Here is a 120,833-nt window from a genome sequence, read left to right as displayed (position 1 = left end):
GAATTTATTTTGATATCCAATTATAAAATTTTAAACTCCATAAATGGTTCACATCAAGTAGATCTATAAACACATGAAAATCTTGAAATTATACAGTTCAGATAATGTATTGCAAGATACACTATTTTTGAAACATTATAACAGATAATGTATTGCAAGATACACAATTTTTGAAACATTATAACGTACTATTTTTTGAAACTCGAAATATATTTTCTTTTTATATTCATACATCTGGATATTGAAATGTGCGAGTAAACATTATTTTATGATGGATTTTGGATTTGCACCCTAATACTACATTTGAAGAATGCAACCTTATATAAAGAGGAGAGAGTAAATATAACATTGAAAATTTCAACTAAATAGAGAGCATTTGGGCGAGGGACCACTGTGTTAACTCATGACCACCATAACCAACCTTTCCATGGACCCACACGCCCTCACCTCCGCCATAAGGGCCTCCACCTTTGCACACGGCCGAGCCCTCCACGCCCGCGCCATAATCACGGGCTTGCACACCCACCCCTTCGTCGCCAATGCCCTCATTTGTCTTTATGCGAACCTCGGCTCGCTGGAGCTGGCTCGCCAAGCCTTCAATGAAACTTCTCAGAAGGACATGGCCACCCTCACTGCTATGCTCGGTGTGCAGGCGCAGAACGGTGACATAACAGAAGCGCGCAAAATGTTCGACGCGATGCCTCAAAGAGATTTGGTGGCTTTCAACGCCATGATTTCTGGCTATGCGCAGGCGGGCCACGCACACGAGGCGCTGCTTCTATTTGTCAATATGCAGAGTGTAGGCTTGCGACCCAATGCGACGACACTCACCATTGTGCTCTCAGCTTGTGCGCAGGTGGCCTCGCTTGCGCAGGGCCAGTGGGCTCATGCTTATTTGCACCGGGCTCGTGTTGCATGCACTGTGACACTCAGCAACGCGCTGGTGCATATGTACGCCAAGTGTGGCCGGCTAGACCTAGCATTTCAGCAATTTGTGAGCATCAAGCCGAAGAACATTGAGTCGTATAACACCATGATGACTGGCCTAGCGGTCCATGGGTGCGGGTTGGGTGCGCTTTCGCTCCTTTCTCAGGTCCTAAAGGTGGACCTAAAGCCCGATAGGGTTACGTTCCTCTGCACTTTAATGGCTTGCAGCCATGCCGGCCTAGTTCAAGACGCGCTCATATGTCTAGACTTCATGAAACGTATATTTGGGATCGAACCTGATTCTGACCATTTTGGGTGCGTGGTGGATGTCTTGGCTCGAGGTGGGCTCGTACATGAGGCTCACGGGTTCATGGACGCAATGCCTTTCGAGCCCGATGTGCACATGTGGGGTGCATTGTGGTGCGGGTGCTGGGCTAGCGGCGAGACACAGCTTGCCGCACGTGCGGCAAGATGGCTCATGGAGATGGACCCCTCATGTGCGGGACGGCACGTGGGATTTGCACATGTGCACGAGATGGTTGGGGATAGAGAGGGGGCGGTTAGAAGGAGAGAGAGAATGGTTGAGATGGGGGTTGAGAGGAGGGCCGGGAGCAGTTGTATAGAGGTGGATGGCATGCTCCATCAGTTTTTGGCAGGGGATGTGTCTCATTCTAGGGCGAGAGAAATCTATGGTATGGTTGATGAACTTGATCGACGGTTGAGATCTTACGTGGGCGGCGGGGTTTGACGACCGGATGGGATTGTACTTCGAAACGTACCTACCTATATCTTTTTTCAATCTTAATTTATGTATTGTTATAAGATTTTGGAAATCCTCTGAATTAGTAATTAGTAATTAGTTTGAAGCGGTTTTTTAAGACCTTGATTGGTAGGCTGAATTGTTTACTGATAAGATTTGAGTCGGATCGCTGAATTAGTGATCTATATCAGGCTAAATTTGTGATCTAGAAAAATATTAAAAATAAATAAATTAAAATAGAAATAGAAATAACGAGATTTATAGGTGGGATTTAGAGGGGACCTAAAGAAACATTATTGTTTGGTAAATGATATAATGAGATCATTTACTTTTTAGTACAAAGTGGTCACAATTAATTTTGATCATTGGATATAAAATTGGATGACTACATTTATTTCATTGACCAAGCTCGAAGTTCAAAATAAAATTTCTCAAACTTGTGATACACCCGAACTATCAGATTTCACATCAAATAATTATAAGCAATTGTGAATTCCTTGTAGCAAAGGTAAATGGTCTCATTGTATACAATCTCTTATTGTTGATAAATATTTTTATTTCTATCAAGAATTTTTACTTTATTTTTTTATTAATTATCTAAGATACCCCTAGACAAAAAAGTTAATGTATTATGGGACAAGGATATCAAATGTCCATGTTGAATACATTAAATAAAAGAAAAAATTTATATAAGGATGCAACATTATAATGTATAACTATGGACGCACTTCAAAAATCCATCAGAAAAGGTAGTTTTAATGTTGAAAAACCCTTTGATTGATCATCTCGATATCGACATGTATGACCATGAAAAATAAAAAGATTTTAAGTTTCAGAAATAGTGCATTTTACAACATATTATCTACACCGTCTATTTTCAGGATTTTCATATGTTTATAGATCTCCTTGATTTTAATCATTTTTAAAATTAAAATTTTAGAATTAGATATAAAAATAGATTTTGAGATAATCTTAAAAAGACATCAAAATTATATACCATGATAAAATTTGAAGGTGCACCGTATCTCTACAGCTAAGGATGCATCTATATGCCAACTGCACCCTAAAAACTTGTCAATTGACATTTTTTTGTTTTTAGAAATCTACCACTTTCACTTCCAAACTTTATGGACGTGGGGACTTTGGCAGCACAAATTTGCCCGTAAGAGTCCGAGGGCATACGAGTGGTGGGAGTAGTAAATCAGATGTGTCACCGGGATTGATGATTCATCAATTTGGACTGGTTTTGCTAGTCCCTCTGGTCAATCCAGTTACCATTAAGAAATGTTGCTTTCTGAATTTTATTTCCCTCGTATTCCTCTTTTTAAAAAATAGTAAAAAGTAATCAAATTGTACCATTCATAATTTGAATCCTTAACAAGGGGATTTTGGAAATTTAGGGTGGAGCTAAATGATAAAGATACTTTTGGTCCCTACTTCGAGTGCCTTCACCATAGTGGGTATTAGTCCCGCATCACCTCACTTGGGGAATATGCCACACATGAGGCTTAGTTTTTGTAGCTTTTAGAGCTTTGAAAATTGGGGAAAAGTTTATATAGAGCCTACGATCTAAATAATCAAATTAGAACCTACCTCAAAAATTTCACTAAAAGAGGTTTAAATATCATCAAATTGATCATCTCGGCATCAATATGCAAGGACATTAGAAAAAACAAAGAGATTTTAAGTTTTGGAAATAGTGCATCTTGTAATGCATTTTTTGACCTTCAGTTTTCAAGATTTTCGTATATATGCTCGATATACACTATTTTAGAAGCTTTAAATTTTTATAATAAAGATGAAAACATATTTTAAGGCTATCACAAAAATTTCCAGTGTGAAAATCATATTTTTTGACACTATTTGAAAGTGGGCTCTAATTTGATTATTTCGAGCCTCGGCTCTATACAAACCGCACCCTTGAAATTATGAAGTTGTATAAAAAGAGTATCTCTTTTATGTTTTTATGATATAAAGTCTACCTTTCTCCCTTCTTTCTCTAAGCGCCACTTATTTCATTATCTTTAATTAAGTATATATGCCCCGATTGTTATGGGATTGTATACTATGAAGCTATTTATTTTTGGTATAAGGAAGTCACAATCACTTTTAGTCATTGGATGTGAAATTTAACAGATGAAAGTGTGTCTAATTGTTTGAAAAATTTTATTTTGGACTTTGTGTTTAAACATTGACACATCTTCAACCACCCAATTTTAAATCTAACGGTCGATGATGATTGTGATATTCTTGTATCAAAAGTAAATAGCCTCATTATATACATTTCCTATTGTTATATACTTATAGACTAATCTCAAGGAACCGTGGGTCACTTACCCAAAAAATAAAAAAAGGAACTGTGGGTCAAATCCTATGGAAAGCAGATGCCAAGAGCTGAAACATAGGAGCAGTCTAGATCTAGATTGTTAGGATGTTAAGGAGGGCGACATGAGTTCGGATCAACTGACTATCGATGCATCTGAACCAATCATCAATCCTGCTTATGTGTTCTTCAAATGACTCCAATTGTTGTTTCGGATCACTGGTGCCCGAATCATCGATCTTTATTGAACTGGAACAGAGGGCAATGAGGCTAGTTTTGTCCACTTGACAAACCCCTCATTCTGTGGCTTCAATTTTGGCCTGGGCAATTCTGATCGACTGCCCTATCCTTGAAGTAATGAATCTAGACAACAGCGATTCACACACATATCCAGTGGCTAATCCCACTGGCCTCGAGGCATCCAATACCACATTATGTTGTGCTGATTGTTGTGATTTCAATGGAGAATAAACCATTTTGTGAGTTTTCTTCGATGTGTGAAGGCATTTGGCAAATTCCTTGGTCATAGAATGGTACTTGATACTCCATTGCCTTGCAACTCAAAGACTCACAAACAACCTTGGTAGGTCAGGGATTGAACTTGGGACTTGGCCTGTAAATGAGTCTAAGGAGAGATCAATGGAGCCGCTGTGACAGTTTTGAGAACAAACGTGGCCCTGTTAACATGTGTACTTCCGAGGTTTACATCTCGAGCCTTTTTTTGCTGCTCATTGGCTTGTCTCGAACCTGGATGTTGCCTGCATTTTTAGTACATTGCTTGCATTTTAAAATTTGAATGGCGATATTAACCTTGGTTGTTATTTTATGAAGAGTGCGCGAGTGGCTTGGCCACTCTCCACCCAACAAACTCTTGGCCTCTCAACTCTAGGCCCCTTTTACAGGCCTTCTTCTTTGTTCTTGGCTTCATCTAAGCTTTATGCTCGCTAAACAAGAGATTTTTGGTGATGAAGGTTCACATCAGGGAGAGGCTCTTTGCTTGGTTTTGGGATGAATAATGGTTGTTTTGGGCAGGAATTTTGCCGGAAAGAATTTTAGTCTCCGGCAACTTAATAGCTGTTAACTTCTGCTCTAAGATATGGGAGTTTAGAAATGAGGCATTTTTTTAATGGACCCGGTTCCTACTAGTCCATGTAGCAATGAGGTGCCTCTAAAAAATATATTTTTGAAATGGATTTTTGGACTTAATATTTACGGACATGTAATCTTTAACATGGAGTTCGTGAATATGAATAAATAAATAACTTTTAAAAATTAAATATAATAATTCTATTGAGGAAACATTTGGGCCGATAGTTTCAATTGTTTTTAAATGGACCATCCATTTGCATCTATCTTTAAGATGGATACTCTATACCTCTGGACCTCACATGTAGAAATGCAGTCCATCCTGCATGAATCAATCTTCCTTCTTTAATATCCAATCCTTCTCTTCTTCGGGTATGTGTTAACTAGAAGGCGCCGTGGGTTTTTCCATAAGATTGAGATTTTTAGCCAGGTATCCCGAAAAGTATCATTGGCGTTTAGGGGTCAGAGGTGGGTTTCAAGTTGGGTTGGGCAAAGGTACCCGGGTTTCACCAGAAAATCAGAGTTTTCGACTGGGTTTTACACCTGCACTTCAAGCCTCAGGGAAAGAAAACCATAGTCTCCAGAGAGTTTTAAAGGATACTTTGACGTCGGTCTGAAGTACCGAGCAAGAAAGAGAGAGAAAACTGTGCTGATCGACGTAGCCATTGTCGAACAATGATGGAAAAGTGGACGGTCCGGCAAAGGAAAGGCTGGACCGGTGTAGGAAAATCAATATGGAATGGTTAACCGGATATAGGGTCCAAAGCGGTTAAACCGGCCGGTTCAACCGGTCTAACCAAGCAAGTCACGGGTGTTAAAAAAAATAAGACAAAGCAAAAAAATATAATAAAATATAAAAAATATATTTAAAACATGACTAAATAAAACATATCCAACTAAAATTAAAAATTAATTAAAAAAAATAGATTTTAAGGAAACAATTTGTGCCCATAGATATTTTTGAAAAAATTTAAACACGATTTGTGCCTAGGGAATAGGAAATATTTTGGGGTAAAGAAAAATAAGAAAGTGGTTAACTAGGTTGCTAACCCTAGCCGACAGAGGACGATTTGACTCTAGTGCAATCCGCAACCTAGTTTTCAATATGGGAAAAGTTTTAATAAAGTTGCAACATGAAAATGTAGAATCACATATGGACCTCAAAAATCTATCGAAAATGTTATTTTAATGCTGAAAAAGCCCTCTAATCGATCATCTCAACATCGAGATGTATGAATATAAAAAAAAAAAAAAGTTTTTGAGTCTTGAAAATAATGCATCTTGCAACACATTATTTATACAGTCCATTTTCAAGATTTTCATATATTTATAGATCTACTTGATTTTAACCATTTTTGGATTTTAAAATTTTTTAATTAAGTATGAAAATAGATTTTAAGATAATACTAAAAAACTTTTACAATAAAATAATATGTTATGATAAATTTTAAAGTGTGTCTTAATTGGATTATTTAAGATTGCAACCTTATAAGAACCGCTCCCTTTCAATATTGATCAAAACTCAGGGCGCAGGCGGGAGAAGTACGATGCATTTTTATTTGTGCCTTATATAAATCACTCGAGTGTGTGCATTTATTTGTGCTCTAAATATATCACTCCAGTTATAGGCATGAAGGACCAAAATTAGCCTTTATTCATTAAAAAAAAGGACCAAAATTAGCCTTAATTCCACAATATAGAAAGATTAAGCTATAGTTTATCAAATTTGTCTTAAACAAAATGAGTAATATTTGGTGATTTAGTGAGAAATAGAAGTTCATTGGGAAATCTATGCGCATATCCCTGATTTTGGCTTTTTTCAAGTTCATATCCATTTTTTCAATTTTTATTTTCTTATTTTTTCAAGGTCCGATGTTGTAAATAAATTCTTTATTTTGAATTTTGAAATTCTGAAATCAAATCTTAAAAATCATAATTTAGATTTTCAAAGTTTGAAGTTAATATCCATATAATAGTAATTATTTAGATAGTTATAACAATTAATCACTACTACCAAACCATGCTGAATTCTCATCCCTACTCGAAGATTTGAAATTTTTTACAGAGAAGCATGCAGGGGACTTTTGCAGTGTAGACGGTCACTTGTTGAAAGTTATAAGATGGCAAAGAGTGCCTTGGTAGTTGAAATCGGTTTGACTACAAATCTTAGGCCTAAAGGCTTCTTTGAGAGTTTTCTCTCATCATGGTGCTCATTATACGATGGTGGTCTCGGAAAATGTTATTTCATTGATGTAATATCTTTTCATTAATAAAAGTTCATTAATTTTGTCAAAAAAAATATATAATGATTGTTGGGTAGTTATCAACCATTCAAATAAAGAGTCCCAAAACTATTGAAAAGTTACAAATCTCAATATAACGGCCACTTTTTCACTCTATAAATAATGATTTAACACATTTTTTTTACGCATGTTTCCTCTCTTTATCACTTTGTCTCTCTAAGGTTGAGGCAGCTCTATTTTAGTTCATTTAATAAATGAAATAATATCTTGAGCCTCTATTTTCAAGTGTCCGAGGGACGATGCAAACCTTATGCACTCTGATTTAAATCAGTAAGTGGTCATTGATGTTTTGAAACAACCCTCCTTGCATGCCTTAAACTAGGAAGGTTAGCCTTCAATTCCTTACTTATAGCCTTCACTAATTGATCCTATAGTCCACCAACTTTTTTTCCGAACAACTTTGTATTACAAATATGAAAAAAACTAGCAAATTTAATATCTCATATGAATAATGGTCTATCAAGGCAATTTTGATATGTTTAATACAATGTCATCAAACGTCTAATTTCCCGATTCCTGCTTATCACTATTTCAGAAAATAAATTAAAAATACAGGTCTATGGGTAGGGGGATTTATGAGGACCTAAAAATAATAATAATATATATATATATATATATATATATATATATATATATATATATATATATATATATATATATATATATATATATATATATATATGAAAGTGGGGTTTTAGAGGGGTGTAGAAGCATATCTTTCTAAAACAGTTTGGTATCGACAGATTCAAAGTCTAGGTTGGTGGTTCTCGACCCCACATCGTGTTGAAAACTTGAGGGAAGAGATGGACACACTCCCAGGATTAGGGGCAGTGTTGTGAGACTATCGATTACAGAGATCAGGCTTTTTCCATGGCCATGAAACCTTTCTTAAAGAGGGATGGAGGAGGTCGTTTTTCAAGGTTCGGCTTTCTTTTGAAATCTCCCACTTGGCCATGAGCGCTAGATATATTGAAATATCATAAAGTCTTTACCACTTAATGAATTTAATATTTATGTGTATATTTTTGTCATGAGGCTTTCACGCAAGTGCGGTTGTACATCTCATAACAAAAAATATCCAAAGTCAAGTTATGGTTTTTCACGCTAATGTGGTTTTTCCTCTCATGACCAAGACACAAAAAAATATCTCATTTGGGAATTCTTGACTTAAATATTTTCAAGTCTCATCAAAGCTACATGCTTTGATAATATTTCTGCACTCAATCCCTTTGTTAAAGGGTCTGCAATCATATATGAAAATGGCAAAAAACTTACAATTGTTTCATTATTTCCAATAGTATCATAAATATAATGATAATCAATTTCAATGTGCTTATCTTTAGAACTATAAGCTCCATTTCTAATTGATTATCACAAAAAAATTTAACAAGTCCGTCGGCTATGTACAACTTCAAATCATTTATGAAGCATTTAATCCAGACGGCATAAGTTGTAGCAATGCTACAAGCAATATACTCGGCTTCCATAGTATACCGAGCTACACAACCTTGTTTCTTATTAGACCAAGAAACACATCCACCTCCAAAGAGGAATATAATTCATGATGTTGATTTTGTATCATCTGGGTCTCCTACAAAATCTACATCAGAGTACCTAGTAACCTCTAAGTTGTCAGCTTGGAAGCAGAACTTGTAATTTTTAGTTTTCTGAATATATCTGAGTATCCTTTTTACAGCTTGCCAATGGGCCATCCCAGGATTACTTTGAAATCTACTTACAAGACCATATGCATGACTTAAATCAGGTCTTGCACACAACATGACATAATTTATGCATCCTACAGCTTGAGCATATGGAATTCTTTCCATTTCAGCTTTGTCACTATTATTTAATGGACACATTTTCTTTGATAGTTTCAAGCAGTGTTTAAAAAAACGCCGAGTCGAATCAGACTCGCTCGGTTCGGCTCTAGAATCGCCATGGGGGGATCGAATCTGTTAAAAAAACGGGAATCGTCCGGTTCTAGAGAGAACCGGACGATTTTGCACAGTGACTCGCCAATTCACTGTACGGAATCGGCGAGTCCGTGAAGAACACGGGTTGCACAGTGTTCTTCACGGGATTTTTCGAAATTTGTCATTTTTTTATCATTTTTCTTGTTTTTTTTTGGCATGTGATCTAATTTGCAGGCTGTAAACAGCTTTATTCAGCTTGCATTTTTAGGGTTTTCGCCTTTCCTTATGTTTCATGCCAAATAGGGCATGAATCTTTCAAAATTTGTAGGCATTTTGATCGTAAAGTTGTGCATCAAAACCTTTTGTTACTAATTTGTGATAATCGTTGAGAAAAACAGAGTTTTTTGGAGATTGAAGGCTTCGGTTCACAAAATCAGGTAAGAAGTTTGGGTTTTTTTTTTTTCCGCCATATGATTTATTTCACGACATATTTTGAAGATAATGAGTTCAATTTGTAGGGTTTTTAATCTTTATTGTGTCTATTATGATTTAAAATTTTCAATTTTATGTAATTTGGTCAATTACAGCATGAAATTTGAGATGAACACAGAGATGTCTGCGGAACCAAAATTGCGCAGTTTTTTTTTTTTTTTTTTTTTTTTTCCGCCTTTTGATTTTTTTTTTATGATATATTAGAAATAATGTGTTAAAAATTTAGGGTTTTGATTCCTTATATTGTTGTTTATCAGAAAATGTACTCAATTGGATGTAATTTATTCACTTAGAGGTGGATTTTTGAGTTAAAATGGCTTATGTAAAATGGCTCTGTGAAAAACAGAATTTTTTTTTTTTTTTTTTTTGTTGTAATCCATGATCAAATGTTTTGTAATACTTGATCGATTTTTTTGTGATCCATGATCGAATTGTTTTTTTTTTTTTTTTGTAATCCATGATCAAATTTTTTGTTTTTGTAACCCATGATAGAATTTTTTGTAATCCATGATCGAATTTTTTGTAATCCATGATCGAAATGTTTGTTTTCTTTTCTTGTAATCCATGATTGAATTTTTTGTCTTAATTATTTTTTTTGTAACCCATGATAGAATTTTTTATAATCCATGAACGAATGTTTTGTAATCCATGATCGAAATGTTTGTTTTTTTTTTTGTAATCCATGATCTAAATGTTTGTTTTTTTTTTGTAATCCATGATCGAATTTTTTGTTTTTTTGTTTTTTTTGTAACCCATGATGGAGTTTTTAGTAATCCATGATTGAATTTTTTGTAATCCATGATCGAATTGTTTTTTTCTTTTTTTGTAATCCACGATCGAATTTTTTGTTTTTTTTTGTTTTTTGTTTTGTAATCCATGATCGAATTTTATGTAATCCATGATCGAATTTTTTGTTTTTTTGTTTTTTTTTGTAACCTATGATTGAATTTTTTGTAATCCATGATCGAATTGTTTTTTTCTTTTTTTGTAATCCACGATCGAATTTTTTGTTTTTTTATGTTTTTTTTTTTTTTTTGTAATCCATGATCGAATTTTATGTAATCCATGATTGAATTTTATGTAATCCATGATCGAATTTTTTGTAATCCATGATCGAATTTTTTGTAATCCATGATTGAATTTTTTGAAAATTTGTGATTTTTATTTTTTAATCCATGATCGAATTTTTTTTTGTAATCCATGATCGAATTTTTTGAAAATTTGTGATTTTTTTTTTTTTAATCCATGATCGAACTTTTTGAAAATTTGTTATTTTTTTTTTTAAATCCATGATCAAATTTTTTGAAAATTTGCTGTACTTTTTTTTTTTATTTCTTTTTATCCATGATCAAATTTTATGAAAAATGATGATTTTTTGAAAAGATGTGAAAATCGTGATAAGGTTTTGATTATCATGATGTATTAAACCCAATTTTTAATTTTTATTGTTTGAGTTTGCTGTACTTTTTTTTTTTCCATGATCGAATATTTTGAAAAATGATGATTTTTCGAAAAGATGTGAAAATCGTGACAAGGTTTTAATTATCATGAGGTATTAAACCATATTTTAAATTTTTATTGTTAAAGTTTTTGTTGAAAAAATTGTATGTTGATAGATTATTTATGCAAAAAAATGCATGTTATTATATTTTTAATGCGAAGCTGTATTTTTTTTATCTGTTGTTCATGGATTTTTTAGTTGGAATGACTGATGTTAGCTGGCTCTGTGAAGAATTGTTTTTATTATTAATTTTTTAATGCAAAAAATGTATGTTCTTGATAATTGAGTTGTAGCCATGTTTGGAGCTTGCATTTTGTATTATATTATCCTGAATGTTTGTAATTGATATGTACGAAAATATTATTGTCAATAAAGGCATTTTGCAATAACAAATAACAACAAATATGACTACATGAGCTACCGCAACATATTATCACTACACATGGTGATTATTTTTCTTTTTGAACCGTCAGGTTAATTCTATACTTTTTACATCTTAAAACAATTGAATCTTGTCAAGATATGCAGAAGACCCTGCATGGCAACATCGGGTCAGACTTGATCCCAACAAGAAAGACAAAATTATTTGTAATTACTGTCAAAGAGTGATAAGTAGTGGGGTACATAGGTTCAAGCAACACTTGGCAGGGGTTAAGAGAGAAGTTTTTGCATGCACTAGTGTCCCTAGTAATGTAAAAAAATAGATGGCGGCAATTCTTAATGCTAACAAAGGTAAAAAAATTGCCAAACATAGGATGAATGAGGAGATAACTAGTTTATATACACCATAAAGCAGGAATGATACAGAAGAGCAATATAATAATGAGCTGGACATGGCCACAAGATTGAGTTTACATGAACAATATCAGAGGGAACGTGGGTTTAGAATGCCCGGTGGGTCTAGCTCAGACATACATGGTGGGCCTAACTAAGATATGCATGGCGGGTCCAGCTCGAGCATGTATGGCGGGCCCAGCTCGAGCATGTATGGCGGGCCCAGCTCAAATATGTATGGAGGGGTTGGTGGCAATATGTATCAAGGAGAATCAGTTGTTGAAGAAATTGTTTCTAGGTTACCTAGGAGTGCCAGTATTGCAGGTCATGGTCGTAAAGACCCATTTCTCTCAAAGCTTAAGTCATAATAGATGACCCTAAAAGACATGGTTAAAGTTACAATAAACATGTTAGGGAGATATGTTGGTAAATGGTTCTACGATAAAAGGATTCCCTTTGATGCAACCAATAGCCCATATTTTCCACCTATGGTTAGTGCAATCCAGAGAGTCGGGCCCGGGGTAAAACCCCCAATGTCATATGAGCTCAGTGGGCCAATATTAGATGATGAGGTGGAGGAAGTTAAAAAGTGGATTGAAGAATATAAACAGAGTTGGCCAAGGACAGGCATTACTCTCATGAGTGATGGTTGGTTGAATAAAGTTAGCAAAAAGGAGTTTTTAAACTTCTTGGCCTATTCCCCAAAAGGTTCAGCTTTTTTGTCTAGCAAAGACGTATCAGGGACGAAGAAGGATGCAAACTTCTACGTACGACTATATGATCAGATAGTGGAGGAAGTGGGAGATAAGCATGTAGTCCATTTTATTACGGACAATGCGCGTGCATGTGTTTCTGCGGGCAGCAAGTTGATGGATAAGAGGAAGCATCTAGTATGGACCCCGTGTGCTGCACACAACGTCGATCTTATGTTAGAGGAGATTGGTGAGATCAAAATTGTGAAGGAGACTCTAGAGGAAGCAAGGTTGGTGTCAAGATTTATATACAACCGCTTTAAAATTTTATTTCTGTTTAGAGAACACTCTAAGAAAAAAGAGATAATCAGGCCTGCCATAACCCACTTTGCGACCGATTACTTAGCTGTGGACTCCATTCGAGAATCTGAAGGTGCATTAAAGAGATTGTTTACCTGTGAAGAGTGGTTAAATGATCGCCTCTCGAATTCCAGTACCGGTATAAAAGTGGACAACATAGTCTCAAATAGGCGGTTCTGGTCTCGATGTTCCAATGTTGTAGAGGCCACTGCCCCTTTGGTCACGATGTTAAGAATGGTGGATGCTGACAAGAAAGCTACCATGTGTATCCTTTATGAAGGTATTGAGAGGGCGAAATTAGCTATTGGGGAGAAGTGTAATTTTGCTAGCAAAGTGATCTAGATTATATAAAGGAGGTGGAACACCAAATTTGGACGTCCAATTCATCATGCTGGTAAATATATATTTATATCATTGCAATGTTTCAGTTTAAATCATTTTTTTATGAAATTGTAAATGACATTTTTCTACCTATATATTTTTTAGGTTACTACTTCAACCTAAAATTTTTCTATTTGACACCTGAACAACCCCACAAGATTATGGAAGGGGTTAGATACATTATTGTAAGGTTGGAGAGAAGCCATCGAAACCAAGTAGCAGCAATACAAGAGGTACTACTTAATGTTTGGGTAAGAACTTCATTGAGTTGTTATATTTGTGAGAAATAATGCACTAAAGCGTAATATATTTGTTTTAGCTTGCTATGTATAGGGATGCTATACGATCCTTCGGAACTAAACTTGCCATGAATTCGAACTATGATGGATCCAGGTTATCCCCTCGCTAATATTTTGTTCATTCATATATTTAATCTTATGAATTGTTCTTGCCCTTACAATGCTTTTTGCATTTTAATCCAGCTGAATGGTGGGAGATATATGGTACTGATGCACCTCACCTAAAGAGGATAGCAATCAAGGTGCTCTCCCAGACATGTTCTGCTATTGGCTGTGAGCGTAACTGGAGTACGTTCCAATGGTTGCACACTACTAAGAAGAATCGACTCGCTTCTGAGAAGCTTCATAAACTAGTATACGTTCATTATAATTGAAACCTCAGAGAGCGACAAATAAGAAGGAAGCTTGAAGACTATGAGCCAATAGACTTAGACACAATATTTGTCACAGACACAGCAGACCAATGGGTAGTCGAAGAGGAGGAACCAGTGTTGCACAAGAGAGCGTTCCTTGAGGCTATCGGTGATGAAGATCTTGAAGAAAGTGATGAGCAGCATGAAAGAGGAAACATCTAGCCAACGTATCCACAATTCGTCGGAGATATCGGTGATATTGCACCTAATGAGGGAGAGTGGGAAGGGGGTAAGAGAAAATGAGAGAGATGATGATTATGAGGCCACCCTATCCCAGCCATATTATTCACATATCGAGTCCCAACAGCAACAGTGTAGGGATGAGCACAACAGTGCCGGTGAGCATGAAGGATAGACAAGCTTCGGGGATTTTGGATTGGGAACATAACAAAACACTAACACTCAGGGATTTGGGAATAGTCAGACGCCTGCTAATATCGATGATTCGTTTTTAGATCGAATCAATGAATTGTCAAACGAATTCAATCAATGGCACCAGCGTGATCAAGAAGAACAACAACGTCGTCTATCATTTTATTTTTAGATCGTATGTTACTAATTTTATGCTTTATTGTAGTCCATGTATGTTGATATACTTATTCCATGATAATTCTATGTTTATCCTTTTGTGTGATGTAAATTAAATGCTGAATGGCGGTTCATGCAGAGAAAGAACATATCAATATTCGCATATTCATTCAAAAACATGAAAATTCTTAATGGAGTACCCTCATTTCTTATTGAATTCCTAAAAAACAATATTTATAATGAATTTTAATAATTTTTTCGGATTTTTTTGAAGCTTTATTCTGATTGATTCACCCGATTCTCGATCCGGATAGCCGATTCACCGGTCCGGATCAGTTTTTTGGGTGCCCGATCCGGGTCACCAATCCGTTTTTTAAACCATTGGTTTCAAGCCTTTACAAACATGTGCATCTATGGGCTTGCAATTTTCCATCTTAAACATCTTTAAAACACTTTTTAAATAATTTTCTTTAGATAAACATAGAAGTTTTGAACTTCTATCTTTTGTTGTCTTAATGCCCAATACATATGAGGCTTCTCCCATATCTTTCATCTCAAAATGAGAACTTAGTCATGATTTGATATGGTTATGGTCTAACTTATTGGCTATATAACCAATTTCAGTGATTGCCTTATGAAACGTAAAGTATCATTGCCTAGAAGACTGTTTTAGACCATATAAAGATTTCTTAAGGTTATATACTTTGTCTTCTTGGCCTTTAATTACATATTCTTCTAGTTGTTTCATGTATATATCTTCTTTTAATTCTCCATTTAAGAAAGTTGTTTTGACATCGAGCTGAAATAATTCAAGATCATAATATGCAACTAATGCAAGGATAATCCTAATAGATGAAAAGTTTGCTAATGGAGAATAAGTTTCTACATAATCTATGCCCTCCCTTTGGGTAAATCCTTTAGCTACCAACGTAACTTTATATCTATCAATGGATCCATTTGTATTAAGCTTTTTCTTTATGACCCATTTACAACTGATGGCTTTTCTATCTTTAAGGAGGTCAACCAACTCCCAAACTTGATTTCTTTTAATAGAATCAAGTTCATCATCCATGACTTGAGTCCACTCAACTGAGTCGTGTGAGCTAATAGCTTCATTGTAGCTATGAGGTTCATTTATTGTATCCTCACTCATTGAAGAGTAATTATCTTCATTCATAAATACATAAAATTCTTTTAAAGTCGTAGGTGGGGCTCTAGTTCTTTTAGGCCTATCTGGTATACTTGATTCAATTGAATCATTCACACCAAATGTAGAGGGAGTCTGAGAAACAAGGTCTTTCAGACCCTTATCTTTATCAATTTCATGTAAGTCAATAAACTTATTTAAAATATTTTCATCATCTATAGCTTATAAGAAATGAGCATCACGACTCTCTACTAATGATCTAGTATTATGGTTATAGAATTTAACCCTTTAGAATTTTTTGAATAGCCTAGAAAAGAACATTTTATAGTTTTACTTTGTAATTTATCTCTATTTTGTGGTGGTATAAACACATGTGCCCAAGAGCCTCAAACTTTCAATATAGTAAGGTCAGGTTTCCTACCTGTCCATAATTCATATGGGATCAAATTTATAGATTTAGTTGGAACACAATTAATGATATATATTGCAGTGTTGAGAGCTTCACCAAAAAACTGAGGTGATAAATTTGAATGGCTCATCATGGACCTAACCATATCCATTAGAGTTTTATTTCTCTTTCCAGCTACTCCATTTTGTTGTGGTGTATATGTCATAGTTGTTTGATGAATTATACAATCCTCTTTACAATATTCAAAATAAGGTGGAGCAATAATCACCTCCCCTATCTGTTCGAAGAATTTTAATATGTCTACTTAACTGATTTTTTACCTCATCTTTATATTCTTTAAATGTTTCTAATGCATCTGATTTCTGATCAATTAGGTTTATATATCCATAACGTGAATAATCGTTTATAAATGTTATGAAATCTTTCATACCTCTATGTGTTTTCACATTTAATGGGCCACATATATCAAAGTGAACAATACTAAGTAGTTCACTAGATCTTTTCCCTTTAGGGAAGTGCTTCTTAGTTAATTTACCAGAAATACATGACTCGTATGTTTTGAACACAATTTCTCTTAAATTGGGGAGCAAACACCTTTTAACCATTTGATTTATTTTGTCTTTATTTATGTCATAATCTTAAGTGCCATAAATATAGATCATCCATACACATAAAAGCATCAAAAGAAGCATCAATATAACCAGAAAATGAACTTTCATTAATATTCAGTCGGTACAAATTATCAAATTTAGTACCGTACACCAAAACTTTAGAATGCTTCCCAATGGTAACCCGACCAGACCTGAATATTATTTCATAACCCTTGTCGTCTAGCCTTAGGACATAAATCAAATTGTGCCTCATATTGGGCGCATACAATATATTAGTCAATGAGACATTTGTTCCTCCTGGTAAACTCAGCTTGAAAGTACCAACACCTAGTACATCACAGTATGTGTCATTTCCCATATAAGTCCGTTGTTTACCGGCTGCAATCTCTTTCAATTTTGTGAATCCATCCTTGATCCTCGAGACATGTCGAGTGGAGGCTGAGTCGACCCACCAATTTCTCAGGTCATGATCAGCAACTATTGATTCTAGGACTACACAGATCAAATCCTTTCTCTTATTTTGATTATTTCAAACAGGGTTATTATTTTGGTTCCTATTTTTATTTTTCAGCTTAAGACAATTAAACTTGATGTGCCCAATTTTCTTACAATAAAAACAGGTCTTTTCAACTTTATTCTTTTAACTTTTAAAATTTCTCCTCATTCCCTTATACCTATTATTTTTCTGATAATTGAAAGGTTTCTTGAGGATCTGAGAAGATGAACTTTGGGCAAAGTGGAGCTCATTTGACTTCTTCCTCATTCTTCTCTCAACTTCAATACTAAGATGCATGAAAAGATTTAACATGGCTATCCCTTGTGCAGAATGGTTCAATGTAATTACAACTGACTCCCAAGATGGAGGGAGACTGGTAAGGACAATGGACACTTGCATGTGATCGGGGACTGGATTCCCAGCTGCAGCCAGGTCCTTTACGAGCACTGTCATTTTATTGACAAGCTCGGTCACTGAATCTGTTTCTTTCATTATGCAAGAATTGTATTTTTCTAACAACAATTGTACATGGGTCTTAGAAGTGGTCCCATACATTTCAAATAGGACGCCTATCATACTTTGAGCTATGGTGTAATCCTTAAAGACTCTAATTAAATCATCTTCCATAAAGCTCAACATAGCAGTCCTAGCTACTTTGTCATCTTCTAACTATTTTTCAAGTCGCCTTCTGGTTTGACCATTGGCATTAGGCTTTAAAACTGGTGGTTTTGTTTGTAGGACATAATCTACCATATCTTGAAAAAGATTATATCCAATTTTTCTTTTCCACATAGAAAAATTGGTCCCATCGAGTTTTTCAAGTTTGGATAATTCTGACATGACTAGCCTAGATGCCATTTTAAATTTTTAGATAATACGTAAAAGTTCAAAAACAAATTTAATTGTGTTTAAGAAAAAGTTGTCTGCTAGCTAAATCAATAAGTTTGCCGACTCTGAGTGAGCTGCAACTTCAAAGAAAAATTTTCTCGAACAATTTATGTTCTCACTGCTGGGATCTGTAAGTTATGAGCCCACCACGCTTCCACAACCTGCTTTAATACCAATATTGAAAACTTGAGGGAAGAGATGTATCCACTCCCAAGATTAGGGGCAGTGTCGTGAGACTATCGATTGCAGAGATCAGGCTTTTACTAGAACTATGAGAACTCTGTAAATTTTTGTGTCCCTCTCGATGGCCATGAAACCCTTCTTAAAGAGGGATGGAGGAGGTCGTTCTCCAACGTTTGGCTTCCTCCTGAAATCTCTGAAAAAACGTGGCCTTGTAATCTTGAGAAGTGGTGCTTACTTTCTAGCCGTTAGATAACGACACTTTTTCTCTCTAAAAAGCCTCCCTTTTTTTAGAGATAAGTATTAAATTATAAGAGAGAGAAATATTGCATGTTTAAAGGCCCCATGGCCACACACGTACCAACATATCGCGAAGTTAAAACATTCTAGATTTGGATAAGGATTATGATCCAATTTAGTGTATTCTTTAAGGGAGAAATATAATTAATGTCTAAAAATAAAAAATACTAAAAAATAAATCATGGGGAAATTGCCTTAGTTATGTGACCATGATCATAGAACTGAACAAGTCCCATTGAATTGAAATGGAAGTTGATAACGTATATTAAATCAATCCGGATCACACATCCTGGATATGGATATTCCGAACGTTATTTTTAAAGACGGATGCAGTTTCTATAAGGCTTAGGCTTTCTGAAAACAAAGTAAAGCCTCACCATGAATCTTCATCCGGAAAATACTTTAGACTTCAAAAATCTTCATGATGGTTCTAAAATTAATTTTCAACATCGACTATGAAATTTGAAGCTCAAAAAAGTGTATGAATCTTGTGGATCTATGAACACTTCTTTTAAGGTGAAATACAAGGTCTAGATAATGTGTTATAATATGCATCGCTTTAGTGCTTGAAATCTTTTTATTTTTTCTCAAACATAATGGTCAAGGCCAAGATGATCGATTTGAAGATCTTCTAATGGCAAACTTACTATTTTTTATTAGTTTTTAGTTGAGGCTTACTTATTTTGATAAAGGCTGCAGTCCTATCAAAACATTTTCTTTTAAAATAAGGGTTTGTGAACAACCCTTGAAAAACAAAAGTTAATGGTAGAATATGTTGTAATGGATGTATATAAAAAAATTCATTATTGTTTGTTTAATAAATTATTTTAATAGCCAACTTAACCATTATGTAAAAATAAATTTGAAATTTTTTAAAAAATATAATGATATTTACAAGTTAGTGCCTTGAAACTTAATTGGTTAATACCTTTGTCTTTTAATAAAATTTTCAACTTTACACCTTATGAAGATGACAAAAATATATCTTGTCTTTTTAGTTATATCTACAAAAATACCCTTATTTAATGAGAAGATATTAAAAATAAAATAACTTTTATTTAAAAATAAATCATATAGTTAGAAAGTTCATCCATCACAAGTCATTATATAATGGAAAAAGTTTATATGAGGTTGCAACCTTAAAATGTAGAATCAGAGACGCACCTAAAATATCCATCATAAAGGTTGTCTCGATATTGGAAAACCTTACAATTGATCATCTCGACATTGAGATATATGAATATGAAAAGAAAAAATAATTTTGAGTCCGTGAAATAGTGTTTCTTGCAACACATTATTTAGACCGTCCAATTTCAAGATTTTCATGTGTTTTTAGATTTACTTGATTTGAACCATGTTTAAAGTTTACAAGCCTATAATTAGATATAAAAATAGATTCTGAAGCCATTTTAAAAAAAAATTATACCAAAATTACATTTGTGATAAAATTGATAGGTGCACCTTAATTGGATTGTTTGAAGTTGCAAAACCACAGCCATATATAATTGTAATTTAAAGGGCAGTGAATTGTAGATTATTTGTTTTGAAGTAATTGTGTTATTTTCCCTCGTTATGTCCATGTACGCGTTTCTGCAATAATGCACACACATAAACGCCGTTACGTCATTCACGCGCAATCCTCTCTTTTCTCGTGCGCGTTGCAATAGCAGTCGAAGTGCATTTTGTCGTATTGGTGGACCTCCACGTATTGCTGCGACCCATGCTTTGCATCTCTCTCTTGAAAAGTAAAGGACAAGAAAATAATCCATTTGGAAGATTAATGAAAATGTGTATATGATTTTATGAGGCTATATAGAAAGGAAAATATTTTGATAGGGCTGCACCCAAAACCTTATCTCAAAACTCACCAAATATTTTACTTCTTGGGTTGGAAAATCTTCCAATCAATTATCTCAGCTCTTACTTATAACCTTATCTTGTTAGGGGCTGCACTCAAAACCTTATCCCAAAACTCACCAAATATTTTACTTATTGGGTTGGAAAATCTTCCAATCAATTATCTCAGCCCCTACTTATCACCTTATTTAGACCGACAATTTCATCCTAAAAATAAGTGTTCACAGTTCTGGAAGATCTGTAAACATTTTTTAGCTTCAAATTTTTTAGTTGGTGTTGAAAATTGATTTTAGTACTCGTGAAGACTTTCAATGCCCAAGAGCTTTCTAAAGGAGGATTCAATAAGAGGTTTTACTTCGTTTTTATAAATCCAAGGCCTTATAGAAACTGCATTAAGAATTAGATTCGAGGTGGATATGCATGAGGGGGCTAGGAATTATGCGATGCTTGAAGAGACGGGAACATCTCTCTCTCATATTCTAATATTCTCATGTGTCACACTTAAAGTGGCGATTCTCTCTTTCACAAAGATAACATACCTAAAAAATTACGAGATTGATTGACCTTTGCTATCTCATAATCTTAGGGAGGTGTAACGGCACCTCGCATCTAATTCATTGGAGGGCATAATTTATTGAAGGCAAGCATAGTATGTGCCAGCGCATTCAGTATAAGAGGGGAAAAAGAGAAAATTATACAAAGATTAGTTGGTCATCAAAATTTCAGCTTTTGTTTACCGAAATTTGAGTAATGGTTTTTTTTTTTTTTGGGGGGGGGGGTAATTCAGTAGGGAAGACAACTCATTGCCCTTTTTCATATAGATTAGAGCGGGATTCAAAACCAAGACGTGGTAACTAGGCATGAGGGTGCTACCCCGAGTCCCCTTCCTATTACGGATGTTATGTGAAAGTAACAATTTGTTATTACGTTATTAGAGTCATGGTAGTCTGAAACCTTATCCAAGGTTTGAGAATGGATGAAGCAACCTTCTTGTCTCCTATAAGTAGGGATTGCAATGAGCCAGGTGGCTAAAGCCCGAGCCATGTAATTTGCTTATCGAGCCAAGCACTAGGCATGCATCCATGACCTGGCCCCATAAGACCTGGACAGGTAAGGTGTAAAGGGGGAGGGGTGATAGGTAAGAAGCAGCATATATCGGCCTAGCTTGCTGCGCCAATGGGCTGGACCAGGCTTAAAGCCCTTGAGAGCCTGAATTGCAAAGCAGTCTTTTTATCAAACATTAGGCCTGCCAGTGGGTCCGGCCAAACTGGTATTATGAGGCTTAGTGAAAACTAGTCCCACCACTGCTCAAATTGATTGGACCAGATTTTTGTAAAAAAAATAAAAAATAATCATAATAGTTGAAATATATTAAAAAATTTGAGCAAATGTACATAGCTGGTCGAATCAATTAAAAATGGATGGTCTGACTAGTTAAAGCGGTCAAACGTTAATTTTAACTGACCGAAACAATCAAAGCACCGGTTGACATTCAGACCACCGATTCGGTCCGATCTTGATAACTAAGGGCCAATCCTTGTATGAGTTGGGTCCCAAATTTTTGGTCCGGCCCTAGCTTGGATGGCCAAACCCTATACGAATCAGTCCAATCTTGATAACAATTTGTAGCCCGAGCCTAGCTTGAATGGTAAATCTGAGGCCGAGCCCAGTCCAAACTAAAAATCGAATTGAGGGAGAGATTTTTGGCGATGTAAATAGAGACTACAGAACCAAAATGGACATTGGTGTAGCAAGTGTTTGTTGAAATTAAGCTTTCTAAAACATCAATGTGACACTCATTTCAAAAATATTTAAGCATTTGTTCCAAAAAACAATTGTTGTAGTATTTCATTTTCTTTTAAATTACCAAGCCCAACAAACAGAGAAATGGCTGATATTTTCAAAATGATTTCTGACTTGAGGCACATTATTTTAAAATAATGGGAATTCTAATTAGGAGTATGTTAGCATTATCTTTTAAGGAAAAAAATCTTTGGCTTCCACGGGTGAAACAGCCACATAGTCAAATTTGTTTGACCCCAAGAATTTCAAATATTCATTATTCATCTCAGTGATCAATAAAAAGAAGAGGGCATTTTTTCCCTAAAAATCATACAAATGAATGTATGTTCTTATAGTGAATGTTGATTATCCATTTGATGGATTGTCAGATCTAAGCTTTTTAAGAGCCCAAAATTAAATATATATTTTTTTAAAAAATTCTTCATCTGGTGAATCAAAAAAAAATTGCGAAATTTTCAACCCAAAAAGGCCTCATAAATTCGTGTTTTGTCAGTAGATATACAATCTACTCCGAAGTACACCATGCATGCGCTTTTAAGAGGGGAATTGTAGGACTTCGGTGTTTCAAAGGGCAAAAACAAATTTCCCCCACCTCAAAAATAGGTTAAATAAAGAAGAAAGAAGAAAAAAAAAAAATCTCCTCATCAGCTCCTGATTCCAAAATAAATCTTCAATTCGTTTTGAATGAAAAGCCGATTTAAGAGACTTTCCTCTAATTCAAATTTGATCCAGAGGAGCATAAGTTTTACATTTGGCAAATTGTTTGATTGGGCTGCAGCCCTATCAAAATAAGTAACTTCTCACTTCATAACTCATCAAAAATTGTAAGTCAAGCATAAGAAAACTTTTACATCGATAATCTTAACTTAAACATTATGATTGTAAAAAAAAAAAATTAAGATTTCAATATCTAAATATAGTTTATGTTGTAACAAATTATCTAAATCGTCTATTTTTTTAAAAAAATAAGTGTTCACATATCCTGTTCAGCTCTATGAGTATCAAACTTTATTGTCAATGTCAAAAAATTATTTTAGAACCATTATAGAGGTTTTCATTAATAAAAGTACTTTCTGGGTAATATGAGGTGACACTTCATTTTATTTTCATAAAATCTAGGTCTTGCAAAAGAAAATGGTTGATCGACAGTTTAGAGTCCCCTTTGGATTAGACGTCATTTGACTTTTCGGACCTTTTTCTTTTTTTCTTTCTAGAAGAACATAGTGGTTGCTGAGATCGATAAGGATGTCATCTGAAACTGACTTACATGCAGGACTAAGAATTGAATTTGAGCCCCCCAAAAAAAACATTCGTCTATAGAATAAATATCAAGAGTTTTAGTCTTGTTACACTTTTAATGCTCATAATTACCTACCTAAGGGCCTGTTTGATGTTTCTATCTGAAATATACTATCTTATCTTAAACAAATATAATCTACATAATTTTTGGTACATGTGTTGTATGTGCATCATATTATTTAATTATTTAATTTTTGACAATTTACTTGTATTTTGAACTATTTCCTATATAAAAAAATGCGATTCTCAACAAATTATTGTGAATAAAGTAAAAATTACCTTTAAAAAAAAAAATTATCCATAAAACTACCTATAAGTTTATTTTAGATAATTGTATGATGAACTTTTCTAAACAATAGATAATTCATTGTCAAAATTAACTTTTTGAAACAATGTATTATCAGTAGTGAAAATAAATACATGCAAACATCCCTAAAAAAAGTATTAAACATGTAAAGAAGATCTTACCCCGACCAATATGAACTAGAGACCAAGAATACATCCTTGCTGAGGTGATATCACTGTAAATTTAGCTTTATGTATTGTAGTATAATGCGAAAAATACTTCCAGAATTTGAAGAAAAAATCGTAATTTGGGAAGGTCTTATTTATGACAGTAAAAGCTGCGAACTTTTTGATATCCTATTGCTCAATGCTACACCGAAAGGACAAACTAAAAGCTACAATTAAACTGTTAGGTGAGATCAAAGGAAGAAATTGGAATTATAGCATTGCAAGATTTCAATCCCGTTTGAAGAAATTGGAATTATAGCATGGACCCGGACCCGACCTGGGATTCAAGGGGTAGACCCGTTCTGGGTCCGGGTATGGATCTAAAATTGGACTCTGCGGGTCGGGTCTCCAAAAATTCGGGCCCGAGTCGGGTAATATTTTTTCAATCCCAATATATGAAATATATTTAAATATAGTTAAATTCATAGATATTTTAATTTTTGGGTTGGGTCCGGTTTGGCTGGGACATGGGTCCAGTCGGGTTTGGATCCCATTTTTTCGGGTTTTGGAACCAGACCAGACCCGACCTGTTGCAACTCCTACCCAAATTAGGGTTTGAGAGTTTCCAAATCTTGACTGGCTTTGTAGATTCAATTTTTTTTTAGAAGAAAATTGAATTTTATACTATAAAACTATTTGGAAAACGTTTCTATGCTCCCCTATATCATAAAAGATATATACTTCTCCCTTCATCCAGCCGTCCAATTTATAGATCAAATGAGCAACTGATCATTTAATCTAGATCCGATGCCTCTAAGTATTTTATTTTTAATTTTTTTCTACTAATTATATGAATATGAAATTTTCTACGTGTCATTATTTTAATGGGATGCACCTAAACAAAATGTTAAAAAATATTTTTGATAGAATACAATGATCAAAATACCCCTAAAACTTTCAAAAGGTATTTTAGTTATTTTATTGAGAATATTTTTTTATCTTTTTTATAGGAGTGGACACCCAATTTTTGGTGTCAAAATTTTTTGTATAAAAAAAATTAAAAATAAAATCGTATAGAGATATGATATTGTAATTGGGGCCATCTAAGCCGTCCATTTAGAGTAGACGGTTTGACTTAGGAGGAAGTATAGAAGTTTTACACAGGGGAAGCATAAAAAGCTTGCCCAACTTATTTATATTAAGTATAAAGAAATCATAATCACTTTTAACCATCAAATGTGAAATACTAATTATATTATAGTTTTGGTATGTTCACAAAGCTCGATTTTTTTAATTTTTTTATTTTTGAGAAATTTATCAACTTAACCACAAGAGCTGAATAATTTAATATCTTACTCATATATTTTTTTTGAATTTAAAAATATCTATAAAAAATACATGATCTTTAGTTGGAAATAGTAACAATTGGCTAGAATAATAATTCCTCTCTTCGATATTTTGATAAATTTTTATTTTTTTTTAGACTTAGAGCCCCTAATAGACACCTCTATCTCACATCTTTGATTGCAACGTCCATGAACAAAAATAACTCAAATGATTGTATTCTTTTTGAGAGAAACATGTCAATTCAAGAAAATAAATATCAATTTTGCATGGTTAATGAAAGCAAAAAGTTTATATAATTATGGTTGCAACTTTAGAATTAAGGTGCTAGTTGGAAAACCCTCTAATTGATTATTCATACATCGAGATATATATAAATAAAAAAAATAAGATTTCGAGTCTTAAAAATAAAGACCCGGTTTCTATGCGGTCAAGCCTGCAATGTGGGCCTATTAGTAAGTCTATTTTTGAGATGGATTTTTTGACTTAATTTTTAAATACATGTAATATCTAACATGGAGATTATGAATATGAAAAAATAAGTAAAGTTTAAAAACTAGAAATAATAATTCTCATAAGAAAATCGTTAGCTTAGCGTCCATTGGTTTTAGATGGAACACCTATTTGTGTCATCTTTAAGAGAAATGCTTTATACTTTTTTGTTCCGCATATGTAGTTATGTAGTCCAGCCCGCACAAAGTAATTTTTTTAAAAATAATGCATCTCACAACACATTATCTGGGCCATTTATTTTCAATATTTTTATGTGTTTATAGATTTATTTGATTTGACACCACTTTTAAAAGCTTAAATTTTATAATTAAAAATAAAAATAGAATCTCAAGCCATTCTAAAAAAAATTTATAACAAAATTATATTTTATAATAAAATTTGGAGATGCGCTTTACCTTGTTTGTTTAAGGTTGCAACCTTATGCAACTTAATGGAAAATAGATTAAAGATAAAAAGTTATATTGATAAATATCGGCTAGGAGACACGTACAAGGGTATAATCGTCCGAGAGTGGGTTACCACTTAGCAGGCATGGCCCTGCACCACCACGCGGGAATTTGAACCGCATTACTTGCCTTTCTTAAATACCGCGTTATAAGTTCAGATGCCCAAAATATCCAGTCTTATAAGAGGACAATTATACCCTTATATACATCGGACCTTATCACCTCGTCTACTATATAGTAAAAGGTTAAAAAAACAAAAATACGATTCAAGAGGTTAAAATCCTTTATAATAATTATCGAAGGGGCTAAAGGATATCAATTAGTAGTTTATTTTTTGTTTTTATTCTACTCGGGTACCTTAAAAAACTAATAAAGACTCCTCTAAACCATCCTTTTTTATAATTGGGAAGGAATCCAGTGATTTAAAAAACATTGATAGGCACATGATCACTTGGCTTGACCATAGAATCGGTCATCCTGTGCTAAAAAATAACATTTTTTATTACTAAAATTGCCGCTTTGCTACATTAAAAACAACATTTTACTACAGTAAAATTCAATTCACTGATATGGTTTTTTGCTGATTCACTATTTTTTCATGTATATTTTTGTACAGTGAAATGGCAATCCGGACCGCCGATTCATCAATCCGAATTGATTTTTGTGTTGCTCAATCCTTTTTTAAATCATGGGGAAGGATGGACAACATGAAATATCTTAGCAATTTGACCCAGGTGACCCAATTACAAAAAATACCCTTTTGTTCAGAAGTACAAATAACCCTCCCCAATTTTAAACTAAGAATTTTTATTTTATGAAAACATTCAAATAAAATAAAAAGAGAAAAATTATATAAGGTTGACCTTTAGATTAGATTGTAGAATTAAGTTGGACCTCAAAAATCCATTGGAAAAATATTAATTTGATATTGAGAACCATCGAATTGATCATATCGATATTGAGATGTATAAATATAGGAGAAAAAAAAAGATTTGAAGTCCCAAAAGTAGTACATCTTGGGACCAGACCGTTCATTTGCAATATTTTCATGTGTTTATAGATGATTTGAACCATTTTTGGAGTCTAAAATTTATAATTAAAATCAAATTAGGTTCTTGGGTCATCCTTAAAAAATGTCAACAGTAAAATGATATCATATGAAAAGGTTCAAAAGCGTGTATTGATTTGATTATTTAATGTTACAACCGACCTCACCTATATAAAAAAAAAAATCATCAAGTATTAATTAAGGGTATGGTTTTCATAAGGTTGCAACCTTAAACAATCCAATTAAAGCACACCTTCAAAATTTATCATAACATGTAATTTTGATATAAAATATTCTCAAGATTATCTCAAAATCTATTTTCATATCTAATTATAAAATTTTAAACTAAAAAAATAGTTAAAATCAAGTAGATCTATAAATATATGAAAATCTTGAAAATTGACAGTCTAGATAATGTGTTGTAAGACAGTGACTATTTATGAGATTCAAAATCCTTTTTTTTTTTCATAGCCATACATTTCGATGTCGAGATAGAAGGTTCTTCAACATTTAAACAACCTTTTTCGATTGATTTTTGAGGTGCATCCATATTTATATATTTGAAGGCTGCAACCTTATATAAACTTTTTCCATTAATTAATTAGGATCATTTGACCCCTTAACCGACTTTGGTAAGAGATTTCAACCCTAATTTACCCTAGAGTAGTAGGTTAAAACGAGTTTGGGACAGTTGTAGCATTTGTATAAAGGTTAGGGTTTTAGATGTCATTTAGGATGAAAGCTAAAGCGTTCTTAGCACGTACACTCTACTCTCGCTTTCTGGTGAGGCATTTCGGTAATGGATTCCTGTGATCGCTCCACAAGTCATTCTCTCGCTCTCTTTACTTTGTGCGCATTTATACCAAAGCTTTCCCTTTCTCTTTCTCTTTCTCTCTCATCAACTCTTCTCTGGCTTTCTCTCTCATCAACTCTCTCTCTCTCTCTCTCTCTCAAAAGTTGAAAACTACACTGCAACTAATCACCTCTCTTATCAGCTCTGCTTTGAACTCTCCCTCTAGAGGAGCATGAGTATGGCTTTAATGATCAACTAATCTCTCTTTCTTTCTCATCTGTAATCGTGTTTTTCTCTCTCTTAAAGCTACTCTGCAATCCTCGTCGCAATTACTTCTTCACTTTCTTGCCATGGGCACGTTTTGATCCTTCTCTCAAAAAGGCGCTCTGCCATTGCTGTCCGCTTATCTTTAGTTACCTGACTCCCATGCTCGTTTGGCTTTCTCTCTCTAAAACCCTTTTGTATTCGCTCTATAAAACCCTTTTGTATTCGCTGCAGTCAATTTTTAATCTCTCTCTTCTCTTTCTCATCCCTTGTATCATTCTCTCTCTAAAATCTTTAATCTCTCTCTTCTTTCTCTCATCCCTTGTATCATTATCTCTCTAAATCCCACTTTCTCTCATCCCTTGTATCATTTTCGCTTTAAAATCCCACTGCACGCCCGCTGCGCTGTCACCAAGCACTTCAACCTTTCTCTCTCTATAAAAAGCACTTTGACATCTCTGTAGTCTCAATACAATGGGTGACTGTTTCAGCAAGCCCAAATTCCCTGAGTCCCCCCCTCGCCGAACATTGCCGGTCAGCAATGGCTCTTCACCTGTACCCAGCCTACCCAAGAAAGAACAACCCACAAGGCCTGCAAATCGCCCATCAACTCACCAACAAACCAGAAAACCAGCAACCCCTTCAAACCCATCAGCAAATCGACAGCCTCTCCCTCTCACTTCTGCTCTTAAGTCCCACGTTTCAGCTGAAAACACCATTCTCGGGAAACCCATGGTGGATGTATCGTCTCTCTACGCTCTCGATCGAGAACTGGGGAGAGGCCAATTTGGGGTCACTTATCTCTGCACAGAGAGAACCACTGGCTTACAATACGCCTGCAAATCGGTCTCGAAGAGGAAGCTGATGAGTAAATCTGATGTTGAGGATATTAAGAGAGAGGTTCTTATACTTCAACACCTAACTGGACAACCCAACATAGTGGAATTTAAGGGGGCTTATGAGGACAAGCAATCTGTGCATATGGTTATGGAGCTTTGCTCTGGTGGTGAGTTATTTGATAGAATCATTGCAAAAGGGAGCTACTCAGAGAGGGCCGCGGCCTCGGTCTGTAGAGCGATTGTGAATGTTGTTTATGTGTGCCATTTCATGGGGGTAATGCATAGAGACCTCAAGCCTGAGAATTTCTTGTTGACTAGCAAGGATGAGAATGCCGCTCTCAAGGCCACTGATTTCGGGCTCTCTGTGTTCATTGAGGAAGGTAGGGGAAATAATTTTCTTTGGTTTTAGTGGTTCCTCTGTTTTTTTTTTTTCTACCCTTTCTTTGATCGAATTCTTGTCATTTTCTTTTTCTTTCAGTTTTATGATCTTGTTGACTGTTTATGACTCTTTATTTGGCGTAGTGGTTTTTTTATGAGGCTTCTTGTTGTTGATGGCGGTTTTATTTCATTGAAATTCATGTTCAGGCCCATGTTTAATGCTAGTTTCTTGTATTGATGGGTTTTCAATTCTTTACTTCATCTATTGGATCTGATTCTTTTAAGTTGATCTTGGTTGTTAGTTTCTTGTTCATTGGGTTGAGTCCGATGCTAATTCTTGCTGCTGGTTGTCTATTTTTTCTTATGTTCTTTGTGAACCTTGCTGTTATATCACATGGCACACAGTGTGGTTTGACTTCATGGTTAATTTAAAGCTTGTTTTAGTTATTGTACTTATTGGTTTCTTAGGAACATCAATTGTTTAGAGATATTTCAAAATAATTAAAAAAATACAAAATCACAGACATCATCTGCTGATCAGGAATGCTGCGAAACGAGCTATTCATTTGGATCCCTCACAGTTATTGCAGCCAATGAATTTGGGATGAAATGGGAAGAGTTTGGTAGATGTTTCATATCTCAGCACTGAATTTCCAATTGTTTATTCTAAAGCTGCAAAAATATTGCAGTTTTATAGAATGTAGTTGTTGAGGATTTTACCCTGGCAGCACCTGTGATAAATGACTTTCTTAAATCCAATGAGATGAGAATTTTGGTGGTGATAACTGAAAGACCGAAGTGATCCGAATATTTGTCGTGGATTTCCAATATTCCTTTTGGGTTATAATTGAAATGCTCAAATGCAACTCAAGATAGTGTTCTTCTTATCATCAGCTCTTAGTTGACCAAATATCTGCTGCATACTTAATAGACTCATGGATGTGCCAGTGTATGTAGTGCATTGTTGATATCCGATGGTCTATGTGTATGTGAATGTATGAGGGCAGACACACAAAAGTAATTTAGTTATTCTCATTTTCTACTGCCAACTAGCTGCCTGGATAATGTAGGCTCTGGAACACTTTAACCATTTGGGTTTGAGTATTCATTCAACTCAAGTTGACCATGAACATGGTAATTGCCTCATAAATGGGATTTCAGTTTTTCCTATGATGTGAAAGATGTATCCTTTGTAAGAAGACACGTCTTGAATAAGAAAAAGGTATAGCTACTTGTACTGTGTCCTGCCCAGCCAAGGCTGCTCCTGTATAAGGTGTGAGATATTGCAATGTAGCCAGGTGAATCCGCCGTTTCAGCTACCGTATGTTCGCAAGAATGAAACTCAAGGAATTGACAAGGGCCAGCACACTCGGTGGAGCATGTGACCTTACCAGGGCTTGACATGCCGTGAACACAGGTGGTAATGTCGTGAACACAGGTGTGCATGGCTGTTGTCAGCTCGTGCCGTAAGGTGTTGGATTAAGTCCCGCAATGAGCGCAACTCTCGTGTAGTTGCCACAATTGAGTTTGGAACCCTCACAGAATTCATTTTGGAGCAAATCCAAAACACTATATGATATCTTTGATGTATCCTTCATATGAATTGACAATTGTGACTGTAACTGATTCTTCAGGAATGTGTTAGCCTGATGTTCATCACAGATTAAGACATTATCATCCACGTGTATAAGAAGTATAGAGACTTCATTGGGAGACCATCTCAGATGAGATAGAATTAGCAAAACCATCTAAATAGTCAGAAGCAAGTACTACATCATTCACATCATGCCTTAGGGACCTTTAGTTCACAAGCATGGAATAAGTAAAAGTGCTCTACATGGCCCAGAAAAAGATTTTCGTCTTTGACATCATGCCCAAGGAAACAAAATAAACTATATGAATCCTAAGAAGGTATGATGCAGTGGAGGAGGAAGATGTAGGATATGTAGGAGCGATATCAGACTGCCTCTACACTCTTCACATCCATTGATATGAATCCTTCCTGATTGTCATAATAGCAACGAGAGTCAAATTGATCATCTTTGCAGTAAGTGCAATTTTCTCCTCAAAGTCTATCATGTATGCTTATGCAACTAACTACACATGCCTTTCATTTGTTAAATGATCCGTCAACTTCTTTCTCAATGATGTACACTCACTTGTGTTAAATAGCTTGTTTTTGTCAAGAAGTGGACTTTGGTAAATCAGTGAATTCCATTCTTAATTCTCATGAAGTTCATAATTTCATCATTGTTTTTTGCAACCAAGCTTGGTAATTAACATCAGATTATTTAGAAGAGATTTAAATAATTGATAACTATGAGAAAATATTAAAGGGAGGGAAAAGGCATAAACAAGCGAAAAAAAATGGCTGAATAAGATGAAGGTTCACCTTTGCTGATGCAAGATGAGACAAGCCATGTGAAATAACATGTTTGTTCAACTGATTGTGGTGCCTATGTATTTGAATCTGCCTGTATTAGGACAATGGACATAATCTACTGAATAAGAGGGTGGTGACACCGTGTCATTTACATTATGAGAATGTGATTCAAAAATGAAAGTGGAATTTTGTGGTTTCAAATAATCAGTTGCTAAATAGCATTACAATAAATATCAAAGTGCAGGGAGAGGACGGCAGATTATTACTTTTGTATCCTTTTTGCAATGGAGAATATTGAAGAATCCATTTTGGTGGATTGTAATCAAGTTCAAATCTTTATGATATTAAGCATCCAAATATCCTGACTATAAAATTTTCTGGTTCCATCCAGAATACAACCACGAGTTATGATTTTGTCGTGGTTTTTATGAGAAATATTGTAATATCGAGAGTGACTTCAAAAAAGAAAGATTCCTGATTTACTCTTATTTTAATTATTTCAATTTATTTTGTCCATTTCAAAAAAATTAACTATTTTGTTATGATCTTCAAAATCTTTCCCAAATTCCTTGTACAGTTCTAGAAGAAACCATAGTTTTAAAGGTTTCATGTGGATGTCTGTGTTTCGTTTGAAATAACCTTCTTGTTGAGGTGTAATAATGCTTTGGAAAAGTTCCTTTGGATTCAAAATGCATGAAAATTATTTTATAGGTGCTCCTGTCATTAACTCTCCGAATATAGCCTTTACGTTTTGTGTCTCAATTATTTTATGCATATATTGAAAATTGGAGAAAACTTGAGCTTCTATTTCTTTTTTTTGGAATAAACATGAGCTTCTATTTCCTGATATAATCTAATTATATCTTATGAAGAAATTTTGTAACTCCATGGGATGTACACACACACATATCACAAATGTATATACTATTTTTAGCAGAATGCTTACCTGGATGCACACAAACATTGTTACATATGATACACGCAAATATGTATGGATATGATGTGCTGGAAATGTTATACTGAAAAAGCAACTTTTTGCAGGCAAAGTACACAGGGAGATTGTAGGGAGTGCTTACTATGTGGCTCCAGAAGTCTTGCGTCGCAATTATGGGAAGGAAATTGATGTTTGGAGTGCCGGAGTTATCTTGTATATTCTTCTTAGTGGAGTGCCACCATTCTGGGCTGGTAAAATATGAATTTCTTTTATGTAGTTTTCTTTTCAATTATGTCATGTTCATATGGAAGTTTAGACTAGAATCTATGGAATTGAGGCATATTTGTCTGGGGTTTTGGGCAAGTTTCAACACACTTAGAGCAGAACATGTATGTCCTGTATTTTAGGAGCGTAGGCTCTTCTGCGTGCCTCCTTTCTTTAATTGTCACTCCCCCCCCCCCCCCCCCCCCCCCCCCCTTCCACACACACACACCCAGAAAAAAAAGAAAAAGACAACAAAAGAGACACAGAATGGTCTGTGGATGCCTCATGTCTGCAGAGTTGGTGTTTCTGACATGCATTTCTATGAGAAAAGGCGACTCTTATCTGTGTCTTTGGAGCATGGACTCTAATCCATGGACTGTGGAAAAAGCATGGGGTATTCGGTTAGCAATCATGTTCATTGAAATGATGAATGGTGATTGTGCGGGATTGGACCTACCTTTGGGAACATTTCGTCTTTTGGTTGCTCCCACCCTTTTTGTATTGATGTCCATCATTCAGTGGATGGTGATCACATAACGGACTATGGTCCGTTCTTCATAGTCTGTTGGAATATAATATAGTTCCCCTTTCCATTCAATATCATCACTTACTGTATTTCATATGTTTGGACAATTTTTCTTACCCTGGATGAATATTTGAATGATTGCAGAAACAGAGAAAGGCATATTTGATGCTATCTTACAAGGTGATATTGACTTTGCAAGTGATCCATGGCCGTCCATATCTAATTCTGCAAAAGATTTGATCAGGAAGATGTTAACACAGGATCCAAAAAATCGGATTACTGCTAGCCAAGTTCTTGGTGACTACTTTGTCTATTGCTCCTTACAATGGTCAAATTCTAGATGGTTTTTGTGTATCACAATTGGCCTGCACAACAATATAAAAAATTTCAATGAATATGCCTTCTTTCCCCCGTTATGGTTTCATTGAGTGGCTAATATTGTCTTTTTTTTTTATTGCTCTTATAGAATTATATCACATCAAAACCTTTGCTTGGAACTTCCTCATTCTTAATTTCCTGCTTTTTAAAGCTCATGTAGTTTCATATCACATCAAAACCTTTCTCCAAAATTCCTGATTGTTATGGTTACCTGTTTTCATCAGCTGATGGTACTCCTAACATGCAAAATGTGGTATCTATGTTGTATTTTACCATGTTACTTTTATGCTGTATCATTTCACTACGTGGTTCTCTTTTATTACGAAAAATGGAAATGAATTGGGGAATGCTTTAAATAGAACAACAACATTCCTCATCGATTAGGAATTTATTTGATTTAACAGATTTGACTCGTAATTCTTTTTTTCTGTAATATGTGAAAGGCCATAGCACACATTTTGGTGCTCGTTTTAGGATAAGAGGAGTTTTCATAATTTTCGTTTCAAATTTTGGGATCACTCCGTTCTTGAATGGTATAAAAAGCTCATAAATAAATATAGGAATTGTATACTATGAGACCATTTATCTTTCTTACAAGGAGGTCCTAATTACCCTAGCCTAGATGTCAATTTGGATGGCTTGGGGTGCGTCATGAAGTTCGAGATTTTTTTTTTTGAACTTTGAGTCTAATCAGTGACATGCTCACAATCAACCAATTTTAAATTTGAAGGACAAGAATGATTGTGACCTCCTTGTGCTAGAAGTAAATGGTCTCTTTGGAAACTTTTCCATAAATATAAATCAATAGGAACTATGGTGTTTTTACTGTGATTTTACAACTTGCTATCTTTGAGAATGGTCTGTTTAATTTTGTCAAAAATTGTTTAAGTTTGGTTGCATGTAGTTTGATAACTAAAAACTTAACCTATAATTTTGTAAATTGATCAAGGATGCTGAAGACTTGCCTTTTTTTTTTTTTTTTGGGAAAATTTTCACGACTGTTAGTTATGATCTCTGCATACTAATTTGAAATCAAGTTAAGGATTTCAAAAGTTGATTTGAGGTTGATCTTCCTTATTAAATGAAGCTTTACTAAAGTATGGATTCTTAATTAAAACTTTTTGAAATTCGATATTTTTCTTGCCTGTTTGTGGTGCAAATTTATTATTTGCAGTACCTACCAATAGCATACCTGCCTTTCTTTGTGTACCAGATTAGCAGCAAGTTTTCAGACCTTGTGCCTTAAAGCTATTATGGTGAAACATTAAAGCTAATTATGGGAAATATTGTTCTAATATTGAAACCTAGTTAATATTTTTTCCAGTTTGTATAATTGCAGTTTGTCTTCTTTCTTTCCCAAAAAATTCAACAACTCAGACTTGGCTTGGAGTTCACCCCAATATGGAGAATCATCTGGTGACAGACTGAATCATAAATGTTGATGTAGTTAATCAATTTCATCAATTGATTGATGAAGTTTGAACTCATTGTTCATGTACTTCATCAACTGATAGATAAAGTTGGAACTCATTGTGCATGTGCCTATTTGCAGTTCAATGAATATGTACAGTTTTTTTGCACTGGTGAAATGCATGCTGCTGATGAAATTCATTTCTACGATTATTATCACTTATTATTAATCTTAGTCTGGTTCTCTGATCTGTGAACTAGAGCATCCATGGATGAAAGCAGATGCAGCATCTGACAAGCCTATCAGCAGTGCAGTTCTAACTAGGATGAAGCAATTCAGAGCAATGAATAAGCTCAAAAAACTTGCACTCAAGGTAGCTAACCTAATCCTCGGCCTAGTTTCGACACATGAATTTTCTATAAGCTACTGATGTGCAAAATTTTATTCTCCAGGTTATTGCAGAAAATCTCTCAGAGGAGGAAATCAAGGGACTGAAACAAATGTTCAAAAATATGGACACGGATGGCAGCGGTACAATTACCTATGAAGAGCTAAGGGCTGGGTTAAATAGACTTGGATCACGGCTTTCTGAAGCTGAAGTGAAGCAGCTGATGGATGCGGTGAGATACTTAAATGTTGTATGGCATTGCCCATCTTTTAGTAGGAGCAAATATGAACTTTGTTGTGCAATGTGGAATGTTTCTATGTTTCAGGCTGATGTAGACAGATCTGGGAGCATTGATTACATTGAATTCATCACGGCCACTATGCATCGACACCGGCTAGAGAGGGAAGAGAACCTGTACAAAGCTTTTCAATATTTTGACACGGACAATAGTGGGTCAGTGTTCTATTTACATAAGGTCGTGATGTTTGTGCTTACTGGTTATATAGTTATCAGAACTGGTTATATAGTTATTACCAGTTATTAGAATATCTAAAAAAAAAACTGCACTTATAAGACTCAGGTGGGGCAGCATTGGCTAGCTATATGGATCGTTTCATCTCTCTCTCTCTCTCTCTCTCTCTCTCTCTCGCACGCACACACATGCGCGCACAACTAACTTCTAAATGAAATCAAGATAGTCAATATGTAATTCCTGTGGTTTGGGGTCTCGTGTTATGGCCTAGTTGAATGCGGGTCTATATTAATCCATCTGTTTTTTTTTTGTTCAGTTGCCATGATGTCCCCAACAACCCGAGAGCTTTTGAGATTAATTTGTTGTTTCCCATTCAATTAGGAATGTTTTTATCGTTCTACAATGATCAATTTTCTTGTATTTCCAGGTTTATCACAAGAGATGAATTGGAAATAGCCATGAAGGATTATGGGATGGGTGATGACGCCACCATTAAAGAAGTCATTCAAGAGGTTGACACTGATAATGTAAGATTTCTCTGGACTGAAAACTTCTCTCATATGCTCCAGTGAATTGGCGTGAATGCTTGGCATTTCCTTTTCTATGGGTTTAACTGCTGTGTATTATTACAATTTTTGTTCATTCACAGAGGCATGCATTTTTTTTTAGAAACTCCTATCAAACGAGGGTTAGCTGGATGGGTCAAGAAAACTACAATTGTGAATTCTTGGTTACTAAACAAACTTATCTTTGCATTTAGGATGGGAGGATCAACTACCAAGAATTTGTGGCTATGATGAGAAAATGAACAACCCAAGAAGCCAATGCGAACGGAATAATTCCAATGCGAAAAGAAGACATTTTGGCTTGAGCTTCACTGTCCTGTATACTGACACAGGTCCATGAGCCCAAACATTTGGAAGACTTGTGCTCTATCTGTCCCCTCTGAGTTGCTATCAGTTTTCAGTTTCAACAGATCGAAAATGTGTGGGTCATATCATGGTTTTAGTCCTTTGCTTTCGTGTGATATTATTGGTGTTAATAAATAATAACACTATTTAATAGATTTCTTTCAATTTGCTTTTCCGTTGTTATGTTCATTGAACAGGAGTTAAACGTGTAAATAATGGTTTCCATGTGTAAAAGTAATGGTTGAGATAAATGGTTTGAAATCCACATTTTGTTCATGGAATTGTCATATGAATGTTGCCATGACCAGAATCATTCTATCATGGAGTGAAACTGATCATACCAAATGGTTTCCATGTGTAAAAGTAATGGTTGACATAAATGGTTTGAAACCCACATTTTGTTCATGGAATTGTCATATGAATGTTGCCATGTTCAGAATCATTCTATCATGGAGTGATACTGATCATACCAACCAATGTATAGTTCGTATACCTTCCCTTTAAATATTTGCTTTTCAAAATCTTTTTCCATATTTACTGCAATGCATGTGCCATATCTGGCTTCAAAATCATAGAAATTATCAAAGGAAATTTACATCCTTTTGTCTCTTTTGACTTCTTGGGGGTGAATTGGAAGTTGAAAAATTATGGGCTTCCTCAAAACCTACAACTCAACAAAGAAAATGTGAGATGTATCTCAATGAATTAGCTGTAATAGTTGGAAAAGGTAACACGATTCTCATAGATTCCCAAACAACGGTTGGATGAAAAGATATGAACCAAGCGATGGTTAATAAATTTTAAAGCATGTAATGGAATCCAAGCTTTGTCATACCCATTTTAATGTCAACACGAGTTTAGTAGGCGATAACCCATTTTATGAGGGGGGAGCTTGAGAAACACATCTCATGAGCGGAGACCTCTCCTCATGTTTACACTATTTATTTATTTATTTTTGGTAGTTCGGATGGGCAAGGGGTCTTCTACACGTGGTAGAAGTGGAAATCAAGACATCACTTTGTGGAGACTTGTCACCATGACTCCTCTATGTTTACACTATAGTATGGGGAAAGTATTTAATGAGACCATTTAACTTTGGTATAAGATGCTCACAATTAATCTTAACTATTGAATGTGAAAGTGGGTGGCTGCATTTATTTCATTGACCAAGCTCAAAGTTTAAAAGAAATTTTTTCAAACTTTGTGACACACTCAAGCTATCAAATTTCACTTCGTATGATTGTAAATAATTGTAACCTCCATGCATCAAAGGTAAATAGTCTCTTCTTTTTTTTTTTTTTTTTTTTTGAAAAAACACCAAAGTAAAACTCCTCCATTTTCATAATATCCTCCAAGTAAAATACATAATCTCCTAACCTCACATTCAATCCCATGAAAACCAGCGGGACTTCATAATCCAACTCCATCCCATGAAAACGAGCGGGAATTCATAATCCAACTCCGCTCACATACAATGCCATGAACTAGACAAAAAAAGAAGGGGCAAAAACTTAAACCTTCAAACCAAGAAATTTCCAGCAAAAAGCACTTTAATCCCCACGAAAATTACTCAAAGCTAGGGTCTCCTCTCCTCTTCACCTAACTTCTGCGCACTCCAATATTTGCATTTTCATTGATTCATTACCATGATTTTTTTATGGCAGATTATCTGGATTTCTTATTTTCAACTTTCACTTATTGTAGGGCTTTAGTAGGGCTGTCAATGAGCCCTAGCCTTAAAAAACTAGGCCAGGGGGCATAAAATGTGACCTTAGTGCCGTCCCCACCCTTGGCCGACCCCATATTTTTCATTATTTTCCTTTTTCTTTCATTTGAAACTGTTAGGCCCGACCCAGCCTAGACAAGGCAAAGGCTCCCTTGGCCTTGCTTGGGCTGGGCCGAGTCGGGCTTTTAGGGATCTGGGCTGACTATGGTTAGGGCTTGCAGGGTTCAGGCCTAGCCTACTGCCAGCCTATGGGGAGGGGGAGGAGGAGGGGCATGGGTGGGCGGAATGGGTTAGTTTTGTGGGTCTAGTTATGAGAAGAGGAAAACTTTTATCATCAGAATTATTAATAGCAACATTGTTTTTACTTCAAGGTTATAATCAAGCTAAATTGTAAGATGTCAAATTCTACGGCTTGGGTTATATAATAAATAACGAGAAATTCTCTTTTAAACTTTGAGCTTGGTCAATGCACATCCCTAACTACCTGATTTCAAATCTAAGGATCAATAACAATTTTGACCTCCTTGTATTAGTACCTAATTGTGTTATTATGTACTTTTCCATTAGTTAAGCATTAATGTGAACCCCACGTTGAGAGCATATTGCTTAGGTATGCAAGCCTTTATGTTCTTTTCCTTTTATTTATTTTTGTTAGCAAGTCTTAGGAAAAGCTTAAGTGAGTGGGCGAGGTGGAGATGTGCAATTGGAGTTTTATGTGATCGCTACATACTAATGAAACTGAACGGGAAGTTTTATAGGATACCTATGAGATCAGCTTTGTTTTACGTGGTGAAAATAAGTTACAATCATTTTACATAACAATGACAACCATTTCTGGCCTTATATAACTACTGTAAATAAACTCAAATATCAACCCTTATGGGGCAATTATATATAAAGCACGACTGATTTATGAATTACACTTTCATAGCACAAATTACATAAACTATGTCCCAAAGCTTAAATACATCATGCAACTAATCTAAAAAAAATTCTAAATAATAAAATCAACTAAACCGGGAATTAGAATACCAAATTAAAATAGAGAAGCCATGTTTCGAACCCCTTGTGCCGAGGCTACACAATCGGACCCTATAAGGACTTAATTTTGTTCCTTCGGATTGTACAAAAGTGGTTCAATCACACAAGAATGTCTAATCCAAATTAAAATCACTTCTTAATATCTCAACACACTGGCATTATCATCTAAAACAGAATGCAAAAGGTTTGAATCGAATTAGATAAAGAACAAGAGAGTTATGACCAAACTACATACGGTGGTCCCTCGGACCACCAAAACAGTATTGTATGGAAAGATTATGAACCCCCATAGGTAAAAAACATGATGAAAAAGTTCTGAAAAATTGAGTGACACTCTGAGACTAAATTATTTGATGGGTTTGAAGCAAAGTAATTAAATGATACTATGCATGATCATGGATTCTCATGCACATAGACTATAACTCATGAAGGACCACACTATGAATAAGCATGATGAAAATGATGATCAAATGGGGATTCTAAGATCAATGAAATTTTTTTAAATTCAAAACTCTAGCAACTATAGATGCCAAGGATATGATCTTACGAGAAAAGAAAATTCAATGGAGTTTACCTTGATCAATGCATACTATGGCCTTAAGCATAAGAAAGGAGGACCACCTCAAGATCATTGTTAATGGAACTCTAAAAGCTCTCTCTCTTCAATTTTCTCTCACAACAACTTAGAAGAAGGAGGGGAGATACAATTTTCCAAAATGGTTCAAGAGTTAAGATAGTTAGGGTTTGATATCTCATGGTGTGCTTTTATAACATGGGTGTAACTTTGGATTCAATCAACACCCTTGATGCACTAATCCAAAGGCACATGAGAGGCTAATGTACCTAGCCACATATCTCCATCCAACCACTAGGATGAAGGGATGAGATTTCACACTATTATCACTCACCCTAACCTTAAGTTATGCCACTTTACCATTTTGTTACTGGCCCATGTTTTTGTTCCAATTGTATTCAATTTGGCCTTACAAAAATACCTTTAGTTTTTTTAATAATGTATTAGAGTAGATAACCACAAAGGCTAAAGGCCAAATAAGTAATTTACAAAGCTCACATATGTGGAGATATTATTCTTTATCAAAGCCAATCACTTTGTAGATCTAAAATTTCAAACCAATCAATTTAAAGATAATGTCCCTTTCACACATGTGTGTGAATATATTTGAAAATATATTTCTCTTTAATATCAAATAAATTAATTAATTAAACTTCACACATGTCATGCATGACCCATGTCATGCATGATCCATGTGTGAGTTAATTAAGACATGTGATAAAAAAGGGGCCTTAATTTATAACATTATATAACAAAATATAACAATATTTAACAAGACACCATAATGCAACCCCTTATAAAACAAGCAAACAAATGCCAATCTAATCCTCCACCTAGGGATCAGTGCCCAGCTGGGCAGTGATCCTAGAGTGAGGTGTGGGGTATCATGTGGCAGCCCTATGGCCACTCGGACGCCACATGGCACTACCAGGTCAAAACTAAAGTAGAATTTGAGCCAAACAATATGAAAACTCTTATTTTTTTAGCAAATAAAATTCTAAAAAATTCTCTAAAATTCATAATAAATATTTAAAGTATTTTTTAGCAATTTTTAGGTTTTTTTTATCATTATAAAATCAAACAAAAGGTATAGTGAGATCTCAGGCTAATAATTATAGGCATTAGAGTACTCCATTGGGCTAGTCCCGCTTGACGTTCTGTCGAGTCTCAATTCAAACTAATAAACTTGTGCTCCACAGTCTAAAGTAGGGACATATAATTGGTTATATCAAAGCTGATGAGCCAGAACTTCCAATCATTCGGCTCTCAATAGATTACAGGTGTACCCCTATGGGATATGATCCAACTCAATTACAAGGGTCATCTCAATGTCCATGTGCACTGGCTCTTTCCAAACTCGGATAATGCATCTGGAAGAGTGGCTTCCCATACGAAATAAAAATGCACATGCAATGCAATGGTTTCGTGTTAGGATACGGATTTATGTCCCATAAGTCTTGACCATTCCATACAGGGCGAATACTCAATAAGTTCACGAGTTCTATTTTTCTCATTTGGATTCTCCAAGCCCTGGTCGATTGCAGCTAAACATGAGGCTAACCTATAAATTCCTGACTAGGAAGCGACCCTCACACCTCTTTGAAAAATTGTTTTTTCAACACGTGAACTCTCGATGCCTCATGCGTACTCGAGGTAAAAGAATTTGGGCTCCATTTCGCAAGACGCCAAGATTTCAATTTCTCAATCGTTCCCATTGAATGAGAGACTACTGGAATTTAGGCCTTGATAGGCCATATTTCCAACATTCTCCCCACTTGGCCTTTTGAAACCTGAATTCATATATATCTCTCTCTCAATATCATTCACAATAAATCAAAGCATGCATACTTATCCATGGATTTATCATTCATAAGCAATATATAAAGTAATAGCAACTATGTCAACCTCCTTAAACTCATCCCATGCACATGCCTCATAAAATCATTTGCCCCCAAGCCTTTGGTTAATGGATCTGCATTCATAGCCTCAAAAAGAATATAACCAATTTCTACTTTACCAGCTACTATCTCTTCTCTTACTCTATGATATTGAGCTTTAATGTGCCTTGACTTGCTATGGAACCTCGATTCAACTCCACTGCTATTGCAGCTTGATTGTCATACATGATTCTAATAGTTCCATGTTTTTTAAGGTTGCAGTTATGATGATTCAAGAACTTCTTAATCCAAATGGCTGTTAAAGTTGCGGAACTTAAAACCATATACTCGGCTTCCATGGTAGATAGGGCTACAGTGTCTTACTTCTTGGTGCGCCATGAAATGGCACCATCGCAATAAAGAAATAGATAACCCGAAGTAGAACTCGAGTCATCCGGGTCTCCTTGATAATTGGAGTCTGTGTATCCCAAAACTTTAAGCTCACTCACATTGCCATAGGTTAATCCATAATCAAATATTCCTTTCAAATGCCTCATGATTCTTTTCACAGCTTTCCAATGTTCTAATCCATGATCACTTTGAAATCAACCAATCAAGCTTTGAGAAAAAGCTAGATTGGGTCTAGTTCATATGGTTAAATATATTAGTGATCCTACGGCACTCCGATACGGGATCTTTCCATCTCATTTCTCTCAAGATCCTTGTTTGGTTTCATATTGACATTTAATTTTCCTCTCCATTCCGCAGGTGTATCTATAGCCTTCGATTCACTCATACCAAATCTCTCAAGAACTTTCTTGCAATATAGATAATTGAATAGTGCGGGCTGCTCTATCTCTTATAATATGAATCCCTAACACATATGAAGCCTCTTTCATATCTTTCATATTAAAATTACTTGATAGCATTGCATTTGTATCCCTTATGTGGTCTAGGGTGCTACTAGCTTTTAGAATGTCATCCACATATCAAGTCATGAAAGTAATGCTAGTCTCATTGGTCTTATGGTATACACAATGGTCATCTTTATTTGGTTTGAATCCATATCTAATCAGGGTTCAGTGGAACTTGAGGAACCATCTTCTTAAAGCTTGTTTGAGACCATAAAGTGATTTGTTGAGTTTGTATACTAACTTTCCTTTTCTTTCACAACAAAACGTTTGGGTTGATTAATGTATATATCATCTTCTAGGTCACCATTTAAGAAAGTGGTTTTCACATCCATTTGATGTAATTCTAGGTCAATGTAGGCTGTTATGGATATGATCATCCTAATTGAAGACATTTTGGCAACAAGTGAGTAGGTGTCAAAATAATCTATCCCTTCCTTTTGAGTAAAACCTTTTGCTACAAGTCTTGCCTTGTATTTTTTAATACGCCATTCGGAGTTAAGTTTCTTTTTTAATATCCACTTACATCCAATGGATCTAAGGTTAGGTGGTAGTCGGACTAACTCTCATACATGGTTCTTTATGAGATCAGCTTTGTTTTATGGGGTGGAATATTGTACAGTAAAAAACTAACATGAATATAAGATGTTGAGATGGATGAGTGGCAAGCTAAGAAGAGATAGATTTAAAATAAATATATTCGAAAGAACTTAGTTGTGGCTCCAATATATAGTGTTCAATACCTCCAATAGACAGAGTTAAATACATCAACTTATTCAAACATAATATTGATTTAAAAACACGGGATTCACAAATTAATGTGCAGTGGGCAAGGTTCAAGGCCTCAACTTCTTGTTGAGGCCGCACCTCATTTTACCAATATGCTACTTAACTATTCGTGATAATAATAGGTATCTTATTATATATAGGTTGTGCTTTGTATAAGTTTGTAACTCTAAACAAAGGCACACCTCCAAATTTTGTCTGAAGATGTAAGTTTGGTTTCAAAAATTCTTAGGATGGCCTAAAAATGTATTTTTCTATTCATTTATAAAATTTAAAACTCTAAAAATGGTTCAAATCAAGAAAATATGTAAACAATTAAAAATCTTGAAAAAAAGAGTCTAAAAATGTGTTATAAGATGTACTATTTTTTTACACTTGAAATATGGTTTTTTCTTTCATAGTCATACATCTCGAATTCGAGATCATCAATTAGAAGGTTTTCCATTGTCAAACAACCTTTTTCAATAGGTTTTTAAAGTGCACCGTACCTCTACATTTTAAGCTTGCGACTTTATATAAACTTTTTTTTTGTATATATGCCTTATTTCTTTTTATTATTCCTTTTTTTTTTCTAACATGATATAAACTTCAACGCATTATTCAGACTCAGTCGAGTAACTCGCCTTGACCGAAATCCGAGTACCTTGACTTTAACTAGTGTTTCCCTATGCCCATTTTCATCATGAGGATATATTCATCCAAGACTCGACTGCATTACAGGGAGATTTAGGTGTCGAGGGCATCTATTACTTTAAGCACAGAATGAGCATCCCGTAGTAACCAAAGGGATTTCGAAAACCAAGGTATCCTATCATGTGTCTGCAATTTTGCAAAGAATATATGCCGACCGTCACTATTGTAACAGTGCCAATGATATTGCAATTTTTCAAAAATTCGTTCTATGGATTTGTACCTTTTTTATTCCGGGTAATTCAGTGGGGGAATACATGCACCTACTCGTTTTCGAAATAGTTAAAGTATTTTAAAAAGTATCAGTAGGAATGGTAATTCAGTGGGGCACCTACTTATTTTTTAAATGGTTAAAATATTTTAAAAAGTATCAGTAAGAATGGAAGTTGCAATGTGTAACTGAGGTATAGAGGATGCTATTACCACGACCCCAACCCCTTTTTATCTGGATTTGTACTTAGCTCACAATTCGACTAAAATCTCATTCAGAACTAATGAGAGTAAGTATTACGCATTTCACCTCAAAATTCTTGCAAAGGAACTCATCGAGGTTAAAACAGAAAGCAAAGTCTCTCCAGCAAAGGATCTAAATGGACTTGGTTTGTATATACTGTACTAGTAAGGTGCTTTTCCAAATTTTATCAGAAGATATAGTTCTGGTGTTGGAAATCATATGATGGCTTCAAAATCCATTCAATACTAATTATGAAATTTAAAATTAAAAAAATTTACATATCGAACAAGTATATAAACACCTGAAAATCTTGAAAATAAACGTTCTCGATAACTTGTAGCAAAATACATTGTTTTTAGGACTTAAAATCTTTTTTTTTCTTTATGTCAATAAATCTTAGATCAATATGATCAATTGAAAAAATTTCCAACTTTAAAATACTCTTTTCTATTTAATTTTTTGAGGTGCACCTTCCTGCTTTGGTACAAAGTCGTCATACTGTTCCAAGAATTGGAAGGTCCCAAAAGCACACAAGGTTCAATCTAGGCAGCCCATTTTATTGGACATCAACTTTGACAAAATATTTATAATGGGAAATATTTTTACGTCCATATGTGACTGTTATTCTCAGTCATCCGATCTTAAATGGATGGCTGGGAGAGCTTTAGCCCTAATGCTACAAGTTGGCCTCTAAGAGTTTGATCTTGATCGAATGGATGGCTCAGAGTGCATATCATACTTGATATTTAATTTATATTTTAGCTTGCACACTTCTCATAGGGGCACCTAAAAAAATAAAGAAATATATTTATGTACAAAGAGAGGACCAAAATATCTCTATAATTTGCAAGAGTATTTTGGTCGTTTTACTTTATTAGAAATATTTTTTATGTTCATTAGATTTGCCCCAATAAGAAGTGGACACACCCTAAACATCAAAATGATTTAAAAACCTAAAGATAAAATAGTGTTAGACATGACTAAAAACAATCTCAATTGTCCATTTAAATCCGACGGCTGAAAATACCAATACCATGTGCCTTACATATGGCACCACATATAAAGGTTTCCCACGTACAAACACAAAGAGACTAACTTTCTTTGTTTTTTATTTCCTTTTTCTTGATAAGCGAGTTAAAAAATTTCTTGTTACTCGTGATGAGTGAGCAGATTTTTTGGACGAAAATACCTTTTACCGTAATATATTTTGGTAGTCTTTCTACCGTAACGCATTTTGAGTGTATTACGGTAGAAAGACTACCGTAATAGTGTGAATATACATTATGGTATTTCGAGTACCGTAATAAACATTACCCTAATTTAAATGCCGTAAAAAACATTACCGTACTTAAATTATCGTAATATATAAATATATGCTTGACGGCATTCTTAGTACCGTAATGCTTTAAAAAGCTTCAAACCAAAGCTAATATCAAGGCTACTCCTTTCATCCCGCATTATGCTAAAGTGCTTATATTAATGGCTGGAAATTGAGTATTTTGGATTCGGTTTTCATCCCGCATTATGCTAAAGTGCCTATACTAATGGTTGGAAATTGAGTCTTTTGGATTCGGTTTATGGTCTCGGAGTGATTGAGGTAACAATGGCGCTGGTTTTGCTGTAATTCAGTTGCTTTTCTGATTTTGAGGTTTTCGAAAGACGTATGCAGTCGGGCGGTTGGGCAGTTATATTTCAGTAGCAGTTGACACAGTCGCAGGCCCTTTCCATCTATTTGGCGGTGCAGTAGACAAGATGGGAGTTTTAAGACCTCACCTTGGTACGTGAGGTTTGGCAAGTTTCAAGGAGTGCTGAAGGAGTGGAACTGTTCTACCAAGAAGAAGATTTTAACCAGGAAGGGCTACTGAAGGATTCAAAAAAAAATTTCTATATTCTGGAAGTTGCTTATCAATCTAAAGTTATAGAAAGCTTCGAAATGGATGATGGAACTACATATGTTTCTAACCATGAAGAAATTCATGGGCTCTTGGTGTTGGAGAGTTGTGATTCATTGGAAATTGAAAAACCTTTCAGACAAAAGCAATGGAGCTTTTCTACATGGAAGAAGAGTCGAACACAAAAAAGCTCAAGAAGGATTCAGAAAGAGGGGTCTCTGATCAGGAAGTGGCTTCTCAATCAAAAATAATCGAGAGTTGTGAATAATCAAAAGTAATCGAGAGTTGTGAATTAAGGGGTGCATACTCTCATATTTCTACTCCTAAAAAACTTTTTGAGTTGTTGGTTTTGGAGTTACCGTAATACATAATTAAAGTATTATGGTGCTAAAAATATTTTAAATAATATATTTATGATTTACAATAATTAAAGTATCGTAATGTTTTTTACAGTATTTAAATTATCGTAATATTCATTACAGTATTTCGAGTACTGTAATGTGTCTTCACACTATTACGGTAGTCTTTTTACCATAATACATTTATAATGTATTACGGTAAAAAAACTACCGTAAAGGGTATTTTCGTCTAAAAAATCTTAAAATTGAAAAAAAGGGTATGGACGAAGTTTTGGGAAGTTGGGGTTTTTTTTACGATTTTCTTAAAATTAAGATATATTAGTGGTAATTTCCCTAATTTGTTCCATTACTGCCATAAATTTTGAGAAAATTAAATAAAGGATGTAGCTCCACCTAGGGATGGCAACAGATCGGTTCAAGTCCGGATGTCGGGTCCTGGGTGGGGTCCAGGTTTATTGGCCCCTAGCTCCACCCATATACCTAAAAAATAGGGGACTAGTATTGCCACCCACTATTCAAGCATTTCCATCAAGTTCTAACTCATGGGTCTGCTAATTGGTACCAAATGACATTTAGGATTGCCCCACACACCATGTCCAACACTTAAACCAACCTCTTAAAGTTATAAGCATCAAACAATTGTTTTGGTTTTTCTAATATTTTTGGGCATTCACTCTTATCGATTTAGCTTGCTACACAATTACAAAAGTAATCCCCTTTTACTGAATTTTTAACTTTGAAAGTTAATTAAAAAAAGGGGGATTAAGCACCAACTCATTAGAAGGCCCTCCCTTCTTTCTTTCTTTTTCCTTATTTGTTCAATTATTTGTTCAATATAAAGAGGACTCTTTAAGATAGTGCGATCCATTAGGCTTACCTACCACCAAAAGCATATCGCTCTGCTTGTCCAAGGATGAGACTTTTTTACACTTTATTTGCTTATTAAATTGTTATTTATGAAGGGTGATGACCTTCTCAAGGAAGTAGATTGTATTAGGTAGGCAATCAAATTTCGTCAAAACTTTCTATGAATATGAGGCAGATCAAAATTTATGCAGCTAACTCCAATTAATTAAATTTTTTAGTCAACTTTCATAAAAAGAACATTAAAATTTAGTAAGATTGGTAATTTTTTATTGTTGATATAATTAAAGCTCTCTTTTACATTGGAGTCGATTAGGAGTTCAAGAGAGAATAGGGTTGGAAATGAGCCTATTGTGTCCTCTCTGTCAAGCACAGTAGATTTACCTGAATGGCTCAGCCTAAAAACTATTCTCTCTCTACGATCCTTAAGACAGAACTAAGTTGCCCCTTTTTTCGTTTTTTAGGTTAAACACCAAGTTTCCCTAGGTAACGGCCCAAACTTTTATAAAATGAAAATAGATCGTACCCCCATTCTCTCCCGCTCTTCCCTCTTCCACTAATGTTTGAAGCTCCAGTGAGTCATTGTTGAAGGGCCTGTTTGGATACCTCGAGATGCCTTTCTCGAGAAGATGACTCTCCCAGAATACGCATATCCTGGAGACCTAGACATTAGGTGTTTGTTGTTTGGATAGCATCTAAGAAGAAACCAGAGAGAAAGAGGGAGAGAGATACATAGAAAGCCAGAAAGAGTAGATCTACCATAAAAAAATTAGATGATTATTTTCAAATGAAAGAATTGGATTTTTGAGTTCTTAAACATGTAGATCTACCATAAAAAAAAAAATAGGACACTCTCTGTTCAATCTTATGATGTCACATACACAATACACTTGATTTATTTATTCTTCCTTTACATCTCAAAAGGTCGGGTCCTAAAAATTCTCCTAGATTGTGTTTACAAGAGGGAATGAAGAGAAGAAACAAAGAATAAAAAAAGTAAAATACGTAAGTCCAAATATACATTTAGGAAAACATGGAATGCATGAAAATGTATGTCCAAGAGGGAATGAATAGAAGAAATAAAGAATAAAAAAGTAAAATACGTAAGTCCAAATATACATTTAGAAAAACATGAAAATGTATGTCCAAGAAAATGACAAAATTATAAATAGGAAAATAACATAATAACCAAAGACATTAATTATTTAACATTTTACCTATTTTCTAATTTAATATAGAAAACCTATAAAAAATCAAAGGATTTTATACAATGAGACCATTTACTTTTGGTATAAAGATGTGCAATTACATATAACCATCGGACTTGAAATCTGATAGCTTGGGTATCATAAAATTCAAAAAAATTTCATTTGAACTTTGTGCTTAGTCACTAAAATAAATGCAACCACCCATTTTCACATCCAGTAGTCAAGATTAATTGTCACCACTTAATACCAAAGGTAAATGGTCTCATTATGTACTTTTCCAAAAAACAAACACACGACCGAAGATAAAATAGTTAGAAAACAGATAAAATATCAAATAGTTCATTTCTTAGATAGGTGCACCTTGATAAATTCCACTTTGGCCTTTTCACATCCATGTACGTCCATCAAAGGTTTGTATTATGAATACCAATCTCACCAGCCACCATAAGAATCAGAACATTTGAACTTCTTTACTCATGTTATGTATACCAAGTTCACCGGCCAAAGGCCACATTATGTGAAATTATAACACTTATGCATGAATTTCCGGAGGGCATGTTAAGGACCCTCTTCCACGAGATATGGAAGCTGTCCCTTCCATAGTTTATATGTAATTATATGTAATCTAGATCTCCTTTCATAACATTAAATTTAGAGAAGGAGAAGGACTCTTTTCTTATTTTTCGAAATGACTTTGGTAGGATTCTAATTGTGGGGAATAATTAGTTTTCAGTACAACTTGATATAAATAGCACAAATAATACTAAATAAATTTATAAAATTTGTATACCTGGTTATAGAAGGTGGAGAAAGAAGTACACGACAGTAAAGAATAATTCTCAGCCATGGGAATGAATTTTTTGTTTTTAAAACAGACTTTAAGGAAATTCTAACTGTGGGAGAAAGTACAACTGATATTGATAGGATACAAATTGGTCCAACTGGGACAATAGTAATGAATTTTGTTGGGTTCGAATTAAGATGGTGTGAATCATTTTCATAAACGTTTTTGGTATAATTCGTTTTGTTCAATAATTCAAACCATAACTTTTGCTTTTTTTCTTTTTGTGATTGAACCAGTTAATACATTTTTTTGTCAATTTACATTAGGAAATAATTCAAGCAAATACCTTTTCTTTCAGTTTTCATTGGTTCGACCACTTTTAATTTTTTCCAATTTTCATTATCGTATTATTGAGTACAATAATAAAGTAACAATATAATGATAAAGTCGCTAGAAACGCCCAAAAAATACTGAGAGATGTATGAATTTCATCTAGCTTTGAGCAACATTAGCCTGAGCGAAGTTGCCATAAACCTTCTTGACCTTAGAACTATTTATCCAAACATTTATTGTCAACAGCATAAATTTATTAGCAACCGCGAAGTATTTGATGACCACCATGTTATCAAATTATTGATGAAAGGGAAATTTATCAAATTACTCATGAAAGATGGACAATTTAACATCTTACCTATATCTTTTGATAACTTGATGAAATAAAATCAAAACCATCAAAATTTTAATGGTATGTACCATGAAAGCTATCAACAATCTCTAATTATTGAGAAGCACAATCCTGCCATTAAAATTTAGTAGGGATGGCAAATGATCTTATAAGCAATTTAACACTTTACCTGTATCTTTTGATTGAATTTTGAAATAACCATAGAAAAAGCCATGGTCTTCGAATAGTTGCAAATAAGCAAAATATTAAAAAGCTCATCTCTTACAAATATTTAATAAATTTTCAAATTTCCAAATTTCAAATGGGATATCACTAAAGATTATGAATAGCATAAGTACATCCCTGCCTCTCATATACGATATGCTAATTGAGCCCTCATATTTTTTTGCTAGCCCTTATACTTCCAGAGAAATACTTGTTTAGAAAAGTTGTCCATAGATTCTCATGTAAAAACATGTCCACACTCAACAATTAAATTGCTTTCCAACCTTGAGATATAAGTAGGAGCTTGAGAGAGAGAGAGAGAGAGAGAGAGAGAGAGGCTATCCAACCTTGAGATATAAGTAGGAACTTGAGAGAGAGAGAGAACATGAGGTGAAGCATTTATAAATTAATTCATTTACAAAATAGTTCTGTTTAATCAATTACAATAGAGATAAATGGTGAGATCTATAGATGCAAACTAGCAGTGCCTTCCGATGTCGAGCTTCATTACATAAAAAGTAGTTGTTCACTGCAATACAAAATGATGAGACTCACTGTTGTAAGTAAACAGAATCACTAGTGTATGAAAACACAATCAACTCTGTGAAATAAACAGATATCACTGCCAATAATCAGTCCCCGTTCAACCATGGGAACACAAACAGTGAGAAATGGGTTGAGAAGAGGGGGATAGTCTCAGCAAAGAAACAAACTCAGCGAAGCAGTTTGATCACCAAGGCCACCATGATTCTGCAGAAGCAAGGAAAGAACCAAACTTAGCAATTTGGGTGCATAATTAGAGTCCACTTACCCAGATCTTCATGAAATCCTTAAACTAAGGGAAAACTCTACATGGACCAAGTGATCCGCATAGTACACCTTGACCAATCCCTGGAACATTATTTAGGGGAATTTGCTTGACCTCAAAACCCTCAAATGTATTTATTCATATCTAAGATTGATATAGAAAAATTCAATTGGAGTACCAAAATGTGATCCAAATTAGATCCTATTCTAACAACACCACTGGACCGATCCATTACGATAAGATCCAAAGTTTTTTAAGAGCTCAAATACAATTTGTTTTGGGAAACTGTCAATTAAAGGGTCAAATTACCTTACAAAATTATTAAATGTGGCAAATCATCCTTATTAAAATGAGGAGCATTACTTTTAAAGTTTAAATTTGACTGAGGTGCCTCTTAAAAAATATAAGTAAAAAATAACCAAATTGCCTTTATTCAGGATTGGGAAACATAAACAAGTATGAAGATTCCACTTTAGTAGCCCAAACAAATGAAAAGCAACATGGAATGAAAAAAGTGAGCTGTGTGTTGCTAATCCTGAACAACCAATGGTACTGTAATCATTTGACAATTCCATGTTGCTAACTTGGACAACTACGGGATTTTTTTCATTTGGCTTGGGCCAATTAAATGGAATAAATTACTAAAATGCCCCTGAGAATGAACTATGTGCTATTTTTTACTATACCTTTTTAAAAGGGATACTCCTAATGTTATGATTTGATTCCCTTAATGATTTTGTAAGGTAATTTGACACTTTAATTGACACTACCCTTTTTTTTCCTTTGAATCATTACAAGGTCAATAAGTACTTGAAATTTTCCTAAAAAACCCTCTAACATGTTGTTTGGAGGATTGGCCAACATGCATAACATGGACCACATGGACCACTTGGTCCATGTCAAATCTTCCCTCAACAGCTAAATATACTCACCCATAATGCATGGTTGAGCCCACCTCCCAGACAAGACTCACCGAACCTAAAATAGAAATAAAACATCATTGGGACATTAAATAAGGGAATTATCAGAAGTCCAAAAAGATTCAGCAATCATCAAACAAGAATCCAGTGCAAGTATAAAGATATCCACAGTTTCCTGTTTATGTGAAATGGGAAATATAAAAATTACATTGCTGGATTTGATGCTTTGTAGCTGGCGTAAGACTTCGGCGAAGTCAGGAGGCGGTGGGCATGTAAACAGGACATTTTCTTCGCTATGAGGGTGTTTAAACCTGTAAAAGAATAGGCAAAAGAAGTGACCAATATGTGAAAAATGAGCAACCGTGCGTAAAACTGTAGAGAAATATCTAATTACCCAAGAGAAAAAGCATGGAGGCAGGGCCTTTGCAGATTGGAGACAAGCTGAGATAGAGGGCCATGATAATGTGATGGAGTTCTGGGCCGAAGTCTTGAAAGTGCCATGCTTTTGGTTCCTCCATAAACTTCATCACCCAATAGAGGGTTCCCTATGTACTTGGCATGGACTCGGATCTAGAGAGAATAACCACTCTGGTTAAAGAGGTAAATATCATAGAGACAGACTTCATGAAGTGTTAATATATCCATATAACGAACCAAATCACCATACCGCGCAAACTTCATGATGTGTTAATATTTCCATATAAGAACCAAATCACCACACAACCTAAACCTACAGAACTTATATTTATGAACAATGCATGGTTTTTAAAACCAAAATCCTGAGGAATCTCCATTAGTGAGCCTATGTTGTATTACTAAGCAATGGGGGAACATGAAACATGATGCCATGATCTCTTCACTTCCAGAGAGCAGATATTTAAGTATAGATTACAAAGTCATCTTCTCTTTCTTTTTTTTGTTAAGGGGTATTCATTTCATTCTTCACTTTTGAATTGCATCTTTCCGAAACTTGAGTTTTAAGTGCACAAAAGTGACCTGAAATAGTGGCCACACCTATGTGTTTTCAGCATGCCTCTGTGGAATTGAGCTAAACTTAGGAGCAACCATACAACACCCATGCATCCACAATGCTGCGACAACAGGGTGAGGATTAGCAGGAACAAGACACCCGTGATTTCAAAGTTTGAATATAACAAATCCAACATTAATATAAGGAGGAACAGATGAGACATGGAAAAGAAAAGAGTCATTTCTAATTAGATTAAAGTTTTTAATGAAATCAAGGAAAGAGATTAACATGAAGAACTCATATATTACTTAACAGAGAGATAAAAACTCATCCACTAATTATGAAGAGAAGGAAGACTTTCTCTCGATTTAGTAAAAATATATTTTGGGAAAGAGATAAGCCCTATATAAATAAGGAAGCCAAAATATATCTTATTCTCAAACTTATAAAAACACAAATCTAAAGACTTGTACTAAATATTTTCATATTAAGCTCAACTACTGAATAGGTGCTATGTCATGATTACAGGCGAACATTTACAAAGAAAGAAAAAAGTGCTATGTGTCATCATCCTTAGGTGCTACAAAGCGACCCACATATGCACCACCCTCTAAAATATAGGAAGACTCTTGGAACGCCTCAACTTGCAATCCCACTCCAACTGCACTCCCTCATCATCGAGGGAGACTCCAAGAATACTGTTTCTTGGGGGCAGAATCTCCCCTCCTCCTCTTCTCCTTGGCAGTTCGCACACTTGTTTGACGAGATTGAATTCCTTAGCAGGAATATGTCCATCATGTGGATGCTTCTTGGAGGGAAGGAAAACAAGAAGCTGACGTCTTAGCCAAAGAAGCAGCAGCGATAGCAATCGATTAGCACTTGTTTTGGAGTTTTGGTTTAAAGTTTTTGGATTTTTTGTCAGATCAACCTGTTTTTCTAGGTTGTTGTGATTCACTGTAACCTATTAAAAGAGGATTTTGATTCCGTTTGTTCGCTCTATCCTTGAGCATCCTTCCTTTGTGGATCTGTAACCGGCGTTTCCCAGACGGCCAATTTAAATGGATGGTAGGGATAGCACCAGTCAAAATGTGGTAAACTTGGCCTGTGGCACAACAAAATCTTCCCACCTCTCTAAGCTCCCCCTCTCTCTCTCTTTCTCTCTCTCTCTCTCTCTCTCTCTGTATTCCCAATTCAAGGATGGTTTCTCCCTGCTAGCCCCTCTCCCTAAATCTGTTTCTAACGTCCTTTTCTTTGTTTCTTCAAGAGTGGACTTTTTCCTTAGATGCTCTAAGTGGGCAATTCTCAGTCCCAACAGCCATTGAATCATTCTAAGAGAGAAGACCGTGTTTCTCATCTTCTCTTTCTTGGTTTTTCCAACTCAGAGAGCATCTACTTCTGAGAGACACTCTCTCCCGAAAACCCATTCTATCTCTCCACGGCACATGATACCTCCTTTCTCTCCAAATTTATCCATAATTCATCTCTCTTTCTCTCTCTATTGCATATACCTCCAATCTCCTCCCAATATACCCTTAACTTTATTATTAAACCAATCTCATACCTTTCCCTCTCTACTTCCATTCATAGACCTTCTCAGTTCACACTCTGGAGCCATGGAAGCTAACAAGTTTGAATCGGTTCACAAAACTCTTCTGAACTGACTCTCCTCCCTGTCTATGCAGTCCTAGAATGGGTTATCATCACCCTCCTTCTCCTTGATGGTCTTTTTTCCAATCTTATATGCAACTTCACTGCTTTTTTATGCCTAAAGGCTTCATAACTGTGGTGTTCCAGAGTCAATCATATTTTGGAAGCCAACAAAGGCGCTATTATTGAGAGCTTGTGTGTGATAACCACAGCAAAGAGATTTCAAGATGGCTTACTACTTTAATGGAAAATTAGCTCAAGTCTGCGATATGCGTGAGGAATGCTCTCTTAGCCTGAAAATTAGCTCAAGTCTGCGATATGCGCGAGGAATGCTCTCTTAGCCTGAAAATTAGCTCAAGTCTGCGATATGCACGAGGAATGCTCTCTTAGCCCCAGAGCAAGCCTTAAGGTTGGGTGGCCTTTATTTCTCTGCTCAGAAGCTTCAACAATTTAAAATAAAAAATGGGGTTGAGGAAGTGAGGTGCTCTTTTTGTGATGTCAATGGTTGTCATGTCAATTTGGGAGATTGGATTTACTCCAAGTGGGAGAGGCAGGGGAGGGGGGGGGGGGGCGTGTTGGAGACAAAAGAAAGAGAGAGAGCGAAGGAGAATAAAGGAGGTAAGGCTAGAGAGGATGAGAGTCAGAGAGAGACAGGTGCATAGAGAGAGGCATGAAGATTTGTTGGGTTAAATAGGGCAACTGGCTGAGAGATAGATGCCAAGTTTACCTTTCTTTTTACGTTTTAACTGGTGCTATTCTCGACATTCAATTAGATTGGACAGTTGGGAAACAACAGTCACAGATCTTTTATATGTGGGTGACGTCACACAGAATAAATTTACACTTAAAATATACCTGTCATTGGTCGAGGCTCTGAAAGAAAAGATCAAGACCCTTGTCATTGGTTGAGGCTCCGAAAGATAACATCAAGACCCTTGTCACCTTTTGGGCCAAAAACAGCAAACACTTCCTGCACTGCTCCTACTCGGACTTCCACCAAGGCCGATCTGCACTACCCTATCTCAGGCCCCACCAAATTCCTCATGCCTCCCTCTGGAGACCGCCGGAGACCGGCCAAAACCAAGCTCAAATTCGACGGTTGCTCCCTGGGCAACCCTGGCCCTGCTGGCATCGGGGGCCTATTCAGAGGCAAGTACGGCAGCATCCTATTCTCTTAAAGAGCTCAATTGGCCATGCCAACTCCAACACTACTTGAAGGCTTCAGAAGTTTCAACCCCACCCAGAGCCCATTGTTGGTCATAGAGCAGGACTCCAAAAATGTTCTGTCATGGGCCTCTAAAGCCTCACCTTGCCCATGGAGACTGGACAACATTTTTGACGAAATTTTCCAAATTTGCAGGGATACTCACGTTTCACGGAGGCATACTTGGAGGGAAGGCAACGCCGCAACTGACACCCTCGCTAAGGAGGGAGCCTCACGGACGGAAGACCTTTAGGGGGACTTTTTGACCAACATTTTGAGCACAAAACCCCCAACATTTTGTACACTTTTAATGTTTTCTTATGTTGTATAGCGTTTTTTGAGACCCTTAGGGGTCGCCACCATTTTTTGGACCCACACAGGTTGCTGGCTTGTGGGTGCCTATTTATATATATATATATATATATATATATACACCAATCATTAGCTCCATCTAATTGTCTTGCTTTTAATGAGAACGAATTTTGTGGCTCTTAGTGCACATTACTAATAAAAATAATAATGGTGTTCTCTAAGAAATTTCAAACTTAAAGTCAAAAAATTAAAACCACAAAAAATTCAGGCCTCACACTAACATCAGGCCTTCAAGAGAAAATTGCCTAATTAATAATACCATTTAGATTATTATTTATGCTTTAATGGTTCCATTCAGAGAAGGGAAAATAAATCCTGATAACCATGGGATCATCACCATTCAATCAATGTTGGATAGCAAAAGAGAGACAGAACTACAATTGGATGCCCCCTTGTCTCCCCATCATCATCAGTGATGACATTTATGACCACACATTTGATCTAGTAATTGATCACAACGTACTATCCCTTTTAGGATCAAGTCCACAGCTCAACAGAAAGGCAGCTGTTCAAACCTTGTCGTCATGAGTTCAAGTGATGCCCACCCACACTAAAGAAAGTTGTACATTTTTATTAGATAATACATGGACAGAGAAAAAGATATAATGTTCAGGGAAAGTATAAGATACAAATTATGTGTGGTACAAAGAGGTCAAAATCATTATTAGCCATTGGATACAAAATCAAGTGGTTGAGGGTGTGCCTTTGGCCGGCACCCAAAGTTCTAAAAAAAAATTTCCCAAATTTTGTGACACACCACAAGCCAAAGGTGTTGCCTTACGGTATACAATCCCTAATGTTTAAAACATTTTTGTTATACAAAAAGAACCTGGTACTATAGTACCTGATGGATCCGTCCAGTTAGTAATCTCCACTCTATGAGGGCAGAACCACCACAATCATTATTAGCCATTGGATACAAAATCGAGTGATTGAGGGTGTGCCTTTGGCCTGCCTCAAAGTTCTAAGAAATTTTCCCAAATTGTGTGACACACCACAAACTGTCAAATTTCTCATCTAATGGCTAAAGGTGTTTGTGACCTTCTTGTACCAAACATAAATAGCCGCTTTATAGTACACAATGCCTAATGTTTAAAACATTTTTGTTAAACAAAAAGAACCTGGTACTATAGTACCTGATGGGTCCGTCCAGTTTGTAATCTCCACTCCACGAGGGCAGAACCACCTCCAGCAAGAACCTCCATTACATGGTATCTAAATTAATCATAACAACATTAGTACAAGGAACTTACAAACTCAACAAATGCAGCTTATAAAAAACAACTAGCCCAAGAACTAAGGAGTGATCAGGAGAGGAAAATGAATACACCTACTGGTAGCAAGGCGAGCTTTCCTGGTATTATTTTGCCCGGAAACAGCAGCCATGCGGATCCTGTTATTCATATCACGAGCTATTGGGATCTCAATGCATCCATTACTTGGAGAAGGAACACCACACGTAAGGCTGATGTACTGTCTATGAATTGTATGGAGCTTAAATTGCTCAGATAAATGGGCATGGGAATGTTCATTCTGCAGTAAAGAAGAAACTATAATGAAAATGTAAGCAGTATCAATTTAAATTGCAATATTGAGTTCTCTGACACTTAGCTGAATAACAACAAAGAATGTTGGGAAACTCTTCCTGATTGAAATAGCATGGGAAGATAAAAGCATGTATAGTACCTCCGGCGTTTTCCCATGGCCTTCAAACCCTTTAAGGAAAAAAGGGCGGTCTAATGGGTAACCACCCGGTCAGATCAGAACCGGCCAGTGGCCGGCTCTGGTTTTGGCTGGTTTTGGTTACTGGCTGGGTATTTTTTAAAAACAATTATATAAAATCCAAAAAAAAAAAGGAATTTTGTTTGTAATTCGCTTTTTAATGTTTTTCACCATTATGGCAAAGATTGGAAATTGTTTTGGCCATTAATACTTATTTTTATAGTTTCTCATTTTTCTCAAAAAAATTCAAAAATATCCCTGGGCATAAATCAATTCTTTAAAATCCTTTTTTTTTTTTTTCCTAGCTCATTTCCCGTACTAGATTTGACTAAACCTAAAATAACACCTAAAACATTAACTATTTCTAACTCATTATTATTATTCAAAAATAAATAAAATCCATTTCTTCATTAATTTTTAACTTCATTTGGATGTGCTTTGTTTAATCATTCGTTAAATATCCTTTTCATATTTTATTAGATTTTTTTTTGTATTTTTTTTAACACTTTTTTGACCACCTAAGACTTGCCCGGTTAGAATAGTTGAACCAGCAGGTTTACCGATTAGGCCGGTTGAACCGCTTCCAAGCCCATGTCCGGTTAACCGTTCCAATTTGATTTTTCCTACACTACTTCAAACCACCCACCTTCTTTCTACACAGCTCCCTTACAGCAAATCCTGGCCATCCCCTTCTCCATTGTTTCTCCTCTATTCTCTCATTGTTACTTTTACCCCATCCTAACCCCTACCACTACCAAACCCCCCTATCTGTCCAACAAGCCTCTAACGAAAATAGGCTTCCCCTCAAGCTCACCTAATCCACCACGCCCTCTACTCACTTCCAGCCCAAAACCATTTACTCCCTTTTCCTTCCAATCTAAGCCCTTCCTCATAGCTCACAGGCGTTCTCATCCCTAACCCTCGTTCAAGCATCATCAAGCTCAGCCTCTGCACTAAAGACCAGAAGATTCTTTTCCAATGGGAGGCGTATTATCTTTGCTACGTCTTACATGGATTGTCAGATTTAGTGTCATACACATGTCGGACATTATCGACCTATATACTGATACAGATTCTCCTTGATTCTTTTTCTTGTTTATGAACTTTTGATTACATCATTTAAGAGATTTGATCTTCTTCTTTTTGTTTTCATTAGGTGCATGTGAGTTTTGAAAATGTCAATGGAGCTTTGGAATAATCTATGGATTCAGTCATTTCAAAAAAAGAAAAATCAAGGATTCAGCCAAAAACTGATTATTTCTTGGTACTTATCGTGAAATTGATACTAGTAAAACGTTGTTACATTTGGTAGTCCTTTCATATTATAGTCGTGCCAACCAAATCCTCTATTTCATGAGGAATCAGATACCCCATACCTAATCTCGGACGCTGAATGATGTAGTCATGTTCATGCAATAAAGCATATCAATGAAAGTAGAACCACCGCCAGAATTTCACCAGAGAAGAAAAGGGAAAGGTACAGGCACGAGATGGACCCCAATCAAAGACGGAGGACAATTGACCACCATACACATGGAGCTCTAGCCATGCTGGGGACATGCAAGAGCTTAGACCCCCAACTTAGACGACTTCAAATTTGAATTTGAATTAAATTTTGATTTCAAATCAAATTCGTCCCAAATCTAATCCTAATTTTATGTCGTTTTGCCGACCCCTGGCCATCCACAGTCCAATACCTCCCTCCCGCATCCAACAGTTGACATCGCGCCACCTATTCCCCAACCTTCCTTCCCCCCCGCATAAATCAATGCAAATCTTCCCCTCCCCCAGAAAAAAAAACATATGCATGCCCAAAATACAGCCATGACTCCCACCCATTACCCTTGTCTTACACTTGTAACCCATTCACTAGGTAATGCCAAGACCACATCAACCTCCCACTACTTATCCTTTTGCTGCCCACTACAAATGCTTTAATCATTCAATCCTAAGTGAGAACACCTAGTGTCTCCATCCCTACCATCCTTCCCCGAGAAGAGAATTTTCGCTAGAGAAGAAAAGGGAAACTAGATGGCTCTAATTAAAGGTGGACCATTGACCACTGCACATGATAAACTCTAGCCATGCTGGCAACACAAGCAAGAAATTAGACCCATAACTCAGCTAAAATGCAAATTTGATTCCAAATTCAAATTTGTATTCAAACATTTGAATCCCAACCGTGCCACTAATTCCATATCAGTTTGCCAGACACATGATCATCCACTGCCCCCTCCTTCATGCATCCAACAACTAACACTATGTCGTCTATACCCCAACCTTCAATCCCCCCAAATGCAAGCCTGAGATACCCAGTCAGCTGGTCCCCAACGTCGCATGCGCATGCACATGTGTGCTTTTTCGTGGCCCCAAGATGTATGTGCGGATAAGGCGTTCGGTGCGGTGCGAATGACAAACCAACAAAAGTTAATTTTATTGAGGTAAAAAAAAGTACAAGGTACAAGAATTACCTCAAACGGAGTTGGTTCTAGACGTATTCCGGGCCATAGCCCTCCTAGATCCTGGCTTTGGATATCGTCGAAAGTCTTCTGACACTTGTCGGACAGTAGCGCGCAAGGGGGCCTAATGTCAGAAATATCTCCTAAGGGTGCGCCTTGTGAGCCAAACACCCTGGGGTGAGCTCTATGAGCTAAACACCCCTACTTCTCCCCAGGTGCGCCAAACACTGCCAAGGGAGGAGGGGAGTCGAGCCTACGTCGTTGTTGCCAGCTAGCTTAGAGCGTGGTTTGATTTCACTCCCTTGCACACTGAGTCGCACTCGATCTAAGGGCTTGCACATGCACGGATTGCAATGGGTTCCTATGGGTTCGTCGCTATTTGGTTTCGGTAGAGCGAGGTGTGGGCTAGGCTTAGGTTTGGTGGGGTAGGAATGGTTTTGGTTTGGAGTGGGTTAGGAAATGTGAGCTCAAGTGGTCTCCACTAAGTAGGTTTTAGTGGGCTCAAGTGGGTCCAAGTGGGTTTGGGTAGATTGGACTAGGTGGGCTTGAGTGTCGAAAGAGTTAGACTAGGTGGGCTTTGTAGGTTTGAGTGGGTCCAAGTGGGTTGTACTAGGTGGGCTCAAGTGAGTTCACTAGGTGCGTTCAGGTGGGTTGAGATTGCTCAAGTCGAGTGGGGTTAGATAGGCTAGGTCAAGCGAGCTTCGATGGGCTAGGCTAAGTGAGTTTGAATGGGTCGAGGCAAGTAGGTTATGGTACGTTGAACTGGGTGAGTTTGGTTAAGGCTAGGGTTAAGAGAAGACTTGGCTTGGGTTAGGGCTTAGAGGTTGGATAGGTTAGGGTTAGGGTTTTGCAAACCTTGGTTTAGTGTAGAGACTTAACCAAGGTGTTTAGGCTTGGGTTAAGGCAACTAGGGCGTGGTCAAAGGGTGGTTAGGATTTGGGGAACAATAAGTCACTCTTTTGCCGAAGTTTTCTCTCTCCTCTGTCAAGGTAGTAGAGTTTCTCTAATCCAAGCATGCAAAAAGAATTTTTTCTAGTGGGTGATGGGGGTAGGTTTATATAGCTCACCCAAACCTGGGTAGATGCTCAAGGTTTGGGGGAATTGGGTGAAAAAGAAAAAGGAGAAAATACAAAGAAATTCAGATAAAGGAAAAAAGACTGAGAAGGACATCAACAACGTCCCAAATGATGACAACTAGGTCCCTCAAAGAGGGCCTCCTCCCAACCACATGGTTTGGGGCCTTGTTTTTGGACTTTTCGGTGCCAGAATGGAACTATCACCTAGAAAATGAAGATGACACCACCACGAACATTTTGACATAAGTTTTGCACAAAATCCTGAAGATTCGACACAGTTGTGTCCGTTTTAAGTTTTTGGGGTTTTCATGCAACTCTCCGAGAACTTGCTCAATTGATTAGTGCAAAATGTCAGGTTTATTGGGCATTTGCTGACTGGAAAATCGAAGGGGATGCTGCCCCAATCGTATTGCACCAAAACACGTGAAAAAATCCTTTCAATCGACCAAGATATGGGTCCAGTATGCTGCCAAAAACCCATAATTCTGCTACACAAAGTTTTGCCCCCTTGCGAACCTTGGATGACCATCGTTTCGGACCCTGATCGTGACTTTTCTTATGTCAACTCGAAGGTCTTCAAGTCATGATCAAAATGTGCCAATTTTGGGTCCGAGATGATGGTTGGATGTCGAGTTATGGCCGAAGAAGCAAGGAGATGTCGCAAAGACTGTGTTTTGCATGAGCATGGAAACTTGAAAACTTCTCTCTAAGATCTCTTGCGATCCGACTGTTCATCATGGGGGACTTATGCTAAATGGAAGTGCTCAGCGAGGGGTACAACATATCTAAATTTCATCCCAATCCACCTCATGGATCGGAAGTTACAACAACATCAACTTTGCTCGATTTTAGGGCATGGTTGCAGAAATTTGTCATTTTTGGCAGCGTTCTTGGACTGCAATGTTGGTATAGTATGCCATACACCCATTTTTATAGAGTTGGACGTATGGGTGTTCAATTGAGACAAAATTCAGGGGTTAGGGGTTTCGGGACCTCCTAAATCCATCTGTGACAGTTCCAAAGCCATTTGAGACCAAATTCCAGGGGTTCTTGACGATTTTACATGCTCCCCTCCCCTACCCTACCTGACCATTTGAGTCAGACCTACATGCGTCCCCAAAAAAAAAATTGTCCAAATGAAATTTTTGCCATGGAACATCTGGGAATTGGACCCCAGCTCACATTATCATTGAAACCAGAAGTGACTTGCATGACCTTCTGGACATCAGTTCGGTCTGGGGGAGAAAACATGTAGCTGTATCTAGGTCATATGGGATCCCACTATTCAACCAACTCAATTCTCGCATCAATAGCTTCTTTGTCATCATCTCATTATCTCACACTTCGGATGACCTCGAATGGCATCCTCGTAGCCAGCTATGGCCCCAACTGACCTCAAATCCGTGATCAATTATGAGCTCAACTCAATCATGTCCTTGCTATGTTCTCCCTGCCTTGGTTCATTAGGGATGATTTCAATTGCACACCGGTCTTTCGAGAAAAACTATAGAAGCAACATCACAGCCAGTCAGCATAGCATATTTCTCCAACTTTGCCTTCAGCCATCTCGTTCACTTACCACTCAATGTTGCCCCCTTTAATTGGTCCAACAACTCTACTTTCTGTATCCTAAATTCTCTGCTTTCAGTCAATGTTTTCCAGTTATTTAAATCAATTATCTTCTTAGATTTTGTTCATTTAAACAATGCACAAATTTCAGTTCCCCATCCCAGCGACATTTTACAAAAACATAAAAAAGTGAATGATACATAGAACTTCTACAAGCACTTGTATCAAGTTTTCGTTTCGTTTTCTTTTCTTTTCTTATTTTTGTGGTAGTTGGGGGGTAATTCAGCAGGGAAGGGGCCCCCTACCCTCGGTAGGAATGGAACAGACTACTAAGATAATGTTTATTTCACATCTTCATTTTAAATAGCCAGGAAGCTAATGATGTCAAGGCTTGAATGCACACAAATAACACAAGCAATAAGTATTACTTTAACGGACTGAACAATTTTGTTGATAACTAAGACACACCTTGGCAACCACAAGTAGCCCACTCGTTCCTTTATCCAATCTGTGAACAATGCCTGGGCGAATAGAAGATCTACACTGAGTGGATATTGGGTCTGGATTAAACATGGTTAATCCATTGTCGCATTCATCATCTGATTCAGAAGTCAATTCGCCATCTGGGAGTCCAAAAGCAGGAAGTCTACAGTGATGAAGAATGCCATTTACAAGTGTACCATTAGCATTACCAGGGGCTGGATGAACAACCTATAAAACCACACATGGAGAATTGGTGAAGTGTAATAAAATTACGACAAGTAACGAATAAATCAATACCCACAATATGAATATAAGCCTAAATAAATACCTATAATATGAATGTGACTCTAATGTAGGTTATCAGAGTATCAAACAGACAAACGTGGGGACATGCATAATAGAGCAAACTTGCCATTGATAAATAACCATTCAACTAGCACAAGGTTGATACTGCACTTAGAGATGATGTGTTTCAAATAAGCGTTGGCATTGAACAAGGGCCTCCATCTTATGTTAGTCGACTTCTTATTTGAATAGGCCATTATTTTTTTAATAGGCCTCCTTAATGATGTGCTTCCACTATATGACTTTTTTTTCTTTTTTGCCATTCCGAAACTTTGATAGGAAAATATCTACAATACAAACATGAAAACAAGAAATTCCAACATAAAGCAATTTGTCAATTTTCAGCCACAAATAATAAAAATGATGCCTTGTTTAAATCAACCATTAAATTAGTAATGCTAATATTAAATAATTTGCAGTTCTGGGACCTATAAATTGTCCCAAAAATCTTATTACAGATTAAAAACATAACCCGCCACATGATTCAATGGATGAACATAAGGGGTTTGGAGAGGACCCCTCTAAATCTTTCACAACATGTAAGGTGAGAACCAAATTATCACACAGTAATGTCAAAAGAACCATGATCCTTGGATGCTTTCCTATCAAAATGTAAGATATGTTGACTAGATGGCTCTAGCATGTGACCAGAAAAAAAGATGGCTTGAGGAAATAGACTATCAAGGGAAGTGTAACCCTTGATAGAAATAAGACTTGGCATGGTAAATGGAAAAGGTGCAGTCTCCCCTCAAGTGTTTGGTATTTGTTCATTCATAAATTAATTAGGAATATTAAACCTTCATATGGTCAATCTGGAATAGTAGATGAGTAGACATTGGAATATGCAAAGAGAATCATCTTTGGATGTTTATTATGCGAGGGAGTTATTGATGCAGCTGATTTTTCATTGAGATTGTTAGGACGATTTAGAGAACTAAGCAATTTGTAGGGATTGACAAAGACTTTTTTATAAAACATTTTTGGTTCTAGTTTATCACCATACAGAGGCGATCATTCTACTTTCACATTAAAACCTCCTAAGAGAACAATGCACCTTGCTTACTTCATTGACTACCTAACCCTACACGGCTACAGAATTGAGTCTTCAACCAGAATAAAATTTCCCATTCAACCATGCATTTTCATAACATGGCCCAATTTTCCCATAACTAAATCTCATGAAAGCAACAGAGAGTGGATGGCATATTTTCCAATTCTCCTATAACTAGGCAAAACAGAAAATACAAATTTTCAATACTAAAATAAAGAATGAATTTGTTAAACCAGATAATCACCATGTGTGCAGGTTTGTTCACAACAAGAACATGATCATCTTCATATATAATGTCCAAAGGCATATCCTCTGGCTCAGCCTTTAATGGTTGTAAGTGAGAAACTGTGCAATCAACCATGTCGCCTACTTTGACAATATGGGAAACCTGGGAAAAATGAAATCACGGCATAAACAAATGAAGCATGAAGGCGTTAAGAGTTCCACCGCTATGAACAATTACAACTAACAACAGCATTGTGGGGATTCTGATTTGCAACAGTATCACACACGACACAACACTCTTACATCGATGTAGTGTGACTTGGTCGGCAACCGCTGACCGACCTCCGATCGCAAACCAAAACAAAAAAATGCCAGCTGTGAGCCCGACCCACACCCGTGCATAGACTAAGGGACCTTTGAAAGCATGCACAGTGCAAAGTCTGCCTCGAGTATCCTCACGCTCTCACAGGCATTGTCCATAAACGTACACTTTGCGTGCTCCATGTAGGCCATTTTTCCCTTTTGTTCAATGAAAACAATAGAAGAGAGCATTCTCGTATGTAAACTTGAGTTCCACTCCTCCATTAAAGCCCTCTCTTTACAATAACACACATTTTTACTTTCCAAAGACTATGATTTGAATGGATATAATTTGAAATCTCCTAGTAGTTTTTCAATGCAAAAATACACCACCCATTGATAGAATTTATGTATTATATAAGTGCAAACTCATTTGTCCTCAGAGAAAGGCGAGAGGAAGCCAGTAATAGTGAAACAAGTAGACAAAGAAGTTCACTATGAATAGGCCCAAGTGTGTGTGTTTGTAAGAGAGAAAGAGCTCCTTCAAACCCTAAAAACCATGGAAGTAGTTAAAATTTAAGCTTGCCTTAGTTATAGGGAGTCCATTCACTTTGACGAACCCCTGGCGTATGCTCGACTGTATACGAGCCCTGCTAACATCGCCAATGCGAGCAGAGAGCCATGAATCGATCCGTTCCTTCTTTGATCCAACCGCCACGCTGCTTTCAAACTGAAGCCCTCCATAGCCTTCTGCCCGACCTCCGTGGCCATGAACTTCTTCCTCTGGTTCAATTGCGCCATTGTTACCTACAGCAGAATGGTAAGAATTTGATCTAGCGTTGCGGAAGAGAAGGAGAGAAGCGGGGTTTAGGGTTTTCGATGGAGTGGAGTGGAGAGGAAAGAGAATCGAAGGAGGCTTTACAGAAAAGAGGACAATGGCCATGAGGCCCACGACTCGTAGTTCCAAAACTTCACAAATTCATTTTCCAAACCAGAACTTGCGTAAGGATGGGCATCTATGAGACAGCCGACGCATGCTGTATATATTCGGGCCCCACTTAAATTTATCTTAAAAAGGTATTTTTAATCCAAAATCTTAGAAAATCCTGATCTAGGTTAAGATAATCATGAATATGAACAAAAATAAAACTTTTCATATTATAAATATGACTTTTTTAAGGAAAATTTATACACCATCTAAAATCATTTTAGTCTCGTGGTTCCCGTATCCAAGATGGATGTTGGTGCAGGGAGCTCTTACACCCACATACTCACAAATAACTTTTCCTTTGTATAAATGCATTTTGTTTGAAAAAAGTAGACGAAGAATTTATTTAGGAATTGTATACAACAAGACCATTTATTTTTAAAACAAGAATGCCACAAGAAACCATAGCCTTTATAACTCAAATCAGACAGTTTTAAAGTATGTCACACATTTTGAAAAAAAAAATTGTTTCAACTTTGAACATGATCAATAACACATTTTCAACCTTCGGATTTCAAATTTAACAGCTAAAAATGAATGTGACCTCCTTATACATAACATAAATGCTTACAACTAATTCGGTTTTAACTTTAAACGTCCTTGAGGAACTATGAATGGTTTTTTTTTTTTAATGTTAATTTCACATGGTTTATTATAAGGTAAAACTTTATATGAGGTATCGATCTTATGTTATTAAAGTGAGGTGCACCTCAAAATCCTCTAGAAAATAGTATTCTTTAGATGGGAACGGGTTTGCACCCTTAAGAGTGAAGGTGGTTTGGGCATTCGCAAACTTAAATACATGAATGAGGTTTTGCTCTGTAAATGGTAGTGAAGGAGCTTCCAATATCCTAATCAACTTTGGGTTGAGGTTCTAACTTCAAAATACAGGATGGACATGTTTGGCATGTGGTTAGAAGGCAGCTGCCTATGTGAAGCTTCTTTTTTGTGGAAGCCCATTTATAGGTGCAAATCGATGATTGCAAGCCATTTCCATTGGAATGTGGGGAATGGTGCTTTGATTTCATTTTGACACTATAAGTGGTTAGGTGACGTCCCACTGAAGCTGTGCTACCCTGTTCTCTTTGCTAAGGTTCTCCACCCGAATGCCATGGTTGATGAGGTGTTTGATTGTACAGGCCCTAACGTTGTCCGGAATATTTCATTCATGTACAATCGTCTTAGTCGTGAGGCTTACGATCGGTGGCCATATCTTTGGGCCTATTGGAGAAGGTTTACATCTTCCCTGGCCATCGGAACGATCTTATCTGGGAACTTGAATGTGATGATCTTTTTTTGGTTTAAGTCTTACTATAGACTCTTGTTCCATGACCGATGGTCGTGGTTTTTACCCCTCACAGCTACAATTTGGAAATGGCAGATCCCCCATAAGGTGCAGGTTTTTCTTTGGCTCGCCATCCAAAATAAAACATTAACTGTTGACAACTTGATAAAGAGAGATAAAGTATTACCTAACATTTGTTTGATGTGCAAAATGGATGAGGAAACGGGGAATCACCTTTTCATTCACTGTAAGGTTGCCTCCAAAATTTGGTACTGGTTTTTCGGATTACTTGGGATCCATGCCACCATTCCCATGTCAGTCGTGGATACTGTGTGTCAACTAGCGTTTCCCCACTTACCAGCCAGTGGTTGTACGGTTTGGCAAATTGTTTGAGGGGCGGTGCTATGGGAAAATTGGAAAGAGAGGAATAGGCGTACTTTTGAAGGGGTGAACCCTCTCGGATGCTTGGTTGATTGATAACGTCAAGCTCTCTTTATGGCATTGGCTTTCGGTCACTAAGGAGGGATGGGGTATTTTTCTCTCAGATGTAATGCTTAATTTACCTAATCGTTTCTTCATGGGTAAAGTCAAGATGAAACCTCAGAGCTTTTGGACACCACCAGAGGAGGGGCATTTCTAAATGAACTTTGACGATATTTCGCTAGGCAATCCTGGTTTGGCAGGTATTGGGGGGGGTCTTGCGCAATAGTTTGGGAGAGATCATGTTTTCCTATGCTGGTCCCTTAGGCCATGCCATTGCTAATCGTGCGGAGCTTGCTTCGTTATTGCAAGGTTTAAAATTTTTTATCTTTTAAGACCTTGGTCAGAGCTGTATTCTTTAAGGTGACTCCTTAAATGTCATTAGTTGGTGCAAGAAGGAATGATGTATCTCTTGGAAGCTTCAGTCTACTTGGCTGGAAATCATGGACCTTTCTGCCGCCCTATCGGTTTCCTTTTCTCATGTGTACCACGAGGCAAATGCTTTAGCTGATTCCCTGGCTAAAGGCGGGGCTTCTCTGCCCTTTCTTTTGCTATCTTTTGCCTAATCTCATTTGATTAACTGCTTTAATAAAAATTTGGAGCCTTTGTCAAAAAAATAATAATGCATCTTGTTACAAGTTTTCTAGACCATTATTTTCAATATTTTTTAATGTTTATAGATCTACTCGATCTGTACCAATTTTGAAATTTTAAATATCACAAATATAGGTGAAAATATATTTTAAAGTCCTCAAAAGGTATATGTCACCGGAACTATATCTTTAGACAAAATTTAGAGGTGCCCCTCACTTCTATAGTATAAGGAGGGCCCCTTATGTAAACTTCACCTAATCCATAAACTATTTAATAGGTGAGGTTTGCATAAGATGCACACCTTATGCATAAACCTTGCGATTACTTGAAAATCCATGTTTAATCTTAACTATGAAATTTAAAATTTCATACTTCATGCAAAAACAAGCACATCTATAGATACTTGAGAATCTTGAAAATAGAATGTGTACTTTACTTGCTATAAGATGCATTATTTTAGGACTTGGAACTATTATTTTTCTTTATATTCATATATCTCAAGGTCGAGATAATTAATTGAAAGTTTTTCTAAATTCTCAACACGGATTTTTGAGGTGCACCTTACTTCTATAGTATAAGATTGCAACCTTACATAAATGTTTTTCCTTTAAGAACTTACGGAACATTTCAACTCAAGGTCGCATGTTATTTTATGGTTATTTTGAATTTGAATAAAAAAACATTGGTTAAATGTTAAACTATTAATCTTTCATGGATAATTTAATAATTTTACAAATTTATAAAATCCGCAAGGTGGTTAAAGCATCCTAATAGAAAATAGTGGGTTTATCTTTAACTTGTATTTCACTCAAGTACCTATTCGAAATCCCCCTTGAGGGTTGGGAGCATGAACAAGCAGAAGAATTTTAGTAATTTGACTCACATGCCGCAACCAAATGTTGAGTACCCTTGCTTGTTCAGGGTGGATCAAATTACAAAATACTCCTGCTTATTTGGAATTTTTGGATTCTCATCTTGAACATTTGAGAAGGAATTTTTGAGTATCAGAATGAATAACCAAAGCAATTTGAGTATTTTTTAAAATAATTTTGAAAAGGTATCAAAGTGAAATTAAAATTGGAAAGTGATCCATACCATATTTATTAAAATATTTTCACCCCAATGATGTTATTATTATTATTATTATTATTATTATACATTAAACTTGTCCATGTTTCTGTTAACTTTTTGATAACTTCCTCGATAACTTTTTTGTATTTATGTTGACCCTTGGATTGAAAATTAGCCAATTTCAACCATCTTGACATATAATGATTGGTTGACATAGTACTAGGAACAAAATGGATAGATTAACCGTGGATGAAATTTTGCTTATATTGCATCCATATTAGATGTTTACTATAATAGTACGCTAATTTTTTGGAGAAAATGTCAGTAATTTGGTCAAGTAATCCTAAAAAACTTATTGAGGTGGTTAAATGAACGGTTTCTACCGACAAACTCGTTACTTTCGAAAGTCCTTTAATTTAGGTACATCCTCGAGAATTTTGTTAACATTCAATTTGACATTGATATGGTTTGTAATACTAAAAAAGAGAAACACTTTGGTAATTTGATGCTCATAAGTCGCTTGAGCAAAGTAACTTGAATATATTTACTTGTTCTTGCTTCTCAACCTGAGAGATGTTTTATTAAAAAATCCTATTCGAAGTTTCAATCCTTGAAGAAGTGACAATTTTGCCTCGAGTCTTCTTACTCAAAAGATGCAAGTGCCCGTACTTATTTTTTGTGTTCTAATCTAAAATTAGATTTTTAATAAAAATATGTAATGAATTTGGAATCCAGAACAAGCGGAAAGTCCCTAAATCATTTAACTCAAATAACTTATGGATAACAAAACTATTAACTAGAAGCAACCAATTAGTCGGTGAATCAGTTGAACATAGCTCTTCCACATTCAAGTACTTGATAGCCTGAGTTACAAATCTAATCAGGCTTTCAAGGAGGTTGGACCCCCTGCAAGATTTTGCTGGTGAGCACATAGGGACCCTGGCCACAAGTTATTTGCAGCTCTACTGCATTCAAGCCCTGTATATATTGAGTTTGGACTTGGTGTGCTCATCCTTCTATTGAGACTTTTGGTACTCTAATATTTCGATGATCGGTCAATCACCTTATCATTTACGTCGGGCCAACACATAATCACTTGTTTCGACTCGAGAATCAGTCACTCCGTACCTATTCAGTCAAAAAAAAAAAAAAAAAATTTGGTCTATAAAAGAACCATCGATTTGTTACATTAAAAAAATCGCATTTTTGTTATAGTAAAAATGTTGATTCACTTATCCAAACCGATTTTCGTTCGGTTCATTGTTGTTGTATGTTTTTTTACCGATTTACTATTTTTTCCACACAATAAACCAACGATATGGACCGCCAACTTACCGATTTTAACCAACTTTTCTATTGTCCGAGCCATATCACTGATCCATTTTCAAAATCATTGCTTTCGAGCATTATAGAGCCCGGTCATCGCGTCGGACTCATATACACGATAGTTGGTTGCTTTCCGGATGCAAGTATAATAATAATGTTCGTGAATCCTCACTGAAAAACACCACGACGATCAGGATGTCGGCTTATTTATTAATCAGCACATTGATCTCTCCTTTTTTCCCAATCATTGCACACCAAAGAACATATAAGAAAAAGCTCATTTACACGAATGTGCTCCCGCATGAATATATTATATGCCCTTAAAAGTTTAAACTTTAAAGGCCAAAATAGCCTCATTGGTTGTGCTTTTACCGCAAGGAGTTCCACTTCCGTGTCAACCTCAAACGATCCAAGTAGGGCACACATCCAAAGCTCATGGAAAGATGTAATTTTTCGTATGAGAAATTTCAATTATGACCTAAAAGACTAATTCATATCAAATTATGAAATTTAAATTTAAAAGGTATTATAGATTGAGTAAATCTACAATCACATGAAAATCTCGAGAGTAGATGGTTAAGATAATGTATTACAAGATGTAGCATTTTTAGACTTTTTTTTTTTAGTACATCACGATACCTCAAGGTCGAGATCGAGATGATCTATTATAAAAGTTTTCAGCATTGAAACAACCTTCTTTGATGGATTTTTAAAACATGCTTTTTTTTGTTCTATAATATACAGAGCAACCTTATTTTAAAAAAAATTATTCCTTAATTGAGAAGTAAAATTAGTGGTGGACCGTGCTAAGGGTGCATGCTTAAGGTAATTGCATTGATACAACTAAAATGGGACGTATAATACAAGAACATTAAGGGCGTGTTTGATAACATGGAGATGTTGGAAGTAGGAGTGGAACATCCCACTTCCACATTTGATCGCACGGAGATTTTGGAAGGGCCGCATTCTGCATACCTCATTTTTAAGGTTAAAACAAGCCTATTTTTGTAAAAAATGATGGAAAGACGTTCTGCCATAGTAAATGGGAGGCTCCCTTCCTCTCCCATAAATTGCGCGTGTCAAATGCGCCATAACATTTTAATTGCAATGGAATAAATACTATCCTATTTCGTTGTCTATTCTCCCGTTAAGCAACTAGTTGTCACATATAAGATTGAATATTAATAGGGAAAAAACACAGAATGGCACCCTTTGGTATGAAGTGTAAACAATGTTTAAGAAAATGACGATTTGGACCGGAAATCTCTGGTTCAAATTGTGCATCGTCTTTACCGACCTAATTCTTTATCAAAATTAAGAATAGGTCGGAAGGAAAGAAAGACTAAACCCAAAACGGAATTAAATGGACTTGCCTGGTCTTATTAGGGAGCTGAGTAATTCAAACTAACCAAATCACCCAATTTCCATCCATGATTATTTTCATTATTTTTTTAATTTTTTTAATATGTTTTATTATTTTTTGAATGATTACCACATTATGATAATCATTCACTGATCTAGATCGATGATCTGTTAATTCAAACCAAATGTCTAGAAGGACCGGCCGGCCGACTTTTCAAATAAACTGGTGTAAACAAAATGGGTGGGCCATCGTCCAGCTGTTTCTTTCTATAATCAAATTTCGAAAAGCGAAACTTTGTGGCTTCTTTCCTGGTTCACAAAATTCGGTTCAAAGTTCAAACCCAACCACGCCGAAATGGCAGCCTTTCGAGACCAAGCGTTGCGTACAATGACTGCTATGCACAACACTCGAAAAAGCCAAAAGATATTCCATGTATGTGGGAGTAGAATGTTCATATGTTCCCTTGGATAAAATCCATCTAGAATTGATTTTAGAACCTTGAATTTGGGAATGTAACTTTTTCAACTTAATATTAATATTAGAAGAAAAAAAAAAAAAAAAAAATCTAATTGTGACCACTATGCACTTTAAAAAATAATATCAGCAAGACTAAATATAGGGTATGGTTTGTATAAGGCAGAGGCATAAACAACCAAAATAAGGTGCACTTTCAAATAATATCGAAATATGTTGTTTTAGTATAAAAATCTTTATGATGGCAAGTGGAATTTATTTTCATTTTGAATTGTAAAATTTAAATATTAAAAAATAGTGTAGATCGAGTGTGAACATTCTTGAAAATTGATAGTCTAAATAATATATTACAAGATACATTATTTTTTAAATTTAAAATTTTTTTTTTTCTCATGCCCATACATTTAGAGGTCAAGATGATGGGTTTTTAGTATCAAAATAACCTCTTTTAATGAATTTTTGATATGTGTCTTAATTTAACCATTTAACGCTTCGTTATTATATAATTTTTTAATATAATATTATTCAATTATTAGATGGTGAGATCGAAATGTTAAAAAACTTAAATTTTTTTTTTTTAAAATAACCATATTATATTTCTTAAGTGGTTTCTAAAATTTTAGATTAAAATATTCGTCTCAAATAAATCATCTGTGATTGAGGGAGCAGAAAAATATAAACTACGCTCCATCCATAAGCAAAATAATGTCCATTAGTACTGAAACGTGGCTCCAATTTGTGGAGCGAAGTAGGCGAAGATGAGAGAGAAAAACAAATCATAAACACGTGGCAAACGCATGTTCCGACCACGCAGATTTCTTTCTCTCTCTAGACAGGTCGAAGAGAGAGATTAGGCCACGCCAACACGCCTAGCTTTCTCTCTCTTCCCACTTCTTAACAGCGGGCCCACGCCATCGCCCATCTCTCCATGATTGAACTCGTTCGAGATAGAGATAGGAAGAAACAGTCACTTATATCAGCAGACCAACCCTTTCTCTCTCTGTATCTCTCCTCTTTGCTTTCTATCTCAGTCCTCTTTCTATCTCATCGTCAGCCCATGCGTATCTGTTTTTAATTCATTTACTATTTTACGTTGTATTTTTGTTGTTTATGGGTTCTGTCCTCGTTTTAAGATGACTTTGGCATTTGTGAACAGAGCTTCTCGTCTCTTTTACCCATTTCGCACCTTCTCACCACTCTCAGCTGCCCCTGCTCTCAACCACCCTTCTTCTCCTTCTCTCTCTAACCCTAATAATACTTCTTATCACTCCAACCAGTCCCATTGGAGATCGCCTCTCAGCCATCGCGCCTTTATCAGGAGCTCCACCATTAATCTCGATCGTTTTGAGCGGAGGCTTGCAACCATGGGTTCTTTCTCTCTCTCTCTCTGGCATCATCAAATCCAAACTGTAGTGAATAGCATTTCGGATCAAAATTGAGCTGTCACTATTTTTATTCCTCTTTTCTCTTGTTTTCTTTTTGTGATCTCACCTGTTACAATTGTATTCTGAATCTGCTTTCGATGGATCAATTCATTTGCTTTGCTGTAAAGGGCTTCCTTAATGCTTTATTTTGTGGTTTCAGCGACTCAAAATGTGTATGAGAGCATCTTGACCTCACTTCCCAAACCAAGTGGAGGTGAATTTGGGAAATATTACAGTCTACCTTCGCTCAATGATCCTAGAATTGGTCAGTTTAATTTCTCTATTTATTTACATTAGGTTCATTAGAAATTTCTTGTTATTACTCATATGTGATGTGCATTTCTCTGCTAATTTACAATTTTAGTTGTCATCATTTTGAAATTTTTGTTATGTTTCGTATTTGATAGTTACCTGATGGGTTTTGTGTTTGCAGACAAGCTGCCTTATTCTATCAGGATCCTCCTGGAATCTGCGATCAGAAACTGTGATGATTTTGAGGTTAAGAAGAATGATGTGGAGAAGATCATTGATTGGGAAAATACATCTCCAAAACAAGTGGAGATCCCCTTTAAACCGGCTCGTGTACTTCTTCAAGTAAATTTGAATACCTCTCTCAAAGATTCTAAGCGCTTTTCATTGAATAGATGATAGATTGGAAAGTTTCGTATGAACATACTGTGTTTCTGTTTTGTTTTTATTTTTTGTTTAGGATTTTACTGGCGTTCCTGCAGTGGTAGATCTTGCTTGCATGAGGGATGCTATGAACAAACTTGGAAGTGACTCAAATAAGATTAATCCTTTGGTGAGAAGCCTTCCTACATTGTCTTAAATTGATGACCACTTTCTAACTTTCTCCGCTCACTCTCGTTCTTAACTGTTCTGAAAGTCCATGAAGTTTAGCTTGTGAACTATTATTTTCTACGGCTATGTTTGAGGTATTTTTTTGAGACGCAAATAAATACAATTCAATTAAATATGTCAACTTGAGATTCTTTTCCCCTCTGATTTATGTAAAATTTTGAACCCATATGAATGTAAAAAGTTTAGCTGACGCTCAAAATATTATCTCATTATGCTAGGAATTTAATTTTCCACACACACTCCACCTTGGAACCTGGCCAAAATTAAAGAAAAAATATCCATTTTTATGATACAAGCAATAATTTAGTTCTCAACTTGGGTAGCTCTCCATGGTTTCATCATCATTTTATGAAACTTCAATCTGGCTACTACAGTAATTCTTTTTTAAATATCGTAATTTGTCACTGAAAATGTCGATCAAGAAAGGTAGCTGTAGATCAGTGAGGTCATCTATTTTGCCTTTTTACATTGTTATCTACATTTGTTTTCAAATCGTATTGCATTTCAATGTGCAGGAGATGGTAGTAGTCTGAGAATTAGATATAGTTGTATTTTTAGGCATGAAATAATAAATTAGATTAGAGTTAGGTTAGATTCTGGCATCTCAATTGATAGGCAAGCTCCAGCTACCAGAGTTTGAAGGTATGATTTTCTAGAGCTATTGAAGATAGTTACCTACATTAATTACTGAAAAGGAAAAAGCCTATGTCCATTTTTCTGACTAGATTATTATGTCAACAGGTACCTGTGGATCTTGTCATTGATCACTCAGTCCAGGTCGATGTGGCACGATCAGAAAATGCGGTGCAGGCCAATATGGAACTTGAGTTCCAACGAAACAAAGAGAGATTTAGTTTCCTTAAATGGGGTTCTAGTGCTTTCCATAACATGCTTGTTGTCCCTCCCGGGTCTGGAATTGTCCATCAGGTATGTGCTATAAGTTTTCTTTATTATTCTGATTGATGCCTTGCTAGAATGATTCCTTTCGTGGCTGGATCATGGAATTCTGGACTCAGATTATGGCAGCCAAGTATTCTGAGTCACAATTTGCTCTTCCTCATATAACTTGTGAAATCGTGATGTGCACGACAGGTGAACCTCGAATACCTGGGACGCGTAGTGTTTAACAATGATGGCATACTTTATCCAGACAGTGTGGTTGGGACCGATTCTCATACCACTATGATAGATGGGCTAGGTGTTGCTGGCTGGGGTGTTGGAGGAATAGAAGCTGAAGCTGCAATGCTTGGGCAGGTTAGTTCAATACACCTGAAGAGCTCCATAATTACATATATGAAAATTCAAAGTTGATTTCTTTAGGGCGATTGTTGTAAACTGATATTTTTCTATTCTCTAAGGCTAAGGCCTCTTATAGACATTTTGTTTTGGCTATGAAGCCTCTTAAGACATTGTTTTCTTGTATTCTATGCTTGAAGTCCTTTTCCAGCTTATCTCCTTTCATTAACTCTTGATTTTGCTCATGCAGCCGATGAGTATGGTTTTGCCGGGTGTCGTTGGATTCAGGTTATCTGGAAAACTGAAGAATGGCGTGACAGCTACTGATTTGGTTTTGACGGTGACCCAAATACTACGGAAGCATGGTGTTGTTGGCAAGTTTGTGGAGTTCTATGGTAAGCATGATTGCAGTATTATTCCCTTGTTATATATCAAAACTGTCTTCATGAAAATGGAAGCATCATATTTTGTTATTCCACTCTTTATTTTGGTATTCTCTTTGTTGTTGATGATTTGGAATTTGCTTTCCCTGTAAACAGGAGAGGGAATGAGTGAGCTATCCCTGGCGGATAGGGCCACAATTGCCAACATGTCCCCTGAATATGGTGCAACCATGGGTTTCTTTCCTGTGGATCATGTCACTCTACAATACTTGAAACTGACTGGCAGAAGTGATGAGACAGTAAGTTTTTTATTACTATCAGCTTAGAAAGTTTTTATAGCAATCTATCTCATTTTCTGCTTTCATTTCCTAGGTGGCCATGATAGAGTCCTACCTACGAGCTAACAGAATGTTTGTGGACTACAATGAGGTAAGTATTTTAGTTGTGGGTTTCCGCTTTACTTTTGTTTAACAAGTTTACATGCCAGAGAAACTGAAATAGCATTGTTTGGGTTCAGCCTCAGACGGAGAGAATATACTCATCATATCTCCAGCTGAATCTTGAGGATGTTGAGCCTTGTATTTCAGGCCCCAAGAGGTAAAAGAGACACCCTTCCACTAGCCCTAGTTGCAACCCTCTCTCTCTCTCTCTCTCTCTCTCTCTCTCTCTCTCTACACACCAGCCCTAGTGGCAATCCCCCCCTTCTCTCTCTCTCTCTCTCTCTCTCTCTCTCTCTCTCGTGGTCCCCAACTTCTTTCAAAGGACTGGTTATGTTTGTAACTTCCTTGATACTAGTGTTGGTTTTCTGGTTCTTGTTGGAAACAGTGCCATTCAGTTAGTTTCATCTTTCCCCTGAAACATAAATAATTGGGCTTTTCACCGACTTGTCATGTCCTTATGGTTTTTTGAGAAATCGGGCCAATAAATGGAAATGTGTATCCGTTCTGTTTTTTCTTTTTGCAAATTTAGATATCTGCCTTTTCTCGGGGTATGATCTAAAGTTCTTATGCCAGACCTCATGATCGAGTCCCCTTGAAAGAGATGAAAGCTGATTGGCATTCTTGCTTGGACAACAAGGTTGGATTCAAGGTGAGATGTTTGGAACTTGCTTCTTTGTTTTTGGAGGGACCTGAAGTTGAGTAACGTAGAAAGTAGATCGAACAATATCGTATGCTGTTTATTAGTTCCTGTGGAGCCAATTGTACATTATTGATTAGGAACACTCCTATAATCATCCCTACCATAGTGCCTTCAGCAAAACTTTAATATTCACTTAAAGACTTGAATACCATGGTCGTGCATGCAAGCTACCCAAGGTAACCTAGTCATGTTAAGCTAGATCTTTCTCAGGTTTTTCTTAACTGAATAGTTATTTAAAGGCAATACATAAAACAGCTCTCTCTCTCTCTCTCCCTCTCTCTCTCTTTCTCTCATTGATGCAGGAAAATTGATGGAAACAGTAAAATCAGCAAGAAAACACACGTAACACTTGTACAATTCGAAGAAACCTAGGGTTTCTTCTCCACATCCAATTTAGGGTTCCTAAAGCCTAAGTTTTTCTTTCTTGAACTCTGGAAAATCATGAGTCCCTTATCCTAGGCCCCAGACACCTCATTATAATTTTACTCAATGTTCCAAGGACAAAAGTTTTGAAACAAATAATAAATTGACCAATACATCCTATATTAAGTGGCTTTGAAATAAATGACACTAACTATAAAGAAAATGACTAAGAAGTCCCAATTCAATCAATTAAAAGAGAAGACTGAAAATAACCTTGAAATAACTAAAAAAATCTCCAGCAATGGTTGCTTTTCTTATTCTTCTTGGTAGCCCTAGGAGGGTTCACATGCTCCAAATATGCAATGGGAATTAGGAGGATTCTGCCGCTTCCATGGAGGATACTCGCTGCCCTGACCACTTGAAGTACTTTGTGGATCATCATTCTCCCCAGGTTGAGAACTTGACCTCAAGTTGGAACCTTCATCTTCGTCCATCTCTGGCCGATGATACTCGGATAAATGTTAAATATGTACGAAGTCTTCATATGCAAAGGCAAAGCGACCTTGTAAGCCTTGCTGCCCATCTTCTCTAAAATCTTGAATTGTCTTGCCTTGCATTGTATTTACCTATTGGATATCATTCCATCTTGAGGTACACCATCACCCAATCTTCCACATTAATGAGGCTCGAGATCAAGGCATTCCACTTTACTGCACCCCGACCGAAATTGGATCTACTGCACCCCCACCAACTAGTATCAACCGCATTTTGGGCCCATTGGGAACTGTACTTATGTAATCACAACGTACTTGGCCATAAACATATCGGAGAATATTCTAGCACTAACTTTGAAGCGGCTCAAGATTAATGCTGCATTGCCCCTTAATTTCCTTCAGCTCGTACGTAGTGATTTGATATAGTTTACCAATCAAAACAAAACAATGGCTGAGGCTGAATCCCATTATCAGGAATCTCATAATCAACCACTCGATAGGCACTTTCCTTAATGTACTCAGTAGCAAAAAGTTCATAGGAAAATATCACCAAACCCTCAGGACACACCTCACATGATACCCCGTATTCGGGTAAGACAAAAAAAAATCCTTACCACCACTGTCATCTCCGTGATCCTCCTTGCCTTCATGTTGTTGTTCTCCATAGATAGTAGCACCCATCAAATCATCATCAAAGATAAGACCCTCATCAAAGATAGGATCATTATCAAGGATGAGATCACCATCTCCATCAGAAGGTTCCTTGTCAAAAATTTGATTACCCATGAAATCATACTGATCATCAAGGATTTGGGGAAGAAATTCCCTTCCCAGTTCCTTGTCTACTACTCGGGGTGTAATCATGCTATGCTGGATCACCAAAGCCTCCCCATGGTCACTAAATGTCACTTCAGACTCATCTTCTTGAAGTACCTCATCATACACAAGGTCTCTATCAAATGATAGCTTGCTATCGTCTTCGATAACTTCCTTCAAAGTGGGACAAACTTCTTATTAAAGCGATGGCCTGTTATCGTTATCCTCATTGATCGATTCCTCACGTGGAGCATGGTGATTAAAAAGGTTGTATTCGAGATCTTCTTGGGTCGAAAGATCACCGCATTGCCCATGATTGATACTCTCGAACTGCTGCATCTACTGTTGAATTTGCCATTTAAGGTCCTTAATTTCTTCATCTCTGGGATCACGAAATGGGTATGTGAAAACCACCTTCCACACCACCTTCTCACTGCCATATGGGTTCATCAAAATCACAAACCCTAGGCGGAGATTCAACAAAAACTTGCCAAAATGAGCAAGATATAGGCTGAATTCAACAAAACTTGGTCCAAAATCAGGAAGCCCTAAACTAGGCTGTAGTTTCCTAGTGCTGTCAAAGAAACTCGAGCTCTGATACCAAATCAGCTCTGGGGTTCCTAAAGCCTAAGCTTTTTCTTTCTTTAATTCTGGAAAATCACGTGACTGCCTTCTCCTGGGCCCCATGCACCTCATTATAATATTAGTTAATATTACAAGGACAAAAGTGTTGAAACAAATAATAAGTTGACCAATACATCCTAACTTAAGTGACTTATAAAATAAATGACACGAACGATGAAGAAAATGACTAAAATGTCCCAACTGGGCCAGCAATTAAAAAAATGACTGAAAATAACCCTGAAAAAGATCCCAAGCTTGCTCTTCTTATTCTACTTGGTAGCCCTCCTAGGGTTCGCATCCTCCAAATATGCGCGAGAATTAGGAGGAATCTGCTGCTCCCATAGAGGATACCTGTGCATCATCACTACATCCCCCCCCCTCCCCCCCGCGGGGGTGTGCAGCTCCCAAATGTTCGCTTTGTATGTAAATGTGTGTCTCAGCAAGTTGGGAATGTCACTGTTGTGTGATGATTTTGGTCACAACTCATTGCTAGACATGTATAGACTCTATAGACACACACATCTGGTATCATTTCCATCTTAGTGTTCGCAAAACCGGGCGATCTAACTGCTAACCGCCCGGTTAGATCGGAACCGGCTAGTGGCCGATCTCCGTTTTGGGCGGTTTTGGTGATCAACAGGTATTTAGAAGAAAAATTCAAAAAACAAATATATAAATTACAAAAAATAAGGAATTTGATTTGTAATGCATTTGTTAATATTCTTTACATTATGGTAAAGATTAAAAATTGTTTTGGTCATTAATACTCCCATCTTTTTCAAAAAAATTTAAAAATACGCCTAGGCACAAATTGATTCATTAAAATCCATGTTTTTCATTAATTTTCAACTTCATTTGAATGTGTTTTGTTTTAATCATTCTTTATATGCTTTTCGTATTTTAGTAGATTTTTTTTTGTATCTTTTTTATTTTTTTCAACACTTTTTGACCCCCCGGGACTTGCCCGGTTAGGGCGGTTGAATCGGCCGGTTAAACCGCTTCCGGGCCCATGTCCGGTTAACCGTTCCGGTTTGATTTTGCAAACACTGTTCTATCTTATATTGTTTAATTCCCGCTGATTGCTGTTTTAGAACAAAGTTAGGCACAAAGGTTTGTGAAGAGCGACAGTGTTATTCAGTTTCTTAGCTGCATGATTGGATAGGGATTCGCGGTGCCAAAAGAATCTCAAAATAAGGTGGTGGAGTTTTCTTTCCATGGAGCTCCAGCACAACTCAAGCATGGAGATGTCGTTATTGCTGCGATTACCAGTTGCACAAATACCTCAAACCCTAGTGTAATGCTTGGAGCTGCACTAGTTGCAAAGAAGGCTTGCGAACTAGGTCTTGAGGTGAGAGAAATGCCTCTCTGAAGCTTTTGATCAAATGATACTCTCCATTCTTTCTTTGAATTGCAAAAAGATTTTCTTCTCCTATTTCAGGTGAAGCCGTGGATTAAGACCAGTCTTGCTCCAGGTTCCGGAGTCGTTACTAAGTACTTGCACAAAAGGTAAAGCAACTAGGCAAGTGCAACATGATATCAATACATAAATTAATAAATATATGGATGCACACATTTAAATATATATTTCAATTAGTTTAGGTTTACATAATAGGATTGTATACAATGAGACCATTTACCTTTGACACAAGGAGGTCACAATTACGTACAACTATCCGATGTGAAATCTGATAGCTTGGGTGTGTCATGAAGTTTGAGAAAATTTCTTTTAAAGTTTGAGCTTGGTCAATGGAATAAATGCAGCCATCTAATTTCCCATCTAATGGTCAAGATTAATTGTGACCACCTTCTACCAAAGATAAATGGTCTCATTGTACACTTTTCCTTATTTTATTTGGGTTGAGTAATCTAAACTTGGATCAAACTTTGCCATTGTAGTGGTCTACAAAAGTATCTAAATCAACAAGGTTTTCATATTGTTGGGTATGGATGCACTACTTGTATTGGAAACTCTGGAGATATCGATGAGACTGTTGCTTCAGTCATTTCTGACAATGGTAACAAGCATTCTAATCCTGATACCCTATGTTTGTGATTATTTTCTTAAATAGATGTTTGGAATTTTCTGTATTTATGGCCTTTTTTATTTACACCCTTTCAGACATAGTTGCTGCAGCTGTATTATCTGGTAATAGAAACTTTGAGGGCCGTGTTCATCCTCTTACTCGAGCAAATTATCTTGCTTCTCCTCCTCTTGTGGTCGCCTATGCTCTTGCTGGCACGGTATGTAAGAATAATGGAATCTGAAATTCTTATTTAGCAAGTGTGGGTGCAAAAATGTGAATCACATTTATGCGTATGGAATTGATTGAAATTGGTAGTGAATTATGTCCAAGTAAAAAAAACTATAAATTACATGTAACATGTTCTTGACCTGTCTCTGTATATTGCCTTGGTGTATTCACAAACTCATGCAGCTGCAGAAATCAGTAAAGGATCAGTCAATTTCATTAATGCTTGTGACATGTGTACCCAAATGTGTACAGAAACCAGTGAAAGGATTAATGAATGATTGTGCCTTGTGTGCCCAAAGGTGAAGTTGTTCTTTTACGGCATGTGTCATCTAAGAGGCACATCATAATAATGTCAGGAATAGTAGACTACATACACATAGCATAGGGTGAAAGTACGAAGAACATCCTAATGGATGACTACACATCTACATGTAGATAACGTACTGAAGGAAGTGGGGCAGCATTTCTAAGCTCCCCACTAGCGAAAGGAATCAGACTAATTGGTGTCCCAGAGGACATGAGAAAGGAAAATAACCTACGTCACAGGTCTACTGTCTCTCTTCTTGCACAGCTAGTCACAGTTAGTGGCTTAGTGAGTAATCCACTTTTATTGGAGGCAAATATAGAATTTACTTACTGGTGGCATTAAAGGTGTAGATCTTACCAGAACACAGTTGTAAGTTAATCCCAGTGTTTGCAAAATCAAATTGGAACGGTTAACCGGACATGGGCCCGAAAGCGATTTAACCGGCCTAACCGATAAACCGGCCGATTCAATCGCTCTAACCGGACAAGTTCCGAACGATAAAAAAAGTGTTGAAAACAATAAAAAGATACAAAAAAAATATAGTAAAATATGAAAAGCATATAAAGAATGTGATTAAAACAAAACACACTCAAATGAAGTTGAAAATTAATGAAAAAAATGGATTTTAACGGATCGATTTGTGCTTAGGGGTATTTTTCAATTTTTTTGAAAAAGATGGGAAAATAAAAAAGTTATTATCAATGACCAATTTTTTTTTTAATTTTTACCATATATGTAAAGAATATTAAAATAGTGTTAAAAAAATCGACTTGACCAACTCTTTTTTTAAAAGAAAATGAAGAAAAAATTAAGTTATATATAATATAGGCGTTTTTTTTTTATTAACTAAGTAGTAAATGGCGTATCTAAGTAGTAAATGGTGCATTGGTTAGTGGGTCTGATAATAAAGGACTTCTTTATGAGAGGATTCTAGTTCGATTCCAATGGGCAGGTAATTTTTTGAACCAACGAAATGAATTCTTAAAAGAAAACACGTTGGCAGCAGGATTCGAACCATGATTCATATAAAACTTAATCATCAAAGCTAACCAATAAAACATTCTAATGTATTTGATATAAATTTGAAGTAGTATTTTATTTAAAGTTTAAAATATCGGTTGATCACCAAAACCGCCCAAAACAGGAACCGGCCGCTGGCCGGTTCCGATATAACGGACCGGTTAGCGATTAGATCGGCCAGTTTTGCAAACAGTGGTAATCCCCTGAGAAGGTTCATGGAAACTGTTAATTGTTTGAGACATTAATAATGCATGGAAAATAATAGATAAATAAGTTTGCAGTTTCATCATGTTAAGATCTTGATTTCTTGGCACGGAAATACATGAATCTGTAATGCAAGTTCTTGACTTGTACTTGCCAGAAGTTTTAGATTGGAAAAAGAACATTAGATTCCCCTGGCTTCAGGTTTTTACGCATAAGTCAAGTGGGTTTGTGAAAAATGCCTACTCCATTATGATTGTAAAGGCTTAGTTTGCAGGATAACATGTTATATTTGAATGATAGAGATTTTATCTACTGCAATTCGTATGCTTCAGATGAATTGCTGCCTGAACCATGTGGTTTTCGGAGTACTTGTTAACTTGGGAGTGTTTGGATTCTAAACCTATAAATTCCTTTTTGATCATTGCCCAAGAAGTCATGTATCACCTTGTCATTTTTTTCCTTGAATATAATGTTATCTCTTTCTACTTACGCAGCGCCTATGGAATAGTGATTTCAAAGCACACCCTACGCCTGATGGAGAACACCCAAATCATGGACTTCTGGAATCCTTAAGCGTACTTAGTGAACCCCAAAATGTCCTTAAGAGTAATTTCCCTATTGTCGTCAATAGATGTTTTAATGATGCATTCCTTGAACTTGCCAGCAAGAAGAAATTTGAAAATCTGATGCCCTGGTGATTAAAATGGTTCCCTTAGATTGTCTTGTCTGTCACTCTATCTTAACTAACCATTGATGACACAAGATTTTTAGAAAGGACTGGGACATTCCATACTCGATGACCCAGTGAGGAACTGTTTTTAGATCCACGAAGGGCATAATAGAAGGGTCTCAAATGGAACACATTGAACAAATCATGTTCTTCATTTATTTGCTCTTTCCTAGACTGGATACAAACAATATGTATATTCGCATACTCTCCAGGTCCTGTGGCTCCTCTACCTTCTGGCCCCCTAAAATTACTATTCTCATACAAGTCTTCCCAAAGTTGGACTACAGACTGGCACTAACCTTTGCACCTCCTCCAGATATCTATACTTGCCATCCATTATCTTTCCATTCTGCTAGATCACTAAAGAACCTACTTACCATTAAACTTCAAAAGAAATCAAAATATGAAAGATATTTTAAAAGCATAAGAGAAATGCTGAAACTTTTTGTGATGCACACTGCAGCTTGCTTGCATTATTCTTTTCTTTTTCTTATATAGATTTCTTAGAAACTGAATCGAATATTTCTTTTGAGTTTTGACTGATCAATCATTTTTTTATTTCTCAAAAAAGAAAAATCCGACCGGTTTCTACTTAGCCTACTGTTTTGATAAGAATGTTACCCGTAGTTTTACCTTCTTACAGAAATTAGTTTATAGTGCCACTCATAGAATTAGAAAATTAGTTTACAGGCAATATATAAGATTCCACATAACAGCCTAACCAAATGCTCAGGCTTGCTATTGTTTGATGTCCATACTTTTGTGGAACGAGATGAAGTTTTCTCCCCTTTGATAAATGCTGCCATTTGTCCGATTCTAATTTCTTACTATAATACCCTGCAGGTTGACATTGATTTTGAGACACAGGCAATTGGAACTGGAAAGGATGGGAAGAAGGTATTCCTCAGGGATATCTGGCCTTCCAATGAAGAAATAGCAGAGGTAATCTGTTGCTCTTCTATTATCCTAGCTGGTCACTTGAGCAATTGAAAATTGTTGTTTTAGAAACATCTGTGTGGCCTTTTACTTTTCTCCTTTTTATGTTTTTGTAATGAAAAAAGATTACATACGGTTGCAACCTTAAAATGTAGAATTATCGCACCTCAAAAATCCATTGGAAAACGCTATTTAGATGCTGAAAAACTCTCTAATTGATCATCTTGACATCAAGATGTATGGAAATAAAAAAGAAAAAAGATCTCGAGTCCCAAAAATAGTGCATCTTGCAACACATTATTGGGACCTTCTATTTTCAAGATTTTCATATGCTAATAGATCTACTTGATTTGAACCATTTTTGGGGTTTAGAGTTTTATAATTAGAGATCAAAATAGATTCTCAGGCTATCCTAGGAATTTTTGACACCAAAACTACATCTTATGATGAAATTTGGAGGTGTGCCTTACTTTAATTGTTTAAGGTTGCAACCTTATGTAAACCACTCACCCTTTTGTAATTTACTAATATTTTTCATTATTTGGAACTCCTCAGGTTGTGCAGTCCAGTGTGCTACCAGACATGTTCAAGGCTACATATGAAGCAATCACCAAAGGAAACCCCATGTGGAATGAGCTATCTGTTCCTACCAGCAACCTCTACAAATGGGACCCATCCTCAACCTACATACATGAGCCCCCTTATTTCAAGGACATGACCATGTCGCCACCTGGTCCACATGGTGTTAAAGATGCATACTGTTTACTTAACTTTGGTGATAGTATAACCACTGATCACATCTCTCCAGCTGGAAGCATCCACAAAGACAGTCCAGCTGCCAAGTATCTCATGGAACGTGGTGTTGATAGAAGGGACTTCAACTCTTATGGGAGCCGACGTGGCAATGATGAGGTGATGGCTAGAGGCACCTTTGCCAATATTCGCCTTGTGAATAAGCTCTTGAATGGAGAAGTTGGCCCTAAAACAATCCACATACCCACAGGGGAGAAGCTGTCTGTGTTTGATGCTGCAATGGTAATATTTCAAGAACTACTTTTCTTCTCCTTTATGCTAATCTTGCAAAACATGAATGATTAGTTAGGGCCTATTCAATCTTGAAGTTGAATTGATCAATCTGTATTCCATATTTTTCCCAAATAATAAACTGTCTTTCAGATGCCACGTGATTCTTTTTATTGTTTCTTCATTTATTTTTGGTGATGAAAGCAGCGGGGTCTTTTCTGATACTTCTGACCTGAAGAAACTCTGGAAAAATGCTAAGAATCCTAACATAAAATGGCATATCTATTTTACCTTATAAACAAGAGAGGTATTGTAACTAACTTGCTAGAAAAATTGAGGCTTATCCTTAGATGATAGAATGTAGAGCCAAAAATAGGGAAAACTTTTATGATGGGGGGTGGGGATGTATCTTCACAAATGCTTATACATGGAAGTGGAGGTAGAGTTCGTTTTCATATAACTGCATTCTATCCTTTTTCTGTCTTTAAACCCTCGGGAGTCGCCGTGATTCCTAGTGATCATGAAGTTTGAGAGGAGATTTCAGTTCCTTATGATGAACATGGGCATATTGCTCTTATTAATGTGAGTCTGTCGAGCACTTTTGTCTAAAAGATTTATTTTATTTGCTGGTAAGAAAAGGGGGCAACTATCTTGATGTGTCTTTGTAGCATTCTTGGAGGCATGGAGGGCTAAAAGGCAACTGGTAAGATGGGGGAGAAATGTATGCCAAAGGGAGGATAGCATATTGTATATGATTTTGGGACCCATGCTTTTGATTAGATGGGTTGGATGCTGGCGGTCAATGATTATTTCAATTGCAGTGAAATGCCCGGTTTTTGGAGTGATAGACCAATAGCATTCGTCGGGAGGAGGTCCTGGAGCTGGTATCTGTTGGTAATTTTAGGGGGATGTTCTACTAGTGGAACAGATATGTGTCTGAAAATAAGGATTGTTCATGATGTTTTTGGTTGGCACATTCTACGAAGCCCATATCATAAGGTGGTATCAACTTAAAGAGGGTGATTTTGGGGGTCTTGGGATTAGGAGACATGATCTGCTCACCAACCATCGACAAGAGACTTTCCAAGTTTCCCATTTAAATCATGTGGGATTCAGGCTTTTCTCCTTAACAAGGTTTAAAAAATCAGTGACCCGATCCGGATTCGAGCAATCCGGATCGGGTATCGGTAGAGGCGTTCTGGATCTGTTTAAAAAACAGGATCTGCCCGGTTCCACACAGTTCTCTGATAGAACTGGTTGTGATGTCATTGAACAGGCCGAACAAGCTATATGATGTCATTGAATCGGCTATGATGTAAGCAAACGTCACTGTTTTCTTTTTAATATTAATTTTAAAAATTATTTTCTATGTTTTTGTTTAACTTTTTCCTGTTTTTTTATTTGTTAAATAGTATTTTTATTGCTTATTTGAATATCTTATCTTAATTTTTTAATAGTACAATTGACAGCACTCTAAAAATTTAAAATTTCTATAACACCTTGAATTCACAGGACATACCCTGCCACATGTCGGGCAGCCCCCCATTGCAACGCACGTCATGCTTCAATGGCTTCCTTCCAAAAATATATATGGTCAATTCTTTACAAAAAATCCCGATGTGGGACTATTTTTGCTCTCATCTCTCCCGCAGTTTTTTTGTTTTCAATGTTAAGTCATTACGTATGTATGTGGCATGGCAAGGGACTGTTAAGTCGTCACCTAAGTTGGGCCATAAAGGGAAGCGAGTTCCATATTGTCACTATTTTTTATCTCAATGCCACTAGTTTAGAAAGTTGAAGACTGGGAAGGCGTGCTTCATATTTCCTTCTTTTCTATAGAAGCTTACAAGGATACTGAGATGTTTTGTTTGCAAACCATAAGATTTTCCAACATGAAGGATTTGAAAGAGCACCTTCTTTCTACGTGACGTATTCTCTATGAGGATTTTGTAAGATATTTTTTCTCTAAAAATTATCCATATAGAAGTTCTTATGATAAATTATTTTTTTTTAATTTTTAAATATGGAAGTTTTTTCTAATATTTTTAAATTATTTTGATGTAATATTAAAATACTATATTATAACTAATAAATAACTAATAATTATAGAGACATCTAAACAGGAAAACAACGTCTCTGTATTCACCTATTTTTCAAAGTAATGAAAATACATAATACACCACTCCTAATTTCTTTTAGAAACTAAAAGAACACTATTTTTAGAGATTTATAGTTTGAAAATTTTTTGGGACAAAAATTGCCGATTCGGCCGATTCTCTGAACCGATCCGACACGAGTATGGGTGAGGCCGATTCGAGTCATCGATCCGATTTTTTAAACCTTGCTCCTTATTATCACTTTGGCATCCCATGGGCCACTTCTGCAGTTCCATTCTTGAGTTCTGGTTTCTTCTCTCAAAGACTAGGAGGGTTCTCTTTGTCAGGTGATGGTTCTTGTATGCTATCGCTTGGGGATTTGGAGGGAGCACAATAAGCAAATTTTTAGAGGAGAAAAGTTAGGGGCTGTGAATAAGTGTGAGTGCTTATCATTGTCAACCTAATCTTAATAGTGCTAATCATGAGGAGCTTAGAGGAGTTAGATTACAGGACCTGTGAGGGAATGGAAGACTATTTTGGGCACTAAAGGTGCCTGACTTTGTCCTGGAGAAGTATGGAAATGATAGCACAACTTTTCATGGAAGTTTTATGCAATCATGCTCCATTTGCAGTGGGGTTTCTTGCAAGGCACGAGCTCATATTTGTGGGTTCTTTTGATATTTTGGATTCACACAAATGGAGGCTAGAGCTTGCTTTCCTTTGTAGGTTCGGGATCTTCACAGCCTCTTTTTGAGCTGTTTAAAGGGATTCTATACACATACTTCGCTGGAATGAAACAATTAGGCTGCCCCACTAGAATGGATTTGTGCAGTTTATTTAAAGCCAGAAAAGCTTCGGACTTGCACATGGCCATGTTGAGTCAGCTCGGAGAGTCCGATCGCGTCTGCCAAAAACAGTTTCAACAAAAGGTTCAAATTTTTAGAAACATCACAAAAAACATGTAATATTAGGAAATCATAAAAATGTCATGTTTTGATGGAAATTTAGTAAGTTTAGATACTAAGGATTGTTTCTAAACTTACTAAGAATTGTATCTGCTAGAGTGCCATTGAAAGCAATTACTCATTTTAGATCAACCCAAGAGTCTTCAAATTCATGCTCCAATAGGTTTTTGGGTTACACTTGAATCGATGAGCTCTGAGGCTTTTCTAACTCAACATTGGAAAATCAAATCCTTTCAAATCCATAAAAATCCATCGATCATAAAAACAAGCTTACGGATCTGATGGATACTGAAAAATGGTCCTTGGCCTGAAATTTGGGGGCTTGGTACCCCCCTAGGCCCAAATATTTCTCTTAAAACACCATTTTTCTCTGCCAAAAAAAAAAAGTAAACAAAAAAGAGAAAACAGTCGAACTCAGTAAGGCCTGGCCAACTTGGTCAGGGCTTTGTAACTTGGCCCAGTCCAACCAAACCCAGCTGTTTCACTACAGTGAACTGGCCAGGTTAGGTCTAGGGTTCCAATTATGCTCCCAAGTTACTTTGTAACACTGAAGTTCTGCATTGGGATTCCCTTCCTTCATTGTAATTCTATCTTTATTGTGTAGGTTATGCCCTAAATCAGTGATTATAATAGTTTATCAAATAGAATTCTCATTTATGTTTCTATTGTGTTTAGAGGAATCGGGAAATCATCATCCGTTTCACTCTTTCTGAGCACAATCACACTTTGTATTGTGGTAATTTACAAGGGAAGTCAATGCACTCGTGTATCAGATTCTTATAATTCTTAAAAAGACAGAAGAATCCATTTCATACATAGTCTCTCTCTCTCTCTCTCTCTCTTTGCGTGTGCGTGTATGCATGCACGCACACACACGCAGCATAGAGATGGATGGATTGATGGACAGAAAGATAACAAACATCAGTGTACTATGTTGCGTGATTTATTGTATTAGAATTGCCAGCTGATCTTCGATTGACTCCCATATAATTTGGACGGTTCTTTTTTTTCCAGAGATACAACACCCAGGGCCAGGACACCATCATCTTGGCTGGGGCAGAATATGGCAGTGGAAGCTCTCGTGACTGGGCTGCGAAGGGTCCAATGTTATTGGTATGTTGCATCATTTTTTGTTATTTGATTCAACTTCAACCATGTCACTTGCTATGTTTGGTTCATTGTCAATATCGAACTTGTAGTTTAATTTCATCTCACTGTATGACCCTTCAGCTTTTTCTTTTTCTTCTCTTTTTTTTTGTCCTTCTCAAAAAATTCAAACATCACTAAAAATGAAAAGGGAAATTTATCAAATTTCACCTAGGAGTTGGAAATATTTAACATCTCACTCAGTTCTTTTGATCTAATTTCAAATAGCCTATCATTCATTTGATCAAATTTCAAATAACTCATTAAAGGATGCATAATCATGGGTCATATATTTTTGAAAATTGTTGGATGGGTGGAGTGTTAGATGGCTTCAGGTGTCAGCACATCATCATGGGTCATAACTTGTTGGAAATTGTTTGATGGGTGAATGTTAAATAGTTGATCTATCAGGTCTGGTTCGACAAAACTTTCCAAATAAAATTGGGATGAGTAAAACTAGTGAACTTAGAGATGTACTTGAAATTCCACATGCCAAAATTAGGAAATATCAAATGGCAAGAAGGAAACCCCACGCTTATGTTTTTGCTATGCTGGTTTAATCAGTTGATTAAAATGACACGATTTGATCGAATGCAGGGGGTGAAAGCTGTCATATCTAAGAGCTTCGAACGAATCCATCGTAGCAATTTGGTGGGCATGGGTATCATTCCATTATGTTTCAAAGCTGGTGAAGATGCAGATACTCTTGGGCTTACTGGCCATGAACGATACACAATTGATCTGCCTAGCACTGTTTCTGAGATACGGCCAGGACAAGATGTGACAGTAGTTACTGATAGTGGCAAGTCATTCACCTGCACTGCACGGTTCGACACAGAGGTAGAACAACACACCTTTTAGTCTCTCTGTAGATCAGGGAAAGTGCAGGACAAGCATGTGTATGCTGTACTCCACAAGTGGGGGCATTCTCTGTCCATTATCGAGATGGACAGATGGTGGACACTCACATGTTTTGTATAGAATACATGTTGTGTATGCGATACTTTCTATGGAATAGGTCAGGGATCCTGTCCTATTTTGAGTTTGTAATCATGGTTTGATTTCTCACTGTTGTTGCAGGTGGAACTTGCATACTTTGACCATGGTGGAATTCTACCCTATGTCATAAGGAACCTGATCAATGCAAAGCACTGAGATGTTCGCAGGGCCGAGTGTCAAGTAAAAGGGAGGGTGAAATAATTCTGAGTTGGGCCTTGTAGGTTTTATTTGGCTAGGGTTCTTCATAACATGCCAAGTGCTTTCAAAAGTTTTGGAATAAAAGGTGGAGAAGGTCTTAAGCCCTAGTTGCATTTGTAACTTATCCTAGACAAGGGGTATATTGTATGAGCACGAACAAGGCTAACATCATGCAAATTCAATTTGGTTTGGACTCTTTAGAAAATTATGTGAGGCCCATGCAAAGGAATGTCGGTTCTGTGTTACAACTTACTCCATAGGGGATCACCATTAAAATCAGTTGCGCTGCTTGAGTTTACACGGAAAGAAGAAAGACATTGGAAAAAAAGGACTGGAAAATAAGGGATCATGTTGCCATAATACTATTTATTTTTGTTACAAAGTGACATTTGAAATCAAGTACGAAGTTGAAAAAATTAGTTACTAAAATTTTACTAGTTCTCGATAGCATAACCCTTGATTGGTCAATTTCACGTCTAGTGAAAGGATATTTTGACTTGAAGGATACAGTGACTTTTTTGCATTAAAAGTAAATGGTTTTTATGTATTGTTTTATTTAATAAAAATATTTACAATGAGATTACTTATTTTTGGTATAAAGTCACAATTGTCATTGACAGTTAGATTTGAAATGGGGTGGTTGAGAATGTGTCACTGGTACAAAGTGCAAAACAAAATTTTTCAAATGTCGTGAAACACATTCATCGATTAGATTTCTCCTTAATGGTTAAAAGTGATTGTGGCGTCTTTGTATTTCAAATAAATAATTTCATATATAATCCCTTGTCTTTGTATTTCAAATAAATAACTTCATATATAATCCCTTGTTTAATATCTTGAGGTTTACGCATTTTAGCACCTTTTAAAGAGCACTTCTTATGTGTTGACTTGCGCACCCTTCTCCAAATGTTTTTCACTCCCACAGCCCCAACATTGCTATAAACTATGTGATCAAAATTTTTTATACAGAAAAATGTGGTGTAATCCATGCTTGACGGGATAACACAACGATAGTGCATTATCACCGTCGAATAAAATGCGTTCAACAATGATGGTGCAATATCAGCATGAGTATAGATAAATGGTTAACATTAGACACGTTCTATGGGACCTGCTCCCTCCATTGCCCTCAAACCCAGTAAAAATGGTCATGCTATTGTCATGACCATATGGACCATACCATGGCCCCTTGTATGTTCCCTGCGGAGTACCAAACTCACCCTATCACGAGTATCGGTTGCTCTTGGTTAGGGTAAGAGGAACGCTTATGCTGCTGACAATCTCTAGTTTCGTGCATTGGTTCATGCACACCATGTGAGATTATGCGGAAAAGAAAAGACGAATATGCTATCCTTTGTGATGAAAGTACACACGTTACGATAAACTAGGGTTTATGAAATAAGTAACGATTTCATCAATTTTCGACAGCAGAGATGAAGTCTACAAGTGTTCCCTTTCTTCTCATGTTGGTTTTTATCTCTGATTAGTTTCTTGTCTAGTCTTTATAAAATAATTGTAAAAGTTTTAGCAGGGAGATTTAAGTTGGTTCTCCCTTTTGTGATATATGATGAATAATTAACTTTCATTAGAGACCGCATAATCGCGGATTGCATTCATATTGCCCAGAAATGCATTCACTCTAGAAATCGTTTTGAGCAGTTGGGAGTGGTTATTAAATTGGATATGAAGAAGACTTTTGACAGAGTTGAATGGCAAGTGCTTAATGAGATTTTGAGAAGAATGAGTTTCGGTGTCAGATGGAATTTTTGGAATATGGGATACATTTCTTCGGCCCATTTCTCGGTTCTTATTAACGGATCTTCTAAGGGGTTTTTTCATACTTCCAGGTGCATTAGATAAAGAGACCCTCTATCTCATTTTCTTTTTACCTTAGTAGCATAAAGTTTTAGCCTGATGTTTAAGAATGTTGTAAATGCAGGTCTTTTTACAGGTTTTCAAGTTTTCTCATCTGGGCCTACTATTTCACATTTGCAATATGCAGATGACAACCTGATTTTATGTGATGTTAAGGAAGAGAAAATGCAGAATCTGAGCACATTCCTCCTATGCCAGCTAGCTTTGGGCCTCAAAGTAAATTTCTATAAGACTTCAATTGTGAGCATCTCTTGCTCTAACAGCCTTTTCGATTCTCTTGCTTCAATTTTGAGTTGCAGAGTTGAGAAGTTTCCCCTTAAATATTTAAGGGTTTCTATATCTGATCGTAAGCTCACTCGTGAAGCCTAGAACCCTCTTATTCACAGGTATCAAGCTAAATTAGACATATGGAAGACCAAGACTTTATCTTTTGGTGGACGTATCACTTTGGTTAAATCCAACTATACACATCTTATTTTTTTGATGTTAGTCTTACAAATGCCTAGTAAAGTTATCATGCTTATTGACTTCATTTAGGGTAATATGGAAGATAACCACAGAAAGTTTCTTTTGGTGAATTGGGATCAAGTTTGTATGCCATCAAAACTAGGGGGTTTGGGTATCAGAAAACTTAAACTTGTAAACTGTGCGCTTCTATCCAAATAGTAGCACAGAATCTTTCAAGGCTCTTTTCATCTCTAGAAAGATGTGCTAGTTACTAAATATGGTTTCGATCATCTCACCTACTTGATTAAAAAAGGTAGATGAGGTAAATTCACCTCACAGATTTGGAAGGATATTTATAGATATAGAAATATTGTTTTCAGCAACATCAGATGGCTTATTGGCAATTGAGATAAGTAACACTCTTTTGGTTTAACAAATAGCTTGGTGATGCACCCCTCTCTTCTACTTGTCCTAACCTCTTTGCTAGAGTTGTGCAACTTGATGCAAAACTTTCAGAGTTGTTTTCTCTCCCCTCTAATTATATGGTTTGGAATATCGGATGTCGCTACAATAGGCTACCAGATATGGTTATGTCGTAGCTTCATAATCTCCTCCAATAGCTTGAACAAGTTTACATCTCTTCTAATGCTGAAGACTTTGTCATATGGGAATTAGAAACCGACAGACTTTTTTTTGTCAAATCAATGTATAGGCTTATTTTTATGGATCAGGTCCGTATTGTTGATAACTTTTTAGGTTTTATTTGGAAATGACCAGTTCCAGTTATAATCCATGCCTTTCTATGGATCGTGTGTCAAAGGAAATGCCTAACAGTTGACAATCTGCAAAAGATGGGTAAATTTTTTTCAAACATTTGCTTGATGTGCATAAATGATGAAGAATCTTGCTCTCATCTTTTCCTTCACTATCCTTTTTCCTCTAGCTCATGGCTTTGGGCCTTCTCTATATTGGGTTTTTTCCTTATGATACCTTTGAATCTCAAAAACATTATTAATCATCTTTCTGCCATTGGACTACCTAAAAAAAGAGTTGTGATTTGGAAAATTTTCAGAAGTGCAATTTTATGGCAGATTTGATTAGACCGTAAGAGGAGAACCTTTGATGGGGTGTCCCGGAGTATTGAAAGGGCAAAAAATCTCATTTTACAATTTCTTTGGAATTGGTTTTCCTCAAAGTCTGAAGAACGGGTTGCTCTTCGGACTGATATTTATATCAATCTGAAATTTTTGGCTCATTTTTTTTCTCACTCTAGCCTCCCCCTTAAAACTTGGATTGCACATCTAGAAGCTTGCCTCAAACTTATTTTTAGTGGCAGCTCATTTGGAAATCCAGGGCCTGCAGGTGTTGATAGGCTTCTTGCCAACAATTTTGGATGGTCTTTTTTTTCTTATTTGGGTCCTTATCGGTCTACAACAGCCAATCATGCTGAATTGGTTGTTCTTCTTCAAGGCCTTCATACTATCATTGATAGGTGGTTCATTGGTGATATTATAATTGAAGGGGATTCCCTGAATGTTATCAAGTGCTGTAGAAAAGAGCAAAAGATCCCCTGATCTCTATTTACCCTTTGGTTAAAAATTCAAGACCTATATGCCTGGCCTAATTTGAGGATAAGGTTCGGCCACAACATGGGGCGAAGCCAACGATGTTGCTGATGGGCTAGCTAAACATGGTATTTCTCTTCCCTTTTTGCAAGTTTCTAACAATTTGATCCAATCTTTGTAATCTCATGCTCTTTAAGCATTGTTTTAATAAAAGTTCGTAACATTTGTCAAAAAAAAAAAAAAAAAATACTCCTCTTCACTAATTTTTAGTTTTTTAGTGTTTAATACTCCTCTTCAATATTTCACTATTCTGCTAGGTGGATGAAATTTTGTGAGCTTTATGCTTTTGCCTATGGGCTTGTTTCCTGTATGCCTTCGCCATTGATGTGTTTCGGGGTAGAGAGGCTCCCCTTTTTCCTCTTTGATATTTGGTTATTTGCTTAGTTTTTTTTTTTTTTTTCAGTGTTTTAAAATTCATATCAGGCAAATCGGTCAATGGTTGGACTGACTGGACCACCCGTCTATAGAGAATTGGACCGATTCTCTAGTTTGCAAAATAATATTTTAAATTTAAAAATTAATAAAAAATAAATTCTCTAGTTTCCAATCTAGATGTGTGATTTTTTAATTCTTGATTTTTCTTGTGAAAATTATCCACACATTAATTGTGCAAATTTGTCTGAACTACTTTAACTAACCATGTTTTTGTTTGTCCAGGGGGCAAAATGGCAGAAGAAAGCAAATTTTGCATGTCGAAAGTTTCCAATGGCAGAAGAAATCAAATTTTGCATGTCGAAGTTTCCTTTGGAGACATGCGATGACACGGGAGATGCTTGCATTAACTGTTGTTGGGCAAACCATAGGAGTGCACAATAGACTATTACTGCTTATGTACCTACATTTGCTGAAATTGAACACTTGTGGGCGGCCGCCCTAGCAATTCTGCTGTGATTGATCCATTGATAGTGGCGACCGAGGAGAGGGAGAGACATTGGCAAGTTTGAGAGCTTGGATTTTGGCAGTTTATTTTGAGAGAGAGAAAGATTGGAAGTTTTAAGAACTTCAATTTTGGTAGATTGAGAGTGTGCGGTAACTGTGGTTAGTCCTTAAGCTTCGTGAGTTTGTTGCCATCGGGAGATATGAACAATTTTAATCGAGCCATGCATTGGATGTGATGGAATGAGCAGGTGCATAATCATATGCAAATTATCTCCTTCAAATTTAAAAGTAAATCGATTATTTGTCTTTGTTTTGGTGAATGAATATTTGTTTTTCTTACCACGAATCGCGTCTAAAATGAATCTGTTCGGATTTTGAAATCAGGGGTAACGTTTGGCTTTTTCCCAATTACAATTATTTTTAGGATAAAGTTTATATAGAGCCAAGGCTCTAAACAATCAAATTTAAACGTACCTCAAAAATCTCACTAGAAGAGGTTGTTTTAATATCCAAATAGCTTCAAATTGAATTCAAATTTTGAAAATAATATATTTTGTAATACATTTTTTTACCGTTAATTTTCAAGATTTTCAAGTTTTCATAGATCCATCAATCTTCACTATTTTTGAAGCTTTAAACTTTATAAATAAATATAAAAATATATTTTAAATCTATCACAAAGATTTCCAATATTGAAATCACGTCTCGACACTATTTGAAGGTAGGTTTTAATTCGATTGTTTAGAGCCTAAGCTCTATACAAACCGTACCCTTATTTTTAAGGCTTAAAAAATAAATAAATAAATAAATAAATCCAAAAAAACTTGGTTGGAAGTAGTGAAAAAAAATATGGAGACTTATAGTCTCAGTGAGAATATGATCCTTGATAAAGCTGAACGACGGACTAGAATTTGTATAACCCACCCCAAATAGTTGAGAAAAAGCTCTGATGATAACCTAACACAGTTTTGGATCCAAAGTCCCACTCCAACTTGAGTGGACTCGCTGCAAAAGGTGCTTCAGCAGTCGCACAAGATATGTATCAGGAGTATGCTGGGGGCTTCCTCCTATAATTTCCTGTGGGCACTCTCACTATAGGAACATAAATTATGAGACTATCATGATTGAGAACAAATGTGTTAGCAGACACACTAGACGGGAATCACAGGGAAAAGAAAAAAGTCAGGAAAACCAACACATGCAGGAGGCTTGAATTGTAAAAAAGCAACATTTAAATGATAATTTATTTGCTTTTCATAATACGATACATGATACCGAGGTAAATTCACGTTCAAACTTGAAGGCATGCATGTCAATTGAATTGGAAAGCTTGTCACCATGCATCTCTAAACAACATTGTTGACAGGGTAAGCTGTAGAATCGACCTAGAAGCCTAAAGGTTGACAAAGCTCTCTGAACCACTAGGCCAGTCCTCTCAACTCCAGACGTGCGTGGATCAGTTGATGTCAAACTGTGATAGAAGCAAGACATCACAGGCTGATGTCCTAACCTGATTGACAAAAAAAAACAAATGAAAAAGAGAAAGGTTATAATTAAAGGAAAAGGAAATGATCGAGGCAAAGGTTATAATCGAAGGAAAAGAAAATGATCAAAGCATCATCAAACCAGAAATGAACTCTGCCAGACCAGGATGATTTGTTTTATTCTTTGTTCTCTTTCATCACTTTTCTCTTTGTTTAATCCCTTAAAATTTGAGGTGTTTCTACTAAAATACATGTCAGCCTCTAAACTTCCCACGTTGTTCACTCGCAGAAGTGGAAATACATCTCCAATACGTTTTGAAAGCTCGTACAAGATGCACATGTGAGACTCAGTGGCTACATGTAGCATTACAAGCCAAAAAGCAAGGCAACAGATAGCATGAAGATTTCTTTATACAGCCCATAAGCCGACCACTTCAGAAGGGTCCACAGAGAGACACAGTCAAATAGGAAGGGACATTCGTGCTTTAGGAAGAGACGAATGTGTTTGTTATTAGGGGGAACACTGAAGCTATCTGTATAGATAGATTTCAGAATCTTGTTCTAACAATGTTGTGTAAGTGTAGAACACGACTTCTTTTGGTTTAGATCTATATTCTTCCTCTGATTGAGGTGTCTGACGATCAAGGCACTCAAGTGAGATATCCTGTGGCAAGGAGTAAAATTTACACTAGTGCAATCATCTCTAAATGCATGGCGAGGAATTATGCATTCTTGTGGTCAGCACTTGAAGAGTTCTCAACTTGTAAGCATTTAAAAAGAGGTCCTAAGTAGGACATGAATACAGGAAGTATGCCTTTGATAATTGCAGCTTCAGAAATGGAAATTGGGGTTTTCTTTCCAAAGCATGATATGGAGAATATTGCACCAATTTTAGGACAAACGAGGTCTTAGGAAGAGAAGTGCGTCATTTCAAAATTTCTAATTAGCTTCAATAGCAAGAGATTAGCAAATGAGTAACATGGAAAGCTTCTCAAAAATTTAAATGGGGTAATATGTATTTGCTTGATGTACCTGAAGCCCTAAACATATTTTTAAGTGTTCAAAGTAGAAACCCATTGAGGATCTGAAAACAGAGTGAGAGGTTTCGGGAAAGCCAATCAGGTTGGGTGCATCAAAGCTTCAATGATATAAGCATAGCAATACGAGTTTTCAATCCAGCTACATTATCAGCAATTAGGAAGGCAAAGAGATTGTCAGTAGTGTTGGTTCAAGCGTTCAGGGCCAGGCCCAAACACTTGCTTCCCCATCTTAGACATCTTTCAAAATTTCTTTTATTCTGATAAGTGCATCCCTATAGGATAACTAAATGAAAATTTTGAGAATTGGAAAGCTGTGGAATTTAGAAGCAACAGCCAAGCCACATGACTGGTGTCTTAGCACCAAAAATATTCAACTAAGCTTAATGTCAGGAACACCCATAAGCAAGCATTAAGAATTTCTGAGAGAAGTTGAATGCTATGGAACTTAAAGCAGTTAGCAAAAGCAAAAATCGACCTACACAAGTGATGTCTTAGCATTGAAAGTATTGGACTCAGCTTAATATCATGAATGCCCAAAAGCAAACAGTAAGAATTGCAGAGGGAGTAAGCAAACAATGAGCAACATTTTCCCAGCAGAATGGACTAAACCCACAAGGATACAAGAGGCAGAAGATTAATCCCAGACCCCCTCAACATAAGACAGTTCTGTAAATGTGATGTAAGAAATATACAGGTGTCATACCTTAACAATGAAAATAAATGCCAGTGAGAATTAAAAAGAGCAGTCAACACACCGTTAGCTCCCACATGTACACCAAAGGTGCAAATATAGCACCAACAGTTGATAGTATTCTTTTTCACACGAATATCACAGATAATGCATGCAGCTTCACAGCAGTAAATTCTAGTACAACGAAGTATATCTACTAGCATAAAGAATTATGCTTCCTCGGCACTGTCATTCATTTAATTTTGTAATGTTAAGTGTTATTTGAATTGGAAAGAAAAGCACAAGCAGCAGCTATTAATCAATTTTGGAAATTCAGAACGGATACAGATAAATACCTTGATTCCAGCTATATTAAACTTTATACTCAGTAACATGCAACCATTTTGTTGACGACCATTTATTCCCTTGTATCACAGGGCAGCCAGCTGTTGAAAACCGAAATACAGAACGTAAATACAACACATAGGACCAGATTTAGACTTGATCACTACATAGAAAAAAGGGACGCAATAACAGGTGCAAGATAGATAAATTAATATACCAAAAGAAGTCAAATCACAATAAATGAATGATACAATAAAGTTGGGGTCGCCATTGTTCTACATAGTTTTCACAAAATACCTCCGTTTTGTTTTTTTGAGAAATTTTTTTTCACGAGATACTGACCATGCAAACTTGACGGATCAAGTGTGGCATCAGGTCTCATGCTCCAGAACAACAAGGCATCTCCCATTCTTGGCCTTACAGATACCCCAGTTTTCGCACAGTCAGATAACTCATCCCACCAAGGTACCGAACTGCTGTTTACCTTGGATGAAGGAAACACAGTCTCTCCCCCCTTTTCCACATTTGTACTGTATGATCAAGAGTAAAATCAAGTGTGATTTTTTTTTTTTTCACTACATTGTTTGGAGGAAAATTTTTGAGCAACAACCAGAAATACAGCTAAACTTACAGATACATAAGCACGGTAGCTATTCTTTGACCACCATTTTTGGTGTTGAATTCATCAAGAAAGTAGTCAAAATGGGGTTCATATTTCTGTCCAACTTCATAATGGAGAACTTGAAGCCCCTCACCATGTTCTGAAAACAAAGCTGGTCTTAGTACAAAATATGTACGCTATGCGAAGAGAAATCTTGAGATCTAAGTCTCCATCCAAAATTGAACCTTAAAGAGACATAAAAATTCCATTCTATGTCAACTGAGTGATTTTGATACCTGTTGCTTACCCCTTAAGACGCCCCCACCTTAAAACACAAGATATCAAGAAATAGTAACTAGATTGCAAAGGTCAAGAGCTGAATGTCAAACTTAAGCTATATGACATGCAAACAGTCATAAAATGAAATAACACCAAGTGACCTAAACATAGAGAGCTCACACATAATACAGTTGCCTTTAAGTAAGAAAACCCCATGTTTGCAGATGACAACTAACATTCTTGGTTTTCAGCTAATAGACAGCCCATGCAAGAATCAAGAACAACAAGTGATTATGTTTGTCTAACGACACGAAGAGTTCTAAGCTACTTTAAAAAACATATGGCTACTTCTACTTGTCTGCACCTATGAGGCTCCTCAAGCAGCACGGTCCCAAATCAGACAGCACAGTGGAGCTTAGGCATTATTCTGGCAGCAGCAACATTTTAAAGCTAATGCAAAGTCATGCAACTATGCAAAGTGGATGGGGAATGTTTAGGTTATATGCAGAATATGCATTTGCTTTTGCACAATCTCATTGTGTAAGGAGCATCGTTTTAATTGTTTTTCAATGTCCAAAGTAGGTTACCCGTATAAATATTTTGTCATTCTCAACATACAGATTTGTACCTAGGCCCTTCCATCAGCAAGTAAAAATTTCATCAGATGGAGAGTCAAACTACATCAAAAGCAAAGGAAGTGTGTTCCATCGCACAGATAATATGTCATTACTCCTTCCAAGGGCAACCACATCTAAATTAGCTATCCTAGCAACATGGCTAAAACGATATGTTTCTGAGCCATTAAGGTCAAGAATCCAACCCCTGAAATTCTCAAGAAGTGAATCATATTTGCTCAGAAATGTAAGTTCCAAGAAGAACTGCCAAAAACCCTAAAGAGTCATAAGCAGCTCCTTCGTCTCTGCAGTACTGACCAAGAAAAATTGACTGGACTTAAAAAGTCCTTTAGGATATTTCCACTACGATCCTTTTGAATATGTCATCGGCCAAACCTAAACCTCAAGTGCCCTTCAGGAAGCGCATTCTACCCAACACTAATAAAACTCAATTTAGCTCCTCACTGCATGCCTCTTAAGTTCTGATCTCAAATCAAGTCGTCCTCTAGGATCCATTACAAGTTCATAACATTTTGGGACTAAAAGCCAGACTCTAGCCTACTCTCCTGTATGTGCCTCCAATTTTGCCTTTTAAAGACCTTCAACTTTGCTACTTAGGTTCTAGAGCCTTGATAGGCACTTTTATGGTTGCTTGCTTGCTTCATCCACTGAATGAGATGTTTTTGGTTCCCGCTTCTATGCAACCACGATGATGAACATCATCATCATCAATGCTTTTTCCTAATTAATTGGGGTCGGCTACACGAATCCTAGTCCGCCATTCTGCTCTATTTAAGACCATACCCTCAGTGAGACCATAAGTCCCCATATCTTTCCGAACTACTTCCAACCGCGCCCTTTTGGACCTATCCTTTTCCTTTTTAAGTCCTTCCACTTGAACTAACTTGCACCTCGTAACAGGTGTTGTACTTGGTCGGCGCCACACATGGCCAACCCATCTAAGTCTACTCTCTCTCATCCTGTCGCCTGTTATTACCACCTAAATTCTCCCGAATGGATTCATTTCGAATTCTATCCCTTCTTGTCTTGCCACTCATCCATCTCAACATCCTCATATCCGCTACACTCATTTTACGGGTATATTGTTTTTTGTCCGTCCAACATTCAGCCTCCTAGATCAAAACTAGTCTCACAATTGTCCTATAGAACTTGCCCTTCAACTTCATTGGTATGCGACGATCACATAAAATTCCAGTCGCACATCTCCACTTCACCCACCCAGCTCCAATTCTGCGTGCGACATCTTCTTCAATCTATCCAATTTCCTGAATTGACCCAAGATATAGAAAGTGCGGTCTTTTTTGTACTTCCTGGCCATCAATCTTAACTACTTCCTCACTCTACTCATATTATTACTAAATTTGCATTCCATATATTTTGTCTTAGTTCGGCTAATTTTAAAACCTTTGGACTCTAGAGCATCCCTCTAAAGTTTTAACTTTGTGTTGATGTCGTTTCAGGTCTTATCGATCAAAACTATGTCATCTACGAACAACATACATCAGGGCAACTCATCCTATAGGTGCCTAGTCAAATTGTACATAACTAAGACAAAGAAATACAAGCTCAATGTTGACCCTTGATGTAGACCTATTGTCACTGAAAACCACAATGATGAACCAGCTATTCAATTGCGACGTTGACTTCTAGGATACTAGTAGTTACAGCCAGCACAAAAAAATGGAAATTCTCAACAAGTTCCACCAAAAATACCTTCCCACATCAGATGATCAATGAGTGCAACACATTAAATCGATTTGCAATCAAAACAGGAATACAATTACAGCCAACTTTGGTGATTAGTCCCTCCAAAAAGCTGGAAACCTCAACCAATTAATTCCACACCACGTGCTTGCCTCAGACATGGCCATGCACTGCACCAAATGCTTGCAAAGGCTCAAGTTAACCATATTTATTGTATCTTCAGTAATCATTTTTTTTTTCACAAATAATTAAATAAACACAATTCAACGTCCAAATCGAGGCCCCAGAAAGGCCCATTTTCTTGACTGCATTTGGTAAGAAGATCGCAAAGAAACTTTTACAAAGGTCAAGGAGATAAAAGGAAAAATAAAGACGACGAACACTTGGTCAGTTGTATACTGATCTTATGGAACAAGCCACCATTTATAATCATTTATGATGTTATATGCTCTGTTTTTCCATTACTGTGTCTGATGGAAGATCAATGAAAAAGTGTATAAATGGCATGTGCACACAAGGATGTGAATATCTGGTGCTTGTTCTAGCTTGTGAGTTCGAATGATTATTGCCAATGCACTGTCTACATGTATCTTGGATATGCATAACTGCATATGCATATCTTGGTACACTTTTCCCCTGGAAGCTTGGTCGTTTGGTGATGATCATTCAATTAAAAGAGAATAAAAGGTACAAACAGCTCCGTCAAGAACACTAAACCCACCAAAGAGGCAAAACCCATGAGCGATTATGGGACTCAAAATGACACAAACTCCCCTTCTACAATTGCACATTTATATACTCACTCGACTTCTCCACTCTAACAAACATCATAATCTATTCCAAGCCAAACTTCCCTGTCCCTCCCTTGCTTCAAAGTTCGATTGAAATCCCGCAAATAGCCCTTCCACACCCTTTCAGGTTCCCTTAGTCATTTCTGGCATTAAAAGATCTCTTATTGTTCATCTCATAGGCTGTGTTTGATTTGAAGAAGAGTCTGCTGCCAAAGCCGCCTCTTCCACTAACTTCAAAAGCCACCTCTTCCATGGGTAGTGTGGAACCTACATCTTCCAAAGAAAATTTACGCTATTTTGGAAGCAGCAGGAAGGCACAACTTTCCAAAACAGAGTAGCACTTCCCATTTAACAAACATGGGAACCGCTACAGTACTGGAAGCCGTGGCTTCCAATAATCAAACACTCCCTTAAGTTCTTAACATGCTCTAGGATGATGGAGTCAACATGCCCCAACTCACAATATATCAAAGAAAAATGACCTATACGTTTGTTGTATCAAAGGAAAATGACCTATACGTTTGTTGTATCAAAGGAAAATGACCTATACGTATGTGATGCATACCATTAAAGCCACGGTTACTAAAAGGAAGTCATGGAACATGGTACATAAAGTAATTGAAGTAAGCGAAGTTCCAGAGAGATCACTCATATAAATTAATGCTAAGAATAAACACGACCAAATTAATGGACAGGAATTGAATGGAGAAGCATAGCACAAATGACCAAACTAATCATCACAGCCACTTTTTGTTCCTTCCTTCCATATTTAATGTATGAGATATGTCCTCCTAAACAAATATTGTATGAAAAAATTAAAATACAAAAGAATTACTCGACAAATAAAATGAACCAGCTGCTAATAATCACGATAACATCAAGAAGGTTCATCCAAATACTGTACCTACGGGAATAAAGGTAAAATCTGCAATTCGTTTCTCTATGCTCTGTATAATTTTATCTTGCCCTCTCTTGAGGAACATGCCCGAGCTTGTCCGCACTCTACAAACAAAAACAAAGAAAATCAATCAAGAAATGCAGTCTTCATGAGATATAGTTTCACCTAGAATTTCATAACAACATAGGTGGAGAAAATCCAAACCTGCTGTCCTTACTCTGACCAGTGGTACTATCAACAACAGTTGACTTCTCCATATGTGGCTTTGCAAGACTAATTAGGTACTCACACTCATCCTTTGACTGTTCAATCAAACAATTAAGTCATTAATTTAATATTTTTAAGTATATATTTGTTATTGTAGACGTACACGAGGAGGGTGCAAAACCCACAAATTCAAAAGTCAAAACATGATTTTCAGCCATTGTCCACAAATTCGGCCCCCAGGCTGCCTAGGTGGCTGGGAGGCCAAAACACCTAGGCCAGGGCACCCGCTTAGGCGGCCAAGGCGCCACCTAGTCAGCACCTTGGAGCAAATTGGTCGAAGACAGAAAAAAGCCCTTGGCCAAGGGCAAAAAAAGTAATTTCTGCCCTGAAAAGGGCCGAAAAGAGTTTTGGGGGTCGAGCCCCAAACCCCTATGCGCCTAGTGCCACCCAAAAAAAAAGCGTAAACACCCTTAAAAAATTAAAAAAATAGTTAAGGCCTATTAAAATGGCCAAAGGCTCAAGGCCCTTCTTTCTCGCTCACAGGCCATGTGCTTTCTCTCTCTCTCTCTCTCTCTCTCTCTCTCCATATAAAAGAACTAAGGAAGAAGAAAAAGAACGTGCTCTCCAATTGTTCGATGTGAGGTCTTTCACTATCACAGTCACACACATGGACCCATAAGCTCTCGCTCTACATATCATAAGAAGAGAAAGAAGACAGTGACCCTCCAAGTGTTTGATATGAGCCCCCCCTTCTTCACTCTACATATAATAAGAAGAGAAAGAAGACAGTGACCCTCCAAGTGTTTGATATGAGCCCCCCCTCTCTCCTCCTCTCAGGGACTCATATTCTCTCTCTCTACATATAAATAGAAGAAAATGAAGAACAAGTCCTCCACGTGGTCGATATGAGACCTCTCTATCACACACACACAAAAATGTCCCCCCCCCCTCCAACCGCAAGTTGTTTCTGGGAACTGGCCTCCATATTCTTGTATTCAGCTAAAATGACCTTCTCTTTTTAATCATGATCAAACATGTTTTATGGTCACTACCGATCAAACAAAAACAGATATTTTCTTGTCTCTCATTTCTTTTCCCGATAAATCACTCAACTCAGCTAGTACAACCCCTACATCATACAATGAATATACAAATGAAATACACTTACATAATCTGATCGAATCTAACATTCCCCAGGAGAATGCCTTGAAGAACTATAACTCATAGTTTACCAGCAGATAACTAGTGTCAAGCAATTTCATGGCCTTTGTGAGAAGGTTTATGATCTATAGGATGAAAACAATATTAGATTGTGATTTGTGACAACTAAACACAATATGTAGCACCTGATCATGAAGATCATAAATTACCAGTCTAGAAGCAATCTGTGCATGCACCAAGGTTACCATAATTGTGGCCAAGGTTATCACAACGTCGCACTAGATGACATAACTTTCATGTCAGTTAAGCTTGCACAAATTATAAAATCCCACTATGCACTCAAGAACTCGTGGATCTATGTTCTACTTCCAATGATGAATTAGAAATAATTCTATATTTCTTATTCACCATAAATCCACCCCATCAATGTACAATCACATTATATCCTGTTGGTGTATACGAACTAGGCCCAAGTAGATCACAATGTACAACGTATCTCAAAGCCTGACATTTTCAGAGCCATTATGTACATAATTTTGCGCATAACGTTTCTATTTCCACATTAATTTTGATTTATTATAATTACAAATTTTCAGTTTTTTGGGGATTTTGCCTTTTTTTTCTGAATTTTCCCAACTCCTTGATGGACAAGCACTACTAGGGCAGGTCCATTCAGACTCGCTCGAACACGATTCAGACAAGGGGGGAGTCCCAAGCCCAAGCCGAGCTTCAAAACCTTGATCTTGATTCTTTAGGAGTGGCTCATTTGTCCTAGGTTTTTCATCTGAATCCAAGTTGAGATGCTAGCCAGAGCTCCAATAGCATATCTTTTTTGCGAAAGGTTAACATAGACTTTAATGAGCTTGACTAGCAAATCTTCCCTTTTGATATGTGCATGAGTTGAAGAATCACAATCTCCTTCTAACTCGAACAAAAAATAAGTGAAAGGCCTCACTCAAAGCAAGGTGCCACAAAAATTTAAACTATTTACGCAATGCATTTAAGGTCGAATACCACCACATAGATCCAAGACCAATAAACCTGTCCAAGATACTTCACTCCCATATCCAATAGTGTGCGGATCACCGTGCAGTATAGACATCTAAGCAGCAGTCCAGTAAAACGATATATTCTTTTCAAGCCAGACTTTTTCAATTCCAAAGCCAATGCTTCATGAAATTCCAGTGCAGTCCAGGACACCATTTCTCAAAAACAAAAACCTAGAGATCTCTTTCATCAAAACTCAAATATTGGAAACCTTGAACCAACCATGTAAAAGTTTAGGACATCTAGGCCTTAACCCTATACTCAATGTTCCAAAAATGTGACCTAGATGAAGGTATATGAATGGAGTAGATTAAAATAGCTTCCTTCATATTGTTCTATAATCTGTATAATCCAGAAAGTTTAGGATGTGATGACTGCAGGGATGGGAAGAAAATACCAATTGAAAGGAATGGAGAATAGTATTGACAAATAGAACAATTGGAGAACATGAGAGAATGATCTGTTGCATTCATCACAAAAGCTGTAAATTATGCATACAACTACGATACCATCGTTCCTATGTAATGGATGAGACTGCCCTCAACAAATACGACTACACCGTCAATGCAATATCTGACTAATACACAAATCAAAGAAAAGAACAAAACACTCTTATAAAAAAAAAAAAAGGAAACAAGTAAGCTACATGGAAAACCAAATTACAATCCATAATCCAAACATTTTGGATCCATCTAATGAGCAGAAAACTCATGGATTATAAAATCATGAATACCTTAACAGTAGAAGCAGAAGCAGAAGCAGAAGAGGTATGGATTATGGAAAAAATTTGACGTCCAAAGAAAGATATAAATCACAGATAGAAACTAACGGAAAGCGAGTTTTATGTTTCTTTTTCCCCAAAGTAAAATGTGAAAAGCGATCAGCTTCAACCAAGCAACCAAAAATGTTTTACAGTGTCCAAATGTAAACTCTTGTTCAACTTATATTTATAAACTGAACTTTTTTTGAATCAGATTACCACCTTAATGGGACTAATCCATAGAAAACCATATACATTAAAACATCTACATATTCAGCAACACGTAAATTGGGATATCCAAGTTCTGAAAAAAAATTCATGCACATATAGCATATACATTTAAAACATAAATATAAATTGAAATTCAGAATAATTAAAAAATTAGAAGGGGAAGAGAAAAATAAAATGCAGATTTCGATCATTTCATTTAAAATACCAAACAGAAATTTTAAAACATTAACAATTAAATCAACAAATAAAAGGGCATATACTCACCAAAAAATTGTGAAAAAGAAACGCTCGAGGCTCCCAAGACAATATTTCAGTCCATTGTTTTCGCTCTTCTCTACTGTAAAAAGCAATTTAGAAAAAGAAAACAAATCAATTGAAAACAATACAGGCCATGAAAGCTCCAGCGAAGAAATTGAATAAACATTTAAGTAAGGTAAAATTAAATGAAGATTACACCACAATGGAGCTAGAAAAGGAGGATATTACTTACTCGTTTCCATCCTTCTCAAGATGTACAGTAGTTCGTTCAATGGGTTCGTGTGATGGGGTGGTAGAAACAGGTAGAGAGAACATGCCAAGAGCGAGAAGCATGAGGACCATGACAGAAAACATGACAAGAGCAGCGAGAATTAAGGTTTGAGTGGACCGCCTGTTTGAGTAGGCCTTGTGATAACGAGTTCCTTTCGCCATGACCATCGCAGGTTCAAACCAGAGAGAGAGAGAGAGAGAGATGAAATTTGTGAAAAATTGGAGATCTGAGAGGAACAAGAAATTTGTAACAATTTGAAGAGAGAGAGAGAGAGAGAGAGAGAGAGAGAGAAATAGAGACAATTGGCGATCTGAGGGATGTGAAATTTGTCACAATTTGAAGAGAGAGAGAGAGAGAGAGAGAGAGAGAGAGAAATAAAGACAATTGGAGATGAGGGATGTGAAATTTGTCACAATTTGAAGAGAGAGAGAGAGAGTTGCGAGAAGAAATCGTGACAACTTGAACTTTTGGGCTGCATGCACTTGGCCGAAAGAGAAGGGTTCCCCTAAATATTAGACAAAATTACTGAAAGAAGTCCCTACCTTCTTTGTAAATGCCGTCCGAATCCCATTTTTCTGTTTTGTTTTTTGGACGCCATCTTTCATCAAATCAACCACCCCTGTGACCAAGAATCAATTTCCAAATGCACAATACTCTCAAGAGATATCAATATCTCTCTGGCCAAAAATAATTGTGTAAAACTACAGTAAATTTCAAGGTTTAAAAATAGTTAAGTGACCCACATTGGCCCTCCGAAAGACTGGTCTAGATCGGTGGATTGGTGGTCCATCCTAAAGAACTGACAAATAAAACATTAAAAAAATCAGGGGACATAAAATTTAAAGAAATACTAGAAAAATAAAGTGGGAGCAGTACGGTTCTGTCATAGAACCAACTGGTTCCCGATATTTAGGTAGAACTAGACCAACCTCGATAATTCCTGATTCAACCTTATTGGTTCCAGTCCAATCCATTTGATTTTTAAAACCTTTGTAATTTTTATTATAAGAATTTCAGTATACATGAAACTTAGTCATCAATATGCAATTTTCAATATTTTTCATACTGGAAAAATCTCTAATAGTTAACTATAGGAATTTGGCAAAAACAAATATTAAAAATTCTCTAAAGGTCATTTCTTCCTCCCTTATTAGCTCAAAGGGTATGTTTATGCTATTTGCTTGCGAACCGATCTCACAACAATTTACGCCTTTAAGTTGTTTTAGGGGATCCTTGATATTGGTCAATGTCTCATACTTTTAATATGAATATGAAACAAACCTAACTTTTTTCACTTCACTTTTTTTTTCGCAAAGTTTCATCCGATTATTTAAGGGCCTAAACTCATGAGATGCAATCTAGGTATTGAAAATTCTTAAGATAGCGCGATAATCTATTTTTATTTCTAATTATAAATTTTTAAACTCTAAAAATAATTCAGATCAAATAGATCTAAATACATAAAAATATTGAAAAAGGATATTCCAAGTAATATATTTACAAGATGTACTACTTTTTAAAACTTAAAATCTATTTTTTTCTCCTTATCTATACATCTACATTATAATGTATCTACTTTATATAAACGGTTAAGAGAGGAGAGAACCATTAGTCCACGTTCAACTTTACAAACAAGGGCGTTGGTGGCATCACAAAATAGTTAGGGGCACATTTGACGAACTCAGAATTCCAGGCTTTAGTCGTGTTTGTCATAATTTTGTTTTGTGTATTTAAAATAATAAAGTAAAGCCAAAAGATTTTCTTACTCCCGCGGGAGTGAATCATCTATTCATTCCCTTGGGTATAACACATGTTAAGTACATCTTTTAAATCTCAAATTTTGTGGATTTAACCTCTGCAACCCATGAACTAATCTGAATAAAAAAAATCCAATATAAACATAATGCCTCAAGAGTGAGTAGAGGTCATCCAATATTTGAAGAGCTACATTTGAGTATCACAAAAAAAAAATTTAATTTCTTTTCTTTTGAAAATAATCATCTGGTAGTTCTCATGTAGTTTCCAAAATTTTAGACTAAAATGAACTTTCTAAATAAATATTTTGTATGAAGGAGTAAATGCATAGTATACTTCTACGAAAGCATGAAATACCTGCTCCACGTGAAAAAGGGCAACCCGTCGACTTTCCGCGTCCTGACAGGGAAAGAAGAGCCCAAGGTTTTGTAGTCCGAATTCCGAATGCGTGGCGGCGAGTTTTCATGGAAAAGGTTCTTTATTCTTTGGACCCGGTTTTTATGCCCCTTAATACATATATTTTTTAGATTGATTTTAAGCCTTGATTTTTAAAGACATGTAATATCTAACATGTAGATCATGAATATAAAAAGTTAAAATTAAAATTAAAATTAATAATTTTAATAAAAAACCATTTGAACCACTAATTTCCATTGTTTTCAAATGGAAAGGATGCGGTTCAGCCCCATGAAACAATTTTCCTTATTCTTTAACCCGTGGGTCAAAGAGAACCGACGTTTTTTTTTAATTTGGATTTTATAATAATTATTGTTTTATAATTCATTTATGAAGACTGTAGGAGTCGTACAAGACTTTGGACTTAGCTCGAGCCTGACATGACCACAGGTGTAGGACAGCTATTATTATTCATTAAATTTGGAATGAATTACTTGCCGTAGTGTTCCTGCATGGTGTCCTTTTCTTTTCATGTATGCACATTGAAGAGAGTTTGTGAAGGTGAGATTGTGAGGTACGGCCGTGTGCAAATAGGGCTGCAGCAGTATCAAAACAAGGAAAACCTTATTTCAAATCTTATCGAAAATTGTGTAGCTATGGTCTTGGAAAACCTTCAATTCCATTGTTTATGTCTTGGATATTATGGTTGTGAAAAGAATTAGGATTTTAAATTCTAGAATGGAAGTTATTGTAACACATTATTTAAACCATCTATTTTGCTCTAAAAATAGGTGTTCACAAATCCACTAGATTTTTGTTTTTTTTTAAATTTAAATTTCACAGTCGATATTGAAAATTAGTTTTAAATATATGGTAGAGATTTCTAATGCCCATTGTACTTTAGAATTCGAAATGAGGCTTTACTTTGTTTTCGTAAAGCCTAGGCTTTATAGAAACTACGTCCCTTGTTTTTTATTTAATGGCTCGATATCTCTCCCGAGATTTGATTTACTCTTGGATATGGCCCTGTTTTTTTTTTGGAATGTGGGAGTGCTTTTCTCTATTTTTGTCTAACTTATAACTCCTTTCAATTCACGTGCCATGGATTTTTTTCTCCAATGGGACTCTCTCTTTAGCCTACCCTTTATTGTTACTCTTTCTTCTTCTTTTTTTTCTTTTTTTTTTTTTTCAAACATTGACACAACCCATCCAATAAATCAACCCTTTATTCCTATCTTTGGCCTTCTTAAAGGGATTGTATATTTTATGTGGAAGAAAAGTGTATATTGTACTTACCATTGTCATATATATTGATTACAATATACATATTCTATATTAATCTGGTAGAACTGGGACTCTTCACATTTTTCACTAGTATTTTTTAAAAAAAATCACTGGGTGGCCTGTCCAATCCACTATTTTAACAATTCATATGAGGAAAGCCGGTCTAAACCTAGAAGGCAAAACAATAAAATTATAGAATTGGGGTGGTGGGGATCTTGATCGTCTCTCCGCCTCTCTAGTGATTCTAATCCATATCCATGATCTACGTATTGATTTTTTTTTTTTTTAATACAACAATCAACCCCAAGATATCCAACGTAAAATTGCACAGATTTCAAAAAAAAATTTGTTGATTTTTTTTTTTTTGACAATATTATTAAAGCTTTATTAATCATTCATAGGTTACAACCAATCAGAAAGGGAACCATATGAAGTAGACAAATTATGCATAGATACCCATCGGTTTGCCAATCCATTGACAATGTCACTAGCCTCCCTCTACACGTGCTGAAATGAGATTTGGAGACCCTCACACAAATCCATAATATTTAGCAATTTCCTCCTCAGGCTCCATGGTGGTCTGGATATTTTATTGCACTAATTTATCACATTCACATAATCCTCTTCTACAATACATGGGATTCTGATATTCTTTTTAATCACAATTTGAACTCCACACTCTAACACAGCCAATTCTGCTTCATTAGCCGTTACCTCCCCACAAGGGCCAGCAAAATAAAAGATCGCCTCTCCAAACGTAAAATTTCTCCAACTCCAGATAGGCCTTGGTTTCCTAATGAGCTTCCATCGAAGTTAAGTTTGATACTCCCTAGCATAGATAAGCTCCACCTACCTTTTAGTCTCATTTTCATTACTTTTTTAAACATCAAATTATGCAAATTAATCTCATCATCCGCTTTGGTCACTCCAAACCCTTCCTTTGTCATAGAGAACCAACTCCAAACCGAATGTAAAATTTTTCTTTTAACCAATTCCACCTCCAGAGATACTACATGGGACATCCACCGTTATTATTGATGGTCACATGGTAGAGAACAACCAAAATGGGGCTTGAGACACCCGTGTATACTTGTCTTGACTCTTGAGTACGATATCTTTTGCCTATAAGTATAAACCAATGGTTTAAAAAACGGATTGGTGATGGATCGGGCACCCAAAAAATCGATCCGGATCGGGGAATCGGGGATCCGGATCGGGAATCTGGTGAATCGGTCAGAATAAAGCTTCAAAAAAATCCAAAAAATTTATTAAAATTCATTATAAATATTGTTTTTTAGGAATTCAATAAGAAATGAGGGTACTCCATTAAGAATTTTCATGTTTTTGAATGAATATGCGAATTTTGATATGTTATTTCCCTGCATGAACCGCCATTCAGCATTTAATTTACATCACACAAAAGGATAAACATAGAATTATCATGGAATAAGTATATCAACATACATGGACTACAATAAAGCATAAAATTAGTAACATGTGATCTAAAAATAAAATGATAGACGACGTTGTTGTTCTTCTTGATCACGCTGGTGCGATTGATTAAATTTGTTTGACAATTCATTGATTCGATCTAAAAATGAATCATCGATATTAGCAGGCGTCTGACTATTCCCAAATCCCTGAGTGTTAGTGTTTTGTTGTGTTCCCAATCCAAAATCCTCGAAGCTTGTCCATCCTTCATGCTCACCTGCACTGTCGTGCTCATCCCTACACTGTTGCTGTTGGGACTCGATATGTGAATAATATGGCTGGGATAGGGTGGCTTCAGAATCATCATCTCTCTCATTTTCTCTTTGAATAAGATGGATTAAAAAAAAAAAAAAAAAAAATTTCAAAAAATTCGATCATGGATTAAAAAGAAAAAATCACAAATTTTCAAAAAATTCTATCATGGATTACAAAAAAAAAATCGATCATGGATTAAAAAAAAAAAATCAAAAATTTTCAAAAAATTCTATCATGGATTACAAAAAAAATTTCGATCATGGACTAAAAAAAAAAAATCACAAATTTTCAAAAAATTCAATCATGGATTACAAAAAATTCGATCATGGATTACAAAAAATTCGATCATGGATTACAAAAAATTCAATCATGGATTACATAAAATTCGATCATGGATTACAAAAAAAAAAAAACATAAAAAAATAAAAAATTCCATCATGGATTACAAAAAAAAAAAAACATAAAAAAATAAAAAATTCCATCATGGATTACAAAAAAAGAAAAAAACAATTCGATCATGGATTACAAAAAATTCAATCATGGATTACAAAAAATTCTATCATGGGTTACAAAAAAAAAAAAAAAAACAAAAAATTCGATCATGGATTACAAGAAAAAAAAACAAACATTTCGATCATGGATTACAAAAAATTCGATCATGGATTACAAAAAATTCTATCATGGGTTACAAAAAAAAAAAAAAAAATTAGATCATGGATTACAAAAAAAAAAAAAAAAAAAAAAAAAAAAAAAAAAAAAAAAAAAAAAAAAAAAAAAAAAAAAAAAAATTCTATTCTTCCGTACGGGACTCGCCGATTCACTGTACAGGACTCACCGATTCCGTATAGTGAATCGGCGAGTCACTGTGCAGAATCGTCCGGTTCTCTCTAAAACCGAACGATTCCCGTTTTTTTCACTGATTCGATCCCTCCATGGCGATTCTCGAGTCGAACCGGACCCGGTTCGACTCGGCGTTTTTTTAAACACTGGTATAAACCATCCCAATGTTCGCAAGGGGAGTTATGAAGGCCTTTGAGAGTACACTGTACAGTACTCATCTTACTAGGATCATTGGGAGTCATATTACACTTTTTATCTTTTTATTAGGGTGTGGTTTGTATAGAGCGGAGGTTCCAAACAATTAAAGTAAAACCCACCTTCAAATACTTTCAAGAAATGTGGTTTCAATACTGAATATCTTTATGATAGCTTTAAAATATATTTTTGTATTTAATTATAAATTTTAAAGCTTTAAAGATAGTGTATATCGAGCAAGTCTATGAAAACTTTTAAATTGATGGTCAAACAATGCGTTTTTCCAAAACTTGAAATCTATTTTTTTTTCATGTCCATACATGTTAATGTCGAGATGATCAATTTGTGATATTTGGGCATCAAAACAACTATTTCTAGTGAAATTATTGTGATAGGCTCTAATTTGATTGTTTAGAGCCTCGATTCTATATAAACTTTTTATAATGAGATATGAAATATTAAAAAATTCACAAACTTTTATTTGGGACTTGGACCCTTGTCAATCACACCTTTTGCGTGAGCCAGATTCATGTCTAACAGTCCAGCTATCGCTTTTGCTTGTGACTTTCTTGTACAAAAAGTAAATGATATCATTGCATACTTTTTTACAATGTTATCTAGCTAATTTAAAAGGGTATTCGTCTAGGTAATCAACAAGTTTATCTGATGCTCATCTGGTATTGAGCAATGCAAAACGTTGGTGTTATGTTGATGAGTCCATACTCTTCGAAGAATATTATAAATTATCTCGAGCTTTGTGGTTTTTCCAAAGTTGATGTGATGATTTGGGACATTTTCAGGGGTGCTATAATTTGGGAGTTTTGGTTGGAAAGGAATAGAATGACTTTTGATGGAGTATAGTTGAAACAAGGGATTAAATTTAGGATTTTGCATACATAGATGTTTTAGTGTCACTAAAGAAATTAATGTGACATCAAAACTTGACATTGTTATCAATTTGGCAAATCTGATCTCACTTTGTTTCATACAGGTTAGACATGGCAGCCACCTAGAATATGATGCTTCAAATTAAATTTTAATGGATACACTCTAGGCAAGTCAAGTTTGGCAGGGGTAAGCGGAGTTTGTATATATAATGGGGGGTTGATTATCTTATGTTATGCTGCCTTGTGGGGTATTGCGTCTACAAATCATGCAGAAATTGCTACTCTTGTGCAAGTAATTTAGAAAGAAAGATGCATTGTGAGATGTTGGTGATTGAAGGTGATTTTCTTAATGTTATTAATGGTGCACTAAGATGTCGAGACCATCTTGACATTTTAGATCATTGTGGTTGTAGGTTATGGAATTAACATCATCTCAGTCAGTAAACTTTCATCATGTATACAAAGAAGCAAATGAGTTCGCAAATGATTTGGTGAACAGAGGAGCTGCTTTGGATTATAGATTGTTTTGGGGCCATTTACCTGATTGCAAATTGTTTTAAATTATATACTATGAGACCATTTATATTGTTACAAGAATGTCACGATCACTCTTAGACATTAGATGTCAAATTAGACAGTTAGGGGTGTTTCACAAAGTTTTGTTTTTTTTTTTTTTTTTTTTTTTAATAAAAAAAAAAAAAAATTGAATCTAGTCAATTATACACTTACAACCACCCGATTTAAAATCTAACTGACAAGAGTGATTGTGACCTCTTTTACTAATTTTGTTTTTTGAATTGTGCTTTTCAACCTCATTTACAACTTCTACATGTAAAAGATTTTATAAAAACCCCAAGGCCACACTTTCTATGCACCTTACCCCCCAATCCAACTTTTTCTTACACTTTTTCCGCCAAAACAAACTTTCTATAGAGATACCCTCCGAGTAAAAAAGTTCATTTTTTTTAGATGAAAATGCCTTTCTCGTACACAAAAATCATTTTGGCTAGCTTTGACGTTGACTTTTGGAAATGTCCTTCTCTTACACCATCGCATTGCCAGACTGCCGTTACATAAACTTTAAGTGTCGGACTGCCTTAAGACAACTACCGGACCGAAACTAAGTATTGTCGGACTGCCTTAAGACAACTACCGGATCGAAACTAAATATTGTCGGACCGCCTTTTACATAGTGTTGGAGTCCTAGAATCTAATAACATTTACTGTCGGACCACCCTTTACATAATGTTCCTATTTTGGCGGGATAGAGGAGAGAGAGGCATAGGTAAGATAAAAGTAAGAGAAAGTAGTTTAGGATTTTATTTTTTTTATTTGGTTGGGGGTATTTGTATAAAAAAATGTATTTTGGAAAAAAAAGTGAGAAAAAAAAGTTAAAGATTGGTGTAAGTTGCATAGAAGTGTAATTTTGCTGCTTTTTTTTTTTCGTAATTTTCTCACAAAGATTCCGTACTTGTTCAATTTGACTTGGGACAGTTTTGATATGAAAGTTCTTAAAAGGGCCACATTCTGTATTCTATATCATAAAGTGAATGAACATTGGAAATTGGGTTGCCAGCTTTATGTATAGCATGCAGAAACTTATTTTTTTAAAAAAGGAATTGTTATTTCCGGTTCAGGAGGATGATGACTGTTATATGGATATCATCTTTTGCAGTTATTTCAGTATTGGGCAAGGGTTGAGCACAAGTTTTGGCCAAAATTTGCAAAAAATTATGTCTTATTTAACCTACAGTGTGTTATTTGGGCTCTGATTCTGGAAGCCTTATCTAAGGTTCTATGTTATATCATTTACACCAGGTGAGATATGCTAAGATCTTAGAAGGAGGTCAAGTTGATACTGTGAAGCTTGCCAGACATGGTGGGCGTGCTTATATGCCGCGCACACCCACAAATCTCTTCACTTGCACCTCCTTCCATGACTCTCATATTGTTCACCTAAATGCAATCACCATAGACCCACAGAACCCTAATCTCATAGCCATCGGTGGCTAAATGAATATGCTCGACTCTATGATATCAGAAAGTGTAAATGGGATGGATCTTCTGATAATGGCCACCCCACTGACTCCCTTCTGTCCACCTCATCTCATTGGAGATGGCCATGTCAATATAACTGGACTGGCCTTCCCAAAAGAACTTGGGTGAACCAGGCTATGCATATTCATCATCAATGGACAACAAGGAAGGACTACAGGTCTATAAGGGTCATGGTAATGCTGATACATTTGTATGGATTCAATAAAAAAAGACAAAACTGAATATATGGATCACATTGCGCTGTTATGCATTTGTAGTGGAATACCTGTACAGTTATGTGCCCTTTGGTCCAAAGGAATGGAATCCAGTATGGGTGATCCTAGTTCAGAGTTTGTACATTGTACTTCCTCTCTTATGAAAAATGAAGAGCATTTTCTTTATTTAAAAATATCGTATAAAAAGGATAGAGAAGAAAACCAATACATGGCAAGATTGAGGGTGATTCTAATTCTTCTTTTCTTTTCTTTTTCTTTTGATATGAATGGCGATTCAAATCTACAGCCATGATCTTTCTCTTTTCCAGTTCTTCCATCAAGGTGTCTTTTAAGTGGATTTATCTACTTGGAACAAGAATTCTCTCTTTGGTAAACTTTTTCAGATATAAGAAACAAAAATCAACATGAAATGCTATAATACATGTGGTAACTAGCACTGTGGATAGTTTCTTTTTGTCTCCTAATGTGACAGTTTTATGCAGCTCTCATTTCCTAGATCAGGATTTGATGCACCTCATGTTTCTGGAATTAGAGTTGTGAGCAATTGATACTTGCATTCTATACTAATGTTGTAAAAATTATCGGTTAAATATAAATGAAGTTGACCACAAAATACTTCTTATTTCTTCTCCTTTGATGTCCTGTCCTTTCCTTGTTCATTGATGGTAGAGATATCTTATAACTCAAGCGTTAGTAATGATAACCTCTGGTTCAATGCCATTATTGTCCTCGGAAAGATGATTTGTGTGACATTA

General features: G+C 36.2%; 6 protein-coding genes across 18 annotated transcripts in view; 4 read left to right on the top strand and 2 right to left on the bottom strand.

Annotated features, from left to right (window-relative positions):
* Positions 1-403: 403 nt before the first annotated feature.
* On the top strand, positions 404-1,675 carry LOC18424199 (pentatricopeptide repeat-containing protein At2g29760, chloroplastic). Its single transcript, XM_006828790.2, has one exon. The coding sequence runs from the start codon at positions 404-406 to the stop codon at positions 1,673-1,675; it is 1,272 nt and encodes a 423-aa protein (XP_006828853.2).
* Positions 1,676-29,074: 27,399 nt separating this feature from the next.
* Positions 29,075-37,741, top strand: CPK29 (calcium-dependent protein kinase 29). Of its 2 annotated transcripts, XM_006828789.4 has the most exons (8): positions 29,075-29,825; positions 33,248-33,391; positions 34,075-34,227; positions 35,980-36,092; positions 36,172-36,339; positions 36,433-36,560; positions 37,007-37,106; positions 37,340-37,741. In XM_006828789.4, the coding sequence occupies exons 1-8, from the start codon at positions 29,081-29,083 to the stop codon at positions 37,385-37,387; spliced, it is 1,599 nt and encodes a 532-aa protein (XP_006828852.1). In that variant the 5' UTR covers positions 29,075-29,080; the 3' UTR covers positions 37,388-37,741. The 2 variants fall into 2 exon arrangements, with proteins under 2 accessions (XP_006828852.1, XP_011628928.1); XM_011630626.3 differs by having other exon boundaries at positions 36,172-36,560.
* Positions 37,742-51,920: 14,179 nt separating this feature from the next.
* LOC18424197 (Pseudouridine synthase family protein) lies at positions 51,921-67,711 on the bottom strand. Of its 11 annotated transcripts, none has more exons than XR_016041330.1 (10): positions 67,283-67,711; positions 66,416-66,559; positions 64,761-65,003; positions 58,797-58,999; positions 58,603-58,681; positions 54,270-54,364; positions 53,668-53,843; positions 53,482-53,584; positions 53,286-53,331; positions 51,921-52,295 (listed from the first exon to the last, which is right to left on the bottom strand). XR_016041330.1 is itself a non-coding variant. In XM_011630624.3 (9 exons), the coding sequence occupies exons 1-8, from the start codon at positions 67,637-67,639 to the stop codon at positions 53,323-53,325; spliced, it is 1,314 nt and encodes a 437-aa protein (XP_011628926.2). In that variant the 5' UTR covers positions 67,640-67,711; the 3' UTR covers positions 51,921-52,295; positions 53,286-53,322. The 11 variants fall into 11 exon arrangements, 2 of the variants coding, with proteins under 2 accessions (XP_011628926.2, XP_088703842.1); XR_016041331.1 differs by having other exon boundaries at positions 54,288-54,364; XR_016041333.1 differs by having other exon boundaries at positions 58,801-58,999.
* A 7,721-nt stretch (positions 67,712-75,432) lies between these two features.
* ACO1 (aconitase 1) lies at positions 75,433-93,699 on the top strand. Its single transcript, XM_006828787.4, has 20 exons — positions 75,433-75,645; positions 75,862-75,966; positions 76,135-76,295; positions 76,411-76,503; positions 77,304-77,489; positions 77,655-77,816; positions 78,049-78,193; positions 78,338-78,480; positions 78,554-78,610; positions 78,699-78,778; positions 79,195-79,270; positions 82,781-82,966; positions 83,057-83,124; positions 83,515-83,633; positions 83,738-83,859; positions 86,975-87,073; positions 87,623-88,102; positions 92,166-92,264; positions 92,895-93,137; positions 93,378-93,699. Exons 1-20 carry the CDS (start codon positions 75,642-75,644, stop codon positions 93,450-93,452), a joined length of 2,703 nt encoding a protein of 900 aa, XP_006828850.2. The 5' UTR covers positions 75,433-75,641; the 3' UTR covers positions 93,453-93,699.
* A 5,835-nt stretch (positions 93,700-99,534) lies between these two features.
* Positions 99,535-111,184, bottom strand: LOC18424194 (putative prolyl 4-hydroxylase 3). Of its 2 annotated transcripts, XM_088847714.1 has the most exons (8): positions 110,664-111,184; positions 110,438-110,510; positions 106,972-107,069; positions 106,774-106,871; positions 102,491-102,620; positions 102,202-102,389; positions 101,871-101,960; positions 99,535-99,830 (listed from the first exon to the last, which is right to left on the bottom strand). In XM_088847714.1, the coding sequence occupies exons 1-7, from the start codon at positions 110,867-110,869 to the stop codon at positions 101,887-101,889; spliced, it is 867 nt and encodes a 288-aa protein (XP_088703840.1). In that variant the 5' UTR covers positions 110,870-111,184; the 3' UTR covers positions 99,535-99,830; positions 101,871-101,886. The 2 variants fall into 2 exon arrangements, with proteins under 2 accessions (XP_088703840.1, XP_088703841.1); XM_088847715.1 differs by lacking the exons at positions 102,202-102,389; positions 102,491-102,620.
* Positions 111,185-119,435: 8,251 nt separating this feature from the next.
* Positions 119,436-120,833, top strand: part of LOC105421798 (pentatricopeptide repeat-containing protein CRR2, chloroplastic) — a 3,863-nt gene continuing 2,465 nt past the window's right edge. The window contains exon 1 of the mRNA XM_011630623.3: positions 119,436-120,833. This exon is cut by the window's right edge and continues 2,465 nt beyond it. The gene's annotated coding sequence lies outside the window, so the exon portion shown is untranslated.

The sequence above is a fragment of the Amborella trichopoda genome, chromosome 9 (assembly GCF_054954075.1).
Source record: "Amborella trichopoda isolate Santa Cruz 75 chromosome 9, AtrichopodaSantaCruz75HAP2 v2.0, whole genome shotgun sequence".
Lineage (NCBI taxonomy): Eukaryota > Viridiplantae > Streptophyta > Magnoliopsida > Amborellales > Amborellaceae > Amborella > Amborella trichopoda.
This window is presented reverse-complemented; position numbering and strand designations above follow the sequence as displayed.

Excerpts from the sequence above, each read along its gene's own strand:
- LOC18424197 (XM_088847716.1), bottom strand. The coding sequence starts at position 67,639 with ATGGCCATTGTCCTCTTTTCTGTAAAGCCTCCTTCGATTCTCTTTCCT. Across the intron at positions 66,560-67,282 it reads ATGGACTCCCTATAACTAAG|GTTTCCCATATTGTCAAAGT; the intron begins GCAAGCTTAAAT and ends CATTTTTCCCAG. Across the intron at positions 52,296-53,481 it reads AAAGCATCAAATCCAGCAAT|AATCATGGTGGCCTTGGTGA; the intron begins GTAATTTTTATA and ends TTGCTTCTGCAG.
- LOC18424194 (XM_088847714.1), bottom strand. The coding sequence starts at position 110,869 with ATGGTCATGGCGAAAGGAACTCGTTATCACAAGGCCTACTCAAACAGG. Across the intron at positions 107,070-110,437 it reads TTCTTTTTCACAATTTTTTG|TCAAAGGATGAGTGTGAGTA; the intron begins GTGAGTATATGC and ends TTGATTGAACAG. Across the intron at positions 106,872-106,971 it reads GGTCAGAGTAAGGACAGCAG|AGTGCGGACAAGCTCGGGCA; the intron begins GTTTGGATTTTC and ends TTTTGTTTGTAG.
- LOC18424199 (XM_006828790.2), top strand. The coding sequence starts at position 404 with ATGACCACCATAACCAACCTTTCCATGGACCCACACGCCCTCACCTCC.
- ACO1 (XM_006828787.4), top strand. Across the intron at positions 76,296-76,410 it reads CGGCTCGTGTACTTCTTCAA|GATTTTACTGGCGTTCCTGC; the intron begins GTAAATTTGAAT and ends TTTTTTGTTTAG. Across the intron at positions 92,265-92,894 it reads CGAAGGGTCCAATGTTATTG|GGGGTGAAAGCTGTCATATC; the intron begins GTATGTTGCATC and ends GATCGAATGCAG.
- CPK29 (XM_011630626.3), top strand. The coding sequence starts at position 29,081 with ATGGGTGACTGTTTCAGCAAGCCCAAATTCCCTGAGTCCCCCCCTCGC. Across the intron at positions 29,826-33,247 it reads CTCTGTGTTCATTGAGGAAG|GCAAAGTACACAGGGAGATT; the intron begins GTAGGGGAAATA and ends AACTTTTTGCAG. Across the intron at positions 33,392-34,074 it reads AGTGCCACCATTCTGGGCTG|AAACAGAGAAAGGCATATTT; the intron begins GTAAAATATGAA and ends GAATGATTGCAG.